This window comes from Mesoplodon mirus (assembly GCF_964341445.2).
Source record: "Mesoplodon mirus genome assembly, chromosome: 3".
Classification (NCBI taxonomy): domain Eukaryota; kingdom Metazoa; phylum Chordata; class Mammalia; order Artiodactyla; family Ziphiidae; genus Mesoplodon; species Mesoplodon mirus.
The window spans coordinates 87,644,603-87,753,249 of NC_138978.1; the positions used below are offsets into that span (position 1 = coordinate 87,644,603).

The 108,647-nt window shown below is 36.8% G+C and overlaps 1 protein-coding gene across 2 annotated transcripts; it reads left to right on the forward strand.

Annotated features, from left to right (window-relative positions):
* Positions 1 to 8,689: 8,689 nt before the first annotated feature.
* BTBD8 (BTB domain containing 8) lies at positions 8,690 to 97,285 on the forward strand. Of its 2 annotated transcripts, XM_082613379.1 has the most exons (18): positions 8,690 to 9,049; positions 14,811 to 15,005; positions 24,124 to 24,374; positions 30,709 to 30,826; positions 57,605 to 57,694; positions 61,730 to 61,810; positions 63,364 to 63,460; positions 68,084 to 68,172; positions 68,604 to 68,706; positions 80,121 to 80,303; positions 80,960 to 81,097; positions 82,045 to 82,174; positions 84,624 to 84,685; positions 89,524 to 90,232; positions 90,502 to 90,589; positions 91,059 to 91,198; positions 92,523 to 94,850; positions 96,137 to 97,285. In XM_082613379.1, the coding sequence occupies exons 1-18, from the start codon at positions 8,901 to 8,903 to the stop codon at positions 96,604 to 96,606; spliced, it is 5,421 nt and encodes a 1,806-aa protein (XP_082469505.1). In that variant the 5' UTR covers positions 8,690 to 8,900; the 3' UTR covers positions 96,607 to 97,285. The 2 variants fall into 2 exon arrangements, with proteins under 2 accessions (XP_082469505.1, XP_082469506.1); XM_082613380.1 differs by lacking the exon at positions 14,811 to 15,005.
* Positions 97,286 to 108,647: the final 11,362 nt, after the last annotated feature.

Consider the following 108,647-nt stretch of genomic DNA (forward strand, 5'->3'; position numbering starts at 1 on the left):
TCAGATAGTATGTTTGTTTCAATGTGGCCTAAAGGTAGAAAAATAAGACATCTGCTTATAACTTTGTTCACCCAGCATGGTTCTAGTTAGTGCCTTTATTCTGCTTAAAGTAAGAAAAATAAAGAAATAAAATAAAGGGCCTTCTTTTTGCTAAATTAAGGCCAGAGGAATATTACAGCCCACAACCTCTCCCTCATTTTTGCAGAGAAAATACCTCATTAAGAGCTCTACTAGCAATAAATAAATACTTTGTTACCATTATTCTTCTCTCCAAAAAGGATCTGCTGCATAAATGCTTCCTTGTTCTTTCTCAAAGTAGCCCAAATGTTCTTATTGTACAAGACAAAATAAAAATAAACATCAGGAAGATCTAGTATTGGGAATACCATTGAAACACTTATATATGGCATAGCTACCCCTTATTTATTTATTTTTAAGGTATAAAAGTGATTATTTAAAATGGGAAATCATGGGACAAGAAATGAAAAAAGAAAAGCTAATATAATAAACATAGGTTATAAATACAGAAGTTCTGATAAATTCTGTTATGTATGATTCTCACCAAAAAGGAAAAGTTTGTATTTATAGTCGAATGTTTTGCATTACTGAGAATATTTCTTTTGTTCTGACTAGGCACCCATGAAACTTCTGCTTACTGTTGTGTACCTCCTTCACTATCCATGTACTTCCAGCATCATTTGCTGTAAGACATCTTCACATAGTGATGTGACCTTGAGCCCTACCCCTTCATGTCACCTTGTAGGATGAATCAGTGAAGTATTCCTAGAAGCCATTCCTACACCAGGACAGGGAGCAACAACTTATCTAGGTGTGGAAGTGATTTTGAACCAATAAATATGCCTTGCTAACCCAAACTACTGTATCCCCAACTCAGTTTCATTGTGGCTGAATCCTCAAAATGCCTACAGCCACTCAATGCCACCAGATATGAGGGGATATATGACTAAGGGGGAAGAGTCTTGATCACTTGTAGTCAAAATCTCTTACTTATGCAGACCTTACAAAAACATACCCAAGTAGACACATTCCTAGGGACCCTACTAGACCTTTGCAAGGGCTTGTGCAAGTGGGGCCCCTAAAGCTTAAAGGTCATTAGTTAGCTTCCTGGTATTTTGAAAGAGTAGAAAGGAAGAAGAGATAAGAGTGGGAGAAAGGTGAACAGGTGGAAAAAGCTTAAGGAAAGGGAAAGAAAAAAATCAAATATTATTTTGAAATAATTTCCATGCAGTTCTGATCTGAGAAAAGGAGATGGATAAATGATATTTCATAATCCCCATTGTTTTAGTCCATTCAGGCTGCAATAACAAAAATACCATAGATTGGGTGGCTTAAACAACCAAAATTTATTTCTCACAGTTCTGGAGGCTGCAAGGTCTAAGATCAATGCACTGGCAGATTCAGTGTCTGGTGAGACCCTGCTTCCTAATTCATAGATGTCTTCTCACTGTGGGCTTACCTTGCAGGAGGGGCAGAGGGAATTCTCTGGGGTCTCTATTTATTTATGTATTTTTTATTTTTTATTTTTGGCTGCTCAGTGCTGCTTGTGGAATCTTAGTTCCCCGACCAGGGATCGAACCTGCACCCTTAGCAGTGAAAGCACAGAGTCCTAACCACTGGACCACCAGGGAATTCCCTGGGGTCTAATTTATAAGGGCACTAATCCCTTTTATGAGGACTCCACCCTTGAGACCTGGTCATCTCCTAAAGGCCCCACCTCCAAATACCATCACATTGGGGATTAGGTTTCCACATATGAATTTGGGGAGGACACAAATAATTCATTCTGTAACAACCCCCCAGCTTGATAGTCCCATGATAATAATGCATGCATATGTAATTCAAATACAATGATCTTTTAAAGGTAATGGAAATTATTCATTTAAATAAGAGATTTTCACTTAAAAATAGTTACCAAGATATATCTTTACTCAAACAAGGGTACTATTACTCAAATATTCAACGAAGTTTGAAACTATCTCTAATTAGATAGTGAGCTATACAAAATGTCAGGGTCATTACTTCATTATACTCTACCTTTTAACCTCAAAATGTTAAACACTGCTTTATTTAAACCCTCTTTAATATATAACACTTTTTTATTGAAGTATAGTTGATGTACAATATTATATAAGTTACAAGTGTACAATATAGTGATTCACAATTTTTAAAGGTTATATTCCATTTACAGTTATTATAAAATATTGGCTATATTCCCTGTGTTGTACAGTATATCCTTGTAGCTTATTTTATACATAACAGTGTACCTCTTAATCCCCTACCCCTAACTGCAACCACCTTCCCTCTCCCCTATGGTAACCATTAATTCTCTATCTGTAACAGGTAACACTTAAAATAACCTTTTTATTGTAAAGTACTTACAGTTAAAAACTATACCAAACAAATATGTAGCTAATAATAATTATTACATATTATGTATTATGAATATAATCTGTTTTAAGATAAACACTGTTGCAACTAAGCTCAAGACATTAAAACTTTTCCAGCCACCCTATAAGTTCCTCTATGCCCCCAATCATAATTACAACCTCTTTCTTCCTCCCAAATTTAAACTGCTTTCCTGAATTTTATAGTTTCACTTCTTGTGTTTCTTTACATTATTGTTATCTAAATATGCATACTTTGACACTGTGGTGGTTCCTTATATATGCTGTGAAATAATAGAAAATATATATTGGCCTTTTCCCCAGTTCCTGGCACAGAGTTCCTAAAACCCTTGTAATTTTCTAAGTGATAAGAGCATTACGATCATCCTTAGTTCTAATATTTGGTCTTTGATCCCCGTTCCTAAGTTTCTAAATCCCTTGGGATTTCCTGGGTGATAGGAGCATCTTTTGTTCTAATGAGATGATTCTTGGTGGGCTCCTGGATTGGGGCTGGTCACCAGAAAGACCAACTCATGATTAGAAGCTTGGAATCTTCACCCTTCCATTCTCTAGAGGGTTAGAGGGGCTGGAAATAGAGTTAATGATCAGTCATGCTTATAGGATGAAGCCTCCATAAAAATCTTCAAACTATGGATTTTGGAGAGCTTCTGGGTTGGTGAACACATGGAGGTTCTGGGAGAGTGGCACCCCTGGAGAGGACATGGAAACTCCATGTCCCTTCCTATATATTGGGTTGGCCAAAAAGTACCTTCGGTTTTTAAGTAAAAATAAAAGACACATTTTTCATTTTTACCAAGAACTTTATTGAACAACATATTCACCCTTTTGTTCCACTACCTTCTGCCAGTTTTCTGGCAATTTCATAATTCCATCTTCCCAAAACTTTTTATCTTTTTGAGCAAAGAACTGTTCCAGGTGCCTTTTACAGTCTTCCAGGGAATTGAAATTTTTTCCATTAAGAGAATTTTGTAAAGCCCGAAATAAATGGGAATCTGAAGGTGCAATGTCTGGTGAATACGGCAGATGGATCAGAACTTCCCAGCCAAGCTGTAACAGTTTTTGCCTGATCATCAGAGAAACATGCGATCTTGGTTATCCTGATGGAAGATTATGCGTTTTCTGTTGACTAATTCTGGATGTTTTTGTCGAGTGCTGCTTTCAGTTGGTCTAACTGGGATCAGTACTTGTTGGAATTAATCGTTTGGTTTTCCAGAAGGAGCTCATAATAGAGGACTCCCTTTCAATCCCACCATATACACATCACCTTCTTTGGAGGAAGACCAGCCTTTAGTGTGGTTGGTGGTAGTTCATTTCACTTGCCCCACGATCTCTTCCTTTCCACATTATTGTACAGTATCCACTTCTCATCGCCCATCACAATTTGTTTTAAAAACAGAACGTTTTTGTTATGTTTCAGTAGAGAGTCATGTGTGGAAATATGGTCAAGAAGGGTTTATTCGCTTAACTTATGTGGAAACCAAACATCAAAGCAGTGAACATAACCAATGTGGTGCAAATGATTCTCAGTGCTTGAATTGGATATTTTGAGTATGTTGGCTATCTCCTGCGTGCTATAACGTTGATTGTTTTCAATTAATGTCTCGATTTGATCACTATCAACTTCAACTGGTCTATCTGACCATGGAGCATCATCCAGCAAGAAATCTCCAGCACAAAACTTCACAAACCACTTTTTTTTTTAATTAATTAATTTATTTATTTTTGGCTGCATTGGTTCTTCATTGCTGTGCATAGGCTTTCTCTAGTTGTGTCCAGCGGGAGCTACTCTTCATTGCGGTGCGTGGGCTTCTCATTGCAGTAGCTTCTCTTGTTTCGGAGCACAGGCTCTAGGCACACGAGCTTCAGTAGTTGTGGCTTGGGGGCTCAGTAGTTGTGGCTCGTGGGTTCTAGAGCACAGGCTCAGTAGTTGTGGCGCACCGGGTTAGTTGCTCCACTGCATGTGGGATCCTCCCAGACCAGGGCTCATACCCATGTCCCCTGCATTGGCAGGTGGATTCTTTACCACTGTGCCACCAGGGAAGTCCCCACAAACCACTTTTGACATGTTCGATCAGTCACAGTACCTTCTCCATACACTGCACAATTTTTTTGTGTGTTTCAGTTGCATTTTTACCTTTCTTGAAATAATAAAGCATAATATGCTGAAAATGTTGCTTTTTTTCTTCCATCTCCAATATTAAAATGGCTACACAAAAATTCACCAATTTTGATAAGTCTTTTTTTAAATGCACGCTGATATGACAGCTGTCACATACAATCTAACAAAATTGTTTCAAATGATAAAGACAACTAAGTGCTACTAGAGCCATCTCACAGGAAAAAATGAACAAACCTTTTGGCCCACCCAATACTTTTCCTCTCTCGACTAGATGTTTACTTGTACCCTTTATCGTATCCTTTTATAATAAACAGGCAAACAGTAAGTAAGTCAGTTCCCCTGAGTTCTGTGAGCTGCTCTAGCAAATTAATTGAACCCAAGGATAGGATTGTGGGAACCTTATATTTATAGCTGATTGGTTAGAACCATAGTAACAACCTGGCGTTGCAATTGGCAACCAAAGAAGGGGAGCAGTCTTGTGGGACTGAGCCTTAAACCTGTTGGATTGGATGCTGTCTCCACATACATAGTGTCAGAATTGAGTTAAATTGCCCGATATCCAGCTGGTGTCACAGAATTGCTAGGTGTGTGTAACCCCACACACACATTTGGTGTCAGAAATACTGTGAGTGTGATAGTGGTGTGAGAGTAAAGGAGACACACAAGAGAAGAGTAAGTATTTTCTAAACTTACGCCAACTTGGCTAGGGCATGGTACCCAGATATTTGGTCAGTCATTATTCTAGATGCGAAGGTATTTTTTAGATGAGATTAACATTTAAATGAGTAGACTTTGAGTAAAGCAGATTACCTTCCATAATATGAGTGGGCCTTTGAAAAAAGGATAATTTAAATAAGAGAATTAAGCATTTATCCTGCCTTTGCAGTGTGAAATGTATTTCTGGATATCCAGTATTTCTAATTGATGAGGGAAAATTCTTCTTTACAGAAGATTTCCAGCAAATTTCTAGCAAATAAATGTAGAAAGAATGATAGAATTATAAAATCATTTTGCAATCCCTAGTTAATTGATTAAAGTAAGAGTCATCAACAGACAAAACTATCAGATGAAAATCAGTGATACATTTTAGCAACATTAAAATGGGGATAACCAAAGATTATGTGCCTTCTGACAGGATTCAAAATGAATTACTGCTTGTGGGAGGCAGAATAATGCTTGCTCCCCCTGCCCCCAAAGATGTCTATGTCCTAATTCCAGAATCTGTGAATATGTTAGGTTACATGGCAGGGGAATTAAGGTTGCAGATGGAATTAAGGTTGTTAATTAGCTGACCTTAAAAAAAAGGAGATTATCCTGGATTATCCACTTGGTCCCCAGTAATCACAACAGTCCTTAAAAGAGGGAAGAAGGAAGGAGAAGAAGAGTTCAGAATGATGCAATGTGAGGAGGATTCAACCTGTTAACTTTGAAGTTGGAGAAGCGGAGATGAGAACTGAGGAATATGCGCAGCCTTGAGAAGCTGGAAAAGGCAAGGAAGCTCTCCCCTCAAGCCTTCAGAAGGGGAAGCAGCCCGGCCCAAAGCTGAATTTTAGCCCAGTGAGATCTATGTAGGACTTCCAACCTATAGAATTGAAAGTAAAAAAAAGTGTGTTGTTTTTAAGCCACTAAGTTTGTGGTAATTTGTTAAAGAGCAATAGAAAACTAATATACCACTTATAAAAATTTTTTTTGCTAAAAAATTGAAACTGAATATAATCAAGCCTCTAAAAACAGCTTCCATTTACAGAAAATATATGGGATAGATGAGCACAGTGCGTGATGCTACAAAGAGGCAGTCAAATTTAAAATGTGGCATACGCTACAGCTCAAATTGCTCAGGCTTCTGCCACAATGTCAGTGTCATGAGGGAAAATACAGGAGATTAGAAGAAACTCAGGAGATGTAAGAACCAAATGTAACCTTGTATCTTGTTTGAAAACTGATTCAAACAAACCAACTGTAAAACATATTTTTTAGGACAGTTGGGAAAATTTTACAATGGGCTACATAGTAAATGGAATTATTGTTGCTTTATAAGGAATACCATTAATGTTTTTGTAATGTTATGTAAGAAAATGTACAGTTTTTAGTGATGCAAACTGAAGTATATAGGAGAAAATGAAATGATGTCTGGGGCTTTACTTTTAAAATTTTTAGAAGGAAGGGAAGAAAGAAAAGAAAAGAAAGAAAGAAAGAAAAAGGAAGGGAGATAGAAAGGAGGGAGGGAGGGAGGAAGGGAGGAAGGAAGGAGGAAAGAAGGAGGGAAAAAAGAAAGGAAGAAAAGATGAGGAAGGAAAGAAAAACTGATACAACATATATGCCCAAATCTTGATAATTGTTGAATTTTGGTAATGGGCATATCAGGGTTCACTGTACCTTTCTCTTTATTTCTTTGTATGTTTGAAATGCTTCATTTGAAAACATTTTTAAAGAAAGAAAAAATACATCTAAGAGAATCACTTTTTTTCATGAAATTGTAGTACTTAGATGAGTTTTTTGCCTTCCAAGGCAATTTTACTTAAACTTATTTTTCACACATAAGGATCACAGTTAAGGCCAACCCTAAATAAAATTATGGGTTTAGCAGTGTTTACCTTCAGAGCTCCTGTTGCTAGTTTCCCAGGACTTTCTAGTGTTCCTGATCATAAAGCCTTCGAGGAAAAATTTTTTGATAATTTCACTCACATTAAGGTGTAAATGATTACAGATATAAATTAATTAAAATAGAAATAATGCTTTAAGTAAAAAATCTCTAATGGTGGAATGTGAAGCATCATTAAAACTATTTTTTTGTTTTGTTTTTTAAGAGGGTACTTTTTCTTTAATTACTTCACAAAGCTGACTAAGCTGCCTAAGGTAGTTTAAGAGAATTAAATTTACATGGACCAGAAACCATCTGTCATCCATTCCCAACCAGAGAGTAGCCTAATTTTTGCTTCATCAGCTGCTAAAGGGGCATGGTAGAAGTATTACAGGACTTTGGAGGGAAAGAATCTTGTACTGAACTGTCTGGGTTTTAATACCTAGACCACCACTTACTGGCTGTGTGACCCTGACCAAGTTATCTAGCCTCTCATGCCTCAGCTGCCTCAGCTGTAATTGGGCTCATAGCAGTACCAACCTAAATGGTGGTTGTGAGGATTAACTGGGTTAATACATAGAAAGCAGGTAGAGCAGTTTTCTCGCCTAAAAAGCACTTAATAAATATTAACTACCATATTATCTTTGACACTCCTCTTTTCTATAGGAATGATTAAAAATCAGTTATCCACTGTATTCATAATTAAGGTGTCTGAACAATTGAGAAGGTCGTTATTTGGAGAAATGGCTACTTCTTGGCCAATCTTCTGGTACAATATCCATATATTTTCCAAGCAATTAGTATGTACTTGTTACCTTGTGCAGAGCTTATGAATGATGCAGAAGGATTGAATTTTCCTCCTTTGGAAGAAGTAATCAAATAAAAAAACAAAAGACTTTTTAAGTAATTTCGCTCCAGCTCTTTTCTCCACGCCAAATTTTCAAAATTCTATAGCTCATCAATCCACCCAATTCCTTGCTCAATTAAAGACTCTACCCCTACAACATTACTTCCTTTCTTCCACCTCATAACTTTTATAGCTTTATATGCAAAGTGGGGGAATATAACTGACATTTCTCTGCTTAAGTCCAAGAGCAGTTATATGAGCCACCCCCTGGATTAGAAGGGGAAGGAGTCTTCTAGACATTATACCATACCCTTTGCAGGGGGCTCTGGAGTGTTGTAACTCCTGCTGATTTTACAAAGTTCTTCCCGCGCCCCTCACCACCCCCAATTTTTCTTGCCCAAAGCAGTAAGTGAAGGAGTGTGACTCGCCGCAGTAAAGGTCTAGTGAACTTGTCTTTCCTGGGGAAAAAAGCGCTGACACCCTAGGAAGACAAAGTGCTGAAAGGCTGCACTGGTTGATTTCAACTCAGTTCTCGATAAAACATTTATTTAAATGACTGGTTAGCACCAACTGGAAAGCAGAGGGACAGGGATAAAGCGCAGACCTGGTTAGCTGCGCATAACAGTTGGCTCCCGGGGCAGGGCTGCGCGGAGCGCCTGCTGGCGGAGTTAAAACAGAGCTACTACGCCTGCGCACACCCTCCTGGGTCACGTGCCGGCGCGGGCCGGGTCTCCGAGATTCTCCGGGACTGAGGTTCGGCAGCCATAAGGGACCGTCAACAAACAGACGAGAGGCGTCAGCCTTTTCCTTTAGGGGGCGGATTCGGATAGGAGCCGAGCTTTCGGTATGAAACGCCCGTTTCTTCCAGAGGTGGGGAAGTGAGACCCTGTACTGGGCCTGCGGGGCGCCGCCGTACCTTTGTGGAACATGGCCCGCTGTGGGGAGGATAGCGTGGCCCCCGTGGTACTTCTGGAGTCCCCTGGAGTTTGCAGTAAGGGCTTGCAAAGGAAGGGGCCCAGTGAGCGGCGCCGGCTGAAGGCGATGGTGTCGGAGCAGCTCAGCCAGGATCTGCTCAGGTAGGAGGAGGCGGGAACTCAGGCTGCTTCAGTTCTTAAGGCGCCCACCTCCGTACCAGAAACTGGCTCCTCGGTTTCTCCATCCCTCCCTGCTTTGTCCTCCTCACCTCAGGCCACTGCAGGACGCTCACCTGTCTCCTCACTACAAAGCGGGTTCTTTCGCCCTATATAACCAATCCAGAGCACCTCGGAGACCACGTACCAGATTCAAGAAGAAAACCAAAATTACCATCATAGTTCTGTGCAGCACCAGTTTATGCCAAAATAACACGGGTAGGCTTAAGTCTTGAAACACTCGCTAATGTCGGGGTGGATGCAGGTTTCGTGGTCCTGAAACTTACACAACTTTTTGTAAGCTCAAACAATTCTAAGAAAAATGATACAATTAGGTAGAAGAGTATATATTAAAAAAAATTTTTTTGAGTATCTATTTAGAATGAGTAAAAATGGATCAGATTACTGGAGCGTTGGAGGTCTCTTTCTTCTGAGCTCTCTTTAAACGATTTAGCAGAAATGCTATCGTAGAAATACTTCCTGATCGCAACCTGGCTTCCCCTCTCCTCCTAGAATACTCTACAGCCCGCAGCAACTCCCAGCAATTCCCAGTTCCCATGAGGACTCTAGCAAATGGAGAGGCTGTAGTGAATCCAGGAACGCCATCTCAGTTTATAAAGGAAATGAAGCTTGGAAATATTCCCTAGCTAGTTTCCATTTCCACCAAAACACTGATTCTTGAACTTTAGTGTGCATTAGAATCACCTGGAGAGCTTAGATTTACTGAGACCCAGACCTTAATTCTGATACAGTTGGTCTGGGATGGAGCGTGAGATTTTTTCATTTCTAGCAAGGTCCCAGGTGATGCTGCTGCCCTGGGTCATACTTTGAGAACTATTGAACTAGTGTAAACATAATTACTATTAATAACAGTTGTGCAGCATTCTACATTTAAAAAGTGCTTACTGTTGCCCACACTTAAGGCTCCACCAGTTATAAACTGAACTTTATAAAGCAAATAAATTTCCTTTTAATTTGGGCCTGTCTATGAGAGATTCTGCCTTGTCTCCACCACTGGGGGAATTGATGTACAACATTAAAAAAAAATGAGAGTGAAGTTGTTCTGTTTCTAGGATGAATCTCTAAGGATGAGGTACTCCTCTTCAGTGGCTCTATTCTGGCTGTATTGTGAGCCTTGAAGTGTCATGAATTTAAAGAAGATAATACATCTAATTTATATAAAGAAAATGAGGTCATAAGTATAGCAGGTGAACAGTTTATCCTCATCCTAGCAGCAATTAAAGGATAGGATCCTGAAGTCCCAAGTTCTTGTTAGAAGCAAAAGTGTTTTTGTGTTTTTTTTTTTTAAACAACTAAAAAATCTCATATACTTACCCAGCCACCTTGAATGCTATGCCAAAGTAATCTTCTTTAAGCACAGCAATATCATTGTTTTATTCTACAAATATTAATAAAGTAGCTAGCACCCACTATATACCTAGTACTGTACTAGGTTCTGAAAATCAAAGATTAATAAGACATGACTTTGGTGTTGTGCTTGCACTCTACTGAGAAAGGTAATAGCCAAACAGAGATAATGGGGACTGAGGTGATTTGGGGGAGGTTTTATAGGTGATGTTTGAGTGATCTCTTGGGGATTGATTACAAATTGATTAGATAGAGATTAGGAAGGGAGAAGTCAGAGAGTATCTAAACAAGGGGAATGGCTTTTACAAAGGCATAGAGATTTGGAAGAGCTTCATTTATTTTGGGAAAGCAAGTTGTATTGAATTGCTTCAAACAGCAAGGAACAGAGACTCCTCTGCGTTACCTGAGGCAATAGGATATATGGAGAAGTGAGAAAAAATAGGAAACAGCTTCAATAGTCAAAAAGCCAGCTCTGGTGTAGAATTGGAAAGTTGCTTGGGATATGACAGCAATTGTACAATAGGACCTCATTGAGATATGGACCATTGTTCAAGACAATTGTAATAAAAATTCTTATTGCCATCCTATTATTAGCTAGACACTGGGCTGACATGCAGTGTTTTATTTACTCCCCTGTGAGGTAAATCTTGCTGTTATTCCCATTTAACAGATAAGGAAACTGAGCCTTAGAGAAGAGGTGGTGAAGTCAGAGTAAGAACCTTGGCAGTCTGGCTTCAGGGACATTAAAGTGACTTGCCCAAGGTCTCATGACCAGAATATGGACCCAGTCAGTCTACCTTCTCTAAAGTTCTGTAGTTATGCAAAATGATCTTCCAGTAACTTTGTTCCTTCATTTCTGCTTCTCTCCTTACCCATTCCTTTTTCTTACTCTACCTTGGATTTTCTTTGAAACTCTCTTAAGAGTGTGATCAGTTGGCTCTTGATTATTATAGAACATCTCTGCTAGAGTTCACTTGTTTAACTACCACATTGGCTAATGGTTAACCTTGCCTCAGTCTGTTGTCCATTCAGATGTGACTAAGAGCATCAGGGACATGTGGTACAATTTGGTAGGTTTATTTGGAAGGGGATTGTGGGTATGGCAGGCAAAGTAGATGAGGGTGAATGGGTAAACTAAGACTAGACCGTAGAGACTCTTCAGTGAAGAATTTGGAATGTATTCTGGAGGCAGTGGAGAAACATTGATGTTTTTTAAATAGAGGATGAACATAATTAGATCTTGAATTGAGGAAAGAAATTGAAAAAAAAAGGAAACCAACTGGGAGATTTTGTAATAGTCAAGGGATACATAATGGCAGTGAAAACGGACAAGGTGAAACGGATTCCTGTGTGCAATTCACAGGCTTGTGAATTACACGTGGAAACGATTACACGTGGAAACACAGGGAAAGAGAAGCATAAAAGATGGTGCTAATTCTTAGGACATTTGAAAGGGAGGAGTATAGTGAATGTTCAGGAAGCCATATCCAGGAGAAATGAAGATAAGTCTGGAGTTTAAGAGGGAAGTTGGCATAGCAGATGTAGTTCAATGGCTGGTGGCATCACCAGCACCCAGTTGTCTAAGCTAAATATGAGAGACATCCTAGGTTAGTCCCTTCCCTTCACCTTCTACTTCCAGTCACCAACTCCTGCCAGTCTATTACCTAAATATATTTTAAGTTAATCCCTTATTTTTTATCACCATTGATTCTCTCCTGGCTCACACCCTCTACATCATTCATTTGTGTTGTGCAGTAGTTTTTTTCCCCTTCATTCTCATTTTCCCGTAATTCCCCTTCTACACAACTAACAGGAGATGTTCTGAAAAATAAAATTGCCCATGTTTTGAACTATTTGATCATTCCCCTTCAACTGTAAGATACAGTTAAGCTCTTTGTCTCTTATTCATCTTTATCCGTGCAGCTTCATCTGCCACTTCTTATCCCCTCAATACTCTGCTGACCAGTTTGTAGCTCCACACTCAACACAAACCTCTGTAAGGAGCATGGAGGCAGGAGCTCCCCCATACCTTGCCTTGCTTCCTTGACCAACTCTTACTCAATCCTTAAAATTCCTTTTGGTTTTCCTTTTCTCTATAAGATCTTCTCTTATGTCTGTCCCTGAAAAAAATTTACTAGTTTGTCCTATTGAATATATCACACGCCTTAATTTTTAGACCTGGTCTCCATACTCTTCTACAAACTCCTTGAGGGCAGATAGTATGCTTTAGTCCCCTTTATGTCCCCAGTGCTTCCTACATGGTACATGCTCAATAAATTTTTAGTGAGAATTGGGTTTAATCAGTAGTCTAAAATGCTTTAGATAGGTGAATTCAGTAGGTGACAGAGAAATAAGATGGAAAGAAGCTGGGCCTTGACACCACTGAGCCTTTGCTCCAGCCTATCCTTCCTCTAGAGTTTATTATTAGATGAGCCAATAAAACCCTCCTTAATGTTTAAGCAGGTCTGAGTCAGATATTATTACTTGTAACAGATAACAAAATATGCTTATAACTGATACAGGTAGTTTTATAAAATAAAAAGCACTGTATTTTCACATTAACATTTTTTAAAACATTAACTTTTTTTTATTTGACGAATACTCATGAGCATCTATTATGAACAACGCAGATTCCCTAGTGACAGTTGTATGTCTACCAGCTGCAATGCTTGTTTATTCACTTGGGGAGAAGTGGGGGATGGGTAGAAGGTGGGTGGGAAGGAGGAATAAATGGTGTATTTGTATTGTACAATTTGAGTTTTTATTAATGTTTGGGAGACCAATACATTCTTGCATAACTTTAACAATCGCTTATGAAAATAATTTATTGATTAAAATATTGGCTAAAATGCCTCTATTTGCTCATTGTTTCCAAGGTTCTGAAAGCTTTGTGCTCTGAAGCATTTGTTTTGTTTAGGGTAAAATACAGCCAAATCCAAAAAAGCAGATATTGAGCTCTTGCTGTCTAATGAAGGTACACTTTTTGCCTTTGGAGAGTTCATTGTCTGAGTATAATATATTTTAGTTATATGAAAATAATATAATTTTATTATTATAAAAATAATAATGATACAGTGACAGAAGTGCTGTGATAGAGGTATGTACCGAGGGATCAGAGGAAGGAGCCATTAACTGGGTCTTGGGGGAGTGAGTGTCAGTGGCAACATTCTAAGCTTTCACTGTAATGGATATCTTTATCCATACTTGGACCTCCTGTAGTGTACTAGTGTGATTGCCAGTTATATCCTGCAATACAGAAGTCCTCTGAGAATACATAACTTGCTGATGATAACGTTATACTATATGAAGTATTATTTAATATTTACAGAGCAGAAATATATAGTTACCACACAAAAAACATTGTGACAGTTTCTATTATGATGCTGATTTCTGTTCTTCTATCACTTTACATGTGAGCTTTACCATAACTATGTCTGCACATTAGTAAAGGGATTTGAATGGGCTTTCCTCGAGTCCATCGTTTTAATAATAGATTAGAGCATAGTTCTATTTTTTTGTGGGGTGGGCAATGGAAAAGGGCTTAAATGTCACATTCTTGACAGCCAAGCCTGCATTTCAGACTTGGTATTTAACAATAGTCAAAGTGCAGTGTACCAGTTTCTAGACTGGATTGTCTATTATTGCGTGTGGTTTGCTGGTGGTGTTGACTGTTTACTTTTTTTGCTTCTGTTTTAGTAAGATTTTTAAAAATTGATTCAATAGTCAACAATCACATTACTTTGTGTTCTCTTTCCAAAATAAATCTAAATAAAGTACATACATTATAAAGGAAAATCAACATAAGTAGCAGAAGATAAATTTTATTGGTAGAAGGAATTAAAAGGAAAAGATATTTTTTGAAAAAATAGTCTTACTCTTTTAGTGTAATTACCTTTGTTTTCATTATAAATTTTAGAAAATTGCCTTCTAAACTAATGTTAGACAAGGTTCTTTGGATGAACTGAGAATAAACTCATTTTCATACTAACTTTATTTTGTTATCTCTGTATTTTTAGTTTATGTGTTTTTTAAATTATTATTATTATTTTTTGCGGTACGCGGGCCTCTCACTGTTGTGGTCTCTCCCATTGCGGAGCACAGGCTCCGGACGCGCAGGCTCAGCGGCCATGGCTCACGGGCCCAACCGCTCCGCGGCATGTGGGATCTTCCCGGACCAGGGCACGAACCCGTGTCCCCTGCATCGGCAGGCGGACTCTCAACCACTGTGCCACCAGGGAAGCCCTATGTGTTATTTTTAAAGCTTATTTTATAAAAACGGGCATATTATATATTTCTAAGCATCACTAATTAAACTGTGGTTCCTTTTTATTCCTTATAGGCTTCTAAGAGAAGAAGTCCATACAGATGTCACTTTCTCAATAGGTTGTACTTTGTTCAAAGCACACAAAGCAGTCCTTTTAGCAAGGGTTCCTGATTTCTATTTTCATACTGTTGGACATACAAATAACTTAACAAATCATGAACCTGTTGCTGTGGAGAACTTTGAAGCTTCAGAATTTAGAATATTTTTACAGTAAGTGCTTTCTTTATCTTTTTTTCTCTTATATTTAAATCTAATATGTAATTGCTTATTTTTTAAACATATGTGCGTGTTTTTATTTCATGTATTTTCATATCTATTTTATAACCTTCTAATTTAAATTCCATATTATCTTAGTAATTAGTGTTAGTAGAGGCTAAGTATTAGTATTAGAGTCTTTGAGGCTTAGTATTAGGAGAGGCTAATTTCTGCTTGAGATTGATCCTGAGAGAGGAGAAATATATCTGCTTTAGAGAACTGTCTATTCACATCCTTTGTCCATTTTTCAATTGGATTATTTGTCTTTATATCATTGAGTTAGAGGAGATCTTTATGTATTCTGGATATTAGGCTCTTATCAGACATATGATCTGCAAACAGTTTCTCCCAATCAGTGGGTTGTCTTCACTTTCTTGATGGTGTCATTTATAACACAAAAGTTTTAGATTTTTAATGTAGCCTAGTTTATCTAACTTTCTTTTGTCACTTGTACTCCTGCTATTGTAGATAAGAAACCATTGCCTATTCTAGGGTCACAAAGAGTTATTCTTATACTTTGTTCTATGAATTTTTTGGGTTTATGCTTTTAACTCTTACATTTAGGTCTGTGATCCATTTTGAGTTAGTTTTTGTGTATAACGTAAGGAAGGGGACCAACTTTATTCTTTTGTGTGTGAATATCTAGTTGTCCCAGTACTATTTTTGGAGAGACTATTCTTTCTCCATTGGATTGTCTGTACAGCCTTGTTGAAAATCAGTTGCCCATTGCTATGGACTGAATTGTTTCCCTTGAAAATTCATATGTTGAAGCTCTGCTCCCTAATGTGATGGTATTTGGAGATTGTGCCTTTGGGAAGTAAATTAGCTTTAGATGGGACCTCATGATAGGAATAGTGCCCTTATAAGAAGAGACACCAGAGAGCTTGTTCTCTCTCTTTCTCTGCCATGTGAGGGTACAGTGAGAAGGTGACTGACTGCAAGCCACGAAGAGAGTTCTCACCATGGTGGCATCTGATCTTGACGTCCAGCCTCCAGAACTGTAAGAAATAATATTCCGTTGTTTAAGCCACCAGTCTATGATTTTTGTTGTGGTAGCCCAAGCTGACTAATACACACATAAACGTTAGGGTTTATTTCCAGTCTCTAAATTCTTTTCCATTGGTCTGTATGTCTGTCCTTAATGCCAGTGCCAATTATCATTTTAACTTTTATGAGAAATCAGAGTTGGATTTTTGTGTTTTTATGTCCTGAATCCTAGGTATTTTTTAGATGCTAGTCTTTTAGTTATTTGCTGACATACTTTTTGCCTATAATCAAAATCATGTTGACTTTAATGTTGAAAATTCTTTTTGGATAATTAAACTTTAAGTATATGTGTGTGATTTGGTGTATTTTTCTTCATTTTATGCTCTGACAGTTGCTTGAATGATCTGTTTTTATTATTTCAGAGTTTCTTTTATGAAGCTCCAATAAGCATAAACAGAAAAACCTTGGCTTCCTCTGTTTGTAAGAACAGTATGCCATACTATAATTTAAACAAATACTTTAAGTGCAATTTAGAAAATCATCATCATTTTCCAGTATAGATCATAATAGGTTCATCACTGAGTTCCAACCATCAATTTTAAAATATACACTTTTGTTTTTCTAGTAGGTGGTATAGTAGCTTTGTTGTAGAGTAGGCTCTGTGGTCAAGCCAGGTCTACCATTTCTAACTGAGTGAACTTGGACTGATCACTTACATTAGTTTCCTCACCTGAAAAATGGACATAATACCTACCTCATAGCGTTGTTGGGAGGGTTAAATTAGATGCTTATGAAGCACTTAGCACAGTGACCTGAGATATAGTAAGCACTGAATACATTATAAGTATTATTCATAGTAGTGGCCCTTTGATATTATACATTTCTCCAGCTATTGAGTGTATGTTTAGAAAAAGATGCTTGGGAAAAGTCAAATTTTTATATATTAGAGAAAGAGAAATTACATTAATGTTATCCTTTATTTGTTGTCTTTAAAAGTGTTAGAAAAAAAGATTGAATGAGAGACAGTATGGTAGAGTGGAGGAAGCACTGGACTTGGCAACAAGACAGAGATATGCCTTCTGGCTGTGCATTACCTTGTTTTATGATTTCTTTGAGCCTCAATTTTCTCATGTTTAGAACAAGGACATTGGAGTAAATGGCTTTGTGCTTCCTAGCACTTCACAATCCTCTGTTTTAAGCACTTAATCACATTCTGTTTTGTGTTAGGTTAGTGAAGTATGTCTGTGGTTATGTAAGCTCCTTGAGATTAGATCATCTCATCCATGTGAGCATTCCCAGTGGTATCTCATCAGTGTCTTGCGTATAGAAAGTGCTTGTGGTATACGTCCCCCTTTTTTAAAAGGCAGATTGTATGGAAATTTCTCTGTTAATATAAAGCATAAGGAGAGGATTATAATGTGGAGTATTGAGATAACATTTTTTAGTAAAAATTCTGATAACATAGATTTTAAAATTTTTATTGTATGAAATGCAGTCCTTATTAGTATCTTCAATACACATCCTTCTCTTTAAATAACCAATAAAGATTTTGAAGTATTCTGTCCTATTGCTACTTATTGTAGGGTCCTTTGCTATGCACTTAAGTTAGCGTAGTAAGTACAGTCTTCGAAGAAATTTTTTATGTACCGTGTCTTCAGATATGGCTCAAATGATTGGCACTGGAAAGTAGTTCCTGCTTTATGACCTCATGATTAAAATTCAATAAAAATCTTTGATTTCCTAAGACTTACCACATTATAGTTGTGTGTGCATGTTTGTGTGTGTGTGCACGTGTGTGTGTGCACATGTGTGTGTAAAGGAAAGAAAAAAGGGAAGACCTTTAAATTTTCAATTTAACATCAATAACTGGGAACTGCTAGTATAAAATGTCACTCAAGTAAACACATAGAACAGCAGCACAGTATAAAAGATTCCATTTCCCCTACAGCTTTCTCAGGTGGTGACTATTTTCTCTCCCACATCCCTTACACTAGTACAGCTGAAGTGGGTGGAATAGGTGTCTTGTAATATTAACTATATATATTTGTAACTTGGCATCTGGGGCCTCACTAACTGGGGAGAGACTGCCCCTTCCAGATTTAGCTAATTCTCTGAGCATGCCTTTGATATGCAAACCAAGTAATCCTGAATCCATTCCTACACCCACCTCTTCTGTCTGTTTCTTATACTCTAGAAGGCAACACTCTTCTTCCCTAACCATCCCAGAGCCAGGTACCAGACAATTAAAGACCACCCTTATAGCCCAGAGCCCCCTCTCCCTCAAATTACTCAAACTATTTAATCCTAAACTTGCTCAGCTGCTTACCTTGCCTCACCCATTCCTTCCCACAAAAACCACTTTTGCCTATGCTTTGCCCCCCCCCCCGTTTTGTCTCTAAATAGACCCTGTTGCTTCCCCATGTGGCCCTACCTGGCATGGTATTCCCCGTTCCTCTTGTGAACTGTAAGTTGTAAACTATTCACTGGTAATCATCTCCTGATCAGTTGGCCTCACCATACCTGAATAAACCTAAATTCCCAGGTAACTTTTTTTTTGTTGCCACGTGGCTTGCAGGATCTTAGTTCCCCAACCAGGGATTGAACCTAGGCTGCAGCAGTGAAAGCCCGGAATCCTAACCAGTAGGCCACCAGGGAACTCCCCCCAGGTACATTTTAAAACACTTGTGAACTTCATTACTGCCTCTAGACCTTTCTCCCTCCCTTCTTCCTAAACCCCCTATCTTTGAATCTCATCTTACCAATCTGTACCACTGGTCAGTCATCCATAGACCCCTCCAGGTCAGTCCTCTTCATTCCTCAAAGAAATTGACTATTGTCAGTTTCTCTAATAACTTAATTCTTGGTAATTGCAATTGCCATACCCATTAGCAGTCACTTTCCACTCTCTCCTCCCCCCACTTCCTGGCAACCAATAATCTACTTTCTGTCATTATGGTTTTGCCTATTCTGGGCATTTCATGTAAATGGATTTTTATAGTATATGGCCTTTTATGTGTGGGTTTTTAAACTGGGTGTGATGTTTTCAAGGTTCATCCATGTTGTGTTGTTTATCAATACTTCGTTCCTTTTTATGGCTGAATATTTCATTGTATGATGGATCAAGGGTTGCCAAGACCATTCCCAGGTTTGATGATTCACTAGGAGGACTCATAGGACTCGGCATATAGTTATACTCTAGCCTCTGATTTATTACAAAGGAAACAAAGGGAAAAGGTACATGGGGTGAAATCCACAGGAAACAAGACACAAGCTTCCAAGGGTCCTCTCCTAGTGGAGCCACACAGGCCATGTTTAATTTTCCTACAGTGAGTTATGACAGCAATTCTGTAATGTTGCCAACCAGGGGGGCTCATTAACAGGTTCAATGCCCAGAGTTTTTACTGGGAGTTGGTCTCCTGCCTGATGTGTACCCATATTCCAGACTCCTAGAAGGAAAGCATGTGTTCAGCATAAACCATATTATTTGTATAAACAATGCACAAGCTAACAACAGCTGAGCCACCCTTGTCATTTAGAGAATGCTAGGAACACTGTTGAAATAATGTTCCCAGATACCAGCCAAGGACAACTCTTACAATCAAGTCTTTCAAAAGACAGCAGTCCCACCTGTGTTAACTCTTTTCTGTACATATGGATATAAATTGTGTTTATGCATTCATCAGTTGATATACATTTCAGTTGTTCTGACTTTTTGGCTGTTATAAATAATTCTACTACAAACATTCATGTACAAGTTTTTGTGTGAACATATGCTTTCAGTTCTCTTGTGTTATGTACCTAGGAGTCGAATTGCTGGGTCATAGGTTAAACGTTTTGAGGAACTGCCAGACTCTTCCAAACTGGCTACACCATTTTACATTCCTACCAGCATGTATGAGGATTCCAGTTTCTCTGTGTTCTTGACAACACTTGTTATTATGTCTTTTTGATTATAGGTACCCTAGTGGGTGTGAAGCAGTAACTCATTGTGGTTTTGATTTGCATTCTTCTGATGGACAGTGATGTCGAATATCTTTTCATGTGCATATTGGTTGTTTATATATCTTCTTTGGAGAACTATCTGTTCGCATTCTTTGCCCATTTTTGAAATAGGGTTATTTGTCTTTACACTATTGAGTTTTGTAAATTCTTTTTTTAAAAATAAATTTATTTATTTACTTTTGGGTGTGTTGGGTCTTCGTTTCTGTGCGAGGGCTTTCTCTAGTTGCAGCGAGCGGGGGCCACTCTTCATCGCGGTGCACGGGCCTCTCACTGTTGCGGCCTCTCTTGTTGCGGAGCACAGGCTCCAGACGCGCAGGCTCAGTAGTTGTGGCTCATGGACCTAGTTGTTCCACGGCATGTGGGATCTTCCCAAACCAGGGCTCAAACCTGTGTCCCCTGCATTGGCAGGCAGATTCTCAACCACTGCGCCACCAGGGAAGCCCCTGGAAATTCTTTATATATTCTAGATACGAGTCTCTTATCAGATATATGATTTGCAGACATTTATCCCATTTTGTGGGTTGTCTTTTAACTTTCTTGATGGTATCCTTGGAAGCACAAAAGTTTTTAATCTCTATCACTTCCATTTTATTTTTTCTTCTATAACTTGTGCTTTTAGTGTCATATCTAAGAAACCATTGCCTAATCCAAGGTCACAATTACTTATCCTGTGTATACCTTTTTAGTTCTTACATTTAGAGCTTTGACCTATTTTGAGTTAATTTTTGTATATAGTGTGTGGCTAGGGTCCAACATTGTTCTTTCACATTTGGATACCTAGTTGTCCCAGTACCATTTTTTTTTTTTTTTTTGGATAGGTAAGAAGTGGATTTATTTAGAGAGATACACAGATACATTCCGTATACAGAATGTGGTCTGTCTCAAAAGGCGAGAGTGGCCCTGGGAGGAACACACTCCACAGACAGAGTGTGGGCTGTCTCAGAAGGTGAGAGGCCCAGCACTGTTTTTTGAAGAGACTTTTCTTTTCCCATTGGATTGTCTAAATACCTGTAAAGGAAGAACACCCTCCTGTGTGTCTCCTTTACTCTTAATACTCTGCTCATTGAGTACTTTACTTCTGACACTTGTGGTCACCAAATTCGCAGGAGTTTTTCCCCACACCGAGCAATTCTGAGGTTGTCCAGATGCCAGCTGGGTGTCCTACAGATTTAACTCAGTTCTGACACTATTTACCTGGAGATTGTTGTGCTTCTGATTAACTGGCTATAAATGTAGATTCCTATGACCCTTTCCTCAGGTTCAGTTAATCTGCTAGAGCAGCTCACAGGACTTAGGAAAGCATTTTACTTACCATATTACTGGTTTATTATAAAAGGAAAAAATTCAGGAGCAGCCAGATAGAAGTGATGCATAGAGCAAGGGATGTGGGAAGGAGCTTCCAAGCCCTCTCTGGGTTCACTACTCTCCCAGCACCTCCATGTGTCCACCAACCCAGAGGCTCACTGAAACCCATCCTTTAGGGTTTTCATGTAGGCTTCATTACATAGGCATGATTGTTTAAATCATTGACTGTTGGTGATTAATTCAACCTCTCCCCTCTCCAGAGGTGGAGGGGAGAGCTGAAAGTTCCAACCTTCAAAGCACTTGGTGGTTCTCCAGGCAACCAGCCCCCATTTTTCGGAGCTTTCTAAAAGTCACCAACTTCACTAATGTAAACTCTGGTGTGGTTGAAAGGGGCTTGCTGTGAATAACAAAAGACATTCATTTCACCTTTATCCTTCTGGAGCTATTTCAGGACCTGGGAACAAAACCTAAGTACTATAATAAAAGATGTTCTGTGGCTTTTACATAGGAAATTAGAAGGGTTTTAGAAGCTACGTGCTGGGAATGGTGGACAAAGACCAAATATATAGTTCATATTATATATCACAACACCCCTGTTGAAAATCAATTGCCTATAAATCTATATTCTAGACACTCAGTTCTATTCCACTGATCTATATGTCTATCCTTATACCAGTACCACACAGTATTGATGGCTATAGCTTTGTAGGAAGCTTAGAATTCAGAAAGTGTGAATCTTCCAACTTCGTTCTGTGTAAAGATTGTTTTGGCTATTCTGGCATTTTTATTTGACTTTGCGGGTTGGCTTGTCAATTTCTGCAGAAAACTAGCTGAATTTTGATAGGTGTTGCACTGAATCTGCAGGCTAATTCAGAGAGTATTGTCATTTTTACAATATTAAATCATCTGGAATGTGTTTCCATTTATTTAATTGCTTTCAGCATTGTTTTGTAGCTTTCAGGATATGTCTTGTACTTTTTGTGAAATACATTCCTAAGTATTTTATTTTCTTGATGCTGTTGTAACTTGAATTATTTTCTAATTTCATTTTGGATTGTTCATTACTAGTGATTTTTGCATATGGATCTTGTACTTTGCAACCTTGCAGAACTTGTTTAACAAATAGTTTTTGGGTGAATTTCCAAGGATTTTCTATACACATGTTTGCCATTTGTAAATGAAGATAGCTTTACTTATTCCTTTCCAATCCAGCTTATTTCTTTTTCTTGCTTAATTGCCCTGGCTAGAATCTCCAGTTAAATGTTGAATAGAAGTGGTAAGAGCAGACAGACATCCTTACTGATCTTAGGAAGAAAGCTTTCAGTCTTTTACTGTTAAGTCTGATGTTAGCTCTGAGTTTTTCATAGATCTCCTTTATCAGGTTGAGGATGTTTCCCTCTACTGTATTGCTGGTTTGCTGACTGTTTTATTATGATAGGGTGTTGGATTTTGTCGAATGCTTTTTTTTTGCATCAACTAAGATGATCATGTAGTTTTTGTCCTATTGATATGGTGTCTTAGTCCATTTGGGCTGCTATAACAAGACACTGCAGACTGGGTGGCTTATAAACCACAGAAATCTATTTCTCGTAGTTCTGGATGCTGGAAATCCAAGATCAGAGTGCCAGCATGGTAGGGTTCTGGTGAAGGCCCTATTTTAGGTTGCAGACTGCTGACTTCTCATTGTTCCTTCACATGGTGGAAGAAGGCGAGGGATCTCTTTGGAGCCGCTTTTAATAAGGGCACTAATCCCATTCATGAGGGTTCCACCTAATCATCTCCCAAAGGCCCCACCTGCTAATATCATCACATTGGGAATTAGCTTTCAACATATGATTTTAGGGAACACAAACATTCAGGCTATAGCATATGGTATATAATATTGATTTTCATCTGTTTAACTGCCCTAGAATTCCTGAAATAAAGCCCAGTTGGTCATGATGTATAATTCTTTTTATATGTTGCTGGTTTCACTTTGCTATGATTTTGTTGAAGATTTTTTCTCTATATTAGTAAGGAATATTGGTCTGTAGTTTTCTCTTCTTGTGATGTCTTTGTCTTCTTTTTTTTTTGCGATGCGCGGGCCTCTCACTGTTGTGGCCTCTCCTGCCGCGGAGCACAGGCTCCGGACGCGCAGGCTCAGCGGCCATGGCTCACGGGCCCAGCCGCTCCGCAGCATGTGGGATCTTCCCGGACCGGGGCACGAACCCGTGTCCCCTGCATCGGCAGGCGGACTCTCAACCACTGCGCCACCAGGGAAGCCCTGTCTTTGTCTGCTTTTGTGTCAGTATAATACTGGCTTTACATAATGAATTGGGAAGTGTTCCGTCTTATAATTTTTGGAAAAGTTTGTGAAGGATTGGCATTAATTCTTCTTTAAACATTTGGTAGAGTTCAGCAGTGAAGCCACCTGGTCCTGCGTTTTTCTTTGTGAGAAGTTTTAGATTACTAATTCAATCTCTTTACTTGTTATTTGTCTATTCAGATACTCTGTTTCTTCTTAAATCAAGTTTGGTAATGTGTATCCTTCCTAGGAATTGTCCATTTCATTTAGGTTATATAACTTGTTGGCATTATATATTCCTTTTTAACATTAAAATTTTTTATAGACTACTTTTCAAACTTTCTGTTATTTTAGATTGATCTTTCCTCTAGTTAGTCCAGATTTAAAAGGTTTTAAAACTATATAGCCGTTATCTATGAAAGCAGCATGCTGGAAAACTAGCTTTTAAGAATCACTGATATTATTTTTATTAACATTTTACATTTTATCTTTTAGGATTGTGTACTCATCAAATAGAAACATAAAAAACTATGAAGAGGAAATTCTCAGGAAAAAGATAATGGAGAGTGGAGTACCACAAAAGAAATGTGACTTCAGTGCTGGAAAGTGTACTGACAATGATGGAAGGTCATCTGTAGGTAAAAGGTCATCTGACCATTCTTTTCTGAAGCATGAAATTCCAGAAGATAACAACAAAGAGGACATTCCAGAAGATAACAACAAAGAGAACAATTTAATTTCCACTGGTGAGGTATTTTTTGTGGATTTTTATAAAATTTTATAGCCATGAAAGTAATTATATTCTGATACAATTAGAGAAAAATATACTTCAAAAGTCAGCTCTACTGATCACTTTTTATAAGTAAATGAAATAAAAGTAAATGAAAGTCAATATAATAAAAATAAATGAAAGTAAATAATTTATGGGTAAATAGAAATAATAATATGGTCAACTCCCAGTTTTCCTAAGTAATTAGAGATGGGGTTATTATTAAAAAATACACACATAATTCATAATTCTCCTTTTAAGCCTCCATATATTGTCATCCTTATTCTAATCTACACCAATAAAAGCTTTAGCAGACTACAGAATCAATTCTGTTATAACACAATATATGCGTTCCTTAAAAAACACCGTGCAACACAAAAATCACCAATACATTTTGTCATGACACAAAATCACTGAAACTTTTGTCGTGACACATTTTTAAAAGATAGGAACCTAATAAAAATGGTTAGCATAGTTTTACCCATGTTAAATGGTTCAGAAATGCATAAGTACTACAATAAATGTGGCATTTGACCTTGAAAAAGACCTCTAGTTTGTTTGTATAAGTGGGTGTCAGAAGGGTTGCAGCTTGTGAATTATTGTGAATTGGTGGAAGGAGGATGTTAAGAATACATATATATATATATATATATATATAGTAGATATTCTAACAGGAAACTCGAGACCCCTGGATCAGAAAACAGACTGTTTGTTACTTACAGAGCATCTCAGCACAACTTCCCAACCCTCAGTCCCCACGAGGCTATGTGGTAAGGGCCTGATGTTACCTGTCCTGCATGTGCAGTGGGATTGCACCATAGGAGGGGAACACCAACATTATGAGACTTTTATAGGCTGCTGGCAGGTCTGCCCATCCTCCTCTGCAGAGAGAGAGACACCTTTACTTTGGAAGGTAAATAAATCTTCTCTGGTTAGGATAAGGTAGCTTCAGTACCCTAGAATGTAAGGAAATGGTTTTGAGGGGATGGTAGTCTGAATCTTTCTGGAGCATCACATTATCTCTGACTCCTAAGACATGTTTGTTGTTTAACCATCCTTTATCCAAATTTGCCAGTGCTCTGCTCAGAAAGGCCAGACCATACAGGAGCACAAAAATATTCATAGAAAATGGTCTCCCAGAAGTTGCTATCTGAAATCAGATAGAAGTTTGTAACACCAGAAATGGGTAGGTGTGGGTGAACTGAGATATCTGGTAGATGTTTTAGGTGTTTGTGTTATGTTTTGTGTATTCTTACAGGGCTGAGTTCAGCTTGGTGCAGTTCTTTGCATTGACCTAGTGTTTCTCATGGATTAGCTTGCACCTAAGAGGGAAAAATCAAGAGCATAGTGTCAGAGAAGACAAAGGAAGTTTCAAGGAGGGTGGCATTGACAGTATGCAATACTGCAAAGGAGTTAATAAGATGTGGACAAGCAAGTGTAAGATGTGGACAACCAAGTGTCTAGTAAACCAGTCAACACGGAGTTTTCCACGGAGTGATGGAGAAAGTAGATGAAGGCAAGGATTTGAGGGGTAAATGAGCTCTATTCACTTATAGTCAAAACTTTGGCCACTTTAATAGGCTGCTGTGGGACCATGCAGAGCTCTAGACTATAGGCAGGAAAAATGGGTATCAAATACCAGCTCTGCCAACTGTTCTAACTATGTGGCCTTGGGAAAGTCCCTTACACTCTCTGAGTCTTAGAGTCCTCATCTATAAAATCAGTCTGTAACCCTTACTTTTTAGGACTGAGACTAAATGAGATAATTAAAAAATATGAATAGATCTACCTCAAGCCTAGCACAGGCATGCGTGCATGTATTCATTCATTCACCATAATGAGATACGGTGAACATATATAAAAGCAATCTAACTAAGCTTAAATCAGTTTGTTTTTACTGTTGTTGCACTAAACACCAGTAATAAAACTCTTTAGTTAACAGATACTTTCAAATACATCCAATTCTACTATAACACTTGTTTTCAAAACATGAGTTTGATCGAACACAATTGACATATTAGGGAACAATTTGGGCATAAGGGGGCTTTTTCCTTTCCTTCCCTCTTGGCCACTCCTCAGTCTCCTTCACTGGAACTTCCTCTTTCTGCCCCTTAAATAATTGGTATTCTCCAATTTTTTTAGCTTCGTATCTAACCACTGACTAGAAATATCTGTCTAAATATACCTTAAATATCTCAAAATTTAACTTGTGTCGGACTGACCTAATCATCCACTTTCTCAACCTGCTCTTTTCTTAAATACTGTATCAGTGTGAATTATATTACCATCTTTCTCCTCAGTTACTCTTTTACCCTTCATTCGATTCATGATATTGTCTGTTGATTTGTCTCCTAAATATTCTTAAATACTTCTCTTCTTTACCCTCCTGCCATTTCTTTATTTCAGGAATTTGCTATTTTCCTTGAGAATTTGAATCCCAGCTGGTCACCAGGGCTTTTGTTGTGCCACCCTCCATCTCTATTGTACAGAACAACGTCCATCAATTGCAAGTGTGGTCATGGCACTTCCCTTATTAAAATCCTGCAGTAGTCTCACACAGCCTTAATATAAATCCTAGCTTCTTTCCCATGGTGTAAGGGGATGTTGGGAACTGACTCCTGCCTAGAACGCTGCTGCCTCCTGTCTTCACAACCCCTCATATCCCCTGAGGTCTATTCTTACTGACTTGGCATTTCCTCCTAAGGAAGTATATTTTGCCACTTCTGTTCTTTTGCTCTTGCTGTTTATTCCTGAAATGCTATTCTAATCATTACATTGAGTATCAACTTTGTGCTAGTTTTGAAGATTTGATAGTGAACAAAACAGATAGTGTTCCTATTTTGCAGTTTAGTAGGAGGTACAGTCAGGTAAGTTACGTACCAAGTGTGATAAGGACACAGATAGGGCACATGTAACCTAGGCTTAGGCCTTCAGAGAAAGCTACATGGAGGGAGTGATATCTGAATTGAATCCTGAAGGAAAAAGCAGAAGTTAACCAGGCATAAAGAGTTTAGGGGAGAAGTGTTCCAGGCAAAGGAAACAACATGCCTGGAGGCAAAGAGAACCAGGCACATAGCAAATTTGGAAAGCCAGAAATGGTTTGTTGTGGGTGTAGGGTAGAGTAGGGGACAGGAATGGTCAAAGTAAGGGATGAACCTGGATATATAAGCAAAAGCCAGATAATGAAAGCCTTCTATAAAGGATGACTTTATAGTCTATGATCCAAACTAGGATTCTTTTGAGAGAGTGAAAGATGAAAAATTATTATTGCTGTTGATAATTATTCTGGGGCAAGAGGCATTAACTGGACTACCCCAGGCAAACCAAAAGATGTGGTCACCTTACTCATAAGTTATTTTAAGGAGTTTAGGTGGTACTGTTTTGCAGGCTTAAGGAGTATGAACAGAGCAAATTTAAGGTAGAGTGGAATGATGACTTCAGGTTGTGGAACAGTTTTGGGTTTCTGTGAATGTGTTTTTGTTTTTGTTTTTCTGGGTACCACTTCTGACACCAAATGTGTGTGGTTTTTTCCACACACCAACCAATTCTCCTAGCACCAAATGGGCATCCAACAGTTCAATTCTGACAGTTAACTATCCAAAGTTAGCACAGACCCCACAGGTTAAGGACTTAGTCCTACAATATTGCCCCCACTTCAACACAAGTGGAGTGCTTAGGCTACTGTAGAGGAGAAAAGAGTTCCTTCTACCCTCTTAGGTTCTGTGACTGGCCTACGAATTAAACTGAAATAAGACAGATTAACAGAAGGGGGAAAAATGGTTTTCATTACTTTCTTTTGTACCAGGAGTTTCACAAAGAAAGGAGATTCAAGAAGGTGGCCGGATGATTGAGGCTTATATATCATCTTAGGCTAAATGAAAGAAAGGACTTTTGGGCTACTAGGTGGTGGAGGCAAGTTATGGGAAGGTGAGGGGAGAAAATGTATGGTGAATAAGGATTGTCTTGTTATGCAAATAAGAGTCAAGTGATGAGAATAGTAAGGAGATATCTTTACAAATGGAAATTTCCTTTACAAAAGGGAAAATTTGTACTTTTATTTTTAGGCAGTTAGGGGGATGTAAATAGCTTTTCCTGCATCTGCTCCTTCTCAAGTACCTTTAGCTCAAAATAATCCTCATGCCAAAGTGGCATGTTTTGGGGTGACATATTCTGGCGCTTTTTACTACCCAGGCTTGTGCCCAGTGACTACAAATTCAGGAGTTCCCATGACCATCCTCCTCGAAGGTTCAATAATTTGCTAGAATGACTCACAGAACTCAGGAACACATTTCTCTTATGTTTACCTGTTTTTCATAAAAGATATAATTTAGGAACAGCCAAATGGAAGAGATGCATAGGGCGAGGTATGGGGTGGGGTGGGCAAGGGCAGCATACAGAACAAATTCCATGCCCCCTCAGGGTGCGCCATCTTTCTGTTACCAAGTCCAAGCTCGCTATGCTCGCCGCATGACAGGCCAATAAATCAGAGACGAGGTGTTGAGGCAAGGAATATGACTTTATTTGGTAAGCCGGCAGACCGGGAAGATGGCAGACTAAAGTCTCAAAATAACCATCTTATCGGGGTTTGGATGCCAGTTTCTTTTATAGCACAGAGAGGGGGAGGAGATGAGGAAGTAAAGTAAAAAGCCCATAAGTTTTGCAAATATCCCCTAGAATGGCCAGCCTCAGGAAGGGGATGTGTTAATTTCTTCTTTCTTGCAGCCATCTACAGGTGGACAGGGTCCAGATGTTTCTCTGATCAAAGGCACTTTGGTTTAACATTCAGGCAGAGGGGCAGGGTTCCCTGAGGCAGGCCATTATGTATAGACAGTATCCTTTTAATGAACAAAAGCAGCGGGAAGCAAGGGTTAAAGTAAAAGAAACATCCAATATGTAGTCAGATTTGGTTCTTCCCTGTTATATTTCCAACAAGTCAGTGTGTTCACCAACCCAGTAGCTCCCTGAATCTTATTGTTCAAGAATTTTTATAATTCAATCTATAGCCCCCTTTCCCTCCCTAGAGATGGGGGGGGAGCACTGAAAGTTCCCACTGTTTAATCACATATTTGTCCTTTCTGGTGACCAGCCCCCATCCTGAAGCTATTTAGGAACCCTACCCTGAATCACGTCATTAACATAAACTCAAGTAAGACATTCCTATAATTTAGGAAATTTCAAGAGTTTTAAGCTCTGTGCCAGGAATGGGGGAGAAAGACCAAATATATATTTTTATTATACCACACTGTGATATATCAAGTTCAGGAGGCTATTTGAGTACATAATTGGGAGTTGAGATAGGTAATCATCTATCAAATTAACTTGGTTTTCTTTTGAAAAGTTTCTAGATTTTCCCTTTGTGTCAAAAATTATACTCTGATCTTTGAATCATCGAAATGAAGACTATTCCTTCAACATCTCCCACTAATTTATGTGCTTTAAGTCTTCTATAGGAATATCTGGAAGTGGTAGGATCTGCCTCCTTCCCCTGCTTTATTCTGGTTGGTTTTATGTTTTTTCTTCAAAAATCTTTTTATGTAGTATTTGATATATTAATTTATTCAACAAATATTTATTGAGGATCTATGTGTTAGGACTATTCTAGGTCTAAGGGATACTTCAATGACTAAAGTGGACTTCCAGCTCTTTTGGAACTTAGATTCCAGTTGGAGAAGGTATGGTGGGGGTGGAGATAGACAATAATGTAGTAAAGAAGTTAGAAGGTGACATGCTATAGCATATTTCACTTCCCATTGCCTAAAGTGTGAATCTTTTGAAGTAGAGATAGTTCTTAAAGTATTTATTTTCTATACCTCTCCATACTACGTACAGTACTAAACTCATAGTAAGTGTCCTATGAATCCCATTGATTTTAGTTGAAATTCTATTGGTTCACAGATTATCCTAGCCATAAGTCCATGAACAGGAACAGGAAAAAATTAAGTGGTGAAAAAGAATATCAAAATTGGAAAATTTTCTAAGTCAGATGTTCATGAAGTGGCTTCAGTTTTGGCATATAATTTTGTAACAATATTACCTATGTTTAAATGTGTATCTATATTTAAAGGTATATCTGTATTTAAATATAAATAGAAATATATATTTCAGAGCAGAAAGGATAGATGATTTTAAAGTTTTTTAAAGTTTCATTTTACTTTGAATTTACCACTTAAATGTTTCAGTCACTGTTACTCTCTTTCAGTAGCTAATTGAGATAACTGTGGAAAAACAAATTGCTAGTATTAGAATACACAATTTTGGAATATATATACTATTAAAGAAACTTTTTTTAGTCTTGTTTTTCTCTTTTAAAGATATTTATGACTTGGAACCTGCATCTGAATTAGGAGAAGATTTATTGAAGCTTTATGTGAAACAGTGTTGCCCAGATATTGATATTTATGTTGATGGAAAAAGTTTTAAAGCTCACAGGTAAATAGGCATGTGATTAATTTGGTGTCTTGGTTGTGACAGTAAAGTGTAAAAGGGTAGCTGTCTTTTTCTAGCACGGTGGTTTTCAAGCTGATTCACATAGGCTACAGGGGTTCCATGGTGATGCCTCAGGAGGTCTCTGGCAGGGGAGGAGTTTGGACATTAGGCAGGATTTTCTATCTGCACATTCACACATGCACAGGTGACCCTACCCAGACATGTGCACATGCTCAGCTAGAGAAGATCTGTGCTGTGCATTGGGCATGAACCGAAGATTTTATTAGAAGAAAATATACTGTTGCCTAAAATAGGTTTGAAAGCCACTGTCACAGAAAATGTAATTAAATGCAATTTTTAATTTCACAGGCATTATGGTATTGAAAATGATTATTTCTACATGAATGACATGTATTTTCTCTGAATTCATTCTGGCTCAAAGTCTTTGATTCAAAATAGCCGATTCTCCTGAATAGCATGGATTAGGAGGTTTAATATTTCAGTGTACTTTTTAAAAATCATTTTTCTGCTGTAGAGTTGGGTTGCTTAGACATTCCAGGCTTTTAGAGTTTAAATGAAAGCCTGCTGCCTGTTTTTGGTAAGTAACTAAAATCTGCTTAAAGAAAGAAAAGATGTTAATAAAAATACAGGGTTTTTTTCTTGGAACTCAAGGGAAAGAGGTACAGCTGGCCTCATAACAGACTAGAATTGGAACCAGAAAGCTGAGGAACCCAGAGTTCTCCTCCCTATCTCTTTGTGTTTCAAATAGAATGTTAAGTTATTCTGGTGCTGCAGAAGAGGAAGAACCAGACTATTTTTGCAGATGCAAGAAGCAGTCTTGTAGGTTCAAGGGTACACAGCCCTTACTGAAATTAGCAGTGAGTTTAGATTACAGAAATCCACCAAGCCAAATAGTAGTGATGTTTGTACTCTCAGAAATCATACTGGTTTTGCCAGTTAACTGACTGTAGTACATTGCTAAACCCTAGGATTGCCAGTTTCCATTAGACTACCATTCAGAAATTGAACTTTTCTTTCTGGGAACATATGTTTTGTAAATATATATATACACATTTTCCTATTTTTTATGAAATCTGCATTAGGTATAGTAAAATACAGAGTGTGATACAGATTTATTCATATATTTTCCATATCATGGATATGTATTTCTCATATTTGGGAATATACAAATTCCCAAGTGGTGTGTGTGTGCACGCACGCACCTTTCTTTTTGGTTGGGGTAGGGGGACAGCACAATTTTATTTTAGAATTAATTTACTTTGATTTTATTTTGTGCCAGATTTTTCTTGAAACCATATGGGCATCCTAGCAAAATTCTACCTATGGAGCCCTAAGGCTATTGTTGTCATACAGGGAAAGCAGGATGCTGTGACGATTTGCAGTATGTCCTCAAACAGTGTCTGTATTTGGCTTCTCCCTGTGTACTGCCTGACAGTGGACTGTTTAAGAGCTGGATCTAGAATATTAGGTTTGTATTTTAGGACAGCTCTTGCCCACACTTCTGGCTTATTTTGTTCACCTAGCAATAAAAAATAAATTTATATTAACTAGAAAGGCAATTTCCTGAGAATGTGTTTCAGGAATATCTGGCTTAAGTATTCTTGCTTTGTTGTTAGTGCCCTTATGTGAGTTAAAATGGCAAATTCTAAATCCCAAGATTACCTTCCTATTCCAAACTTAAACATCTCTTTGTTTGTACATATTTACTTTATTATTCAGTTCAAAGAATATTATGTCAGTAGTTCAGAAAACACAGGCATACCTCGTTTTCCTTTATTGCACTTCGCAGATAATTGCATTTTTTACAAATTGAAAGTTTGTGGCAATTCTGCATCGAGCAAGTCTGTCAGCACCATTTTTTTTCCAAAAGCATTGGCTCACTTCATGTCTCCGTGTCACAGTTTAGTAGTTCTCACAATATTGCAGACTTTTTCATTATTATATTTGTTATGGTGTTCTGTGATCAGTGATCTTTGATGTTACTACTACAACTCACTGAAGGTTCAGATGATGGTTAACGTTTTTTAGCAATAAAATATTTTTAAATTAAGGTATATACATAATGCTGTTGCACACTTATTAGACTACAGTATAGTGTAAACGTGACTTTTATATGCACTAGGAAACCAAAAGATTCGTGTGACCTGCTTTATTGTGGTGGTCTGGAACTGAACCCTCAGTATCTCTAATGTATGCTTGTATCATGTAATATAACCTAAAGCCCAGCAACAGAACTTTCTGAATTATTTCTTGTTCTAGATAATCAATGTCAGCATTTATCCTAGTGGTATGGCTAAAAATCCGTTTGTAAAATGACTGCTTTAATTATATGTACTCATATTTAATGATCAATGCAAGTACTCACAAAGACCAGGATTTATGGGCAGAATTACATTCAATTTAGGTCTCAAATTTTAGAACAGTTTAGTTTGCTAGTTTATTGTCCAAACTGGTATGGTAAAGAGATAGTTTCTTTTATTGAGTCACTGTCTTTCTCTTAAGCTCAAGCTCCTTCTTCAAAAACATCCCTGGTATCCCAGTTCTTCCAAGATTATGTCTCCAGTTGCTAGTTGCTCTGTCCAGCCTTTCCCTTGATCTGCAGCCCAATACCTGGAGCCCTTTATGTGCTGCAAGACGATCTGATGACAATCACTTGCTTGTGGTGGTACAACTAAGCCAAAGAAGTCATTTATAAATGAGTAGTTAAGAGTATGTGGACTATGTATGGAGCCTGTCTGCCTGGGTTTGAATTCCAGCTCTACCATCTTTAGCTGTATGAATTTGGAGAAGTCATTTAACCATTCTGTGTTTCAGCATCCTCATCAACGATGGAGATTATAATAATACTCATCTTATAGGGTTATTATGAGTATTAAATTACTAAAAGCATTTAAAGTACTTTGAACAGTGCCTGGCACATAGTAAGTACCATGTGAGTGTTTGCTATCATCATCCAGGTAATAGGCCTTTGATACAAGGTTTTGTGTAGATGGTAGCAACAGTCTGTATGTCCTTTACTTACGTGGGACAAGGAGAGAAAGGTGATTTGAATCACTTGCATTTCCCCCCAGTCCAAGGAGGAAAGGGATAGCAGTAGGCCTCCAGGGAAAGTCACATTTACTACACTGTTCTGCCTCTACACAGGCCTTTCCCTCTCCAAAGCATAACTTCTCCACCCTTCCCACATCTTTGTCCTTGCTTATCTCCAATACTTCTGCTCAAAGGAGAGACAAAGAGAGCTTTTTTTATTTGGCGGGAGAGAGGTTATAATAAAAGGACCCATTAGAGTTCATGGATCCCATTTGTTAATTATGTTGCTACTTTTCTGAGTGTTGCTTCCTGGAGTACTACAACACATTACTCCTGTTATGGATCTCTGTAACATTACGTTCTTTCCTGAATTACTGTCAATCACCAGATGAATACCATCCATATATTGGGCATTTCTCTCTACTTTTATTTCTTCCTGTCATCTTTAGCGTACCTCTAAGTACCTAACTTATCCACTCCACTGCTGATCTCCCATTTTATAGTGTTAATTATTATTCTGATGTTTTCTGAGTGAAATTGAATCCACTGTATTTTAAAAATAATTTATTTGTTGCACTTCAGTATTCCATAATTAAGATTCTCTTGTGCTGCTTTATTGAAAAAGCAGGGCAGTGATTCCTAATTTTAGCTTTGTAACACTTAAGATCCTGTATCCCTTCCAGAATACCTTTTTTTTCAGTGCCTGATATTATAACATCAGACATTCATTCATGGGGTTAAAATGCTGTCAAATCTTCCTTTAAAATGTAGATTTCTCTGAATATTTAGTAAATCAGCACTGAGTCAGGAGATCAATGTCCTAGTCTGTGCCATATGACTAATTAGCTATATATTCTTGAGTCCATCAGCTGAAAACTTTTTCAGAAGTATACAGTTTAGTAATCCAGAAGTCAGTCTTTCTGGGTTTAGATTCTGATTGTACCATTTAATAATTATTGAGAAGTTACTTAATCTCTCCAAGTCTCAAATTCTTTATCTGTAAAAGAAATAATGATAGTAATTGTAGCATAGGATGGCTGTGAGGATTGAATCCGATAACGTACATAAAGCACTTAGCATGGTTCTACAGCACATTGGAAGCATTCAGTAAATATTAGTTGCTATAAGTATATATTAGATATCTGGGAGGGAGGCACATTGTTGCCTTTTCTACCTTATCTTAGAGTGGAGGTTGGCAAACTATGACACAACCCAAAGCTGGTCAGTGGCTTCTTTTTGTATAAAAGAACAACAACAACAACAAAAAACCAATATGCAACAGAAACCTGAAAAGCCCAAATATATTTATATTTATATTTATATTTATATTGATGTTTACTATCTGGCCCTTTGCAGAAAAAGTTTGCTGTTCCCTATCTTACTAGGATTGCCAAGAAGCTTTATGAAGTAACTGTAATAAAATTCCAGATTCCCATACAATAAAGTGGGTTATGAACGTCTTAATACTAATTACTTTATTAATGATAGATGGTCGACCCTGTCCACTTAAAAGGTTTAAAATAATAAATTAGTTGTGGGAACAATAGAGAGAAAAGAGGTGAGATTCTTTGGTACCATGGGCCTTTGAGGGAGGTTGCAATGGGGAACCAAAGCCAAAGGCACTGGGCGCCTAAAAGGAAACAAGTCACCTAGAGTAGAAACTCCTTAACTGAACGTGACTAAATGTACTCTTCAGCTGTTCTCTGTAGAGCATGCTGACATGTTAGGCAGAACTCTCAAGGCTAGGATGTCATTCTCTAGTATACCTATAACATTTCCATTCCTTTCACTGAGTTTGTGTCTCCTGAGTCACTAGGGGTTATTCCCAAACCTGTTTGATGCCATTTGAATTTCTTGTTTTGATAGCATGACTTAATGACATATCATATAAACCAATGATACATGAAGTATGAAAAGAATTTGTTGTTACAATGAAAACCAAAGTGAATGTTTTAGAAATATTAATAAGGGAGGGGCACTTTTTTTTTGAGCTTTTTTTTTTTTTTTTTTTTGCGGTACGCGGGCCTCTCACTGCTGTGGCCTCTCCCGTTGCGGAGCACAGGCTCCGGATGCGCAGGCTCAGTGGCCATGGCTCACGGACGCGCAGGCTCAGCGGCCATGGCTCATGGGCCCAGCCGCTCCGCGGCATGTGGGATCTTCCCGGACCGGGGCACGAACCTGTGTCCCCTGCATCAGCAGGCAGACTCTCAACCACTGCGCCACCAGGGAAGCCCTGAGCATTTTTTTTTTAACTTTTTATTTTATATTGGAGTATAGCCGATAAACAATGTTGTGATAGTTTCAGGTGCACAACAAAGCAACTCAGCCATACATATACATGTATCCATTCTCCCCCAGACTCCTCTCGGGGAGAGGCACTTTTAAAATTGCTGTTGAATTCAGGGATTTCCCTGGAAGTCCAGTGGTTAAGACTCCACAGTTCCAATGCAGGGGGCACAGGCTCGATCCCTGGTTGGGCAGCTGGGATGACACATGCCACGTGGCATGACCAAAAAATAAAAGATAAATTAAAAAATAAAGTAAAACTGCTATTGAGTTCAGTTTAGATGAAACAATATAAAAGTTTGAGGGGAAATTATAAAAGTCTTAAATTATTCTATACTTCAGATTGCTTCATAAAAATTTTTAACTTTCTTCACTTCAGAGAAGTTTGAACTAAAAATCATAGACAGGGTATATGGGTATATATAGTTTTTGCAAGAAATAGGAGGCTCCAATCAGCAAACCCACAATAAAAAAATAAAGATTGACCTTGTATGGTCAAAGATTTGTGAATGAATACATATTTATTTTTTAAGTTAGAATAAAATGATTATGATATAGACAAATCATATTAAAAATTCTCTCCTAATTTTTAGATTAACCAAACAACTATCAGTCCTCATTGTACTGGATAACAGGGCATCCATTACACTTCACAAATCATTTTTTAACTTAGGAAAGGCTAATCCTATGAAAGCTGTAGTCAATGTATGTCAAAATGGATGTCTCAGGAGAAAGCTAACTTACCATTTTTAAAGTTTATGTTCTCTAAAATATTTGCAAAGTGTAATGGGTAATGGTGACAGCAACAGAAAGTCTGGATTCACTGCTCTGTGTTTAACCCTTATTCAGTTATGTTGAACTAAAAGGAAAAAAATATATTCTTGCAGCAAGAGTACTTAAAAAAATAGTCCTAGTGAAAAATTCTTTAGAGTTTCTCTGAGTAATCCAGGCCATTATTCTTCCTGGAGAGGTGAATCCAGTTCAGCTAAAATCAGGACGTATTGAATAGCAATGTACTATAAAGCAAGAGCAAGGGGGAAATTAGGGCATCTCTACAGAGTCAGAAGCAGCCTTGTCAGCTGAGATTAAATATAGTCAAAAAGAGAAAAAAATTTTGATGTGTTGGAAAATGAAAAATCTGGTGAAGATTTTTAATACACCATGCTATCTACAGCATAATTTTTTAAACTGAGGCTTGTATCTGAATTAAATAGGAATGTTTCCTAAGTTTCTGTCTTAAGGGCAGGGTAATTGTTTAAGCCTCAGATGCTTTTGGTCTTATTTAGATGGGAATGGCTAGCATGCAGCTTAGTTTAAATATGCTGTTTAGCATGTTTAGTTCAAGTCTTCCATATCCTTAACTGACTTTTTGTCTACTTGTTCTGTTAATTACTGAGAAGAATGTTGATGTCTCTAATATAATTGTAAATTTATCTACTTCCCCGTTCAGTTCTATCAGTTTTGCTTCATATATTTTGAAAGTTTGTTATTTGGTACACACACATTTAGGATTGTTATTTTCTCTTGATGAATTGACTCCTTTTTCATTATGAAATTTTAGTCTTTACCCCAAGTAATATTCCTGTTGTGAGTCTTTTGTCTGATGTTAATAGGGCTGTGCCAGCTTGCTTTCTTTTTTAACAGTTGAGGTATAATTGATATATAGCATTGTATTAGTTTCAGGTGTTTAACATAATGAACTGATCATCACAATAAGTCTAGTTAGCATTCCCACTCCAGCTTTCTTATGATTAGCATTTAGATGGTATATGTTTTTTCATCCTTTTACCTTTAGCCTCTCTGTGTCTTTGTATTTTAAATGGGTTTAAAATTAATTTTTTGTAGACAGCTCTAGTTATGTCTTGCTCTTTTATTATCTGGTCTCATAATCTCGCCTTTTAATTGGAGAATCTAGATTATTTATGATAATATAGGTATTAATGTGTTGGAATTTAGGGCTACTATTTACTATTTGTTTTCATTTTTTCTTTGTTCTCTTTTTTCTCTTTTCTTCTTTTCTTTGTATTAATTGAGAAAAAAATTTTTTAATGCAGTTTATTTCCACTATTGGCATATTGGCTATATTGTGTGTGTGTGTTGTTTTTGTTTTTTTAGTAGTTACTTTAGGATTTTCAATATGCATTGTTATTACCATTTACCTTCAATTAATATTATACACCTTTATGTATGATGTTAGGACATTTTCCCCCTTCTGTCCCTTGTGTTATTGCTGCCATACATTTCACTTCTATATATACTCAAAACCCCACTATAAATTGTAATTATTTTTTTAAACAATTATCTTTTAAGTAATTTTAAAAATTAGGGAAAAAGTTATACTTTAGTTATATTACCAATTCTGACACTTTCAATCTTTTGTGTAGGTCCAGGTTTCTATCCGTTATAATTTTCCTTCAGCCTAAAGAACTTTCTTTAAATTTCTTGTAATAGAGTTCAGCTGACAATGACTTTTCTCAGCTTTTGTTTGTCTAGAAAAGTCTTCATTTAGCCTCCATTATTGAAAGATATTTTTGCTAAATACAAAATTATAAATTTGTGATTTGTATTTCTTTCAGTGCTTTAATCATGTAATTTCATTGTTTTTTTGGCTGCGTTGTCTCTAACAAGAAGCCTGTGATCATGTCTAGCTTTGCGTGTCAGTATTTGATGTACCTTTTTCTTTGGCTGCTTTACAGTTTTTTTTCTCTATAATTAGTTTTTAGCAATTTGGTTATATCTTGTGCTTTTGTTTATTCTGCTTATGATTTATTGAGCTTCTTGGACCTGTGGGTTTGTAGTTTTTATGAAATTTGGAAATTCTACAACTGTTATTTTTTTCAAGTTTTCTTACCATCCTCTTCTTTTTCTCCTTTCCACATGGGACTCCAATTATGTTATGTTAGTCCCAAGCTCGCTTAAGCTTCTTTTTTTTTAACCAGTTTATTTTTTCTCCCTATGTCTTATTTGGATAATTTGTATTGCTATATACACAGGTACACCGATCTTTTCTTCTTCAGTATCTAATCTTTTTACTCCATTCATGAATTTTCTTTTCATTTCAGATATTGCATATTTCACTCTAAAAGTTTTGTCAGGGGCTTCCATGGTGGCGCAGTGGTTGAGAGTCCGCCTGCCAATGCAGGGGACACGGGTTCGTGCCCCGGGCCGGGAGGATCCCACATGCCGTGGAGCGGCTGGGCCCGTGAGCCATGGCCACTGAGCCTGCGCATCTGGAGCCTGTGCTCCGCAACAGGAGAGGCCACAACAGTGAGAGGCCCACGTACCACAAAAAAATAAATAAATAAAAGTTTTGTCAGGTTTTTAAAAAAAATCTCTTCATTATGTTCCTTATTTAAAAATCCTTGAGTGTATCTATAATAAGATCTTATTTTATTTATTATTTATTTATTTATTTATTTTGGGCTGTGTTAGGTCTTCATTGCTACACGTGGGCTTTCTCTAGTTGCAGGAGCGGGGGCTACTCTTCCTTGCGGAGCACAGGCTTCTTTTGTGGCAGAGCACTGGCTCTAGGCACGCGAGCTTCTGTAGTTGTGGCACACGAGCTCAGTAGTTGTGGCTCGCGGGCTCTAGAGTGCAGGCTCAGTAGTTGTGGTGCACAGGCTTAGTTGCTCTGCGGCATGTGGGATCTTCCGGACCAGGGCTCAAACCTGTGTCCCCTGCATTGGCAGGCAGATTCTTAACCACAGTGCCACCAGTGAAGTCCCTATAATAGCTTCTTTTTTTTTTTAAATTTTGCGGTACACGGGCCTCTCACTGTTGTGGCCTCTCCTGTTGCAGAGCACAGGCTCCAGACGCGCAGGCTCAGCGGCCACGGCTCATGGGCCCAGCTGCTCCGCGGCATGTGGGATCTTCCCGGACCGGGGCACGAACCCATGTCCCCTGCATCAGCAGGCGGACTCCCAACCACTGCGCCACCAGGGAAGCCCCCTATAATAGCATTTTTAAATGCTTTTTCTGCTAACTCCACCATTTCTTTCATTTCTGGGTCTATTTCTATTGACTGATTTTTCTCCTGATTATAGTTCATCTTTTGCTACTTCTTCACATACCTGATAATTTTTTATTAGATTCAGAACATTGTGAATAGTATGCTGTTGAGTGTTTGAATTTTGTTGTCTCTCTCTTTTTTTTTTTTTTTTCTTTTTGCGGTATGCGGGCCTCTCACTGTTGTGGCCTCTCCCGTCGCGGAGCACAGGCTCCGGACGCACAGGCCCAGTGGCCATGGCTCACGGGCCCAGCCGCTCCGCGGCATATGGGATCCTCCCAGACCGGGGCACGAACCCGCATCCCCTGCATCGGCAGGCGGACTCTCAACCACTGCGCCACCAGGGAGGCCCTTGTCTCTCTTTTAAAAGTGTTGAAGTTTGTTTTAGCAGGCAATTAAGTTATTGTGGATCATCTTCATCTTTTTGAGATTTGTTTTTAAACTTAGGGTGGCTCTAGAGTAGCCTTTACTCTGAAGGGTGGATAGCTCTTCTACTGAGGTGTGACCCTTCTGGGACCTAGGATCAGTATTCAGTCCTTGCCAGAAGGAACTTGATCTGCCTGGCCTGTATGAACAGGCTTATAGCTCCCTGACCTTTATTCTTTGCTGGGCTTCATGAAGTTTTACCCTATGTGTGCTCAGATTGTGTTCAGATGAAGGCTCAATGGGATCCCTCCTCTAATTTTTGGAGCTCTTTTTCTTAAGTTCCTCTTCTGTTGTACTGTGCCCCATAAATTCCAGCTGACTCATTTTCCCGAGCTCCCATATTTGTCTTCTCAACTCAGCAAGACAACTAGGCTCTGCTTCTATTTACCTTCCCTGTGCAATGATCTAATTGTTTCCGGGAAGAAAAGTATGATTGTAGGGCTTGCCTCATTTGTTTTCTTTCTCTTAAGGATCAGAGTTTTGTACTGCCTTTTTTTTCAGTGTCATATTTTATTCACTTTCCTACTTGTTAATTGAGGTGAGGCAAATCCCATACTTGTTATCTTTCATGGGTGGAAGCAGAAACCCTAATTTTTTCTTAATATACTTTATTTTTAGAACAGTTTTAAATTTACAGAAAAACTGAGTACAGAGAATTCCCATATGCCCCCACACCCAGTTCCCTTATTATCAGCATCTTATGTGTGCATCTTAGTATGGTACATTTGTTACAATGAAAGAACCAATATTGAGACATTGTTATTCACTAAAGTCCACTAAAGTCCATAGTTTATTCAGAATTCATTAGTTTTTGACTAATGTCTTTTTTATATTCTAGGATCCCATCCAGGATACCACATTACATGTAGTGGTCATGTTTCCTTAGGCTTCTCTTGGCTGTGATAGTTTCTCAACCTTTCCTTGTCTTTGATGACCTTGACAGTTTGAGGAGTCCTGGGCAACTATTTTGTAGAATGTCCCTCAGTTGTAGTTTACTTAATGTTTTTCATATGATTAAATGAGTTATGAATTTTGGGGAGGAAGTTCACAAAGGTAAACTGCCATTCTTATTACATCATTTCAAGGGTACGTGTAATCAGCATGACTTATCACTGTTTATGTTAACCTTGATCACTTGGCTACACTAGTTTTTGTCTGGTTTCTTCACTGTAAAGTTACTCCCCTCTCCCCTATCTCCCATTTCTATACTGTACTCTCTAGAAGTAAGTCACCGTGTATAGCCTACACTTAAAGGATGGGGAGTTATGGTCCACCTTCTTGAGGGGATAGTATCTACTTAAATTATTTGACATTCTTCTATACAAGAAATTTGTCTTTTCTCCCCTCTTTATTTATTCAATCATTTCTATATGTCAGCATGTACTCATGGATATTTATTTTGTACTTCAGCTCATTTTGGTAATTTGGTTTGTAATTTGGTTTATCTTGCATTTTGGCCTATTTATTTTTTGCTGAAATTGTTCCAGTTTTAGTTACGGGAGCTCCTTCAATTGGTTCTTGACATACAACGCCCCCATCAGTGTGTGTGTGTGTGTGTGTGTAGCATTTCTTTACTTACTGACACTAAAAAATACTCTAGACTCATCTGTCCTAGAATCAAACATTTCTCTAATGAACCCTGATTCCTTTTATTCTAATGGTATTAGAAACTACTGTTTGGACACTGGGTGCGCTTGTTGCTAGTTCTTTTAGATCCTCTCAGCTGACAGAGCAAGGAAATAGATGTGTATATATACATCTGCAGATATGCACATATCTGTAAATGTTTCTGTATGAATCTATCTTTATTTGTATTAAGCTAAAAATGAATTCATCATGAGATCTCCAACACTAATCACACTAACACACTGATCATCCTACTCTTACCTCCTTGCTTGTCTGTAATCTTCCAGTATAGCAGTGAGAAACTGGCTTTCATCATCCAACATCTAATACTTAATCATTCAATTCCAGTATTCATGTATAGTGGTTTCAGAATTGTTAATCCATACCTGCATGGGAAACAGCTTTACCAACTAGAGCAAGGGTCCCCAACCCCTGGGCCACAGACTGTTACTGGTCCATGGCCCATTAGGAACTGGGCCACACAGCAGGAGGTGAGCGGGGGGCAAGTGAACGAGTGAACCTTCATCTGTATTTACAACCGCTCCCCATCACTCACATTACTGCGTGAGTTCTGCCTCCTGTCAGATCAGCAGCAGCATTAGATTCTCATAGGAGCACGAACCCTACTGTGAACTGCACATGTGAGGGATCTAGGTTGCACACACCTTATGAGAATCTAATGTCTGATGATCTGAGGTGCAGCTGAGGCAGTGATGCCAGCACTGGGGAGCAGCTGCAAATACAGATTATCATTAGCAGAGAGGTTAGACTGCACAGAGACCATAATAAATCAATTGCTTGCAGACTCATATCAAAACCCTATCAGTGAGTGGCAAGTGACAATTAAGCTGCATCTTATGGAGTAGACTGGACATAAGCAACACACTTTGGGTGTCACTGTCTCCCATCACCCCCAGATGGGACCATCCAGTTGCAGGAAAACAAGCTCAGGGCTCCCAGTGATTCTGCATTATAGTGAGTTCTATAATTATTTCATTATATATTACAAGGTAATAATAATAGAAATAAAGTACACAATAAATGTAATGCGCTTGAATCATCCCGAAACCATCCCCCCTGACCCCCAGTCCGTGGAAAAATTGCCTTCCATGAAACCAGTCCCTGGTGCCAGAAGGGTTGTGGACTCCTGAACTAGAGTACACTGCTTGTACTACACAGTTCCTTTGCCTTTATTTGTACAGGCAAATATACTCATTTCCAAAGTTATTTAGGTCAGTACCTTCATCTCCCACTTCAATGAGGTTATTTCATACATTTGTAATACAGTTAGGTAATTTTGTCACAGTCTGCATCCTGGGATCTCCTGACCTCCTCCTAAGTATTCTTGTTTTAATTAGCATACATTAAGGTTCACTTGTACTATAAAGTTCTGTGGGGTTTTTTTTTTCACATCTTTATTGGAGTATAATTGCTTTACAATGTTGTGTTAGTTTCTGCTATATAACTAAGTGAATCAGCTATATGTATATATATATCCCCATATCTCCTCCCTCTTGCATTTCCCTCCCACCCGCCCTATCCCAGCCCTCTAGGTGGTCACAGAACACCGAGCTGATCTCCCTGTGCTATGCAGCTGCTTCCTACTAGCTATCTATTTTACATTTGGTCGTGTATATATGTCAGTGCTGCTCTGTCACTTCGTCCCAGCTTGCACTTCCCCTTCCCTGTGTCCTCAGGTCCATTCTCTGCCTCTGCATCTTTATTCCTGTCCTGCCCCTAGGTTCATCAGAACCATTTTTTTTTAGATTCCATATATATGTGTTAGCATACAGAATTTGTTTTTTCTTTCTGACTTATTCACTCTGTATGACAGACTCTAGGTCCGTCCACCTCACTGCAAATAACTCAATTTTGTTTCCTTTTATGGCTGAGTAATATTCCATTATATATACGTGCCACATATTCTTTCTCCATTCATCTGTCAGTGGACACTGAGGTTGCTTCCATGTCCTGGCTATTGTAAATAGACCTGCAGTGAACATTGTGGTACATGACTCTTTTTGAATTATGGTTTTCTCAGGGTATATGTCCAGTAGTGGGATTGCTGGGTCACATGGTAGTTCTATTTTTACTTTTTTAAGGAACCTCCACACTGTTCTCCATAGTGGCTGTATCAATTTACATTCTCACCAACAGTGCAAGAGGGTTCCCTTTTCTCCACACTCTCTCCAGCATCTACTGTTTGTAGATTTTTTTTTTTTTTTTTTTTTTTTTTTTTTTGCGGTACGTGGGCCTCTCACTGTTGTGGCCTCTCCCGTTGTGGAGCGCAGGCTCCGGACGTGCAGGCTCAGCGGCCATGGCTCATGGGCCCAGCCACTCTGCGGCATGTGGGATCTTCCTGGACCGGGGCACCAACCCGTGTCCCCTGCATCGGCAGGCAGACTGTCAACCACTGCGCCACTGGGGAAGCCCTGTTTGTAGATTTTTTGATGATGGCCATTCTGACTGGTGTGAGGTAATACCTCATTGTCATTTTGATTTGCATTTCTCTAATGATTACTGATGTGGACCATCCTTTCATGTGTTTGTTGGCAATCTGTATATCTTCTTGGGAGAAATGTCTATTTAGGTCTTCTGCCCATTTCTGGATTGGGTTGTTTGTTTTTTTGATATTGAGCTGCATGAGCGGCTTGTATATTTTGGAGATTAATTCTTTGTCAGTTGCTTCATTTGCAAATATTTTCTCCCATTCTGAGGGTTGTCTTTTGGTCTTGTTTATGGTTTCCTTTGCTGTGCAAAAGCTTTTAAGTTTCATTAGGTCCCATGTGTTTATTTTTGTCTTTATTTCCATTTCTCTAGGAGGTGGGTCAAAAAGGATCTTGCTGTGATTTAGATCATGAGTATTCTGCCTATGTTTTCCTCTAAGAGTTTTATAGTGTCTGGCCTTATATTTAGGTCTTTAATCCATTTTGAGTTTATTTTTGTGTATGGTGTTAGGAAGTGTTCTAATTACATTCTTTTACATGTAGCTGTCCAGTTTTCCCTGCACCACTTGTTGAAGAGGCTGTCTTTTCTCCATTGTATATTCTTGCCTCCTTTATCAAAGATAAGGTGACCATATGTACATGGGTTTATCTCTGGGCTTTCTATCCTGTTCCACTGATCTATATTTCTAGTTTTGTGCCAGTACCATACTGTCTTGATTACTTTAGCTTTATAGTATATAGTCTGATGTCAGGGAGCCTGATTCCTTTTTTTTTTCTCAAGATTACTTTGGCTATTTGGGGTCTTTTGTGTTTCCATACAAATTGTGAAATTTTTTATTCTAGTTCTGTGAAAAATGCCATTGGTAGTTTGACAGGGATTGTACTGAACCTGTAGATTGCTTTGGGTAGTATAGTCATTTTTACAATGTTGATTTTTCCAATCCAAGAACATGGTATATCTCTCCATCTGTTTGTATCATCTTTAATTTCTTTCATCACTGTCTTATAGTCTTCTGCATACAGGTCTTTTGTCTCCTTGGGTAGATTTATTCCTAGGTATTTTATTCTTTTTGTTGCAATGGTAAATGGGAGTGTTCCTTAATTTCTCTTTCAGATTTTACGTTGTTCGTGCAACAACAAAAATGCAAGAAATGCTGTGCATTAATTTTGTATCCTGCTACTTTACCAGATTCATTGATTAGCTCTAGTAGTTTTCTGGTAACATTTTTAGGATTCTCTATGTGTAGTATCATGTCATCTGCAAACAGTGACAGCTTTTCACTGCTTCTCCAATTTGGATTCCTTTTATTTTTTATTTATTTTTTTATTCTTGTATTCCCTTTTTCTTTTCTGACTGCTGTGGCTGAAACTTCCAAAACTGTGTTGAATAATAGTGGTGAGAGTGGGCAACCTTATCTTCTTCCTGTTCTTAGAGGAAATGGTTTCAGTTTTTCACCATTGAGAACGATGTTGGCTGTAGGTTTATCATATATGGCCTTAATTATGTTGAGGTAAGTTCCCTCTATGCCTACTTTCTGGGGAGCTTTTATCATAAATTGGTGTTGAATTTTGTCGAAAGCTTTTTGTGCATCTATTGAGATCATCATATGGTTTTTATCCTTCAACTTGTTAATATGGTGTATCACATTGATTTGCATATACTGAAGAATCCTTGCATTCCTGAGATAAACCCTGCCTGATCATGGTGTATGATCCTTTTAATGTGCTGTTGGATTCTGTTTGCTAGTATTTTTTGAGGAGTTTTGCATCTATGTTCATCACTGATATTGGCCTATAGTTTTCTTTCTTTGTGACATGTCTAGTTTTGGTATCAGGGTGATGGAGGCCTCATAGAATGAGTTTGGGAGTGTTCCTCCCTCTGCTATATTTTGGAAGAGTTTTTGAAGGATAGGTGTTAGCTCTTCTCTAAATGTTTGATAGAATTTGCCTGTGAAGCCATCTGGTCCTGGGCTTTTATTTGTTGGAAGATTTTAAATCACAGGTTCAATTTCAGTGCTTTGATTGGTCTGTTTATATTTTTTCTTTCTTCCTGATTCAGTCTTGGAAGGTTGTGCTCTCTAAGAATTTGTCCATTTCTTCCAGGTTGTCCATTTTATTGGCATAGAGTTGCTTGTAGTAATCTCTCATGATCCTTTGTATTTCTGCAGTGTCAGTTGTTACTTCTCCTTTTCCATTTCTAATTCTATTGATTTGAGTCTTCTCCCTTTTTTTCTTGATGAGTCTGGCTGATGGTTTACCAATTTTGTTTATCTTCTTAAAGAACCAGCTTTTAATTTTGTTGATCTTTGCTATTGTTTCCTTCATTTCTTTTCCATTTATTTTTCATCTGATCTTTATGATTTCTTTCCTTCTGCTAACTTCAGGGTTTTTTGTTCTTCTTTCTCTAATTGCTTTATGTGTAAAGTTAGGTTGTTTATTTGAGATTTTTCTTCTTTCTTGAGGTAGGATTGTATTGCTATAAACTTCCCTCTTTAGAACTGCTTTTGCTGCATCCCATAGGTTTTGGGTCATCATGTTTTCATTGTCATTTGTCTCTAGGTACTTTTTGATTTCCTCTTTGACTTCTTCATTGATCTCTTGGTTATTTAGTACCGTATTGTTTAGCCTCCATGTGTTTGTATTTTTTACAGTTTTTTTCCTGTGATTGATATCTAGTATCACAGCATTGTGATCGGAAAAGATACTTGATACGATTTCAGTTTTCTTAAATTTACCAAGGCTTGATTTGTGACCCAAGATATGATCCATCCTGGAGAATGTATCATGAGCACTTGAGAAGAAAGTGTATTCTGTTGTTTTCATATGGAATGTCCTATAAATATCAAGTCCATCTTGTTTAATGTATCATTTAAAGCTTGTGTTTCCTTATTTATTTTCATTTTGGATGATCTGTCCACTGGTGAAAGTGGGGTGTTAAAGTCCCCTACTATGAGTGTGTTACTGTTGATTTCCCCCTTTATGGCTGTTATCATTTGCCTTATGTATTGAGATGCTCCTATGTTGGGTGCATAAATATTTACAATTGTTATATATCTTCTTGGATTGATCCCTTGATCATTATGTAGTGTCCTTGTTTGTCTCTTTTAATAGTCTTTATTTTAAAGTCTATTTTGTCTGATATGAGAGTTGCTACTCCAGCTTTCTTTTGATTTCCATTTGCATGGAATATCTTTTTCCATCCCCTCGCTTTCAGTCTGTATGTGTCCCTAGGTCTGAAGTGGGTCTCTTGTAGACAGCATATATACGGCTGTTGTTTTTGTATCTATTCAGCCCGTCTGTGTCTTTTGGTTGTGGCATTTAATCCATTTACATTCAAAGTTATTATCAATATGTATGTTCCTATTACCATTTTCTTAATTGTTTTGGGTTTGTTTTTGTAGGTGTTTTCCTTCTGTTGTGTTTCCTGCCTAGACAAGTTCCTTTAGCATTTGTTGTAAAGGTGGTTTGGTGGTGCTGAATTCTCTTAGCTTTTGCTTGCCTGTAAAGGTTTTAATTTCTCCATCAAATCTGAATGAGATCCTTGCTCGGTAGTGTAATCTTGGTTGGAGGTTTTTCCCTTTCATCACTTTAAATATATCCTGCCACTCCCTTCTGGCTTGCAGCGTTTCTGCTTAAAGCTCAGCTGTTAACCTTATAGGAATTCCCTTGTATGTTATTTGTTGCTTTTCCCTTTTAATATTTTTTCTTTGTATTTAATTTTTGATAGTTTGATTAATATGTGTCTTGGCGTGTTTCTCCTTGGATTTATCCTGTATGGGACTGTCTGTGTTTTCTGGACTTGATTGACTCTATCCTTTCCCATGTTAGGGAAGTTTTCAAATATAGTCTCTTCAAATATCTTCTCAGTCCCTTTCTTTTTCTCTTATTTTGGGACACCTATAATTCAAATGTTGATACACGTAATGTTGTCCCAGAGGTCTCTGAGACTGTCCTCAATTCTTCTCATTCTTTTTTCTTTATTCTGCTCTGTGGTAGTTATTTCCACTATTTTATCTTTCAAGTCACTTATCCGTTCTTCCTTCACAGTTATTCTGCTATTGGTTCCTTCTAGAGAATTTTTAATTTCATTTATTGTGTTGTTCATCATTGTTTGTTTGCTCTTTAGTTCTTCTAGGTCCTTTTTAAACATTTCTTGTATTTTCTCCATTCTGTTTCCAAGATTTTGGATCATTTTACTGTCATTAGTCTGAATTCTTTTTCAGGTAGACTGCCTATTCCCTCTTCATTTGTTTTTTCTGGTGGGTTTTTACCTTGCTCCTTCATCTGCTGTATATTTCTCTGTTTTCTCATTTTGCTTAACTTATTGTGTTTGGGGTCTCGTTTTCGCAGGCTGCACGTTCATAGTTCCCGTTGTTTTTAGTGTCTGCCCCCAATGGGTGAGGTTGTTTCATTGGCTTGTGTAGGCTTCCTGTTGGAGGGGACTGGTGCCTGTGGTCTCGTGTGTGGAGCTGGATCTTGTCTTTCTGCTAGGCAGGGCCATGTCCGGTGGTGTGTTTTGGGATGTCTGTGAACTTAGTATGATTTTAGGCAGCCTCTCTGCTAATGGGTGGGGTTGTGTTCCTGCCTTGCTAGTTGTTTGGCATAGGGTGTCCAGCACTGTAGCTTGCTGGCCGTTGGGTGGAGATGGGTCTTAGGGTTGAGACAGAGGTTTCTGGGAGAGCTCTCACGGATTGATATTATGTGGGGCCGGGAGGTCTCTGGTGGTCCAGTGTCCTGAACTCGGCTCTCTCACCTTAGAGGCTCAGTCCTGACACCAGGCTGGAGCACCAAGACCCTGTCAGCCACAGGGAATTATCAAGGTAGTGGTCATTGGCAAGTGAAACCACAAGGGAAGAGGCCCGTGCTATGCCTGGTCCTGCTGAGCAGTTTTCAGACTTCACCTCATTCTGGCAGCAGGACAACTGGGTCGGCCACATGAGGCAGGATGGGATCCATTAAGTGGGCAGCGCTCAGCTGCTGCATGGACTGAGGGGCCCAGTCAAAGCCCTCGGGGAAGGGTGACAGCCGCTGGCCTCCGGCCTCCTGTGGCCGCAGCCTCTTTGGGGTCTCCCTCCCTGTGTCAAGTCACTCTCACTTCTGCTTTGGTGGCTGTGCCTTTACCCTAAGCTTCTTCACGAGGCTAGCACTCCCTGAGGCGACATGTGAAAAGCGCGGGCCGCGCTGACGCACGAGAAACGTCTGTGGGTTTTTATAAATGGATATTGCCCTACATCTACCATTACAGTATCATACAGACAGTTTCAGCTAAAAACCCCCTTTGATCAGTCTCTTCAGCTTTTCCCCCTCCCCAACCCTCTGGCAATTTTTTTTTTTTTTTTTGCCTTTTCTAGAATGTCATTTGAATAGAACCATGTAACATGTAGCGTTTCCCGACTGATTTCTTTCATTTAGCAATATGCATTTACAGTTCATTCATGTTTTTGTGTGACTTTATAGCTATTCCTTTTTTTATCACTAATATTCAGTTGTAATGAATATAACACTGTTTATCTGTTCACCTATTGAAGGACATTATGGTTGCCTTAGTTTGGTGATTATAAATAAAGCTGCTGTAAACATTTGTGTACAAGTTTTTGTGTGGACATGAGTTTTCAGGTCTTACTGAAACTGTCTTTCAACATGGCTCTATCACTTGCATTTCCACTAGCAATGAATGAGAGTTCTTTCTGGTCCTCATCCTCATCAGCAGTTGATACTGTTCTTATTTATTTATTTATTTTTTGGATTTTAGTCTTTCAGATAGGTATGTACTGGTATCTTATTGTTGTTTCACTTTTTATTTACCTAATGACAAGTGATGTTGAAGATCTTTTCATATGCTTATTTGCCATCTGTATATTATTGAGAGTTGTTGGTTCAGATCTTTTGTTTATTGTCAAGTTAGGTTGTTTGTTGTCTTACTATTGAATTTTAAGAATTCTTTGGATATTTTGCATAGAAGTCCTTTATATGATATGTGCTTTGCAGATACTTTCTCCCAATTGGTGGCTTGATTTTCATTCTCTTAACAGTGCCTTTTATAGAGCAAAATTTTAAAATTTTAATAGAATCCAGCTTATCAGTTTTTTCTTTTTTGGATCATACGTTTGATGTTATATCTAAATTCATCATCAAACCCAAGATCCTATGTTTTCTTCTAGAAGTTTATGGTTTTATATTTTATATTTATATCTACGATCCATTTTGAGGTAATTAATTAATTTTTATGTGAGGTATAAGGTTTGTATCTACGTTTATTTTTTTTGCATGTGGATGTCCAGTTGCTCCAGGACCACTGTTGAGAAGATTATCCTTTCTCCACTGAATTGCTATTGTGCTTTTGTCAAAACTGAGTTGATTGTATTTGTGTAGGTCTATTTCTGACCTCTCTATTCCATCGATCGATGAGGCTCTACTTTCACTAGTGCATACTGTTTTGAGTACTTTAACTGTATAGTAATTCTGGGAATCAGGTAGTGTGAATCATCCAACTCTGTTCTTCTTTTTCAATATTGTGTTGGCTATTTTAGGTTCTTTGCCTTTCCATATAAATTTGAGAATCACTTTGTCAATATCTACAAAATAGCTTTCTAGGACTTTGATTGAAATTGCCTAAATTTTATAAATCATAAGAATTGCAAATGCTTTTCTGTATCTATTTTGATGATCACATGGCTTTTTCCTTTATTTTATTATTTTTTTAATCCCATACTCCCAGCTTACCTCCCCCTCCTTTCCCCTTTGGTAACCATAAGTTTGTTTTTTATGTCTGTGAGTCTGTTTCTGTTTTGTAAATGAGTTCATTTGTACTCTTTTTAGATTCCACATATAAGTGGTCTCATATAATATTTGTCTTTGTCTAACTTACTTCACTGAGTATGATAATCTCTAGGTCCATCCATGTTGCTGCAAATGGCATTATTTCATTCTTTTTTATGGCTGAGTAATATTCCATTGTGTGTGTGTGTGTGTGTGTGTGTGTGTGTATAGATAACACATCTTCTTTATCTGTTTATCTGTTGATGGACACTTAGGTTGCTTCCATGTCTTGGCTATTGTAAGTAGTGCCACTATGAACATTGGGGTGCATGTATCTTTTTGAATTAGCACTTTTGTTTTCCAGATAGTTGCCTAGGAGTGAGATTGCTGGATCATATTTTTACTTTTTTAAAGAACCTCCCTACTGTTTTCCGTAGTAACTGCACCAATTTACATCCCCACTGCCAGTGTAGAAGGGTTTTCTTTTCTCCACAACCTCTCCAGCATTTATTATTTGTAGATTTTTTGATGATAACCATTTCTGACAGGTGTGAGGTGATACCTCATTGTAGTTTTGATTTGCATTTCTCTGATAATTAGCAGTGTTGAGCATCTTTTCATGTGCCTGTTGGCCTTCTGTATGTCTTCTTTGGAGAAATGTCTATTTAGGTATTCTGCCCTTTTTTTTTGATTGGGTTATTTGTTTTTTTGTTACTGAGTTGTATGAGCTGTTTATATATTTTGGAAATTAAACCCCTGTCAGTTGTATCATTTGCAAATATTTTCTCCCAGTCCATAGGTTGTCTTTTCATTTTGTTTATGGTTTCCTTTGCTGTGCAAAACTGATGTGTGATTAGGTCCCATTTGTTTATTTTTGCTTTTATTTCTTTTGCCTGGGGAGACTGACCAAAGAAAACATTGCTATGATTTATATCAGAGAATGTTTTGCCTATATTCTCTTCTAGGAGTTTTATGGTGTCATGTCTTATATTTAAGTCTTTATGCCATCTTGAGTTTATTTTTATGTATGGTGTGAGGGAGTGTTCTAACTTCATTGATTTACATACGGGTGTCCATCTTTCCCAACACCACTTGCTGAAGAGACTGTCTTTTCTCCATTGTTTATTCTTGCCTCCTTTGTCATAGATTAATTGACCATAGGTATGAGTTTATTCCTGGGCTCTCTGTTCTGTTCCATTGATCTATATGTTTCTTTTTGTGCCAGTACCATGCTGTTCCGATTACTGTAGTTTTGTAGTATTGTCTGAAGTCTGAAAGGGTTATGCTTCCAGCTTTGTTCTTTTTCCTCAGGATTGCTTTGGCAATTCTGAGTCTTTTGTGGTTCCATATAAATTTTAGGATTATTTGTTCTAGTTTTGTGAAAAATGTCATGGGTAATTTGATAGGGATCACATTAAATCTGTAGATTGCTTTGGGTAATATGGCCATTTTAACAATATTAATTTTTCCAATCCAAGAGCATGGTTATCTTTCCATTTCCTTCAATCCTCTTCAAATTCCTTTTTCAGTGTTCTATAGTTCTCAGTGTGTAAGACTTTCACCTTCTTGGTTAGGTTTAATCCTAGGGTTTTTGTTTTTTAGTGTGGTTTTAAACAGGATTTTTTTTTTTTTTTTTACTTTCCCATTCTGATATTTCATTGTTAGTGTAAAGAAATGCAGCAGACTTCTGTATATTAATCTTGTGTCTTGCTACCTTGCTGAATTCATTTATCAGTTCTAGTCGTTTTTGTATGGAGTCTTTACAGTTTCTTATATAGAGTATCATTCATTTGCATATAATGAGAATTTTACCTCTTCCTTTTCTGATTTGGATACCTTTTATTTCTTTTTCTTGTCTGATTGCTGTGACTAGGGCTCCCAATACTATGTTGAATAGAATTGGGCATCGTTGTTTTGTTCCAGAATTTAGCAGGGAGGCTTTCAGCTTTTCACCCTTTAGTATTATTTTGCCTGTGGGTTTGTCATAAATGACTTTTATTATGTTGAGGTATGTTCCCTCTATACCCATTTTGGCAAGAGTTTTTTTTTTTTATCATGAATGGATGTTGAATTTTATCAGATGCTTTTTCTGCATCTATTGAGATAATTATGTGGTTTATTTCTTTTCTTTTGTTGATGTGGTGTATCACATTGATTGATTTGTGTATGTGGAACTATCCTTGTGACCCTGGAATGAATACAACTTGATCATGGTGTATGATCCTTTTTTTGTGTTGTTCCTTTATTTTGTTAATGTGGTAAATTATGTTGCTTGATTTTGAAATGTTAAAGCAATCCTGCATTCCTGGAATAATTTCAACTTGGTTGTGATGTTTTATATATTCTGTCTATTGCTGGATTCAGTTTGCTAATATTTTGTTTAAGATTTTTTTTATGTATATTCATGAGATAGTTTGGCCTATAACTTTCCTTTTTTAATAATGTTTTTGTCAGGTTGAGGTCTTAAATTTATGTTGACTTCATAAAATGAGTTGGGAGGCATTTCTTTTCTTTTCTTTCTATTTTATTCATTTTTTAATGTGTATGAGTAAGATTGATTTTATATGTTTTTAAAATATTTATTTGAATTCACTGAGGAAGTCATCTTGGCCTGTAATAACAGGCCACTTTTCTTTATTAAGTTTTATCTTCATCCTTTTTTAAAGTTAAATTTATTGAATTAGAATTCATATACAATCAAATACACACATTTGAAAGTTCAATTTAATGAGTTTTGACTAATGTATAAACCTGGGTAACTCCCACCACAATCAAGATACAGAGAAGTTTCATCACCTAAAAAGCTCCCTTGTGCCCACTTACCATTAGTACCTTCCCTCTCTCTAGCCCCAGGCAAAAACTGAGTTTCACATGCTTATTTGTCATCTGTATTTCTTTGGTGAGTTTTCTGTTCATATCTTTTGCCCATTTTTTAATTGGGCTGTTTGTTTTCTTATTGCTGTATTTTCTAAATTATAGTTTATTTTACCTGTCCTAGAATTTCATATAAATGAACTCAGACGTATTATTGAGCTTGTTTTGCTCAGCATAATGTTTTTGAGCTTCATCCTTGGGTATTATGTATATCAGTGTTTCATTCAGTTTTTATTGCTGAGTAATATTGCATTGTATGCATACACCACAATTTATTTAACCATTCTCCTGTTGGACATGTTGGTTGTTTTCAGTGTTTAGCTATTATTAATAAAGCTGGTATTAACATTTTTGTGCAAGTATTTGTGTGAATATATATTTTCATTTCTGTTGGGTAAATTCCTACGAGTAGAATTGCTCGGTCATATGGTAAGTGTATGTTAACTTTTTATGAAATTGAGAAACATTTCTCCAAAGAAGTTATACCATTTTACACTCCCACCTGCATGCTGTGAAGAGTTCCAGTTTTTCCATATTTTCCTCACCACTTAATGTTGTCGGTCTTTTAAATATTTGCCACTCTAGTAGGTGTGTAGTGGTATCACATTGTGGTTTTAATTTGCATTACCCTGATCACTAGCAATTTTCAGCATCATATTATGTGCTTATTGGCCATTTGCATATCTTACGATGTTTCTGTTCAAATCTTTTACCCATTTTTTAAAGCACTCTTAAAGAGAGTGATTTGTTACAAATTTTAATATACAGAAACTATTGAGAAACAGACATGTACCTTTTTTCCCCCTTAAAATGAATCATGTACTGTTCTGACCATAGCTTTTTCTAATTTTAATCTAATGCTCAAAACTTGATGTGATGTTATTCTTTATAACAAGCCATAAACATTAGTTTTGTAGTAAAACTGTTGAAATTAATTTGGCTCTTATCTGATAATTTTTTGTGTGAGTGTGCCCATTTTTTAATAGGATTGCTTATGTTCTTGTATTGAGTTGTATAGTTCTTTATATATTATGGATTCAGTTGTTTGGCAGATATATGTTCTGCAAATATTTTTTCCCAACATTTTGCTCATCATTCCATTTTCTTAAAAGTGGCTTTAAAAGGACTGAAGTTTTAAATTTTGTTAACATTTAAATTTTTGTTTTTTAAAAAATTGGTTCATGCTTTTTGGTTCCCAAGAAATCTTTGCCTACTCAGAGTTGCAAAGATTTTCACCTGTTTTTTTTCCTAGAGATATTATAGTATTAGCTTTTATGTTTAGGTTTTGGTCCATTTTGAGTTAATTTTTGTGTTATGGTGTGATGTTAACCGTCAACATTCATTTTTTCCCCTCCAAACCTCCAGTTCCAGTACCACTAAAAAAACTTGATCAAGACTGTGTTGAATCTAGAAATTAATTTAGGCAGAATGGACATGTTAACAGTTTTGGGTCTGCAAATCCATGAGCACAGTTTAGCTCTCTCTTAGGTATTTGTAAATTATCTCAGCAATGTTTTATAGCATTTAATGTAGAGGTCTTGTACTGTTTTGTTATATTTGTTCCTGTGTATTTGACCTTGTTCACTAATAGTGTAAATGAAATTCTTTTCCTTCATTTTCTAGTTATTCATTATTATGCCTGATTATCTTTGGACATTTTATTGAAAATTTATAGAAATAATTTAATAGTCTGGGTGATGTAATTTTAATGAAGACAAGATTTCCTTTTGCTTCTGGAAAGCATTTAGGCTAGGTGGAGATCACTTTAATCCAGTAAGGGATTGAGCTCATTAAAAGCTGGACTTCAGTTCTAATAAGGGCTTGTCTATTTCCTGTTCATTCTTCTTCCTAATGTGTAGACCTTTCAGAGTCCAACTGGAATCCTGGGGCATCCACCAAAGTCTCTCCTGGGCTTCCCTGGTGGGGCAGTGGTTGAGAGTCCGCCTGCTGATGCAGGGGACACGGGTTCGTGCCCCGGTCTGGGAAGATCCCACGTGCCGTGGAGCGGCTGGGCCCGTGAGCCATGGCTGCTGAGCCTGCGCGTCCGGAGCCTGTGCTCCACAATGGGAGAGGCCACAACAGTGAGAGGCCCGTGTACCACAAAAAAAAAAAAAAAGAAAAGAAAAAAGTCTCTCCTCATTGCTGGATCCCAAATTCCAATTTGTGTACCTCCAAGCCTGTGAAGATTGCCAGAAGCTATGTTTAGCTTCTTAGCCTCTCAACCATTGCTTTTGCTTTCATATTTGGCAGTTGCCTCAATGGGAAAAGTTACCTAAAATATACTTGGATCACTTCTTTTGTCTTCTCTCTTATAACTTGTCTCAAAAGCTACCACCACGGTAGCTTTCTGATGCCGTCAAATCATGATTTCTTTCTTTCTTTTAAGAAAAAATAATACATATATAATGTAATATATATATATGTTATATATATATATTTTTTTTTCCAAGCTATTCAGCAGGAGGGTTGGTCTGAGACAACCTAGTAAGCCATTGCCAGAAGTGTCTTTCTCTTATTCCTCTCCCCCTCTACTTTTCCCTCCCAACCTCCACTAGAATATTCACATTTTCTCTGTATCTCAATTACTGTTATATTCCCTAGAATAGTGCCTAGCACAGAATAGAAGTCAGTAGGTATTTGTTAAGTGAAAGAATGGATGAATTAACATTCTATCTGGGAAGATAGAATGGACATTCAAAAGAAAATATCTTTACTATCATTTTCTCAAACTTAAGAGATAGCTAAGTAGCTATTCTTGAGCATAATTATGGTGAGTTTTGAACTGGAGCTCAGGACCTTTAGAGGAGTTCTAGTCTCTTATTGATGTTTCCTCAACATGTTATGTGACATCGTTTGGTCTTTATTTCTCCATTTGTAAATGATTTATTACTCTCTTACTCATGGAAATTGTTACTAAAATTTAAGAGCTTTCAAGAGAAAAAAAGTAAGTGGGAGTTCCCTGGTAGCCTAGTGGTTAGGATTCTGGGTTTTCACTGCTGTGCCCCAGATTGAGTCCCAGGTCAGGGAACTGAGATCCCTCAAGTGCATGGCGCAGCCAAAAAAAAAAGAGAGAGAAAAAAAAAAGATGAAAAGGACATTGGAATTAATGTTTTAATCAAGCAATCAAAATTCTTTGGTATAAGTATAGGCTTATAATTTGTATTATTAAAATCTACCAGTGAATACAATTAAGATGAATAAATTGTTATCATGTTTTAAGAGGTAAAGTTGAAGAGTTCCATAAAAAATTACATTTTGCATTGTGCATAAATGTTTGCCTGTGTTTTTTCCCCCTCTTCCCTTTAGGGCCATTTTAAGTGCGAGATCTAGTTATTTTGCTGCAATGCTGAGTGGCTGTTGGGCTGAAAGCTCCCAAGAGTACATTACTCTTCAAGGGTAAGCAGAATTTTTACAAGGCAGCTTGACTGCAAATGATTATAAATAATGCTTGTAATACAAAGCACTTTTCATGAATCTGATTTCCCTGTATGTTCAATGAAATGTTTCTCATGTGGTACAATTCAGCAAAGTACACTTTCTGAAAATGAGAGGTAGTTGGGAACATTTAGTAATAGAGATAGTGTGTTAGTCTTCTCAGACTACCATAACAAGATACCACAAACTGGGTGGTTTAAACAGCAAAGATTTGTTTTCTCACAGTTCTGCAAGATCAAGATGCCAGCAAGGTTGGTGTCTGGTGAGAGCTCTTACCTTGGGTCCTTGGGTTGTAGATAGGCACTTTTCCACTGTGTGCTCCAAGGACGTTCTTTTTAAGTACATGGGGCTGGGGGGCAGGGAGGTAAAAGGAAGGTAGAAGGAGAGAGCTCACTCTCTGGTGTTCTTCTTATAAGGACACTAATCCTATCACATCAGGGCTGGGCCCCACCCTTACTACCTCATTTAACCTTAATTATTTCCTTAGAAGCCCCATGTCCATATAGGTACACAGGAGTTAGGGCTTCAATATATGAATTTGAGTGGGTGGGGGAACACAAATATTCAGTCTGTAATAGGTAGTTTCTTAAAGAATAATTTGGATAGGTGTGGATTTCACTGACCTGTGATAGTGCAATGGTGAATCTACACAGTCGGTGGCAGTTTAAACTGCTGAGACAGTTATTAAGAGATGAACTACTTCCTTAAATGGTGAAATAGAATATTTTTTGGTCACAGATGATCACTGTGAGAATCTGGAGGGTACAATATGGGAGGGGCTCTGTCAGTAGGAAAACTGCCTGGGCGTCCTGAGGGAGCCTGTCAGCCCTGCATCATTTACACTGCTGATGTTTCCTCGACTGGGTCAATCATGGCTAGAGGGTTGGGTGTGGAATGGTGGTAGTGGTGATTCCATAACAGTGGATGCATGGAAAGTATTGATAAATTCTCACTATTTTTTACACTGGCCTATAATCTTGAGCCTTCTAGGTTACAGCTGTCTGGTTTGCTTACTAACTAAAATTGATCCCCAAATGGCTCTCATTTTTAATTTCTCAGTCTATAAAATATGGAAAATTGAAACATTATTTGTAAAAATATGTTATGTGTTTTTATTTATTTTTTGTATTTCATTCATTTAATAGAAATGAAACACATATGCAGAAGAACCTAAACCTCCTTTCTTTTTTACCAGGGTTTTAGAGAGTTGTGTTTTAATTATATTACCTATCACAGTTTCGATACACATATCACAATCTGGCAATCACCAGGTAGTTTCTGATTATGGAAGATTTTGTACTCCAAGCAAAGAGTTTATTAGCCTATGGGTAAAAGGAATGTGTAGTTGAATCAGCTGGTGAAATCTTATCATTCACTGTTGAAAAACAACCTGAAAGATATATATATCCTACCAAGAAGTCCTCTTCCTTTATGGTGGGATTTAAAATATCTGCTGAATATAGGAAGAGGGATAATGCTAGCAGAGGCCAGAATTTCTCTAAGTGTGTCAATCCTAGGGATATTCACTCTAGTGTAATTTTGGAAACATGTCCAGGGACTGTGTTTCAGATGTTTTAGATATCATTTTTTAAAACTGTCAATCTTCTCTCATTAGAACTGAATTCAATAAAATTTAAATGAAGAGATAACCTAGTTTGACTCAGAATGCAACTTCTTTGGCATTTATTAAAAATCATGCGATTCTATGTAGTGAGATAAAGGTCAAAAGAAGTGTATGATTATTGGACCTTACGTGACAGCAGGGGAAAGTAATTTACAGAGAACACTTGTCTAATTTTGTAGAAGAAATCTTAGTTGCTTATATGTTTAGTGACAATTTTTACTATCTGATACCTATTAACATATATATACCTTTGTTCCTCTCTCCAAATAGATTCTGTCCTCAGTAGTGATAATACCTTACAATAACATCATATATTTTCTAGGTTTCTTCCACACTTATGGTGCCCTTTAACTTTTAGAATCAGTCTTTTGTTTTTTGTTTTTTGTTTTTGTTTGCGGTACGCGGGCCTCTCACTGTTGTGGCCTCTCCCGTTGCGGAGCACAGGCTCCAGACGTGCAGGCCCAGCGGCCATGGCTCACGGGCCCAGCTGCTCTGTGGCATGTGGGATCTTCCCGGACCGGGGTACGAACCCGTGTACCCTGCATCGGCAGGCAGACTCTTAACCACTGTGCCACCAGGGAAGCCCCAAGAGAGGGAGAGAATTTTAAGCAGAGTGAACAGTATCTGCTAAGGCATGGATGTATAAAGAATTATAAGTAGTTCAGGTATAAGAAATGGCAGTTTACTTATCTTGGAACAGCTGCTAGAGAGGGAGAACTAGAGATCAGATGATAAAGAACATTGTACACCAAGCTAAAGAATTTAGGCTTTTTTCCAAGGTGCTATGGAGAATTGTTGAAGGGTTTTTAAAGTCAGGGGCTATATCAGATTTACATTTTAGTAAAGTCACTCTAATAACAATGTGGGAAATGGGATGCAAGGAGATAATTTCAGGCAAGAAGCCCACACGAGAGGATACATTATCATGGTACAGAGGAGAGAAACTGAGAGGCTAAACCAGGGCAGTGAAAGGGGGAATTAGACAGCAGAGGCTGAATTCAAGAAAATTTTCAAGGTATAAAATGACAGACTATAATGAGGGAGAGAATTAAGATGAACCTCCAGCTCTGACTTAGGCATTTAGGTTATTGTTCAGTCTTCTTTTTGTTATTCCTGTTTTGTTCATAGCCCTGTTGCAGGACTTCTTGCATCTTGTCCCACCTTCTATTCCTCGGTACCAAGGAGAGTGAATTATCCAACAACCATTGGGCATTGGTCAGGACAAACTCTAGATGAGAGGTAATTTGATTTCTTTTCTCCTTTCTTCTCTGCTGAACCCGTGTAAAGAGGTGATGGGGAAGAGGGGCATCTGCTATCCATCTTTGCTATCTGTTGGAGTTTTGAGGGGGCCTCAATAAATCGTATACTTTCTTCCTGCTCAAAATGAGACAAAAGACTCAGCAGATGAAGTTAGAAAACATTTTGTTGATTTTTGATAAAAACTGTTAAAGCAGTAAAATGTGCTTTAACGCAAGAGCCAAAGTTGATTTGCTTGCTATGTCTACTCTAAGACAGCCCACATGAGAGAAAGTCTGAATCTGGACAGCGGATGCACTTCTTCCTCATCACCTCTTACCACTGGTTCAGCAGAGAAGAAAGGAGAAAAGGAATCAAATTACCTCTCATCTCAAGTTCCTCTTGATCAACAGCCAGTGGTTGTTGTCTACCAACCAGATAATTAACCTCCCTTGATACAGAGGAATACAGGGTGGGACAAGATGAGGAAGTCCTGTAACAGTGCTATGAACAAAATAAGAAAAACAGAAAGAAGACCGAATTTGGGGTGTTGGGAGAGGAAGTCATGAATTTAGAGTTTGAGATCTAGTAGTCAGTGGGACATAAAGATTATCACTTCAGACTACTTCTTAAGTCATGTCTTTACTTTTAAATCTGTAAAATGAGGATCTTGGCAGAGCTAGAGCCACTGGATAGGTATTACAAATTAAGAAATCTATACAGCATAACAAGACTCTTTCTAGTGAGTAGAGTTGTCCATCCCAGGCTTTAAGCAAGACCAGAGGCCATTTGTCAAGGATGCTGAGAAGGATTTCTTAATGAGCCAGAGGTTGAACTATGACCTCTAAAGTCCTTTCTAACTTTGTCTATCATGGAAGATGCCCAAAAAATAATCCGTTATTTTATAATATACTAATAACATTTTATAGCATATAAAAACCCATAGCTGCAGTTATGCTTCATTTTTAAATTAATGGCATACCTCATGGATGTTATTCGAAGAATATATTCTTCAGATAAAAATGAGATTAGAACTTTATCTTGGCTAAAGTTTATGGGAAAATAGAATGTATCATTGCTATCAGTTAAATCTTAATTATTTCTGGATTTGAGTGTAGCTTTCTTTTACTTTTCAGGATAAGCCATGTAGAAATGAATGTTTTGATACATTTTATATATGGCGGAACTTTGGACTTTCCAGACAAAGCTAATGTTGGGTATGTATGATTTTTTAATGATTTAAAATATAAAAGTATTAATATTTTGTGGCTTCTGCTTTGTTGAGCTTTGTTTAAAAGTGTCAATGAAGTAGAAGCTTCAATTTTATTGTCTATTTTGCCTATCTTATGTGTATTTTGGGAATATCTAAAAATAGTAAGTCACCTTATTTAGAAGAAAAGATGATCTAGCAACTCACAGTAATAAGATTAAGAAAAGTCTATTACACTTAAATTATGTTAGAAAAACTTAATATTTGTTTTGGAAAATAGATGACAGGTTTTTATAAAATTAACTGAACTTTTATCAAATTTGGAATAATTTTTTTACTACTTTATTTTTTAATTTTAGGGTGTCAAAATAAAAGGAAAAAAAACCTAAAATTAATCTGAGAATTTAGGCATCCTAAAGATTAACGGGACTTCCCTGGCAGTCCAGCGGTTAAGGTTCCACGCTTCCACTGCAGGGGGAGTGGGTCCGATCCCTGGTCAGGGAGCTAAGATCCTGCATGCCGGGTGATGTGGCCAAAAAAAAAAGTAGTATGATTCTTTAGTACTCTATGGTGAAATGCCGTCTAAGCTGCTGAAATCCTACTGGAGAGTGAAATCTATTTTGCTATTCTAATTTTCTGAATGTTCTCTCCTTTTATTGCTATTCTAACATCAGGCAAATGAAGGCTGCTCTTTTAATTTTAAATATTCATTAGTTCCTTTAGTTATAAACTGAATAAATATGATTTGGGGGAGAAGGTATCATGAGTCAAAGGGATTAAGTACTGAAGTTTTGCCCCTGGAAACCTATAAGAAATTTTATCATGGTATCAAGGCTTGTAGGTTTCCTAAGTACCTAAAGTATGTGTGGGTACTCAGAAATACTTGCCAATTGAAAGAAGCAACGGAAACCCTCTGAATCATTGGATGCCATCTCCAATCTTATGGTCATTTGTAGGCATTTTCAATATGATAAGCATCAATTAGTTGCCCTCCCCCTAAATTTTTATTATTCGTATTTGTTGTGAAGAGTTGTAACTTCTACAGCCTTTGAAGCAGTTTCCTGGGCTTTGTTGCATATGACTAAGAATATGAGGGGAGTTCAATTGAAACATCTCCAAATTTACTTCGTGTTATTCCCCACAAATCAAATCAAGTTATGGGCTTTCAACTTTTGACCTATGTCCTTTTTATAATCTATAAAGAGTATCTATTATGTAGGGTATAAAGTTGGAATTAAAATAATTAAGATTGGGCTTCCCTGGTGGTGCAGCGGTTGAGAGTGTGACTGCCGATGCAGGGGACACGGGTTTGTGCCCCGGTCTGGGAGGATCCCACATGCCATGGAGTGGCTGGGCCTGTGAGCCATGGCCGCTGAGCCTGCGCATCCAGAGCCTGTGCTCCGCAACGGGAGAGGCCACAACAGTGGGAGGCCCGTGTACCGCCAAAAGAAAAAATTAAGATTATTCCTTTTTCTAAACTATATATTATCAAAAAATTATTGTGTATTATGCCTTGGTTTTTAAATTGAAGAATTAACAGTGCATCTATTTTTATTTTAGGCAGATACTCAATATGGCTGATATGTATGGACTAGAAGGATTAAAAGAAGTAGCAATCTATATTTTAAGAAGAGATTACTGTAATTTCTTTCAGAAGGTAATTATTGAGTCTTAGAAATCTTTTACCTAGTGCTTAAAGTCACCCATTATTACCTACTAGCTTTTTAACTCTGTTAGTATTGTCATTTTAACTAATGAGAACCCTAACTGAGAAATAACTCTTAGGATGTGCTTGCAGAAAACAGAAATTAATTCAGATCATTTTAAGTTAGATAAAGTTGAGGTGGGGGTTTACTGAAATGATATGGAAATATTCTATATAATTCAAAGGTGGAGTGTATGGTTGGGACTCGCAGTTAGGGTTTGGAACTAAGAGAAAGGAAGTTTGGGAACTACTTTCTCCGTTTATCAAAGGGCTACACAGTGCTTCATTGGTTCTTTTCCCTGAAAGGACATTCCTCCTTCCTACCACTTCTCTTTATAGCATGTACTTGGGGTGTGATATAGTTCTCTTCTACTTCTCTCCCCCATGTGCTATATGAATAGTGACTTTTTAATTTTAGTTTTTGCAAATGTAAATTTATTGTCTAAAAAAAGATACTATACTATGCATTTCAAAGCCATTTTGTACATTATTCTTAGATTCACCATTGTTCTAATTTTCTCTGCTATTTTTTATTTTCTTATTTACGCTTTTCTACATTTTCTAAATTTTCTACCATGGTCATGTATTACTATTATAATCAACAAAAAACAAATCTTAAAAGAATTTTTTACATCAATAGTCCCCTCTTATTGGCTATTTGAGCCAACAATATGCATTGTAATTATGTAATTTTAATAATTTTAATCACATTTAAATTTAGATTTTTTTTGTTGGATAGGACTTTTCCTATCTGTCTATAAGTTGTAGCTGAGGAATTACCCCATGTGCTAAAACAGAGTCATGAACTGGGTCTACCACCCCTACCAACCCTTCAAGGTTCACAGAGGAACAGTTAAACTCCTTAGCTACCTTTAATCAACCATTCATTCCAGCCTCTATAAGTAAGGGAGCTAGAAGAAGGAGCACAGTCTGTGGTGTCCTCAGCATTGCAGAAAGTGGAGAATCCTGGTGAAAGACTTTTCCTTCTCTTTCATCTTCCCCCATCTTCCCAGCCAAGAGAAAGTTAAGAGCCTGTTCCAAATAAAGATTAAAGATAGGGGTATCTGCAGTGAGGAGATAATGTCTTCTCAGCCCCGAGATGGACATCTATCATATCTGTATAACCAGTCCACTCTGGAACTTCCATCAAAGAAGAAAAGAAAGTACTAAGAGATTTCTTGGAAGAGCCTGGAATATGTCTCAGGAACCAGTGAGAATATACTTGAATATGGAGATTTCTTAAGGGAGGAGGAGGCTTGCTGGAGAAGCCAGTACTAGCCTGGTGACTAAAAGCAGTAGTTATTGTCATAGATAGAAAAAAATAATGGAGAGTCCATTCCACACCCCAATTATACATGGTATGCAGGGAAGGAAAGGGACCTTAGTGGTTCAATGAAGATTAGAAGAGACTGATACAGGGTCAAATGACAGTGTCCCACATAAGGAGGCATCAAGCATCATGAACCCTAGAAGAACCTTTACCACTGAGAGGTTAGGGTGAAGTTCAGTCTCTCTCTTAACAAGCCACCACATTAGCAAAGGCCACCAACATCTGGATTAGAGTAGTAGTCAAGGACATCTTCCTATTACCATGTTGGTCACTGGTTAGTTACATAAGGTGACCACAGCCATCCATAACCCTCTTCCATAGGAGTTAGACCCACAAAACGGAGGAGCAAGAGACCATGTTCTATTCTCCATTCCAGATCTCCCCAAGTAAAAGTGTAGTCAGTGATGGGGAGTGAAAGATTTAAATCGAGTATGAGATAGGTGTTTAAATAGTACTATACTGAATTTCAATACCAAAAGTAACCAGAAGTTACTGGAATTTGCCTATAATCATTAAAATATGGGAAAAGAGGGAATTTGACACAGCATGGTTGATAGCACTAATTGGGGAAAGAAAGTTTTGTTAGTATCTCCTTTAAACTGAGACTCCTCAATAAACCAATTGTATGAAACATTTAAAAAATAATCTCTTATATGTATTGTCTTTGGACCATTGCCTCTACTTTTTAGTATGTTCATGAGTATACACAGGTTACATGCAGCTTCTTATATTTTACTTTCAATAATTCACTTAATTTTAAAAATACAAAAGGCATATTTGTTGCCATTAAAACAACAGAAGATGAAATGCTTTTAAATTATCAATATGGCATTTTGTTGAAAATTTTACTTTATTTTGATGAAGTCTGTATTACTGTGGTAACAGATATTTGAGAGCAATTTTTGTTTTTATTGACCTGATCTTTAAATTATTTGCTTTACATATTTTAACAATATATATTTTGATATATTTTTGAATGTATAATTTTTAACTTCTAGATCTCAATTATGCAGTTTCTTGGCAGTGACTTAAATATAGTAAATCTATAATAGCACATGCCACAGTAATATATGATGGGATATAATATGGTGGTTTACTGGCCCCAGAACTCTTGGCAAGCTAGCTTCAGTCATTTCATTAACTTCACAATCTTGCCTTTTTTAAAAGTAAATTTTAGAACTTCGTTTATAGGATTATAGTGGGTTTTACATTATGTTTTTTGCCACTGATTTAAAAATATATCTTAGGTTATAATTTAAATATATGTCTTCCCAAATTTTACAAGCAGGTTTTGAAGATGACTAAAGGTCAGTCATCCTATTACAAAGACACTTAGGATATCAGCATTTCCATATAAGTAAAATTCTTAGAAAGCTAAAGTTATCCCTTTAAGCCAGGGGTAAGTATACTTTTTCTATAAAAGGCTAGATAGTTAATATTCTAGGCTTTGTGGGCCATACAGTCTCCATCACAACTACTCAGCTTTGCTGTTGTAGACCAAAAACAGCTATGGACAATATGTAGATGGAACAGCATGGAAATGTTCCAATAAAACTTTATTCACAAAACAGTGGTGGGCTAGTTTTGGCCCACAAGCTGGTTTGCTAGCCTTTGCCTTTAAGCAGCAAATTATTTTGCATTTTAATATTTTGTATGGAAATTATTCTTAAGTTATACATCAAGTAGTGGACTTTGTGTTGTGGAGGGCTGGTTATTCCTAAATAAAATTAGATTGCTAGACTTCTTAACTCTTGTGCTTACTTTTATAATTTTTTATGCTTCTGGATGCTTTTAGGTTGTCAATTATGTCTATACCAGTAGTCTCTTCCCTCATACTACTTTTATCTTATCTGAAGTGGGTCAGAAAACCAAATTATTTAACTTAGTAGAATTACTGTATAATTTATATAGCAATAGCCATTTCTGATTTTAGGACAATTTAGAGTACCTTCAGTTATCTCAAAGGGAATAACTAAATTGTTGATGTGCAAAAAAAGGTATTTACAGTTAATTTCCTAAGTAGTATGTAACACCTTTAGGAGAAGGGTATTAGGAAATCAAATTAATAGCAATTTGTAATTTTAAAAGTTGGGGGACTTCCATAGTGGTGCAGTGGTTAAGAATTCGCCTGCCAATGCAGGGGACACGGGTTCGATCCCTGGTCCAGGAAGATCCCACGTGCCGTGGAGCAACTAAGCCTGTGCACCACAACTACTGAGCCTGTGCTCTAGAGCCTGTGCGCCACAACTACTGAGCCTGCATGCCTAGAGCCCGTGCTCCACAACAAGAGAAGCCACCGTAATGAGAAGCCCACGCACCGCAATGAAACGTAGCTCCTGCTTGCCACAACTAGAGAAAGCCCGCGCACGGCAACGAAGACCCAACGCAGCCAAAAATAAATAAATTAATAATGAAATGGAAAAAAAAACTATTAAAAAAATTGGAAATCAGTGACCTTATTTGAAGGACTATGCTGGAGGCATTTCTGAAGAAGCTTTTGCTCTTCTCTGAGTGCAGGGTATCTTCAGATACACATTTAGAGACTATATATACATATTGGTTGATTGCTGGTCTTTATTAAGTGTATAAACTCAAATAACAACTAATGAATGTGTACAAAGCGAAGCTGAACTCTATTCACCCTAATAGGGCAATAGATGTGCTTAGGAACATAGTCTAAAAAACTGAAAATACATGGCACAGGTAATATGTAGCACATATTGAGGCTTAACACCAAGAGCAGTGAGTTCTTCACTACTTGTATCTACGTTTTATTTATTTATTGTTTTAGTTCATTACCTCTGTATATGTGCTTTTTAAAAATATGTTTATATAATCATGATCTAATTAAATTCTGTCATTTTGTTTGAGGTCAATGTAGGACCTCCCATTTCACATGTACTTAAAGTTATATTTATACTTTAGGAAGCAGATTAGACCATATGGTTGTGTTGCAATGTGATGTGCTAGAAATTATTATACCACTTGTACTCTAGAAAATATTTACGCTAAAAGAAATTAGAATATAAACTGTGTGCATTCTGGCAGCTAAAAGAACTCAAATGCTATGCTATAAAAACTAAAGTTTATCAGTGATACTTGATTTTAAAAGAATAACAGACTTTTGAATTACATATATTTATTCTCCAGTTTAGGTATGTAAATCAGATCATTTTTATGAACCAAATACTTTTAGCCTCTGTAAGTTGAAGAAGAATAAATGTAGTGTTTTCTGTCAATTTTAGCCTGTTCCCAGAAGGTTGGCATCTATATTAGAATGCCTGATTATTGCTCATTCAGTTGGAGTGGAAAGTCTTTTTGCTGACTGCATGAAGTAAGTGAACTGAAGTAGTGCTGATACTATTAATTTAGGGATTCTGTTCTTCCATTCTCCTAATTTTCTGGGAAATTTTAGACTTGGCCTATTTTCTTGGGCACAATGTAAATAGCTTAATGCTTAACTGGTTACAACAATTGAGGAGAAGTATTGATGTAGATATTACTCAAGATGCTTGGAATCAGTGTTATTTTAGCTGAACCATGGTTACTAAAATCCATGCACATAACCCAGAGTGGATTTGAAATAAATGTTTACAGAAAAGGGAACTTAGTTAAGTCCATTATAGCACTCACAAAATTAACTGTTAGGGTTAGTCAAAACATAATATATGTAAAACTTATATTATTGAAAACCAAAATGTTACTGAATATTATAATGAAAAATATTTTCATTTCTTTAACTTGAGATTCTTTGATTTTTAACAGGTGGATTGTAAAGCATTTTGCAAGGTTTTGGTCTGAGAGAAGCTTTGCAAATGTACCTCCTGAGATTCAGAAAAGTTGTCTTAATATGTTGATTCAGTCTTTAGTAAGTATAACCTGAATACTTTGTGTTTGTCATTTATTAAATTTTATATAGGTACTTTCTGTGTTTTAAATACAAATGTAGAATTATATTATAAAAGCAAGATGAAAGGACCAATTCCAGATAACCCAGAACCAATTCAGAGAATCTGTCTTTAAGACTCTGTTCCTCTGTACCAAATGCATTAGAATTCAGTCAGAGAATCACAATCACTAGAAAGTACACGTTGGATCATGAACAAAAGGGGCATGGTGCCAGGGTCGGTTATGCATTGGCTCAGTAGCAGGGACCTCGACTCATTAAGGTGGATTTGGGTGCAACACTGAAACAGTGGCACCATTCTCTAAGAGGACCAGCCATCTACCTGCTGGCAGGTTAATTACATTGCACCACCTCAACATGGAAAAGGCAGTGCTTTGTTCGCAGCGTAATAAACATTTGCTCTGGATATGGATTTGCCTTCCTTACTTCCAGTGTTTCTAGTAAAACCACTATCCGTGGACTTACTGCCTTTTTCACCACCATAGTATTCCACACAGCATCACTTCTGACTAAAGAACTCACTTTATAGCAAATGAAGTATGGCAGTGGGCCCATGCTTACTGATTTCACCTGTCCTACTGTGCTCCCTATCACCCTGAAGCAGCTGGCTTGATAGAATGGAGGAATGGCCTTTTGAAGACTTGTTTACAGTGCAGCTACGTGGCAGTGCCTTGTGGGATTGGGGCAGTGTCCTCCAGGAGGCTGTGTATGCTCTAAATCAGTTTTTGATTTATGATGCTATTTCTTAACATAACTAGGATGCATGGGTACAGAAATCAAGGTGTGGAAATGAGAGTGGCTCCACGTATAATTACTCCTAGCGATCCACTAGCAAAATGTTTGCTTCTTGTCCCTATAACTTTAGGATCTGCTGATCTAGAGGTCTTAGTTCCAAAGAGAAGAATGTTTTCACCTATGAACACAGTGATTCCATTGAACTGGAAGTTGGGACCACCTCTTTCTGGCCACTTTGTAAATCAGTAGGCAGAGAAGGGGAATTGTTATTAGATTGAGCCTGACTGTTTTTTTTTTAACATCTTTATTGGAGTATAATTGCTTTACAATGCTATGTTAGTTTCTGCTGTACAACAAAGTGAATCAGCTATATGTATATATATATCCCCATATCTCCTCCCTCTTGCGTCTCCCTCCCACCCTCCCTATCCCACCCCTCTACGTGGTCACAAAGCACCAAGCTGATCTCCCTGTGCTATGCAGCTGCTTCCCACCAGCTAACTATAAGGAGAAATTGGGTTGGTGCTATATAATGTGGGGAAGGAGAAGTATATCTGGAATGCAGTACTCCCATGTCCTATGGTTAAAATCAATGGAAAAACTCAATTTAAGCAGCACTGATACTGGCCCAGATTCTTCAGGAATGAAAGTTTGGGCCACCTTACCAGATAAAGAACTATAAACAGCAGGGGTACTTGCTGAGGACAAAGGGAACATGTAATGGTTGCAGGAAAAGGTAGTTATAAATACTAGGTATGACCACGTGACCAGTTATAGAAATTAGCACTGTAGTAGTTATGATGTAAACATATTCATTTCCCCTTTTTATATGAATGTTTATGTATATATTAACCAAGTATTTTTTTTCCCACTGTCTCCTTCCCCTACCATTTAGTATAAGACATGTTAACTATATCTCTGTATTTAAGTTACAGGATACTAAGGGGTAGTCTGAATCAGTTTGAAGAGAGACTTTGTATCCTATTTTAGGGAGAGGGTTAGCATGTTTGTTTTATAGGGGATGGTTGTATATGTTAGGCGTTAGCATGACTTTACTTTGTCTCCATAGGAATTAACTATGATTTAAAGAAATGTGCATGCATGCCAAGTTGACAAGGGTTGGACTGTAGTGTCTCTGCAATGTGTTAGCTTGATGAGGATGAACTATGCTTCCCAGAATTTCCTTCTTTGCACTGCTTCACCTTGCCCTGTATCCTCTTTGGTTTCTCTTACCCCTGGGCCAGGGATGTGTTTAGCTCCATGATGATGGGTGCTAGCATCTCCTGAAGGACACTCATTTCATCCATGTTGGAGGCAATGAGACCTAAAATGAGCCCATCCTTGTGGGTTATAGCTTGTGCTCTTCGGTGTCAGCTTGTCCTTACCCCTCACACTTTACATCCATCATCCTCTCTCAACTGCTTTCCCTGTGGACTTCATACTACAATACATCATCATATACAAAGAGTGCTTAACCAGCTCCCATAATTGCATAAGGTCAAATCCCTTTAACATACTCCTTTATGTATATAAATACCTCCTAGTGGTCCCATTTCTCTGATTGAACCATGAATGGTATTTTAGACTGGGTTACATAGAAGATAATATCTAAATCTAACTGGGAAAATAAGTTTAGGCCATCAGCTGGTGATATACCACTGCAAAAAATAAATCTAAATCTGTGTTTATGCTAATGAAGGACTTTGTTGTTTTGTTGCTTACTATTTTGCATTAGTTTCTTTGGTCATTGAATGGTTACTCTGTTCATGAGGCAAGCAAATGGCCCAGCTGTAATTCAGTTCAATAGAAGTGAATTATTATCTAGTGGATTTTTAAAAGACCTTTATGTTTCAAAATATACTTTTTATATTTTGAAATTACGTATATCATAGGTACTCTTATTTCCACTTTATATATAAGAAAAAAGAATCAGAGAGGTAAATGCTTTATTCAAGTTCACAATGTCAGTAAATTATAAAACCAGGTCTTAAAACCAATTGCTGCCATTCTAAAGGTAATATAATAGATCCCAGCATGGGCAAAGATTATTTTTAGGAAGTATGGGCCTTGACTTCAAGGAACTCACAAATTGATGGAAGGATAGGCACTTAAACAACTATGCAAAATACAAGTTAGACTATGATGAATACTAGCATTAAGTTCCATGTCAGTCTTATTTACCTTTGCAGCACCAGCCTTAGGGCAGTGCCTAGCAGACATTAGGCACTCAGTATATATTGATAGGTAAATAAAGGAGTGAATAAGTGTAATTTATAATGCAGGTTTATACGTGGAATCACAGAAGTGAAAACAATTGATTCTGATTGGAAGGATAAGAGAAGTGATGTGAGATGAACCTGAAAATAGAGGACAATTTCAAAATAAAAAAGTGACTTTTAAATGTGACCAGGGACCTGGAGTCTGGGCAGTGCCAATATTCTCTTGTAACTGGAATGATGAGAGAAGATAAGCCTGGGGAGAGGCTAAAGCCAGATTGGGAGGGATCTTAACTGACTGTCTCAAGAAGTTTGATTTTTTTTTAACAAGTGGTAAGTGAGTATAACTGAGGAATAAGCTCTTCATACTATGCCTCTCCCTCTCCTACAATATTTTATTTTGATTTTATAGCTCTAATCAGTTCCTTGTAAGCTTTGTGAATGCTTGGTTTTTCCTTTCAAGACAGATATAAAGATGTACATCAGAACAACCAAACTTACAAGCCTTTTGGCATTGTGGTGATTATAATGAAAATTTGAAATTTTGTCTTTCTTTGTGGATATTCAAATTTTAGGAAACCTTAATTTAATATATTCTTCATATTTTACTATAGAAATAAAATATATTTTGCTTTATTAATAAAAATACAATATTAAAAATTTTTTTAATTAAAATATGAAATATGTTATCCAAAACAAATGAAAGAAAGATTGAGCAATCTTCTTAAGTCTTCTTTGGCTCTAATTCAGTTAAACCACATGTTTCATGGCAGGCACTTTACTCTATCAGTAATATGCCTAACACTGCCATATGCAAAGGGAGATAAGAAAGTGCTGCATTGGACTATATATGGAGATTTTTTTTTAAATTTTAATATGAGGGGCTTTGAGCTTTTTCTCCTTCTTGCTCACTATGCAGCAGTTCAGTAAGAAGTGGCTACTCCCTCCTACCAAGTACAAACCATTGCTTCTGGGAGGAAGAGAGAGCAGGGTAGAGGAGTTAGTAGAAGAGAGAAAGTTTTTAGAAAAGTTAGGGCTTCTAATTACTTGAACTATTTCAAAACAAGATTAAATTTTTCTGTTTCAAAATGTTTTGTTTTGTTTATGGTTTCCTTTGCTGTGCAAAAGCATTTAAGTTTCATTAGGTCCCATTTGTTTATTTTTGTTTTTATTTCCATTTCTCTAGGAGGTGGGTCAAAAAGGATCTTGCTGTGATTTATGTCATAGAGTGTTCTGCCTATGTTTTCCTCTAAGAGTTTTATAGTGTCTAGCCTTACATTTAGGTCTTTAATCCATTTTGAGTTTATTTTTGTGTATGGTATTAGGGAGTGTTCTAATTTCATCCTTTTACATGTAGCTGTCCAGTTTTCCCAGAACCACTTATTGAAGAGACTGTCTTTTCTCCATTGTATATCCTTGCCTCCTTTATCAAAGATAAGGTGACCATATGTACGTGGGTTTATCTCTGGGCTTTCTATCCTGTTCCATTGATCTATATTTCTGTTGTTGTGCCAGTACCATACTGTCTTGATTACTGTAGCTTTGCAGTATAGTCTGAAGTCAGGGAGCCTGCTCCTCCAGCTCCATTTTTCTTTTTCAAGATTGCTTTGGCTCTTTGGGGTTTTTTGTGTTTCCATACAAATTGTGAAATTTTTTGTTCTAGTTCTGTGAAAAATGCCATTGGTAGTTTGATAGGGACTTCATTGAATCTGTAGATTGCTTCGGGTAGTATAGTCATTTTCACAATGTTGATTCTTCCAATCCAAGAACATGGTATATCTCTCCATCTGTTTGTGTCATCTTTAATTTCTTTCATCAGTGTCTTATAGTTTTCTGCATACAGGTGTTTTCTCTCCTTGGGTAGGTTTATTCCTAGGTATTTTATTCTTTTTGTTGCAGTGGTAAATGGGAGTATTTCCTTAATTTCTCTTTCAGATTTTTCATCATTAGTGTATAGGAATGCAAGAGATTTCTGTGCATTAATTTTGTATCCTTCTACTTTACCAAATTCATTGATTATCTCTAGTAGTTTTCTGGTAGCATCTTTAGGATTCTCTGTGTATAGTATCATGTCATCTGCAAACAGTGACAGTTTTACTTCTTTTCCAATTTGGATTCCTTTTATTTCTTTTTCTTCTCTGATTGCTGTGGCTAAAACTTCCAAAACACAACCCTCAGAATGGGAGAAAATATTTGCAAATGAAGCAACTGACAAAGAATTAATCTCCAAAAATATACAAACTGTTCATGCAGCTCAATATCAAAAAAACAAACAACCCAATCTAGAAATGGGCAGAAGACCTAAATAGACATTTCTCCCAAGAAGATATACAGATTGCCAACAAACACATGAAAGGATGCTCCACATCACTAATCATTAGAGAAATGCAAATCAAAATGACAATGAGGTATCACCTCACACGGGTCAGAATGGCCATCATCAAAAAATCTACAAACAATAAATGCTGAAGAGGGTGTGGAGAAAAGGGAACCCTCCTACACTGTTGGTGGGAATGTAAATTGATACAGCCACTACGGAGAACAGTATGGAGGTTCCTTTAAAAACTAAAAATAGAACTACCATATGACCCAGCAAGCCCACTACTGGGCATATACCCCGAGAAAACCATAATTCAGAAAGAGTCATGTACCACAATGTTCACTGCAGCACTATTTACGATAGCCAGGACATGGAAGCAACCTAAGTGTCCATCAACAGATGAATGGATAAAGAAGATGTGGCACATATATACAGTGGAATATTACTCAGCCATAAAAAGAAATGAAATTGAGTTATTTGTAGTGAGGTAGATGGACCTAGAATCTGTCATACAGAATGAAATAAGTCAGAAAGAGAAAAACAGATACCGTATGCTAACACATATATATGGAATCTAAAAAAAAAAAATGGTTCTGAAGAACCTAAGAGCAGGACAGGAATAAAGACGCAGACGTAGAGAATGGACTTAAGGACACGGGGAGGGGGAAGGGTAAGCTGGGACGAAGTGAGAGAGTGGCATTGATGTATATACACTACCAAATGTAAAATTGATAGCTAATGGAAGCAGCCGCATAGCACAGGGAGATCAGCTAGATGCTTTGTGACTGCATAGAGGGGTGGGATAAGGAGGGTAGGAGGGAGATGCAAGAAGGAGGGGATATGGGGATATAGGTATACGTATAGCTGATTCACTTTGTTATACAGCAGAAACTAACACAATAATGTAAAGCAATTATACTCCAATAAAGATGTTTAAAAAAAAGTTTTGTTTAAGCCTTTTTTTTAAAAAAAAGCAAATTATGAATAGTTTTTAAATATAGGAAAATTGAAACAAAAATAGGCATGGGGGATAGTCACTAGGATAAAACTAAAGTTGTATATATATTATGCTTTTAGTCCTAAGGCCAAAAGATAATTGAAGGCCTATTTAATTAACACAATATCAAAAGAATTAAATAGTATGAATCATATAGTGTTTGTTCAGTATATGGTGTTAGGACAACAACAGGCAGCTTGCTGGAAAAAATTTAAGTTGGATCTATACATTACATCCTGGTATGCCAGTATACATTCCAAATGGATCAAAGATTTACAAGTAAAGAAAATGAAACCTAAAACACTACAGTTAAGTCCTGGGAGAATTAGTTTATAACCTCATCAGTGGAGTGGGGATACAAAATATAGAAGCCATAAAAGAATTTGGTTACATAAAAATGGAAACTTTCTATATAGTAAAAATTACCATAAGCACAGTCAAAAAACAAATGACAGTTCATATCATACTCTTATTCTAACTTTTCTAATATAGAGAGTTCCTACCAGTTGATTTTTTTTTTTTTTTTTTTCTTTTTTTGCGGTATGCGGGCCTCTCACTGTTGTGGCCTCTCCCGCTGCGGAGCACAGGCTCCGGATGCGCAGGCCCAGCGGCCATGGCTCACGGGCCCAGCCGCTCCGCGGCATATGGGATCCTCCCAGACCGGGGCACGAACCCGTATCCCCTGCATCGGCAGGCGGACTCTCAACCACTGCGCCACCAGGGAGGCCCCTCCCAGTTGATTTTTTAAAAATAGCTAAATGTAGGGTAAGACTAGATAGTTTACTTAGAAAATACAGATGCCTCTTAATTTGATGAACAAATCTTCAACTTCATTTATTTAAGAGAAATGGACATTAAAATTACCATGTCAGACTGTTTTCTACCTTTTAGTATGGGGGAAAAAAGGAAATTTGTACTCTTTTAACAAGGATGTAGGGAATAAGTACTCCTATTCATTCCTGGGAAGGGTATAAATTAGCACAACTTTTGCTGTGTTTTTCAAACTTTTTTTACTGACCCAGAGCAAGTTCTTTTTATGTTATAACGCAGTTAACTCACACATGTAGAACTGAAACAAGTTTCAGAAAAGAATACTTACCATATTCCATATGATGTTCTGATATTTTCTGTTTTTCTCTTTTCTATCTCTTTCTTTCTTCTTTCTTGTTTTGTCTTCTAATGCTGATTGAAAGCCACTAAATATATTTCTCTAGGTTGCTAGGGGAGAAAACTACAGTTTGGAAAACATTGCTCCGTTGAATATATGTTGGCAATGTTTTGTATCGTCCTGGTGCCCCACCTCATATCCTGTTGACCCATGTATGTACTCCAACCATTGCTGCAGCATCCAGCTGCACACAGGTATAATCTGACAGCACTTTCCCTCAACCATATCACATGTATTTCTCACTTTCTGTCCTGAGGCTTCACTGCTGTTCTACCCAGGGTACCTACAGCTCTTCAAACCTGGAAGTGAAAGGGAATTAATATCCCAGGGGACAAACCTTGACCAATGGGAGATTGGTCAGTGATTAACCAGTGATTAAATGTTTCCCTGATCTATCCCTTGGATGAATAATTCAAATTGTATTCTCTGTGGCTCTTCAGAGGGCCCCCAACAAGATTGATCCCCAGTTGCCTACAATAGCAAATGCTATATCATTGTTTCTCAAGCTTAAATGTATATACACAACACTTCAGGACTGAGTATTCCCTGGTGGTGGTCCAGCGGTTAGGACTCAGTGCTTCCACTGCAGGGGGCACAGGGTTCAATCCTCGGTTGGGGAACTAAGATCCCGCATGCCGTGTGGTATGGCAAAAAAAAAAAACACTTCAGGATCTTGGTTGAATGTAGGTTCTAATTCAGTAAATCAGAGGCGGAGCCTGAGATTCTACATTTCTAACAAGCTCTAGGTAATGGTTGCTGTGGATAACACTTTGAGTAGCAAGGAGCTGGAAAACATACCCTTCCACTGGCTTTCCCTCCTTCCCTGTTTCACTCTTGGGTCATCTTGGGATCACTTGCGTACAAGCCTATTTCTCAGGCTCAGTTATTAGGCAGAACCCAGGATAAGACAAGTAGTATTAACCCAGCAATTTTATTTCTAGGAATTTATCCTATAGATATATTCACATATGTGTGAAATAATGTTATCTACAAGGTCATTCATTACAACACTGTAATAACAAAAACTGGAAAGAAATAAATATTTACAAGTAGAGGACTGGTTGTATGACTTCTGATATATCCATATTATGGGCTATTCCATAGCTATTAAAACAATAATAAGGCTCTTTATATTGTGATAAGAAAAATATTCAAGGTATATGCTAAGTATAAAAGGTAAAGTACAGAGTACTGTGCATATTAATGCCCCCATTTGAGTAAAATAAGGGAAAAATTACTTTTTTTGTTTGTATATGCATAAAATAACTCTGGAAGAATACAGAAAATAAATAATATTGATTGGGACAAGGGAAAATAGGTGGCCGGGGACAGGAAGGAGTGGGTGACTTTTCTTAGTAATGCCTTTTATATAGTTTTGAAATTTGAACCATGTGTTAACTATTGAATTTAAAATTTTATGTGTTTTTATATATGGAATCTAAAAGAAAAAAATTTTAATGGTTCTGAAGAACCTAGGGGCAGGACAGGAATAAAGACGCAGACATAGAGAATGGACTTGAGGACACGGGGAGGGGGAAGGGTAAGCTGGGACAAAGTGAGAGAGTGGCATGGACATATATACACTACCAAATGTAAAATAGATAGCTAGTGGGAAGCAGCCGTATACCACAGAGAGATCAGCTCAGTGCTTTGTGTCCACCTAGAGGGGTGGAATAGGGAGGGTGGGAGGGAGACGCAAGAAGGAGAAGATATGGGAATATATGTATATGTATAGCTGATTCACTTTGTTATACAGCAGAAACTAACACACCATTGTAAAGCAATTATACTCCAGTAAAGATGTTAAAAAAATAAAATAAAATTTTATATATTTGGTCTAGAAGTATATTACATTTTCTTCCTTCTTTGAACCTTAAGCTACTCTTAACATTTAATGTTATCATATATTCAGATCAGTATGGAATAAGATCACATACCATCTGTTATCATTTATGTCCATGTTTTAGTTTTCCAATAGATTTCAAGCTAAATTATGACAACTATACATCTGTATTTTTAAAAAGATATTGCTTGTAAGCTGGCCATTTGCTGTTTGAGGAGAGACAGGTTGATTGGCAATTCTACTGAGTTATTGCTTTTATGATTTTCTTCCTGAGCTTAAATAAAGTTAATAATCCCCAAAAAAGAAAAAGATATTGCTGTCAGAGCACATAACATTATGTATATAGTAAGCACTTTGTAGATACCTGCCAAGTTTATTTGAATACTCTACATTTGTCTCTAATATCAGAACAATGCCTATAGTAGAGCAGATTGGGCTTATTGCCTAAAACTCTTAGTAACTACACAGTTACTCAGGAAGTTACCAGAGGAGGAAAGGATAATGGTAAATTATAGTAAAAATGTAAAAAAAACTTTTTAAAGACTCAAAGTATAGCAAAGTATGAATTTTTTACTCAAATAAAGCAAGGGAAGTATAGAATACATTTCAGAAGAATTCTTGGTAAATGGGTAAAATTTTTAAAGTTTTGATGTTCAAGGATTAAACTTAATTTAGCTTACGAATTCACTTACAAACTCTCAGTCTCTGTTGATGCTCAGAGATCAACAGATGTTTGTGTCTATTGTGACTCAGTTCTGTACTAGGACCTGTGGTTACAACGGTGAGCCAAAACAGACATTGTTTCACATGCAGTAAACATACAGCCTAGTGAGAGAGATGGGTATTAATCAAGTAGTTATTTCATGATTGAATAATTACAAATGAAGTAAGTGCTCTAAAGAGAAGGGACAGGTTCTCTGATGGCATGTGTAAAAGGAATCTGAAGTAGGTATAGAGATCAGAGAAGACTCTGCTTGAGGATTTCAAGCACTGTCATTTCCAGATTTACTAGTTATTTATTGCTGTGTAACAAACCACCCCAAAACTAAGTTGCTTTAAACTAAAATTTATTCTCTGTGGATTGACTGGGTGATTTTTCTGCTTATCTTGCCTGAGCTCAGTCCTGCAGCTGCTTTCAGCTGGTGGCTAAGTTGGAGGCTGGGCCTCCCACTCCCTGTGGTCTTTCTTACCAGGCTTCTTCATGGCTTCATGGTCCCAGAACCAAGAGGGTAAAGATAGAGGCTGCAAGGCTACTTGAGGCCTACGCTCTGAAACTTGCACAATACCACTGCTTGTGCAAGCAAGTGAACAGGCCAGTTTAGATTCAAGGGATGAGGAAATAGAGTCCACCTCTTGATGAATTGAGCTACATAGAATTTGTGGCCATTTTTTTCAATCTACTATAATCGATCAGATAACTATTTATTCAATAAATCATTATTCCCTAAGGATCGTTTTAAGAATTAGAAATCAAACATGAATAAAATATAGTAATTTTACGTTGCCATTTTTTCCTTTTCCTTAGAGCACATGGTATTTGTGAATTGTCATTTCATTTTTTATAGAGATCAGTATTCATGAACATTTTTTCCTATGGTATAAAAATGAATTGTTATTAAATAAATAATATAAAAAGAAGAGTCTTACCTAATTAGAAAGGAAGAAAAAGTCACTGGGGTTTATAAGTAATTTTTAGCCATTCTAAATTTGTAATAACATGTATTTTATAGTCAGAAAAGAATTAAGGCTACGTCAGTGTAGCCATGCAGTTATGAATGATATCTATAAGCACAAAAATTAATTCAGTAGTGAAAAATCTCAGGGAAGTCAAGCTTTTCTTTGTAGTTATAGCTTTGCTCTCATGTTTGTTTTAGCTGTCTTTTAAAGGTGATTTGCTTCCAGCTCAAAGTTTGCCCTTTTGGATAATTTTGAATGAAGTAATAAATATGTAAAGCTAATGACAAAGATATTAGCTACCTGGAATTTTGGTTTTTGCAGGCAGTGTCACAAGAAAACAAAAGTATTTAATTTGCTTGGAAAGTTATTTTTATGAGCAGTAATCTAACTTTTTTCCCCAATATTTTCAAAATTATAAGAATGATAAGAATGCTGCTTTTCTTCTGATGGAAAGTGACAGGCTAATCATCAGTTTACCCAGAGTGAAGTGGACAGAAGCAGCACTGACGATGGCATCTCAGCTCCAAGAAGAATGTATTGCATTTATTATAGAAAACTTCTCCAAGATCATTCAAAGCGAAAATTTTGCTCTCCTCTTACAGGTACTGCATCTAAAATTATATCCTATATTTAGTCCCATCTTTGTGTTCTGATTATAATTATGTAAGTTTTCAAATTCAGGTTGCCTTTGATTAAATTAGTATGACTTAAATAAATTCCATAGCAGATGGCATGTTTGCGTAGCATTTAGGGCAGTGATGGACAGGATTTTTGGCTCATAAAATAATGAAGGGAGGAGGGGACAGGTTGAGTGCCCTGGCAAGGCACATTGTAACTCTGGCAACTCCAGCCCTCAATCGGCATAAGCCATATTTTAGAAATTGAAGTCATAAAGACATTGTTTTGGTCAGTAATACAATTATGGTTCATGCAGAATTCTCTGTCTTACTGGGACCCACTTTCTCTAAATTTAGTTACTTAATAAAGAACTTTTATAACTTATTTCTAGGCTCTGTTTTAGGACTATTTTGGCTCTTAAGAACTGTGTGTATGTGCCGATATTTTTAACAGAGGAAAGGGATTAGAATAATATTTATTATTAGAATGATAATAATTATTATTATTAACAGAGGAAATAAGACTTCTGATTGACTTCATATAGCCAATTACGATGAATGGTCTGCTGTTACGCCAGACTTTCACATTTCTTGCACATTTACATATATTCCTATTAAATATCAATTTCTGTGTTTTATAGTCACAAGCAATGAGTAGCACATCTGATCTGCTGGACAAAATTTTAAAAGCAATTGAAGAAAACATTACCACTGAGAATAGTTGCTCTCTTCTTACGGCTCTGGACACGTTACTGAACTCTGACAGTACAAAGGAAATGGTATTTGATGTAATAAAATTCATTAAAATGATAGAATATTTAAACTGTTTTAAGATTTTTAAATATATATACGAATGATAGAATATTTAAACTGTTTTAAGATTTTTAAATATATACACGTTTTAAATGTTGCATGGTTCATTGAAACTAAGTGTTTGATACCTGGGGGTTGGTTACTGTCTCTACTTCTGTGTATATTTGGAATTTTTCATAATACAAAATTTTAAAAATTTGATTTACCTCCAAATAGACTTATTATAAAATTTTAGAATTTGGAAGTTTGGCTGGCTAATTCTAAACATAGTTTGGTACTTAGCAATATTAATTGGTACAGCATAAGTTTAGTATTTCTCCCCAGTCACTACATTAAATTTCCTAAATATAAAACTTAAAGAATTTTAAAGAATGTTTTACAGTTTTAATCATCAGTGTCTTTTAATTTTATAATATATTCTTAATTTTTGTCTTAAGAAAAAAATCATTTAAAATTGGATTGACTGAGAAAAAGCAAAATTAAAATCTTATTTTTAAATACAATTAATCAATGGTAATTAATCAGCTAATTGCAAATTATTGACATTTTTTATTTGTTCAACAAGAATGACAAAAAATTTCATCATATTTATTATTACTGCATAGAGTATTTGACCTTCTAATGTCATAGCTGATTTGAAAAGACTGTGGAAGGTATTTACATAAAGGCCATTGGTGGTTTAAAACAGTATTTGGTTAAAAGGATAATGCTGAAAGGATAAGGTTCATGTTCACTATAAAATTCTGTTGTTAAAGAGCAAGGCTTCATAAATAACTTGTACCCAGCGATCTTAAAAATCTAAGTGATGACATCATTGATCTAGCTTAGGAGTAAGTAGATTCGGAAGGGAATAATGTCTGGTTGCTATGACAATGTGGCTCTGACCAGCTGCTGATTTGTTGCTTGAACACAGGGTTTTACGTGCAAGATCCAGGCTCTGCGTGATAAGCTGTGGATCTTCCTGGTTCAGTCTTTCTATGCTGTTCGTCACACAGAAAGCTGGAAGCTGATGAGCACAGATGATCAACAGAAAATCCAAGCAGGTATATTAGCCTTGAGATTTTTTTATTTTTATATTTGTGACAAGAGATATTTTAAAGGGATTCTAATAAGTGATAGGATTAACGTTTGTTTGCTTCTGTTCAATAATAGCTTGCTAATTGAAACTGGTGCTGGTATGTTCAGGCAGTTTTAATCATGCTTTTTTTCTGTCCTTAGAAAATGAAACTCATTTCCTTATATATACATATATAATTCTACTTTATCTTAGCAACTTTATATTCTAGCCAAATTTGCTTAAAATATTCTTTTAGAGAGATTTAGAAGTATAGGAAAATGTAACCCATATAGAACAGATTGCCAAACATACTTTCTCTCCCTTTTAAAATATATTTTTCCATAAAGCTTTCCCATCGTTTGCATAAGATACCCTTTCTTGTGGTTTTGCCTAGATTAGGTGGCTTTATTCCATGATCGATTGGTTCAGTGATAACGATGTGTGCTATTGCGGAGTGTCCCTCAGGAGCCGCACAGTGCTCTTTGACATTTAATAGGTACCATTTGAAGTATTAGCATTAAACAAAAGATTTATACTGCTCAGAATGTGTGTTTGTTTCAAAAATGTTAAAATAAAAAATTGAGGGTGTGGAACTAAAAATGGCTTCATGACTATTTTGGGGTTAAAGCAGGTACCTTAGGAAAAATATGGACAGATTCAGTAAGTATACTTTTAAAAACATTTTAAATTAAGAGACTGTATTTTATGAAGCAAATATTTCTGTCCTATAAAACATGGAGACCATATGTGATATAATATATTCTTGATAGTACATGGATATGTTAAATTCTTTAATGATTTAATCAAAATATGATTTGCTCTGTCTTGCATTAAGAGCATAACACGATGGTGTAGCCAGATGTGATCTCAAGAGCACTTTTCAAAGAAATTCCAACAAAATAATAAAACAACAAAATCCATGAAACAACAAAAGTCATGAGAAGGTCTTTAGAAATTGGATCTTTTTTCCTTGTGACTATTTCTGTACTGATTTTTAGATGACAGTTCATCTGTACTATACAGTGTAAAAAACTAACATCAGCATTCCATGAGTAGGTGTCATTCAGCTCTCTTCTGATTGGGAGTAAACTTTGCTTTTCTTCATTTTTAGAGGATTTCATAGTTAAGTTGGGTCCCGAACAATGTTCTTTATCTTAATTCTTCAAAGTGCTAATTTAAAATACATGTAAATACATACATATATATACACATATCTAAAACAAAATATTATTGGTAATCCAACTAATTGTCAAAAAGAACTTTTCAATCTATTACATTCTATCAGTGTAAAAATAATTTTTAAAATCTTAAATATGTTGAATTATAATGAGTCCTGACATGCATAATTATTGCATTGGGAAATCCCAGATAAAGGAGTAATTCTAGGTTGTCTTTGTTATAATATTTCTTACATTCTAGTTTGAGTTACTGATCTTTGGGAGAAATCTTGTATTAATTTCCACCTGTATGTTTTTGTGCAGTCATTTGCTAACCACAAACCAATCCTTGTAATGCTATTTCTAGGATCCTGCTTTGTCTTATAACATAGTTCCTATAGAATAGAAATAGTAGAAGGTACATGGTAGGGTTACAGATAATTTGATGTATTTTTCATCAGCTGTTTTAATAAAAATAAAATAAATTTTGGAAAATATATGTATATATTTCTTCAAAATATATTTTAAAGCTACATAACCTTCAAAGGGAACAAATACATTAGCTAAACTATATTTATGGCTCTCATACCATTATTCCTATATATTTCCCTGACGTTATTTAAATTCTTATTTGAAGAACATAAACTGAGTTCCCCAATAATTCCCATATAAACCTAATCTATAAAATGAATTTTTTATGTAATTCTAAAAAGAATGATATAGGTTTAAGGATTGTCTCTTATTTTATTTTCAACAAAACCTTATCTTTTTTCTCTTTACTCCTTCCTCAGGACATACCTGCAAAATCAGAAAATTTTTAACAGAGTATTTTAATATTTTTTAGGATAGAAATTTTCTCACATTGAATAGTTTATAAAATATTACATCTCAAAATATCTCAATATTACATTTCAAAAAATCTGTAATTTTTTGAAACTTGGAAAACTAGCTAAAAAGAAGTTATCTCTAAAATTTCAAGCTTGAGAAAATTCTAGGTTTTTGAAAATGTATAAATCTTCTCTGTGAGACTGTACATTTCTCATTTATTAATTTTAATAGCATAAAATCCATAGGGACAAGAAAATAAGATTCAAAATGAAGTTCTTTAAGAAAAATGCTAAAATAGGGAATTATTTATGTGTACTAGATTGGTTTCAACTTTTTAAAAGTTATTTCCATCAAAATGTAACCTTTTTCTGCTAATATACTATTTTCCCTCTACTTCTATGGTAATAATAGTGCTTCCTGTAAAATTAAATTGCTTTTTTTTTCCTACAGCTGCATTTGACAAAGGTGATGACCGAAGACTTGGCAAAAAGCCTATATTCAGCAGCTCTCAGGTAAACTTTTACAATTTTACAGGCCCAGATGAAACAAGATACCATGTAATTTAAATTTTATCATTTTATATTTCAGAATAATTTTTAAAAATCTATTCTTTCATTAACTAAAGCTGTTTCTGGATGGAAATAATTTTGAGTCTCATTTTTAATCAAGTGAACATTTTGTAAATTTTTAAATGATATGCACTTCTTATATCCAGCTGGTATGGGAAGTGAAATATTGTCTACCATTTTTATTTCCTTGAAAACCTTTTTGGCAACTAGCATGTTGGAACTATTCCAGATCAGAAATTGTCTAGAATTCTAGATCTAGTTCCATGTCTGTTTTTCTAATTAACCTACTTTTTACAAAAGAAGATTTTAGTTGTCCCAGTTTTCTCTATACTAAGATTTTAATCCACATAATATATTTTTGGTGTGAAAAAGGCAGTTAATACCAAGAGTACAGTTGTGTTCACTTTAAAAGTTACTTGGTGTACTTATATGAGTTAACTAAAAATAGTCAAACTCTTAAAAACTAAGTAGAGTGGTGGCTGCCAGGGGCTGGGGAGATAAGGAAAAGGGCAATAATTGTTCAATGGGGATAGAGTTTCAGTTTTGCAAGATGAGACGTTCTAGATACCTGTTGCACAACAAGGCGCATATAGTCAACCTGACTGTACTGCCCACTTATAAATGGTTAAGATGGTAAATTTTATGTCATTTGTTTTTTAGCGCGCATACACACACAACACACACGTTAGTTGGTATATTCATTATAACATGAAATACATTTTTCTTCCCCTAAAATGTTATTAATGATGGTTAGAGTTCCAATCTAGCTAACTTATAAATGGTCACTTAATAATATATTTGAAGCATAAAATTACACTAACCTAGACACTCATTACAATGATATGGAGACATACACTGAGAGTTCCAGTTTGGAATGCAAAGAATATATTGCCCTTGCAAGAGTGGAATTGGGAATCTTCCTTATCAGCCAGTAGATAGGAACTCACACAACTTCAAGCCACAACCAAGAGCTCTGATGGCTTGAGGCAGAGGTCAAGCTCTAAATGTCTTGGGTGAGAAACTGTGAGACGCTGGAGCTTTTTGCTAGTAAACCTCCTAAGACTATTTCTCTAAGTGTGTTCCGTAATATACTAGCTCCATCATATGTTCTACCTAAGAACATCTAGCATCAACTAAGGTTGAGAATTGCTACACACCATAGCTCCTCTTAGACACTAACGATGCACACCAGCACCTAAAAGCTCTGAGAAACACTACAGTAAAGAACACTTTTGAATTTTGTTTTCCCCAAGATTTCCTCAAATTTTATAACCATGGAACACCACTGGACTCCCTCTTGACCCCTTTTAAGCATGTTGTACAGTTCCACAGAACATATGTTAGGAAATGGCACCTTAGAACATTTTTTCTATGTACTATGTTCCCTTTCACTCTATGTGTTTTCGTGTGTGTATGTGTGTGTGTGTTTTAAGGCCAACAGGATTTAGCCTACCTGCCTTTCTTTCCCCTGTTCTATCTACTAACTGCTATCAACCAGGCTTTTCCTCCTTGCTTGCCTTACAGCAAAACAGAACAAAATCTCATTTCCCTTCCTCAGTTCCTGACTTTCAGGTTGTCCAAGGGTTTATACTGTTAACCACAATGGGAAGGAAACAGGCTAATATGTTTTCCTCAGAAAGGCAGCATTGTACTGAAATTGGTGCTGGACATAAAATCATAAGAGTTCAGATCTTGACTTTATTATCTTTGGCATCTGTATTAGTTTGCTTATCTGTAGAATGGAGTAATAAAACCTAGCCGGGATTATTGTGAAAATTAAGTGAGATAATTTATGTGCAATTGTCTAGTATGTAGTAAGTCCTCAATAAGTGTGGTATGAATAAGTGTGTCTTCCAAAATGAGATGAGATCTTTTGGAGGTGGGAGGAAGTTGATGAGATAAAATAGAAACGTTTAAGAACAGTGCTGGTACCAAAATGCTTAAGATTAAAATTATACAATGTCTGCGATTTGCTTCAAAATAAAATGGTGGTAGTTATATATGAAACAGAATTGGCCAAGAGGTGATAGTTGTTAAAACTGGGTAGTAGGTATGTGGGGATTCATGATACTGTTCTGTCTTCTTTGATTATGTTTAAATTTTTCTATAATAAAAAGTAAAACAAAATAATACCAACAAAAAGGAATAGTACTAGACCTGAAAGTGTGTCTAAGAGGAACGCTTTATTTTTTTATTTTATTTTTTATTTTTGCCTGCGTTGGATCTTTGTTGCTGCGCACAGGCTTTCTCTAGTTGCGGTGAGCAGGGGCTACTGTTTGTTGTGGTGTGCGGGCTTCTCATTGCGTTGGCTTCTCTTGTTGCAGAGCATGGGCTCTAGGTGCGCACGCTTCAGTAGTTGCAACACATGGGCTCAGTAGCTGTGGCTAGTGGGCTCTAGGGCTCACGGGCTTCAGTAGTTGTGGCTTATGGGCTCTAGAGCACAGGCTCAGTAGCTGTGGTGCACGGGCTTAGTTGCTCCATGCCATGTGGGATCTTACCGGACCAGGGATCAAACCCGTGTCCCCTACATTAGCAGGCAGATTCCTAACCACTGTGCCACCAGGGAAGTCCCAAGAGGAGGGCTTTAGAGTGTTACTCTTTTTTCTTTATCTTTGTCAATAGCATGTGGTGACCGTTCCCAACTGGTCAGTTGTATATAAGAAACATACATAAACTTTTTAGTTGTAAGTCATAGATTGCCTAAAAATGCATATACGTTGAATCCTCACCATGGTATACTATGTTAATGTGAAATTTCTAGAGGGGTAGAGCACCCCATATACTACATAGATCTCACCCGTAGCATGATGCTTTAAAGTAGATAGAGTCAAGGATAGAGTGAATTAAGAAGGGTTAGTTTTAAGGGTGGAAAGAGGTCTAACATCAGAGTCTTCCTGGTTTTAGGTATTAAAAATAGAGAAATTTTTTTTTTTTTTTTTTTTTTTGCGGTATGTGGGCCTCTCACTATTGTGGCCTCCCCCGTTGCGGAGCACAGGCTCCGGATGTGCAGGCTCAGCGGCCATGGCTCACGGGCCCAGCTGCTCTGTGGCATGTGGGATCTTCCCGGACCAGGGCACAAACCCGTGTCCCCTGCATCGGCAGGCGGACTCTCAACCACTGCGCCACCAGGGAAGCCTGAGAAATGTTACTTTTTTGAGCTAAGATTTGATCTAGCCTATTTGGACCTAGCCTATTTGAACTTTATAAGTATTACAGAGAATCCTAGTACACAGCACTGAATGGGATCAGTCTCCACCCCTAGACATGAATAATCTGAGGCCCAGAGATATTAGTAATGATTTCTTAAATATCCTATATTCTATTCTTCAGTTAAAAGCAAAGCTAGAACAAGAATCTAATGATTCCTTTATTATTATACCTTGCTTTTTGCTAAACTTAACTAGGTTATTTATTATTTATTATTTATGTATATACATATGTATGTGTGAATATAGACACACTTATTTATGTTATTTTTATCTTAGACAAATTTTAAATGTAATTAGAAGCTTTCATATTTAGAAATAACTAGACCTTGAACTGTATATCAATATGTGCTCAGGTTTGATAGCCATCATCACATGTTCTTGAGTACCCCGTATGTGATGGGCATGGTGCTAAGGGATACAAAGATGAAGACAACACAGGCTCTGCCTCATACCTCTACAGTCTCATACAGCTTCCAAAAGGGAGGGAGTATTTACATAACAAATGGCAATATATTCTTAAAATTTTATTCTGTAATTCCTACCAGTTTTTAAAATTTTGTTATTCCCTTCCATACAACGTTGTTCTAAGAAAAATGATAACGTAGGTGCATTGTCTTTAGTGCCCTTCTACTTTCCCCTTTTTATCTATTTCACCTGTTTTTAGGACCCCTTTTCCTTTCTCCAGATAACCAATAGTGTATTACTATGTTGTGGTTTTGTTTTTTTTTTCTCAAAAACCAAACTTTTCAGGGACTTCCCTGGTGGTCCAGTGGTTAAGACTCCGTGTAGGGGGCATGTATGTAGGGGGCATGGGGTCAATCCCTGGTCAGGGAATAAGATCTCACGTGCCACACTGCACAGCCAAAAAAAGAAAAAAAGAAGACTTTTCAGGTGTAATGTGTTCTTTCCCAGGGGCTCGCCCCCACCCCCAGCCCTTGCCTCCAGAGGATTAAATATTTAGTGATAAAATTTCTGGAATTTGGGATAGGATTGAAGAGAGAATTTTTGGTGAAAATCATTAACATACAGATTATTACCTGCTTAAAGCAGTAAATCCTGAGCTCAAGTCCTAGTTCAATCCCTTATCAGCATGTGGCCTTGGGTAAATTACATACCTGCTTTAATCCCCAGTTTCTTGTTGAAGAAATGGAGATAACAACAGGAGCTATCTCATAGAATTGTTGTGAGGATTAAGTGAGATGATACATGAAAAGCATTTTAGCACAGAACCTGGGAGTGGGCCCTCGAAAAATGTAGGATACTGCTATCATTCACCCAAGGCATCCTGACACCATTAAGTATTCATCTCTACCATAACTTCATAAAGTTAAATAGTATGCCTTTTAAAGTAGAATTTCCTGTTAATTCTGTATGTTTTATTTCAGATTTGATTAAGGTAATGTGATCAAAGACACATTCAAATGATCCCAGATCATTCAACTTTTAAGTGGCCCTAAATCATAATCTGAATTTTGCTGCTTTTTCCTCTTTGAAAAACTGGCTATTGAAACATAAAGTATTATGTGTCCAAGACTTCAGTCAAGTTACAGAGTATTTTTTTCTTCTTTGTAGCAAAGGAGACAAGTTTCTGACCCTGGTGCTATAAAAAACAAATCTTGGAGAGAAAGTAACAAGAAAGAGTATTGGAGTTATCCCTCTACTAATCAAAAGATGAAATCTGATGGATTAGGAGCGTCTGGACATTCATCAAGTACTAATAGAAATTCTATAAATAAAACTTTGAAGCACGATGATTTAAAGGAAAAGGATGGTACAAAAACCGCATCCAAGAGTACAAAAGAATTAAAAACTGTGGGAAAAAATGTTTCTGGAAAGCCCAAACGTATAATAAAGCCCAAAACAGAAAACGGTGATAATGCAAAGTCAGGAAACATGTCACCTAGACAAGTTGTGGAAAGATCAGCAACAGCAGCAGCAAATGGACAGAAAAATTCAGTAAATGGAAAAAGAGTGAGAAATCAGGAAGGTCAAATTACAGGTGCCAGACCCAAGGTACTCACTGGGAACTTAAATGTGCATGCCAAAGCAAAGCCTTCGAAGAAAGTGACAGGCAAAGATTCTCCATGCCTCGGGATTTCAGGGCCCTCCAGCAGATCTACAAATTCAAGTATGGAATTACTGACTTCCACTGACTGTCTGGATGAACCAAAAGAAAATGGGTCAATAAAAGAGAAGCCTTCTGGTCATAAACTTTCCCTTTGTGACTCTCCAGGACAGACTGTGAAAAACAGTGTAGAAAGTATCAAAGCTTCCACTGTAGGTGGGTTTTAACACTCTAATTTTTAATAGCTCTTGAGGAGCTTTTTAGGAACAGTTTAAGTTCCTAGAAAAAAATGAACCTATGTTTGGACTTTTATTTAGTTTCAAATGCAAAAAGATTTTAGTAACATATATTCATGCAAACTGAGAGAAAACGGTTTTTCTCACCGTAACATTTTAATTTTGTATATAGTGTATGACCAGTGAATTTATACATACTTATTACATATTTATTCCTCAATCTCATGGCTCACTCTTCTTAATTTATAGCAGTAAAATCTCGACCTGTTTCAAAAGTTACCAATGGAACTTCCAATAAAAAAAGCATTCATAAACAAGAAACTAATATAAATAACAGGTAAGCATTCATTGTTTTACCTAGACATTAGCTTTCTCTGGAAGTTAATTATATAATAATTTCTGGCTAAATATTGTTAAAATATCTTTCCTTTGTTAGAAAATTTAGTATATTTACATAATGATATTTTAAAACTTTTCTTATTTATTATGCAAAACGATGATTGATACAAAATGATAGAAGAATAATTTATACTTGTGGCACCTTATTATGCATTGCTTTACCATAGTTGATATACAGTTTTATAAACTTAAACACTTAAGAACCTATGGTTTTTTCTATTTTCAGAAAAGAGATATATTTTTTATTTCTTTGAGAAAAAGTATTTTTCTTTTTTTGTTTGTTTTTTTTTTAATTGAAGTATAGTTGATTTACAGTGTTGTGAAAAAATATATTTCATGTATGGGTCTTTTAAAAAATTAGGTTTTGGAATCTCAGTGTAATACTGAACGCAAATAATTTTCCTTAGTGTGCTAAAGAAGGTCACCAGCAAAGGATACAGTGATCCAGTACCACAGGCAATTTTAAAGAAAAGAGGAAATGGCAATGGATGCGCTACAGCTCAGCAGAGAACAAAGAATGCCACAGTTAATCTTGCTAAAACTCAAGGTAAAGTTGAAATACTCCCAGGTATTGCTTCCTTGTTTAAATTGAATAAGCAGAACTCTGATTCTGGAACTTTAGCAGCAAATAAGTAAAGTATAACGTGGTTTCACTCATTTTACATTCATTTCATATTTTAGAGATGAGATTTTATTCTTCCACTTTTCAGACAAGTATTTTGGTATTTTGGGTGTGAGTTTAATTTTTATTTTCTTTTGTGAAAAAAATAATTAAGGGAGTCACTAGGTTATCTGCATTTCTGGTCCTTCTGTATATTATACCTGTGCTTCTTCAAAGTTTCATTGATAATTATAAGAATTCCACCTGCAAAACCAACCCTAAAGAGCTCTTTAAAAAGTAATGGTACAATCTAGAATGCTGTAATACGTAGGGAGGAAGAATTTTCCCTCTGGACTCTGTGCTATGCCTGTTGTTTTTCCATATTCTAAGAAAGAGAAGAATACTGATCAGATTGCGTAATTTGCTAATATAATAACTGATTTTAAAAATTAATTTGCTTTATGCATTAAGCATTCACATATGTAAGAGCAGTTTGTAAAATACTAAAACCAATTTTGAGGTAGGTAATGAATTAATACTGAAAGTAAATTTAAAAGTAAGCCAGAGAAAAGTTATTCATGTTCTAGTGACAGCTAAAAATTAAACATTTTAAAAGATTTGATAATTCTGTTTGACAGATTTAAATGCTCAAAATATCATCTCTAGGACTTCAACCATTATAAACAAATGAATTCCCAAAATTAATCCTCTTTCTTTCCAGTTACCAGCTTTAGTTTCAACTGCAGATCTAAGTTGTTAACCCTAATGAGCTACAATAATAGTGATCTGGTTATGAGAAATAAATTAGCTTTGTTACTGTTTGAGGAAAAAAATTGCAACAATTTCAACATTTCTATTTTGTGTTTTAGCTTGATTCTGCTTTTCAGCTATGTGGAACAGTCTGTTTTTCCCCCTAGAACTTCAAAGGGAAGAAAGACCCTTACTGCTCTTTTGGCATAAGAAAATCAGATTTTTCTACCCCCATATATTTATGCAAATCCAATTCTGGCATAAGGATCAATGCTGTTTACTTGAGGAGGAGAGATCCTATTTTAATAATTTTACTTAAGATGCTGGAATACTTCCTCTATATTTGTAATAAAGTTGTTTTATTTTATCACATCACTAACGCCTAATTTGTAATTGTCCATTTGATCATTATGTTGCCATTTCATTGTTATCTCTTTTATTTCTTCTAAAGGGATTTAAAAACAAATATTGAATTTCACTCACAAACTGGAAGGTATATTTTTGAATTTTCTTTACTTAGGATCCCAAGGAGAGTCACCAGATTCAGTAAAATCTTCAGTGTCTTCAAGGCAGTCTGATGAAAATGTGACAAAATTGGACCATGGTGTAACTACAGATAAACAAACACCTAAGAGAAAAATTGTCAAGCAAGGACAAACAACATTGCCTAAGATTAGTGCAAAAATAGTAGCAATGCCTAAAAACCTAAATCAATCTAAAAAAGGTGAAACTTTGAATAATAAAGATTCAAAACAGAAAACACTTCCTGGACAGGTTATATTGAAGACTCAGCCTTCTTCTCTGAGACCTTTAAAAAGTGAACCATCTGTTGTCCAAAAAAGTGTGCTTTGTGATGTATGTGATAATAATAACAAAGGCAATGTTTCTGAACAGAAGCCTCATGAACCTCTAATTAATCTCATAGCCAAAATCAGTGATACAGAAGCATTTCAGTCACCATGCATACTTGACCCACAAAAGCCATTAAACAATCAAGAAAAAGAAAAGTTGGTGTTAGAATGTCAAAATATTTCAAATCTGGAAAAATTAATAAAACATGAACTGGAATCAAAACAGATTTGTTCAGATAAAAGTGAAACAAATTTTTCTGGTCACAAAAAAACAGATCAATGCAACACAGCTAAAATACATTGTCATTCTGATGAGAGTGATAATGTAGATCCAAAATTTTATAGCACCACTGCTGTAAAATCCATGATTTCAAATCCAAATGAAAACTCTTTGAACTCTAATCCAGTTTGTGACCTAGACTCAACAAATGTAGAGCAAGTCCATTCAGTGTCAGATAGGGAGAAGCAAGCAGGAAGAAAAGATACAAACAAAAAATTAAACATTAAATGTGTGAAAGATGTTTTACCTTGTGTTCCTGAACAGACAAATGGTACCTTAAATTCTGGTCAAGATGACAGAAAATCTAGAATTCATGTAGAAGAACAGACAATTCCCAATCAGCTTTCTGATGACTCTGCCATGAATGGAGACAAACATGGTACAGTAGACTCAAATACTTCCTCCAAGTGTTTTTTGGAACAAATACCAGGGAAAAATTCTCCTAAAGATATGGAAACAACAGAAACTCCAGAGAGCCATGAAACTCCAGAAGCTCCATTCATGAGTCACTGGAATTTGAGTACCAGTGTTCTGCATCAGAGAGAGAGTCCTGAATCTGACAGTGGCAGTGCTACAACATCCTCTGATGACATAAAGCCTAGATCTGAAGACTACGATGCTGGAGGGTCTCAGGATGATGATGGGTCAAATGACAGGGGTATTTCTAAATGTGGCACTATGCTGTGCCATGATTTTCTTGGAAGAAGTAGCAGTGACACCAGTACTCCTGAAGAGTTAAAAATATATGATAGTAACTTAAGAATTGAAGTGAAAATGAAAAAGCAAAGTAGTAATGATCTTTTCCAAGTTAATTCGACAAGTGATGATGAGATTCCTAGGAAAAGGCCAGAAATTTGGTCTCGATCTACAAGAGCCCACTCTAGGGAAAAAGAAAATATTCCACGAGGCAGTATCCAGTTTGCTCAGGAAGTAGATCAGGTTTCTTCCTCAGCAGATGAAACAGAAGATGAAAGGTCTGAAGCTGAAAATGTTGCAGAAAATTTCTCTACATCTAACCGAGCTCTTCAGCAGTTTCAGGGAATAATTAATTTAGCTTTTGAAGATGCAACTGAAAATGAAAGTCACGAGTTTCGTGCAACCAAAAATTTTAAAAGGTCAGTTTTACTTTCGGTAGATGAATGTGAAGAACTAGGATCTGATGAAGGGGAAGTCCATGCTCCCTTTCAGCCTTCTGTAGATTCTCCTTCACCTTCTGATGTTTTTGATGGCCTTTCTCATGAGCATCACGGAAGGGTCTGCTCCAGATACTCACAAGGAAGTAAAGGTAGTATTTTAGAATGTAGACAAGAGAAAGGCAATAGTGTATATCAAAACAAAAGCTCTCCCTTGGGTCTTAGTAACATTGACTCTTCAAGAAAAGATAAACAGAGTGCTTCAGCCACAGAAAAAAAGAGCACAACAGATGTCCTGTCCAGAGGAGGCAGACAGCTTCCTCCAGAAGATAAAAAAGTAAACAGTGGAAGCAATGTGGTTAATGACTTTCAGCCACACAGCAAACTTTCAGATAGTGACATAAAATCTCAAGAAAGACCATGTCATTTGGAACTTCATCAAAGAGACCCCAATTCTGACATACCAAAGAACAGCTCTACAAAATCTCTGGACTCTTACTGGAGTCAAGTTCTGCCTCCAGAAGGTCAAGTGAAAGAGAGCCATTCTGCAGCTACCGAGAAAGCTAATATTGCTTTATCTGCAGGTAATGTACAGATATAGAAATGCTAAATCCATAAGAAAATGAGTTTATAGAATTTTAAAGTTGTAGGTAGCCCTGAATGTTACATTTTAGTTAGATAGAATAATTACTTAAGCAACAGATTCAAATTTTAAATGAAAACTGAAATTTCTTAATAGAATGAATATAGCTAGTTACTCTTTATTGTTCACTTAAAATCTTAGTGAAAAATTAATATCTAGTAAAAATTTTGGTGGTTTATTAGAGCTAACCTACTAAGAGATTTTACATGAAAGAATAAAGAGAAAAACTTAGTTTGCTATTATTTAGTTATTTATGTCTAATTTAACATAGGAATTATTGACTATTAGAAATTTTATTATACATTGGATATGATTTATGAACTATGCTAATATATATCTAAGAGGGCTGTGCAATAAGTATAGTAATATGTAACTAAAAGCACTGAACTATTTTAACTAGATTAATTATTAAAATTTATATACATTTTACAGAGATTAAGACTTTCAGGATCACTATAATTCTATTCTAAAATTTTCAAGTAAAAAGATAAATTTCCTAAAAGAGATTATATTTAGAAGCAATGATAATATGTGAACAAATCCCAGGCTTATTTCATATGTATAGATGGTTTCCTGTCTAATTGTTTTGTGTGTTTGTCTTCCTTATTATAGTAATTTGAACCATGACCCACATTTAAAATATGCAATAGTGGCTGACTGAGTAGCTACTGTATACCAGAACTAAGAAAAATACTTACCAGTAGTCCCTGTTCAGCAAAATCACAAGAATAGGGAACTCTTTAAAGTTGTACTTTTTTTGTCCTTGCTTGCATCCTCCTTTGCATGTACAATATATATATGTCTTTAGATAAAATGTATTTATTCTCCCTTTGAAACTGACTTTACCTTAAAAGTCACCATCAAATAACGGCCTCTTATTTTCTCTTTAAGTCTCTATTGTAGTGAATTAGATACATGTGCGCGTTCTGTTTATGTTTAAATAATTTTTGTTTTCTGTATCACAAGTTTTCAAATTAAACTGGAGAATTATTGTTAGTTGCCTATGTTGATTTTGCTGCTAAACATTACCTTTGAGGGTTTTTTTTCAAACATAGAAAAAGAAATGCCTCAGAAATCTTGTCAATTTTGTATAAATGTTATTTTTCCCATTCTCTGTTTTTCTTTTTGGACAATAACTGTTATATTATGTTAATATTGTTCTACAGAACTCTGAGGGGTACCAACATGTGCAGTTTTTACATTGTGTAGTATTATGAATTATTTCAGGAGACATAGATGATTGTGACACAGTGGCACAAATCTACATGTATGACCATCGGCCTTCAAAAACCCTCTCTCCAATATATGAGATGGATGTAACAGAAGCATTTGAGCAGAAAATGGAATCAGAAACACATGTTACAGACATGGATTTTGAAGATGAGCAACACTTTGCAAAACAAGATTGGACGCTATTAAAGCAACTGCTCTCTGAAGAGGATTCAAACTTAAATATTACAAATTCTATTCCTGAAGACTTAAATTTAGCACAGTATCTAATCAATCAGACACTACTTTTAGCACGAGACAGCTCAAAACCTCAGGGTAAAGCACATGTTGACACTTTAAACAGATGGAGTGAACTAACATCTCCATTCGATGATTCCTCAGCAAGCATCACCATGGCTAGTTTTTCCTCTGAGGATTGTTCACCCCAAGGGGAATGGACAATTCTGGAACTAGAAACTCAGCATTAAGAGTATTAACACTTTGGGGCTTTCCTGGTGGCACAGTGGTTGAGAGTCCGCCTGCCGATGCAGGGGACACGGGTTCGTGCCCCGGTCCGGGAAGATCCCACATGCCGCGGAGCGGCCGGGCCCGTGAGCCATGGCCGCTGAGCCTGCGCGTCCGGAGCCTGTGCTCCGCAACAGGAGAGGCCGCAACAGTGAGAGGCCTGCGTACCGCAAAAAAAAAAAAAAAGAGTGTTAACACTTTGGAAAATGTTAAACTATGCCACCCCTTTATTTTTTTGATGCTTATATTATATCCAAATGATAATTGCATTAGCCTATTAGACTATCCTTAATATTGAGGAAGTCTTTCCAATTTACTGAAGTAAACATAGTTTGTTTATTAATATGATATCACATGTAGAAAAAAGTGTTTTTCTAAAAATCTTGAGCATGTTTTCTATAATTATTAGAGAAATTAGAAGACTTGTAAGGAAACCCTTGCTTTAGTTTTCCTTTCCTAACTGATCATTCATTTACTTGTTTATCATTCAATAATTTAAAATGTGAATGCACAAGTAGAACAGTCCCTTTACTTTTTGCTCTGCATATGGCAACCATAATTTAACAATAAAAAAACTTATTGTGCTTGTGTCAATTTATGTAGAGTTAATCTGTAACATTCAAACTCAGGTTGGTATGGTTGAGGTTGATATTAATATTAGAAAAAACCTTCGCTTTCCCAACAATTCAGGTCCAGGAAATTGACAAGTAAATGCATCTCAAATTTCACTGACATTTTTGCTAAAACAGGAGAAGTGGAATTTCCTGTAACTCTTTTTGGGATATATCCGCAGAAAGGCATCTGCCCTTGTTGAAAAAAAGTGGGAAAGCTGTCCATCTGTTTTATCTATATAGACTTCCTTTATAGTTAATCACTCTCCATTTTTCATTCCATGGTAGAGATATTTTTGAACTGCACCTGCAGTAATCCTGCACTAAATATCACCTTGAAAATGGGTACATGATGCAATTGAGTTATAAATTGTGTGCATGTGTGTGCACATACATGTATGTTTGCTTTTTCCATTTGTCTATATGCTCTAGTTCCTTATTTCCTTGATCAGATTGTCTTTCAGTCTGTAATTTTGGTAGAAAGGCAAAGATAAACATCTTTTTTACAAAATTCTACTGGGGAGTGAACACTTGGTTACCTACTTGATATTGGTGGATGTTACCCTTAGGGTGATGGGATTTAGTAGAATTGGCACCTCTCAAATCTTTGTAACTAACTCATAATTTCTCTAAAATAGATCAGAAGTAAAGTAATATTTTGGCTTAGAATTCCTTTTCTAAATTAACAAAGTTTCGGGCAGTTCCCTGGTGGTCCAGTGTTTAAGACTCAGCGCTTTCAGTGCTGTGGCCCAGGTTCAATCCCTGGTCAGGGAACTAAGATCCTGTAAGCCGTGCAGCGTGGCCAAAAATAAAAATTAAAAAATAATAAATTCACAAAGTTTTCAACAAATGATCAGCATTAGAGAGAACCTGTAACTATATTGAATATCAACAATTATATTAATGCACAATCATTTGGTATTCTTATATAATAACATATTAATGTTAACATTAGCTACTAACCTGTTATACCATACCTTTTTTAACTAGAAGCTCTGCAAGGGACACTCATTAATTCAAACAGTCAAGAAACACATTTGTTCTCGGCACTGAAGTGTGAAGATAAATAAGGTTTGACTCCTGCCACCCAAAAGAGTTCAGTTTCTAATGAGGAGGGAAGACCATATAAGAAAAAGGTCAAAAACAGTATTATAAAAACTTTGTGTCTTAAAGCTGGCTGGATGGGAATTTAAAGGTTAGTTTAATCCCTTCAAATTCCCAAGGAGGACTCTGAAGCCCAGAGGAATTTTAAAATTGCCCAAGGTCCCACACTGATTTGTGAGTTAGAATTCAGTATTCCTTAATTTCAGTTTGATGTTATTTCTACCACACAACACACTTCATTTGACTTTTATCATAAAATCTGAAAACAAATTCATTCATAGATAGTTTGTAGCATAAAGAAATAATATATGATAGAGTCAGAAACAGCACAGGTTTCCAAGACAGTGTGTTTTCTTTTTCTCCAAATGTGAAATTGTTTTGTTATCTTTAATAAACTGCCTCAGAAGTTCACAAATTTATAATTGAAACTTCATTTCTTTCATGTCACATTTGCAAACAGATAGTAGGGAAGGACTTAAGTCCTTAAGTATGACCTCTTAGGTAATTTCAGGACGTGTGTTTTCTTATCATGCCCTTTTGTGAACAACACATCTACCAGTCTGTTTCCTGCAAGACTCTGGGCTAGTTCTTCATCATTCAACAAACATATACTGAAAAATAACTACTAAAATTTATTTAACACTTATTAAATGTTAGACACTGTGCTGAGTGCTTTAAATATGCATTAACATCTAATTCTCACAACAGTTCTATGAGATATGTCTTATCTTTATTTTACACATAAGGAGACTGATGTAGCATCCTTACCCTGGATGAGCTACCCTAGTAGAAGAAACTAAGAGAGAAATAACACATTATGCCATTGTTTGGTAAGATAACAATTGTATATGGTCAGAGTTGTAATAGCTCAGAGGGAAAAGCTATGAACAGATTGTCAGGAAGAAAAGGTTAGAGAAAGCTTCTTAAGGGCAAGTAATATTCAGTGAAGCTTCAGAATTTCTATAAAGGGGCTTGGTGGCTGCAATCTAGTTGGAAGTGTAGGCCAGGCAACTTGACTTGAAGACGAACTTTTATAGGAAGTACTTTGCTTTTCCTTAGATTGTATGTTACAGATCAATAAAAATACAAACGTTTTTAAAACATGCTTTTATACATAGTTTACCTAAGACTCAAAAACTCCATCCATACAAAAAAATCTTTTTTTTTTTTAAATTTGAGTTCTTGGTGGAGGACTGATGAAGATTATGGAAAGAGTCTAAAGCCCCTTTGTACCATCTCTTGGAGCAATCAAGTAATATCTGATGCTGGCTTTCAAGGATGAGTAGGAATTTGCTTGGTGATAGGGCATTCTAGACATAGGAGCACCTTAAGGAATGGTGACCAGGATGTGTTGAGGATACAGACAAAGAGTGGTAGAAGATAGGGCTAAAAAGCTGAGTTGGAGTTGGATTCTGGAAGTTATTAAATACTATGCTTAAATGTTTAAATAGTCAAAGGTCTGGATTTGGTAGGCATCATGTCTCTTTCCATTATGCATTCATTTATTTATTTTTAACTCTCCATGGACAATCTGTTTGCACATTCTTGGGGAAATAACCACCTACTGCTCACAATGGGTAGTCATCAAACTTGTTTCTTAATAGGTAACACAACCAGGTGTTTCAGAAAGATAACTGTCAGCAGTAATCAAGATGGCCTGTTTTGGAGAAGCACTCAGATCTCAAGATGCAATTACAATAGTTTTGTCAACCTTAGAAATGGGGAATGGAAGAGGATTTGGTAACAGAGACATTAGGTAGATTGAGATATGGTGGGAGAAGATAGAAAGGAATTTTTTAATTGCTATCAAAAATAACACTTATTCCATACATATTTGAGGGCCTATGATAGTTCTGGGTATTAAAAGATGAATGGCATTGTATCTGTCCTTGAATATCTCAGTTTAGTAAGAGATTGTTAAACAAAACTTTTTAAGTTGTTATGTTGTGTCAAAATAAAGCTCTGTATGATGTGTAATCAGTGTACACAGGAGAGAGAAATGATGGAGTGATACTTGGATAGGCTCCTTTACTATTTTAGGACTAGTAAGAGTTCACAAAACAAAGGAAGAGGCATATTCATCAGAAAAAGAGTTTAGAGGCAGTGGGGAATTCTTGTTCCATATGGCTAAAGAGTAGAAGGGAATGGATGGGGAGGGCAAGAGATGAAGTTGGACAGGGACATATAGGACAGAGAGGAGCATGATCAGATCTGCATTTTAGAATGATCACTCTGGAAGCAGTATGTACAATTGAGTAGAACAGGGTTCAAGGCAGGTAGACTAGTGATGAGTGTTAATAAAGGCTTGAACTAGGGCAATGGCTGTGGAGATAGAAAGAGTGGCCATATTAGACTTAAGATGTGGACTGGAGAAACATTGATTTTGGGTGAGAGGAGGGAGTCATCTTAGAAGACTCAGGATTCTGACTGGAGTGCCTGGGTTGTGGATGACATCATTAGCCAAAAATTGAAGCAAGCTGAGGAGTGGGGATGAGTTTAGTTTAGGACATACTGAGTTTGTGAGGCCTGTGGGACATTCAAGAGGCTGAGGACAAAATACTGTGGAATAGTCAGAAAAAGAAAAGCCGGAGAAGGAAACTGAAAAGGAATATTCAGAAGTAAGAGAACTAGGAGGCCAAAGATAAGAGGAGACAGTGGTGAAGGTATAATCACCACTAATCAAAGAAGGGCAAATCAAGGCTGAGATTCTACTTTAACCTATCAAAGTGGCAAGGATTTTTAAAAGTTTGTAAAAAAAATTCAACGTTAGCAAGAGAATGGTAAGTTTGGGATCCTTGTATGTTGCTGTAGGAGTGTAAATTACCTTTCCAGGAAGTAATTAGGCAATCTATGTCAAGAATGTTTATAACTTTATATCCTTAAACTAGTCCTTTCCCCTCTTGGGACCTGCCATTGAGAAATAAGAAGAATCTGAGACAAAGATTTGTCTACAAAAATGTTTGTCAGAGAGCTAGATATATAAGAGAAAACTGAAAACTAGCTAAATGTCAACAGTAGCAGAAAGGCTAAATTATGGTGCATCTATATAACACATTATGAAATGATTAAAATTGTTTTCAAAAAATCTATTTCATGTCAAGAGAAGATACTTATAAGAAAAAAACCCAGAATATTAATGTATAAATATAACATCCAATTTTCTATACTTATAAGTACATAGAAAAAGAGACTTGAAGGAAAAAAGTATGTATTAATAGTGGTTATGGTTAAGTGGTGATTATTATTTTTATCTTTTAACTCATATTTTCCATGTTTTCTACAAGGCACAGAAAAATAAGTATGTTTGTTTTTAGGTAAGTAGTAGTGGTTAATAGTGCCAAATGCTGTTTGAAACGTCAAGGTTCACACTTAGACTAGTATATTGGATTTGGACATTAGGACTTTATTGGTAGTTTTTGTCAATTGGTGTTTTCTTTAGGGTAGTAGTAAGGACAGAAACTATACTACAGTGGGTTGAAAGATGAACAGGAAGTAAGGAAGTAGAACTCGTTCTTTTAAGGAGACTGACTGAAAAAGAGACAGTGGTAGCTTGAAGTTACTGTTGTTTTTAAGATACAAGTAACTTTAGCACTTTGAAAATAAGAGGTTGGGAATAATCAATGAATCAGGGGCCATCTAGGAAGAGGCAGGAGAAGGTGGGATCAAGCACAAAGAATACTAACTGATATAGGGCATTTCAAGGAACTTCAGGTGTTTAAAGCACTAAATGCATGTGGAACAGTAGTGGAAGATAAAGCTGGAAAAGTACAGGAAGCCCAGGACATGAAGAACCTGTAAGCCATGCCAAGGACTGGGGAAAGCCATTTAGGCAATCATATTAAATATTTTAAATATATTAAATCAAAGGTAAACAGATTATAGGACTTTTTTGTTTGTTGTTTTTGGGGTTTTTTTGGCCTTGCCGTGCGGCATATGGGATCTTATTGCCTGAGCAGGGATCGAAACTGCACCCACTGCATTGGAAGCATGTAATCTTAACCACTGGACCACGAGGGAAGTCCAGGACTGTTTTATTAAGATTATTCTAGCTGCATGGTGTGGAAAAATGTCTTAGAAAGAGAAGAGACTGGAAGAAAGAAGACCTGTAAAGGGGTCATTGAAATGATTAAGGAGAAAAAGAGACCCAAACTAAGGAAAAAATGGCGAAGATAGAAATAAGAAGATGGATTTGAGAGAAAATTAGGAGGTAGAATGAACAAGATGTGGTTGCCAACTGAGTATGAAGACTTGGAAGAACAGATAAAGGTGATTCCTCTTCATACCCCAGAATTCTAATAGGTAAAAAATGGAAGGCTGATGCTTTGTAGTTGAAAAAAAGATAATTTTCAATTTGGACATGTCACATTTGAAATGCAGTTGAGACAACCAAGGTATATAATATGTCTTTCAAAATTCAGAAACCCAACAAACTATGATCTTTCCACTCCCCACTCCATGTACTGCTAGTTTTGTTTCTTTGGGTTTTTTTGGTTGGGGGGAGTAGGGGGTGGGAACTTGGTTTGTCTCAATTTAGTGATTTATTGCAGGAGCTATTTTGGGATTGGAATTATCTACATACTCTTCTCCAGTGATATGTATATTATTTATACTATAAATTCCTATATTAAGACTACTTTGAATCCAGCTAGTTAGATATGAGAAGTATACCTTTCTATCATGTTAATATTGCATGAGTTACTTTCAGTATTTGTGATTCATCTTACACACAATGGTTTCTTAATTACTTCCAAATTTAGCCAGTATTATCACAAGAATTTTAATTCTAATCTGAGAATTTCAATTCTATTCTGATTCTATATTTTATGATAACATTATCCCAGTCAATTAAATAATACATTTCCAAATCAGGAAGATATTAGGAAAAAATACTTCCACACCAAAAAATACAGTATTTTTCCCTAAAAGGGTTTTCACATTAAATGTTCTGAAGCTTGGGCTTCCCTGGTGGCGCAGTGGTTGAGAGTCCACCTGCCGATGCAGGGGACACGGGTTCGTGCCCCGGTCTGGGAGGATCCCACATGCCGTGGAGCGGCTGGGCCCGTGAGCCATGGCCGCTGAGCCTGCGCGTCCGGAGCCTGTGCTCCGCAACGGGAGAGACCACAACAGAGAGAGGCCCGCGTACCGCAAAAAAAAAAAAAAAAAAAAAAAAATGTTCTGAAGCTTACCTCTTTTTATTCAATTTATGGTCAACTTTAGTCTGGCAAAAGAGCTAGATAAAAAATTAAAATAGAAATATACCTGCATTTAAACAATTACATGCTTAGGGAAGAAGATGTCTAACACTCTTACAAAATTGTCCTTTTACTTAGATCCAAACTCTCAAAACATGCATAATCTACTTTTAAAGTCAAGAAAGTAAATAGAATACTTTCCTACAGTCTTCTGATCTGGATAAATTATAGAGAACAACACAAATTCAAGAAGTTAGAAAAATAACATTAAATTGAATCCAAAGAAAATAGAAGAAAGGAATTAATACAGGCAATAGTGGAACTTAATTAGAAGTCAGAAAAAGAATAAAACTGATAAATCTAAGGGCTGATTCTTAAAAACAAAACAACCCACACACTAGCTTAATGGAGAGAAAAGCATAAGTACACAATATTAGAAAAAAACAACAGAAATTAATAAGGTAGTATTTTGTGCAACTACATACAAATACAGTAGAAAACCTGGATGAAATGAATAACTTCTAGAGATATATAAATTACCAAAACAGGCTCAAAAAAAGACAGAACATCTACACAGGTTTTTAGCCTTGGAAGAAACTGAGAAAGCATTCAAGATCTATCATTTTGGCATATTGGGGAAAGAAGAAAGCTTCCAGATGCAATTTAAGAAGCCATCATAATGTGATCACCAAAATCTAACTAAAGATAGCATAAAAGAGAAAATTATGAAATAATATCACTTATAATAATCAATGCAAAATTCCTAAAAGATCCAGAAATATATTAAAATAATAATATGTGGCAATTTATTTAAGGAATGTAAGACAATTTAAGGTTGGGAAACCTATTCATATACTACATCCATATTAATAGGTCAAATATAGAAAAATCATCTCCGTAGATACCAAAATTTAACTTGAAACAATGATGCCAAAAAGTACTATAAGAAAAGGTGAGATTATTTACAATTGCCAAGATATGGAAGTAACCTAATTGTCCATCAACAGATGAATGGATAAAGAAAATGCAGTGTGTATATATATAAATACACACACACACACACACACACACACACAGTGGAATATTATTCAGCCATAAAAAAGAATGAAACTTTGCCATTTGCAACAACATGGATGGACTTGGAGGGCATTATACTAAGTGAAATAAGTCAAACAGAGAAAGACATACTGTATGTTATCACTTATTTGTGGAATCTAAAAAATACAACAAACTAGTGAGCATAAAAAAGAAGCAGACTCACAGATATAGAAAACAAACTAGTGGGGGAGGGGCCAGATAGGGGAAAAGGATTAAGAGGTACAAACTATTATGTATAAAATAAGCTACAGGGCCTCCCTGGTGGCGCAGTGGTTGAGAGTCCGCCTGCCGATGCAGGGGATACGGGTTCGTGCCCCGGTCTGGGAGGATCCCATATGCCGCGGAGCGGCTGGGCCCGTGGGCCATGGCCGCTGGGCCTGCGCGTCCGGAGCCTGTGCTCCGCAACGGGAGAGGCCACAGCAGTGAGAGGCCCGCGTACAGCAAAAAAAAAAAAAAAAAAAAGCTACAAAGATATACTGTACAACACAGGGAATATAGCCAATATTCTATAATAACTATAAATGGAGTATAACATTTAAAAATTGTGAATCACTATTTTGTACACCTATAACTTATATAATATTGTACATCAACTATACTTCAATAAAAAGAAAAAAGAAAAAAAAAGAAAACGTGTGATACTTTAATATAATCCTGCAGTAAGAAAGCACATGAGGGCTTCACTAGTGGCGCAGTGGTTGAGAGTCCGCCTGCCGATGCAGGGGACGCGGGTTTGTGCCCCAGTCCGGGAAGATCCCACACGCCGTGGAGCAGCTAGGCCTGTGAGCCATGGCCGCTGAGCCTGCACGTCCAGAGCCTGTGCTCTGCAACGGGAGAGGCCACAATAGTGAGAGGCCCGCGTACAGCAAAAAAAAAAAAAAAAAAAAAAAAAAAAGAAAGCACATGAAACCCAGAAAAAACACATGGAACTCCAAAACATAAAACATAAAATATAAGATTGTTAATTTGCTTATTTAAATTTTAGAATGAATATATGCCCCAAATATCATAAACAGAATGAAAAGGCAAAAGATAAACTGGGGGGAAATTTTTTTCTTTTTAACAAAAACTAAAATGCAAATGGCTGGTAAACAATCAAAAGATGTCTAACCAGACTCAAAGAAGCATAGAAAAAGAACCATAAAAGAGTTTTCGAAAATATGAATACATTTAATAAGTAATAAATTTGATAAGTGAGGCTATTATAAGTAAATAAATGACTATCCACTAAACATTTTAATTATTTAGGAGCTATGAATGAAAACTAATTAGATGCTTTGCCAACATAAAATATTATTGGAGTTAATTAGATTCAACTAAGCAATTGAAATATATTAAAGTAGAGAAACAATTCCAAGTATTATTATACTATACAAGTTTAAAGTACTGGTCAAGTCAGTTACCTTGCTTAGAATTCAATTTCACTTCTAATTTTGAAAATCAAGCTAAAATTCTGGGCAGGTTACATTAAAATCAATCCAAGAACAGTGTGTGGGTTGACTGTACTTTTCATAGTCAATGAGATAAGAAAATCTAAAAACTACTGAGGAAATGAAATCATTTTGAGCTGTCATGTGCATCACAAATGCCTGAGTCAGTTTATATTACCACACAGATTTATTTACAGCGTGTCAGTGTCAAACAGCTATTACTGCCATCACAAATCCTTATTTGCTGCTTTTTAAGTTTTAAATTTTTTTAGAAGCAGGAAATAAGTCATCTTATAAGATCATTGTTTAATTCATTCTCCCATAAATTTTTTCTTAAAAATTACTCATTTTAAAATTTATTTGAACATAATGTTGACTTGACATCTTAGAAACAACAATTCAGTCAAGAGACTCTAAAGTTAGTAATACTGGGCTTCCCTGGTGGCACAGTGGTTGAGAATCTGCCTGCCAGTGCAGGGGACATGGGTTCGAGCCCTGGTCTGGGACGATCCCACATGTCACGGAGCAACTGGGCCCATGAGCCACAACTACTGAGCCTGCGCGTCTGGAGCCTGTGCTCCGCAACAAGAGAGGCTGCGACAGTGAGAGGCCCGCGCACCGCGATGAAGAGTAGCCCCTGCTTGCCACAACTAGAGAAAGCCCTCGCACAGAAACAAAGACCCAACACAGCCAAAAATAAATAAATAAATTTATTTTAAAAATAATGACCTTGATACAAATATTCTAGGATGTGACTGTGGAAAGATGGCTGAGGGTCTCACTTTCCATGTGTAACTGTTCTCTTATCCTCCTATTTTCAGCAAACTCCATTTCCAACTGCACTTGCAGTCCCCCAGTCAGAGACCCTCATGTTACCCTCTTCAGAGAAAGAACCTCCAGTTCTGCTGAGGTGAGAGACATGGAATCACCTGGCCGTGAGGAGGGCATCTTGGGTTCTGAGTGCTTCTTAAACAGAATTTTGACAATTCTTTTGAATTTTAGTCACACCTCTGGTACACCAGAACCTCTGGAACAAATTCCTAAGCCTTTGGGAGTTCTGAGTTACTTTTTGACTTTCCCCATTGCTGGCTTAGGCTTTAGCTTTCTTGGATTTATTAGGCTAGTTATCCCTCCTTTTGCTTACAGCTTCCCAAATGTGGTTACCATCTCCTCTACCATTCTGTTTTGTCTTTGCTAATATACATTTTTATTTTTATTTAAATATCTTCAACATCATTTATAAGATTTAAATTTATTAATTTTGTCATTTTGTTTTAGATTTTTATGGTTTGTGCTTTCTTGTTTTTTGTCTTTTTTCTCTATAAATCAGATTTTATTTACTTTTCTCTAGTTTTTGAAAAGTCAGTATTCCATTTTTAATTCTCCAAACAGTTAACCCTATTTTCCCTAAAACATTCTTTAACTTATATTTCTCCAATTCACAAGAATCAAATGTGTAATTCCATCTTTTGAGTTTCCCCTATTTAAGATAAGGAATTAGCATACCTCTCCATCACTCTCCTCTGTTATGTCCTTTCTTACTTCTTTCTCTGTTATTGAGATATTTTGAATGTTTGGATCCAGATTATAACTCATAATTTTTACATAACTTCTCTAGAGTAATTTTGACTGTTTTAACCCGGCTCCCCACAAAACAGAGCCTAAGGCAAAGCTTGTGGAACTAATGCTTTGTTGGAGGGTTCAGTCCCAGGGAAGCAACAGTGAGGGAAAAAGTAAAACAAGGAAGGAAGTAAACAGAAGGTGGCAAGTTGTGCTCAGCTTCATGAGAAACAGCTGGTTTCTTTGTCACACAGGACATCTTTGGAGAAGCCAAGGGAAGTTCTGGATTTTGGAACAATCGGGAGGAAGAAGAGTGAACAACTTATGTGCTCAGTCCTATCCCTTTCCTCCCATTGCCCAAAATATGCTCAATAGGAGTTAACTACCCCACACTTCTAGTTTGTGACATAGGCCCCTACTGGCAACTACTGGAGAATCCAGAGCCTATGTGGATTCCATTGAGCCATACAGCTCCCACTGTAGCATGTATGACAGAGGCCATGCCAAAGCTGGCCTTTAATACCTGCCTGGGAAGGCTGAGCCAGCTGGTGGTGTCAGGAGACAAAATGCAGTTGGAGCAATCAAGACATTATTGAAGGAAGGCAAGAGCCTTTGACAAGGTTGCTTGGGCTGGGAAGCAGAGAAAGTGCTGAGCCATAGGGGACAAGAATTGGAAAGGATCTGAAGACTTGCATAAATCAGTGCATTATATTTGTGTTTATCTTCTGTGGCCATATTTATAGTTCTTTAGATTTATGTCTTCATTTAACTCGTTTAGTGCTTATTGCCAGTCCTTCTTATCTCTCAGTTGACAGAAAAATAGCTTGTAGTAACTATCTCCTGTAATTTGGTGTGGCAACAGAGAAGTGCAAGGCTAACATGATTTTTTCTTCTTCCTAGGCAACATCTTTTATTTCTTTCATGGATGTCTGGACTACTTCTTCTATAGCACTGTAACTTAAAAACAGTGTCGGGGGGCTTCCCTGGTGGTGCAGTGGTTAAGATCCTC

Bases quoted from the DNA above. Each gene is read 5' to 3' on its own strand.
- BTBD8 (XM_082613379.1), top strand. From the start codon at position 8,901: ATGGCCCGCTGTGGGGAGGATAGCGTGGCCCCCGTGGTACTTCTGGAG. The intron at 82,175-84,623 runs GTATATTAGCCT...TTTTTCCTACAG, and splicing joins TCAACAGAAAATCCAAGCAG to CTGCATTTGACAAAGGTGAT. The intron at 91,199-92,522 runs GTAAAGTTGAAA...TTCTTTACTTAG, and splicing joins TAATCTTGCTAAAACTCAAG to GATCCCAAGGAGAGTCACCA.